The sequence below is a fragment of the Mustela erminea genome, chromosome 7 (assembly GCF_009829155.1).
Source record: "Mustela erminea isolate mMusErm1 chromosome 7, mMusErm1.Pri, whole genome shotgun sequence".
In the NCBI taxonomy this organism is placed as follows: Eukaryota; Metazoa; Chordata; class Mammalia; order Carnivora; family Mustelidae; genus Mustela; species Mustela erminea.
In genome coordinates this window covers 954,222-1,086,639 of record NC_045620.1, presented here as the reverse complement: position 1 = coordinate 1,086,639, position 132,418 = coordinate 954,222, and the positions used below count along the sequence as shown (strand labels likewise).

Below are 132,418 nucleotides of genomic sequence, written 5' to 3'. Positions count from 1 at the left end.
GCCAGGAGTGTTCTAGTGCGAGGGACCCCTGGAGGCAGCCCGTGTCTGGAGACGTTCCGACGGGCACCTTTCTCCGGCTCCTCAGGACTTGATAGAGCGGGACGGCAACGGTGACATGCCCAACCTGAGTTTCTACAGAAACGAGATCCGGTTCCTGCCCAACGGTGCGCGCTTGCCAGGCGGCCCGCGTCTCTGTCCCCGCCGGGGTGTCCGGGCCATCTCCCCTCCCCTGGCTGCCCCTGCTCCCAGTCCCGGGGTCCCTGCTGGTGGCCTGAGGTTTTCGGCCAGCCACACGGCGCCCCCTGGAGGCCGCTGAGGGGACGCCCGGGCCGCAGCCCCCAGCCTGTTCTCTGTGCAGGGCCAGGCAGTGAATAGGGCTTCCCAGACCCCCTCGGCGGGGCCGCCTTAGTGGGAAACCCGCATGCATACGCTAACAAGGAAGAATCATTGTTACGTTTTCAAGTGGTTGGAAGAAACGTAAGATGGAATAATATTCTGTACTGTGAAAGCTACACGGAATTCAGGGATCAGTGTCTGTGAGATGTGCCAGGACCCGCCCACTGGCCCGTGCTCTGTCTGTGGCTGCCTCCCCCCACAGTGCCCACAGGACCTGTGGCCTCAAGCGTTCACTGTCTGGCCCTTTGCAGAAACAGCAGCTGCCCTGCCCGAGGCCAGGCTATGGGGTGGGGCTCCGCTGCACGCCCCGTTTGAGGTCAGATTCCAGCCGACAGGCCATGGCTTGGTGGGGGCAGTGAGGCCACCTTTCTACAAAGACAGGTGTGGGGCTGGAGACCCCATGTCCTTCTCCCAAGGGGCCTCCTGGGCTCTCCTGCCCCCAGGCCCAGTGTGGTACTCTCACCCGGGTCCACACTCAGCCAGCAGTGGAGGTCCCACGTCTAGATGGCAAAGAAATCAAGGGCTTTGGTTGGGGGAGTTGGTCACATGAGACGTATACAAGCTTCGGAGCCCCAAGGTCCTCAAGGGTGGGGGGTGGCTTCCAGCAGCTCTGCACTGACTCGTCCCCATGGGGCCCCCAGGCTGTTTCATTGAAGACATTCTTCAGAACTGGAGGGAGGACTATGACCTACTGGAAGAGAATCACTCCTACATCCAGTGGTGAGTGGGCGGGGCCAGAGGGGCGGGGCTTATGGAGCAGGTGCCCTCGGCCTTTCCGTGCTCCCTTTGCACTCTTGCCCGGGGCTGCCCCACCGCTGTCCTGCAGTCTGTGTGTCCAGCAGCTGTGCAGAGCCTTTGAGGCTGGGAGCTGAACACAGATGTAGGGGACAGGCAGAGTGGCACGCACACTGGGTCCCCAGTCCCAAAAGGCCATGTGGCCCTGCAGAGCCCCTCGGACGCTCAGGGGTGGCAGGGTTCCAACAGTGGCCAGAGTTGATCCTTGTCAGCATGGCAGCCTTGGGGACCCTTGACATTGCCCCCCCAAATCTGTGCTTTTGAAGATGGCATGGTTAGGGCCTCTCCTGGGCATACAGTATTGTGGGGGACAGCTCTGCACTATGAGTGACGAGACAGAAAGAAGAACGGGAGAATAAAGAGGAGGGGCGCGTGGCCGGCGCAGTCAGTTAAGCGTCCCGCTCTTGGTTTTGGCTCAGGTCAGGATCTCAGGGTCATGAGATCGAGTCCCCAGCTGAGCTCTGCGCTCAGCAGGGAGTCTGCTCGAGGATTCTCTGCCCCTTGCCCTGCGCGCTCTTGCTCCCGTCTCTCTCTAAAAACAACTAAATCTGTAAGTGAATAAAGAGGACAGCCCGGAGCGCCGTGCTGAGCGTGCACGCTGAGCCTCCCACGGCCACGCTGCCCCTGCCACGCACCCTGGTCCGGAGCAGTCTCCCCCGACCCTCCTGCCCTCGCCCCCTGGCTGTGACTCGTGAGAGCCCATGACACGGGTCGTCCAGCCAGACCATCAGGAGCGGAGCCTTGAACCCCGAGAGGCTGGCGAGCACCTGGCCCATGGCGGGGAGCCCGTGTTTGCTGCGATGGGACCGGTGCCGCACCCTCTCCCACAGGCTCTTCCCTCTGCGTGAACCGGGAGTGAACTGGCACGCCAAGCCCCTCACGCTGCGGGAGATTGAGGTGAGCAATGCGGGCTGGGAAGCTGCCCTGCCCTGCGAGGTTCATGGTTCCTTGCCTCTGCCCCCTGCTGCTCCCCACAGGCTTCTAGAGAAATCTGATTCTCTTCAGCCCTTTGCCTTAAGTCAGAGAGCCCAGGGCCAGGGCTGAGAGCAGAGTCCTGGGGATGGGGGCTTCGTCACACCTGGTTTGGGCTGGCACAGGACACCGGAGAGGTGGCAGGGTCTGGGGAGCCAAGGAGACTGTGTGTCTCCTACCATATACTCCACCCTGGGAGCCCCCCAAGCTGTCCTGGCGGCTGGCAGGATTCCTCTGGGAGCTGGGGCAGATGCCTCTGGCCCCAGTGAGACCTCGTAGCAGCTAGAAGAAAAGTCACATTCAGAATTCTCGTCTGAGTCCAGGCCTGTAGATGAACTGGGGCCTGAGGGAGGCGTCAGCCAGGCCCCTGCGCCTGCAGTGGCCCCTGAGCTCCCGCTGGCTTGCGGGGGGTGGGTGTTCCAGGCATTTAAAAGCTCCGAGGAGGTCAGGGAGCGGTTTGTCCAGGCCTACGAGCTCATGCTGGGGTTCTACGGGATCCAGCTGGAGGACCGGGACACCGGACAAGTTCGCCGAGCACAGAACTACCAGAAGCGCTTCCAGAACCTTAACCGGTAAGGACCGGTCCTCACTACACACAAGTGAGGGGGATGGGGCTGTGCTAGGTTCCGGGCAGGTGTGGGGGAGCACTTTGGGGGAGGAGGGACTGCAGGGGTGCTCCGGCAAGTGCCTAAGGCTCTGAGCACCATCCCTGTTTGCACTGCACGGTGGGGCTGGTCCCAACACTGGGCGTGTGAGAACCGAGAAAGTCGTGCCAGTCAGTTTCCTTACCTGCGCCCCCACCGTCCACCTGGGTGTGGGTCGGGCTGCCCACCGTTCCATCAGCCTTGCAAGCACGGGACCCCTCACCCCTGCCGAGAAGCGCTGGGCAGGGAACGAGCAAGCTCCCCTGCTGGTGGGTAGCAGGCCCCTGGGCCAGGCCTGTGTTCTCCTGCAGCCGCACGCCCGGGGCTGGGGGGCAGGGGGGGCGGTTCCGCGGGGCCAAGGGGACAGCAGCCTTGTAGAAAATACATCGCAGCCCCCACCTGCACTCTCCGGGCCCCCAGGCCATTTTCTCCAGGGCGGCGGTGGGGGGGGGGGGGGCGGAGACAGCCGGGGGCCCGGAGGAGGAGGACAGTCCTGGCCCCCGCCAGCACCCCTCCGCTTGCCCCCACGCCCCCAGGCACAGCCACAACAACCTCCGCATCACGCGCATCCTCAAGTCCCTGGGCGAGCTGGGCCTGGAGCGCTACCAGGCGCCGCTGGCGCGCTTCTTCCTGGAGGAGACGCTGGTGCGCGGGGAGCTGCCGGCCGTGCGCCAGAGCGCGCTGGACTACTTCGTGTTCTCCGTGCGCTGCGCGCGCCAGCGCCGCCGGCTGCTGCGCTTCGCCTGGGAGCACTTCCGGCCGCGGCGCAAGTTCGTCTGGGGGCCGCACGACAAGCTGCGCCGGCTGCGGCCGGCCGAGGGCGCGGGGAGCCCCGGGGACCCCCTGCGCCAGGCCGGCGCCTCGGGACGGACCTGCGGGCCGGGGCGGGCCGAGGGCGGGGACGGCGCGGCCGCGGGTGCCCCGTCGCCGCCCGGCGGCGCTCTGGCGAGGGACCAGGAAGGGGAGGCGGGGGGCCGCGGGGAGGAGGACCCGGAGCCCCCGAGCCCCAAGGAGAGCAAGAAGAGGAAGTTGGAGGCCAGCCGGCGGGAGCAGGCCCCGGGGGAGCCGGGCGCCCAGAGCGCCTCGGACGTGGAGAAGATTGCCCTGAACCTGGAGGGCTGCGCCCTCAGCCAGAGCAGCCTTGGCGGGGGGTCCCAGGAATCGGGCAGCCAGGCCCCCGGGGAGGCCGAGCAGCCCGGGCCACAGGACGCGGGGGCCAAGGTGGCGGAGGAGGTGAGGAAGAGAAGGAAGGTGGATCAGGGCCCTGGGGACGGCGCCTCGGCGGGTGGCGATGGTGGGGGCAGTGGGACCAAGAGGCCAGTCCCCGCCTGGCATGGCGCAGTGCCAGGGTGTCCTGAGGCTCAAGAGGGTGAGAATGGAGTGGAGGAGGCAGGAGGCTGGGCAGGGCTGCAGCCTGCTGCCCCGGGGAGCCCAGCCACCGCAGGACCACGGCTAGATAAGGAAGCTGAGGTGGGGCCTTAGACCAAACCCAGAAACCCTTAAGGGAAGCAGGTGCCCATGGGCATCCCGGCCGCGCCACAGGTCTGGGGAGCCCCGTTGCCCTCTGTTCTCAGCACCGTGCAGTCCTGGCCTCTCCCTGATCGTCACTATAGTGGCCACCGCAGCTGCTGGAAAGCCAGGACTTGGAAATCCTGACCTTGAACTGCCCTCCTGCCGGCTCCTCTGTGCCCTGCCCCCTACCCGGCTTTGTAAATTGGCCTGGGTGGGGGGGGGGGGGTCATTTTCTTAGTCTGGTGCAGAGGCCTTTTCTGAATAAACTCATTTGACTTTGAGCGTTTGAGCATGGCCCACGGGGCTGTGGGTGGACTCTGGGTGGCTGGAATCCGGGAAGGGGGCTAGTTTGACGGTGGTGCTGCTCCTTGGGCTTCTGCCCCTTGGGTGCAAAGTGGCCTAGCCCAGATGTGGCCCACTTGGCCATTGTGAGCACCCGTGGAAACAGCCATTTGCAGTCCCCCGGACAGATGCATCGGTCCTAGGCACCCTTACCACATGGCCATCTGGGCCCTCTGGAGCTGGGCACTTGGTCCCACGGCTGCCTCTTGTCACTGGTGTAGGAGCGGGTCTGGGACTTGTGTGCGGTCCCTTGGGTGGGCTGAGCAGGAGGAGCAGCAGTTTGACAGGACCCTGGGTCTGGACGAGATCTTTGCCTACCCTGGTCAGGGGTGTACTGTGGTGCCTCGGGGCCTACTCCCCAGCATTCTCTGTGGCTCTGTTTCCTCCGTCCCTACCCTGGCTGCTCTACCTACCACACCAGGACCCGCTTGACCCGTCCGACTGGCAGGGGTAGAGTGCACCTCCCTGTCCTCAAGGACCAGTGGGCTCTCAGCCAGGCTTTGTCCCCCTGGGCCAGAGTCCCCCTCCTGACACACTGGAGTTTCAGCACCAACAGGGTGAGAGCCCTGTAGAGGGCTGCACCCTGGCCTTTGAACCACTGAAGCAACCAGGTCTCAGCTCTTCCGGAGGGGGAGGGGCTCTGAGTCATCGGCTGTGATTTGGGCTCCGTTTTCAAGAGCGTGGACCGTTAGCTCCTATCCTGGTGGGAGAGGTGGGCAGACTGGCAGTCATTTTGCGGGAGGGCCAGCCCCTGAGTTAATGTTCCCCGGTGCTGGAGCTAAGGCAGGCTGTGTCCTGTGCTGCTGGCTCTCCCCTGCCCCTCCGGTCTGCGGAAGGGGATGGTCCCCTGGTGCCTGAACTCAGTTTGGCACAGGGATGGAATTTCTACCACAGAGGGGTGACGACGTCACGATGAAGAGGGGGTCCTCCAACACTGAGTCCTCAGCAGCCCCCACCACCACCACCGAGCCCTTAGTGGTGAGAATGCTCAATGTGGACAATTGTGGAGCGCAGGTTCCATGGAGAAGCTTGAACCCAGAGGGAGGAAAATCCCATTGGAACAACCCTAGGGGGGGTGCCTGTGCCCAGCAGCGGGACCTAGAGACTGGCAGTCACTCTGGCCCGCCCGCCCCCCACACTTCACCCAGGGTGATGGCCTGAAACAGAGGGGTGATGCTTTGGTTCTGCCTGGGGGTGCCAGCTGTGAGGTCGTGACCCACTCGAGCCCACTGGGGCTCAGCTTCCAGGCAGGGGCAGCTCCCCAGGGAGAGGGACTGTGTGGAGCCAGGGACTGGTTTGGGGTGAAGGCTGGAGCCAGACTTCAGGCACCAGGTCACTCCCTTGACCCAGCTGGACTTTCTCTGAGTCTGCTCCAGGAAGGGGTGGGCGGCAGGGAGGAGGGGTTGGTGGGGAAGAAGTCTTGCTCCCCAGGCTTTGGGCTTGTGGGTGGGGTGGAAGGGCTGGGGTGTCTGACGATGTCCTAGGATGACCTGAACTCTGCTGGAGGGGAGAGCTTTCGAGCTTCTCTTGCCTTCCTTGATAGAATTCTCACCGCCCCCATGTGAGGGAGTGAGCAGCCAGTCCACCACAGTGGTGAGCCGAGGTTCTCGACCGAGTCCGTTTGCTTCGCTGCTCTATTCCTTTCCTCGTCCACCCGCTGGCCCCTTGTGAACCCACGCACCGCGGAAGTCCTGAGCTCCCACCCACCGAAATGGAGTTCCTCCGCAGACAGGCCTGCCTTCGTGAGCCTCTCAGCTGTCCAGGCACAGGTCCGAATCTGTACCTCATGCTTCCCCTCCTCTCGCTAATGCCCTTGACTAGCGAAAGAGAGGAAAGCAGCGTTCATGCAGTGTGCTCTAAGTCCCAAAGCAGCATTTCCCAGGGAATTCTAAACATTCCGATACTTGGCTGTGGGCAGGGCTGAGATCCTGCCAGTTCGGTGGGCCTTTAGGTGACCTGGATTTGTGGGAGTCCCCTGGGGTGGGCGTGGAGGCTCCTGGCCCCCGGTGCTGCCCCCCACCCTGCTGCTCCTGTGCCTTCCGAGGGTGAAGCAGAGTTTGCCTAAACCCAGCGACCCTGAGCTGCCCGAGACTGTGAAAAGCAGGAACAGCCACACCAGCCTCGGAGGTCTTGTCCATTAGCAGCTTTGCTCAGGCCCCGTGGTCCCGGTGCTGCTACTGTCCTCTGCCGGCACCACCATTTGGCTCTCTCTTGTGGTGGGGAGGGCCAGGTAAGAGGGTAAGAGTCTGACCTTTGCCAGTGATGGACACCATGATTGAAGCACTCCAGAGAGTTAAACTCTGGGGTAGGAGCCTGGGACTAGGAGGTGTTCCCAGCCTCGCAAGCCTGGCCTGAGGCTTCTGCCCAGGCAGGACGGGGTACCAGTACGAGAGCTGTAGTGGGCCTGGTCTGGCCCCCAGCACAGGGATGCTCTCCCTCTCTGGGGGTCTTCCTGGGTCTCGGGCAGCCTCTATCCCACTCAGGACCCTGCGGAGGTCACTCTGTTTCTAGGGCTGAAGCTGCCCCTTCTCCAAAGGAGCCCTTCAGTGTGGGGTTGTTGCCCTCTCCTTACCCCGGCGGAGGAGCAGGCGGAGAAAAGAGCGTCTTTCTTTTTTGCTAAAAGGTATATGTGTGTAACTCATCAGTCCCGGGGATAAATTTAACTCAGAGGCCAGCCAAAAAAATGCCACTGGGTTTCTTTCTTTCCCCTGGCGGCGCGGTGGAGAGGTATGGGGCGGAGCTGAAGCCCCAGGTGGGCCCTGCTGAATGGGGGGCTTGTGCCTGGCCGGCGGGGCGGGAACTGGCATCCGGCCCGCCGCCCGCCCCGCCCGCCGCTCCGAGCCCCTGCCGCCACCGCCGGCGCCGCTCAGAGCGCGAGCACAGCCATGGCCGGAGCCGCCACGCTGGTCCTGCTCCTGCTGGGCCAGCTCCTGGCCGCCACCGGGAGCGAGGCACAGGTGAGCGCGGGCCGGAGAGGTGCGCCAGGCTCGCACTGGAGATGGGCGGCCCCGGGGGGAGGCCGGGGCTCTGAGATGGGGCATCGAGCGGTCCGGCCCTGGGACCACCCTGGGCCAGCGAGTGAGCCTGGAACTCGAGGACCCTTGGAGACCCGGACCTGAAGCCCATGGCCGCCCTCACCCCCATGGACACCGAGACACCTCAGGAACGAGCCCAGGACGGTGCCTTGTCCTCGCCTGGCCGGGTCAGCCACCGCCACCAGAGAGGCACAATGTCGCCTTTGTTCCCTGAGGCTCCCGTGGGGCAGTGGCCAGCCCCTCCTGGCCTGAAGATGAAGGCCACAGATCCTGCTGGCCTGAGGCTTTGGGGGGGTCTCCAAGGCAGGCTTGGGTCGGGGGGCCCCCCGGAGCCAGGCCCTAGCGCCACTCCTGACCCAGGAAGAGGGGACACTCTTGTTGGGCCGACCCAGGGCTGGCCGGTGGGACCTGCACCACGGGAGACAGGGGAGGACACAGCTGCATAACAATGTTTCTCCATTTCAGAAAGTGGGACCTCAAGGACCCCCTGGCCCCCAAGGGCCACCTGGAAAGCCAGGCAAAGATGGCATTGATGTGAGTTGGGAGAGGGAGGGGCGGGGAGGGTTCGGTGGGGTTCTAGTCCAGCCCCAACTTCCCTGAGCCCCCAGACCTGATGGGGACAAAACCAAGCCCCACTTCCCAGGGCAGGGACAAAGTGGGGAAGGGGTGTGGGTGGTTCCTGCTCAGGGTTCGCCCCACCGGGATTGTGTCCCCAGAGCAGGGAGGGGTGCTGCATGTAGACTTGGCACTGGAACTATGGGTACTGAGGTGTGTGTCTCCGGGTCCCCAGAGGGGCCATGGCAGTGGAGGTGCAGGGCCTGTCCCTCTGGGTGGGTCTTGGAGGCCGCTAGGGGCGGGAGCCAGCTCTGGAGGGGGCTGGGTTTGGGAGCTGGCAATGCCCCAGAGCCGGAGTCCTCCGTGGGTGTCCCAGGACTATCTGGGCTGAACCCCCAATCCAGCCACCTCCATGAAAAGTAGGGGCCCACTCCAGGCCTCTCCTCACCTGTAATGTACTGCAGGAGCACCCCCCGCAACTGGTCCTCAGCCTCTCTGAGTCCCCCAGGCCCTGGATGGCCCCAAGTCTCCTACCCACCCCCACCCTGGCCGACCTGGACCCATAGGGTGCTCAGCGACAGCCCTGCAGGGTGGAGGCAGGGAGGGCTGGGACAGCTCATGGCGGCCCCCCACGCCCCTCCCATGGGGGCTGGGCCCCGGCCCCCCATAAGACTCCCAGGCTGATGGGAGTCAAGTTGAGTCTTTCCTTCTGGGGAGGGCTCCCCTTAAAAACGTTGCAGAGCGTCGGCTGGTCGTGGGTGGGAGGGGGCTGGGGGGCCGCCTTGGGCCTCTGAGAGTCTTGGGGGACTGCCACCCTACATCAGGCAGGAGCAGGAGGCCTCTCAGTGCCCACAGCCCACCTTCCGAAGCTTCTCAGGCTGGTGGGTGCTGGTGGGGGGGCTGCGGGACCCGTTCCCTCTGCCCTCAGAACCCTGCTCAAAGGTCTGTGGGCCCTGTAGGGGCGGCGTCCCCAGGGTCCATCTCTGCCTCCCCAGCCCCCACCTCTAGCCTGACCCCAGAGGGGAAGTGCCCCCCAGATGTGCATGAGGTGGGGATGCTCCCGTGTCATCTCCAGGGGCCTTCTAGGCCCGGGTTACCAGGAGACACTGCTCACATGCCGGTGTCTTCCCTTGTGCAGGGAGAAGTTGGGCCTCCGGGTCTGCCTGGGTCCCCGGTGAGTGTCCAGCTCCGGTGAGGGGAGGGGTGGACCTAGAACAGAGGGGTCATTGACACCCCTTCCGCCACCCCTGGCCCTGGTTACCTGCTGCGGGGAGGTGGGGTGCAGGGGGCTCCAAGGGCTCAGAGCAGAGGCCTGGCCAGGAAGCGGGTGGGAGGGGGTGTGTGGGATTCGGCGGGTCTCTGGGTAGAGGGTCCGGCTTGGACCCGCTTGGAAGCTGTCCTTGGCCAGGCAGGCCAGGTCCCACAGCGAGCTTCCCCGGAGCTGTTCAGGCTTGGGAGCTGAGGGTCCCGGGGCACACGGGCGGTCCCACAGAGGGACCCACTGGCCCTTCGCTGGGGCGGCCAAAGCAGCTGGCCAACACAGCATCCTGGTGAATGTGCTGCCGGTGTGACTGGGGGGGAGTGGGGGCAGCTGGGGAGGGCCGCGGGCGGGGGCCCGCGAGGGGGTCGCAGGAGAGCAGGCGGGGCGGGCCTCTGGGGGACGGGAGCCAGTCTCTAGCTGCTGGGCGGGGCCCCAGCTGGAAGGCGCTTCTCTCATTGGTGAAGGCCACGGGTCTGGGCGGGACCTGCTCTCACGCCTCTGCTCGCCCCCCCCACCCCGCCCCCTTCCTCCAGGGACCGAAAGGGGCCCCAGGGAAGCCGGGGAAGCCGGGAGAGGCTGGGCTGCCGGGACTGCCTGGCGTGGACGTGAGTGTGCCTGCCCCTCCCCCCGCCCGCTCCCCTCCCGAGAGCCCCGTTCTGCGCTCCCCCTGCCCCGGGCCTGGACTTGGAGGGGTTTGATCCGGGGGCCGAGTTTAATTGCTGTCCTCCAGCTGTGCCTGCTCTGTCCCCGAGGGTCTCCGGAGGTCCCCCAGCAGGGCTCCGCTGGCCTTCAGCCCAGACCCTTCAGCGCCGGCGGGAACGGCTGGCGGACACCCAGCCACGCCACGACGGAGGGGAAAGTGCTCCTGCTGGTCCGGGAGCAGACGGGCCTCCTCCTCGGAGCCCCAGGCTGGGCTTTGTAGGGACCGGAGCAGGGGCTCCCAGACAAGTGGCCCCCCAGCTGCTCGTCCTCCAGGTGGACGGCAGGCGGGCGGGAGGCCAAGGGGCCACAGCTAGGCCCTTGTCAGCCTCTGGACCCATTTTAGTTCGGAAAGCGCGCTCTGTGGGGCCTGTCTTCCCCGTGTGGCCCCTCGAGCCCTCCCTCTGCCTCTTTCCGCAGGGCCTGACGGGCCAGGACGGACCGCCCGGCCCCAAGGGCACGCCTGGAGAGCGGGTCAGTGCTGCTGCCAGAGTGTGGGTTCCACTTGGGGTGGGGGAAGCCCCCGGTTTGCGGTGCCGCTGGGCCCCGAGTCTGCAGGAAGGCAGAGGGTGCAGAAGTGGGCACAGGGACAGGCACAGGCACAGCCCACCAAGCCCCACACTGGCCTCTGGTCACAGGGACAGGCACAGGCACAGGCACAGGCACAGCCCACCAAGCCCCACACTGGCCTCTGGTCACGGTTGTCCTCAGGTTCATACCGGGTTCGGGAGGGGGGATGACCCAGCCTTCCCGGCCTCTGCTTCCTGGGAAGAGGGGCGGTAGGGGTCAGCTTTCTGGAGGGAGCCCCAGGGGGGCAGGGACATGGGTAGGGAGGTGGTCTCCACTGCCAGGACCGTGTCTTCTGGACGCAGAGGAGCAGGAGGCACTGGCTCTCCGGGGTCCCCGGGCTTCCTTGGTAACCAGAACCGGGCATGGGGCCCTCCAGTGGGGGCTCCGGGAGCCCTGGGGCTGGGCCTTCTTGTTGGCCTGGCCTACCTGTGCTGCTTTCTGTGTCCACTTCCAACAGAGTCTGGACTTTTCTCAGCAGGATTGTTGACAAAAGACCTGTCCCGGGCCCCTGGGGCATCCGGGGTTCCCCCTGGGCCTCAGTCTTCCGTAAAATGGAGACCCCTTTCAGAGTGGGGGAGGGGAACAGCTGTGCTCTCGGAGACCTGGGAGCCTGGGCCCAGCCTGCTCCTGACACCCTGGTTTCCTTCTATAGGGAAGTCTGGGACCCCCGGGGCCTCCCGGGCTGGGGGTAAGTATCGCTTCCCCTGCAGCAGGACTGACCAGCGTGAGGGGGGCCCTCCGGGAGCCCTGGGAGGCAGTGTCCAGCTCTCTTGTCCCTGGACCATGCCCTCTCTCCCCCAGGGAGGGTCACCCCCTGAGGGCTTGCTCCCTGCACCCCACCTGTCTTAGGGGAAGGGGTGGGTTGGCAGGCAAAGCCGTCCAGTCCCTGGCGAGTTCTGACTCAGTGCTTGGCATTGCAGGGCAAAGGCCTCCCCGGACCCCCGGTGAGTACTGACCACCCTTGCACCCCAGCCCCCAGCAAGCCAACAGCACAGAGGGCTAAGCTGGCTGCCAGGTCCCAAACCAGGGCTGTGGCTCTGGTCCTCCTTAGGGGCAGCTGCCTGACGGGCTGCCTGGGTTCCTGTTCCGAGGGGGCAGACCAGCACTGTGTGGGGTCCTCAGAGCTCTGCGGGTGCAGACCCCCGTGTCTCTCTCCCTTCCCCCCGCCCCAGGGAGAAGCAGGAGAGAGTGGCGTCCCAGGTGGAATGGGTCTCCGGGGCCCCCCGGTGAGTGGCTGCCCCTGACTTGCCCCATTGCTCAGAGTAGGGGCCCTGCCTGTCAACAACCAAGGGCTTCGCCCCCGTTCTCCTGCCCTTCCCTCCCCTGCTCTCCCCCCTTCTTTTCTCTGTGGCCTGATAGAAGCCCTGATTGACCTTCAGGGACAAGGAGAGACTGGGCCTGGGGACGCACCTTGGACACCAGCACCAGGCCAGGGTGGGGGGAGGCTGGCAGAGTGGGGGCGTCCCGGTCAGGGCACAGGGGAGGGAGGCTTCTCTCTGGAAGTAGCTGGTCATCTCCCTGCCGGCGGGGGCTGGTTCTGCTCCACCTGATGTCATACCCCGTACCCCCAGGGACCCTCTGGACTACCCGGCCTCCCTGGCCCCCCAGGACCTCCAGGACCCCCCGTAAGTATGGGGCAGGGGCCCCAGAGCTTCTTGGGGGAAGTGCCAGGCACAGTGGGCTTGACTCTCCTGCCCCCAAATCCATGCCCTATAACTCCCGTCCACTCTCTGGATGTGCGTGAAGCCCAGGGCTGTGGTGGCTGGGTCATCTGACGTGGGGATGGGCAGGGCTCGGGTCTGGTGACCATTCCGCCCCAAAGGCAGCTGGAATCTGTTCTTGTGAGTGCCCAGCACTGGCCACTGTGGGAGAGGCAGGGCCTGAGCCCCCTGGCAGGGCTATAGGGGCAGGGGGTGGGGGGCAGCTTCAAAGTCAGCTGTCTTTGTGTTCCAGGGTCACCCGGGGGTCCTCCCTGAAGGCGCCACCGACCTTCAGGTAGGCGTTCACAGCCATTTCTGAAGGGGGCTGGGGTGCCTTGGGGACCCATGCGGAGAGTGGCCTATTCCCCACCCACAGGAGGGCGGGGGTGCAGGCTGTGCGGGCGGCGCTGGCTCTGGGCACAGCCTCCCCACACGAATCTGGGCTGAGAGAGAAGGGATTGTAAATGGGCCTGGGCCTCCGTGGTGCGGCCACATCCGGAATGCCCAGCCACATGTGGCCAGTGTCTCCCACCCCGGCTGGCACAGACACAGGGTGTCCCCAGCACAGAAGGCTCTGGGCTAGTGCCTGGGACTCCCTTTTCTCTCCGTCTCGGAGGTGTGTCACTCCCAGAAGCAGAGAAGCACGTCCGGGGTGGCCCCGGGTCCTTCTCCACGGCGCATGGCTGTTGGTGGACGGTTCAGCGTCTGGCTGGCGTGCAGAGGTCTTGGGCTCCTGAAGGAAGCTGCCCCACCTAGGGACCAGAGTGCTTGACCAGCTGGTGTCCCAGAGGGAGATTGTCCAGAATCTGGGGAAGGGCCCGGCAGGAGCAGCAAGGGCAGAGATGGATGGCACCGGGTCTGTGCTGGATCAGCTGTAGAATGATCTAGAAAACCCCGTGCCATCCCAGGGCTTCACCATACCCCTGGGTGTGGACATCCCATGTGCGCCTGCAGGACACCTGTGCACGGAGGAGAAGCCCGGCCTGAAATTGCCTGCAGGGAGCACAGGACTCAGGCCCCTCTGTGAAGCCGGTAGCCACTGTAGCTGGATGTCCGCTAAGAAACGGGGGGCGGCTCTGAGCAGGAGGCCGCGAGGGGCCAGGCCGCCGAGGGCCGGCTCCCGGCAGGCCTCCCTGCACCCCGCCCCCACACTAAATGAGACCCTGTCTGCGGTCCCAGGAGGCCCTGGTGTGGCCCATGGTCCCTTTTGCTTGGTGGAACAGCCCCTCTGAGGGCCCCTGGGCGCTGACCTCGGTCAGGTCCAGGGCTGTGTGGACCAGGGCTCTGACTGCTCCGTCTTCCAACAGTGCCCAGCCATCTGCCCTCCTGGCCCCCCCGGCCCCCCAGGAATGCCGGGGTTCAAGGTGAGCAGCGGCCGCAGGGTGACTGAGCCCCTTCCATGCCCCACAGGAGGCGGCAGCCTGGTCCAGTGTGGGCCTTGAGATCCCGAGGGGACTTGGGGGGACACAAGGGTCCAGAAAGTCTGCCAGTCCTTCCAGAAGAAGAGGAGGGCCGACTTCCGGCCCAGCCTGGGGGCCTCGCTCTGTCCGCACCCCCCGTTCCCCAGTGCTAACCGGTGGGCACTGGCGTGGCCACCAGGACTGGGAAGCCCTGCCCCTCCTGACCAGGCCTCAGTTTGCCCACCTGGGCTGGCGGCCATGCAGGCCCTGTTCGGGGCCACTGGGGGTGGGCTGTGACTTGCCGCCCACGCTGGCTTTCAGGGACCCCCCGGCTACCAAGGGGAGCAAGGAGAGGTCGGCAAGGACGGCGAGAAGGTGAACGAGAGCCCTGGGCGCGGCCGGAGCGAGGGAGGGGGCTCGGCCGGGGCTGGGGTCTGGGCAGGGCCCCAGGGATGGGGGGGCGAGGGAGAGAGTGCTGGCTGCATCTGGGGTGCGCCGTGTACGGCCCAGCTGGTCAGAGCCAGGCGAGCTGGGCCAGGGTCCCGGGACACACCCCTGCCTGCCCGGTCTCACGTGGTTCCCCGAGCTCAGGCGCCCCCTCCGGCAGGTGGAAGAAGTGTCTCCTGGAGGCTCCTGCCCTGCCCCGGCGGCCGCTCCCGTGGCTCCAGGGAGGCTGGCAGCATCTCTAGCCAGGGAGGCCACTGCATGGGCGGCAGAAGGGCCCACGCCAGCCGGGCAGGGGCGTCTGGGAAAGCCTGAGGGCCTCTCTGGCGGAGGGTCAGGAGCCTCAGGAGGCTGTGAGTGGGGCGATGGCCCCAACTGTGTGGGCTTGGGGGTGGGCAGTGGGCTCGGAGAGGTGCCGCAAGAGCCTGGGCTGATCCTGCTCATAGCCCTTTATCTCCACTGCAGGGCGATCCTGGCCCCCCTGGGCCTGCTGGCATCCCAGGCACTGTGGGGCAGCAGGTGAGGAGGGGGAGGAGCTGGACAGGGGTGAGGAGGTGGGATCGGAGCCCCTTGGACTGCCTAGGGCTGCAGGGGACCGTCCGCCAGGTCCCTGTGCAGGGAACTGGCCAGGGTCCTGCGTCTGCCAGGCTGCAAGTCCCAGGCCCCCTCCCCTGGGCCTGTGGCCCCATCTCCCCTGACCTGTGGCCCCATCCCCTTCCCCTGTCCCCTTCCAGGGCCTGTGGCCCCGTACCCCCCCCTTCGCCTGTGGCCCCCTCCTCCACCACCTTGCCCACCCCCTCCAGGGCTGGCCTGAGGTCAGGTGCTCCTAGGGAAGACTATAGGGCCCTCAGTGGCGCCCAGCGGGTATGCAGTCTTGGGGTGGGGGCAGAGGCTGCTGGCCCAAGCCCTGCCTTCCCAGCTCTCTCCCCACAGGGACCTCGGGGACTTCGGGGCCTGCCAGGGCCGGCCGGACCCCCAGGGGATCGGGTAAGTCTGGCCATCTCAGATCAGCCCAGGCTGTTGTGGGAGGCCACCTTCAGGAGGGGAGGGGCTGCGGGGAGGCCCTGGAAGATGGGGGGGAAGAGGGTTGGGCCTCTGGGTGGCCAGTGAGGAGGGGCCTGCTGGGGGCTGTCTGGTTGGGGCTGCTGGAGCCGAGATCTTTCTGGATGGAGCCAGGGCCTCGGAGGGACGCTGGCCAGGCTCCAGACAAGAGGCCCAGATACCCCCGCACTCCCTCACAGGGTCCCATTGGATTCCGAGGGCCGCCAGGGATCCCAGGAGCCCCGGGGAGAGTGGTATGTGTGCATCCGGGTGGAGAGCAGCCACGGCTCTCGGTCCCTCTCCTCCTCCGCACGCCGGCGCCTCCCCCAGTCCCACTGGGCCGCGCTGGGCCGGCCCTCCCGGGACTGAGTCCTCTCGTGGCCCATAGCCCTGGGCACACCTGAGCAGGTGGCAGTGGGCACACCTGGGGGCGGGTCGAGTGTGCTGGAAGAGCTGGTATCCTTCTGTCTGGACACTCACGGGATGCGGTTGGCCCCTCTGGCCCCCGTGGTCCTTGGCAGCATCGGTCCTGCTCTTCTAACCACCTCTGGGGCCCGGCCCGGTCAGTCTCCCCGCAGGGCGGCTCTCCAACCTGCTCGAGGTGTTCACTTTCTGTCCCCACCGCCCCCCCCCCCCCCGCTCCCGGTCGTTTCAGGGTGACAGAGGCGAGAGAGGCCCTGAGGGTTTCCGCGGCCCCAAGGGTGACCTTGTAAGTAAGAGAATCTAGCTTCTCCGGCTCCTTCCTCCAAACACCCTGATCTGGGGCGGGGGGGGGACGCCCAGATGACACGTGCCGGGGGGGGGGGCTTGCCCTTTCCTGGGGGTGGTGCGTCCCTGGATAGCAGCTTGGCCTGGCCACGGGGTCCCAGGCAGTTCTCCAGGGGCCTCTAAGGAGCTCGTGTCTGGCGGCCGATGTGAGCATGGGATGCGAGGCTGGGTCCTGGATCCGCAGGCCTTTCCCCCGCTGTTGGGCTGGGCCAGCAGGGCCGTCCCCCAGCCCTGAGCACGCAGGCCCCGGAGTCCACTGTCCCCGACGCGAGCCTGCCTGGGATTGAGGGGCGGCACCCGGGAGGAGCTTTCTCAGGCTCCCCCCAAAATGTAGCCAATTGTGTGTCTTTTAGGGCAGGCCTGGTCCCAAAGGCGTCCCTGGGGTAGCAGGCCCGGGTGGAGAGCCGGTGAGTACCCAGGGCCACCCTGGCGCTGGGCGGAGGCTGGGTCCCCACCCATCCCCTGGAGAATCCCTCTCCTTCGACGACGGGGCACCCGTGGCGTCTTCGTGGCACGGGGGCCAGGTGGAGGGTCTTGCATGCCCCGTGCCGTCCTGGCCTGGAGCCAGGAGGGTTCTGAGGGTTTGCGGGCGCTCAGCCCAGGCCTGAACCCCTCCCGTCCCCTCCTGACCCCAGCCCGCGAGGACAGGCCCCCCGGACGCTCCTCCGGCCTCCTTCTCGGGGAAAGCAGGACGAAGGGAGGGCCCACGAGGGAGTCGCTGTGCTCTCCTCCTGGCTCCCAAGCCTGTTCCATCACCTGTGACCCAGGCCATGGGGGAGTGTCCCTGCGGGGATGTGGGTGGCAGCGTGTGGGACCCTTCACACTGCCCTTGGCCTCTTGTCATGCACCAGCCGCCCTCGGCTGCAGTCGGAGGGCTGCCCAGGTCACCGCGTGGGGTGGGGCGGCCTGGGGTCTGCTGACTCAGTGCGGGGACCGGGGAGGAGGGGAACGAGGGGCAGAGCAGGCCTCACCCCGTCCCCCGTCCCCAGGGTGTGCCAGGCAAGGACGGCCGCGACGGTGTGCCGGGACTCGATGGTGAGAAGGTTGGTGTCGGGCCGGTGGCCTGCGGGGCGGGGGATCTGCGGGATTCGGCTTCCCGGGCCTCAGCAGCCGGTCCCCGATCTCCCGCAGGGAGAGTCTGGTCGCAGTGGTGCCCCAGGAGAGAAGGGTCCCAACGGGCTGCCGGTGAGAGCACGGGCTTCCTTCGGTGTTCCTGAGATGGGGGTCCACGCCCCTGGGTCCCCAAGCGGGGGCTTGTGCAGGGGAACCGGCCCTCTTTGGGGTGCTCTGCTGCGGGTTCCGCAGCCCTGACCTCTGACTCGTGCAGGGCCTCCCGGGACGAGCAGGGTCCAAGGGCGAGAAGGGAGAACTGGTATGTGGCTTCTTTGTCCTGGTGGGTGGGTGGGTGGGTGGGCGGGTGGGCGGGGGCAGCGCGGGGCCGGGACAGAGGGGCCGTGTGGGCACTCAGGGCTCTCGCGTCCTGTGCAGGGCCGAGCTGGCGAGCTGGGAGAGGCCGGCCCCTCAGGAGAGCCCGGCGTCCCAGTAAGTCCTCCCACCTTCCCCACCCCGCCCCACCCCTTCCCCACCCGTCCCCCACCCCCCAAGTCCACGGATTCCGCGACACCGGTGCTCCGCTTCTCCTTGTGCAGGGAGACGTCGGCGCGCCCGGGGAGCGCGGGGAAGCTGGCCACAGGGGCTCGGCGGTGAGTGAGGGACGCAGGATGGCCCGGGGGAAGGGTGCCGCGGCATCCCCGCGGGACCAGGTTTCTGTGCAGGCTGGGGAGGCCTTCTGGGTGCACCCATGGGCTGACCCCGCGGCATCCCCGCGGGACCAGGTTTCTGTGCAGGCTGGGGAGGCCTTCTGGGTGCACCCGTGGGCTGACCCCGTGAAAGCCGAAAGACAGTGAGGGCCGAGCCCAGCTGGAGACCTCTGTGCCGAGGGACTAAGTCGCCACACCTGGCCGAGGTCAGCGGCCTGGTCTCCGCTCCACAAGATGCCGCCCTCGCCTCCATAGACGGACAGAGGGATCATGAGGACGCCGGCCCCACAGCCCTGGTTGTGGGTACCTGGGTCCCAAGACTGAGGCGTGGCAGCTGAGGGGAAGGCCGAGCTCTACAACCCCAGCTGCCCCCCCACCAGGGCTCCCACGTCTGTCCGCAGCCTCCGGGCCTGACGCCCAGCGTCCCCGGGGCAAGCAGAGCAGAACTCACTTCTTCCCTTTCTCTTTCAGGGGGCTCTGGGCCCACAAGGCCCTCCTGGAGCCCCTGGTATCCGAGGCTTCCAGGTGGGTGAGGTTTGGGGCCAGGCTTTATGCCCAGTGAGCCCAGGGGGGCCTGCTGGGGCGGGGGGCGGTGTCCCCGCCAGGCTCCCATGTGGGCGCTGACAGGCTGGTCCTTGTCTGTAGGGCCAGAAGGGCAGCATGGGAGACCCTGGCCTGCCGGGCCCCCAGGGCCTTCGAGGTGGCACCGGGGACCGGGTGAGTGGCCGTTCCCTGTTGGGGGGTCCCCGCCCCCATTCTCCATCCCGAGGACCCACACGGTGCACCTGCCCGCTGCTGGCGGGCCCCCGTGGAGCCCAGGGGAGGCCCAGGGCTTCATGTTTTGGGTTTTCGAGGATTGCTTGACACACTTTAGATAAGTGAAGCCCCGGCTCTAGGCACTGTTAGGCCTCACTGCTTCTGACCGTCCCGGGCACCCTGTGCCCGTCGGGACGTTCGCTGTAGGGTCCCTGTCGTCTGGGGATGGTCAGGGCAGCCTGGAGCCCTCCTCAGATGTGTGCTCAGGGTCCCACGATGGCCGGCTGGCCACCAGACTTCACCGCAGGCGGGAGGCTGAGGAGCTGCAGGGGGAGGCAGGGGCGGGGGGCACAGAAACCACGGGCCTGTGGCCGGACCAGGGGCCCTTCATCAGCCTCCAGGCAGGAAATCCAAGGCGTCTGGGGCTCGCCAACCGGGCTGGGGCCTCCCCGGGGGCTGTGCCCACCGGCTTTGCCTGAATCTTCCCGCCCCTCGCTGCCCTTGGCCTCCACTGTCGTCGGGGCAGCCACGTCTCTGCCCCTCGGGCAAGTTCTCACTCTGCTGCTGTTGGAGCAGATGGACAGGTTTTATTTCCATGTTTTGTGAGCAATCCTGGCAGTTCCTCCAGACCCGTCCCTCGTCTCCGGGTCCTCTGGGAAGGTGACAACACGAGCTCTGGGCGCTGTGACGCGGCAGCTCCGTGTGGGCAATGACCCGCGCACGGCCCATGGTACTGGGAGCGACGCCAGATTTGAGGCCTGGGACACAGTCACAGCACCGTGGATGCGATGCTCCGGGGCCCCCAAGACCGTTTTTCTGGAAGATTCCAGAGACGGGCATGCACAGAACACTGCCACGGACAGGGAACGCGCCCGGGGAGGGCCTGCTTTCCCAGCCCCGCCGTGCTCCGCAGCTTGGAGGGGCCGCCTCAGGGATCCCGAGCTCCCTCTAACACTGACCTTCTCTGTGCCAGGGCCCAGGAGGAGCCGCCGGCCCGAAGGGAGACCAGGTGAGTGGACGCCCAGGGGGCAGGTCCCTTCTTTTTCCCTCCTTCCTTCACTACCTGCTCTGCCTCGTGCCTTCTGAGCAGCGGGGACCGCTCTGGACACCCAGCCCCAGCTCCCAGAGAGGGGGTGTTCCCGCTGACCTTCTGGGAATGGGGCCTTGTCAGGGGGGAGTGGAGTCTGGGCCCCAGGACTGTCTGCAGAAGGCGCACGCTCTCAGGAAAGGCTCAGGGGCCGGGCCTGTGACCTCTGGGGGCTCCTGGCCCTCTTCGTGGTGGTCGAGGGCCTAGAGTAAGCCACAGCCCCCTGAGATGCTGCTTGGCAAGAGAGGGTCCGTGTGTCCTGCCGGTCTGTGCAGTCAGCCGGCATCCCCACCCTGGGCCTAGGGCTTGGGGACCGGCGCCCGAGCTTGGAAAGCCGCTCTCTGACCTTGGGGCGTGTGGTTTCAGGGCGTCGCAGGTTCCGACGGCTTTCCGGGGGACAAAGGAGAGCCGGTGAGTGGGATTAACTCGCTCGCTTTTGTCAACAGCTGAGAGTAAATCAGTCCCGTTTGCCGGGTGGGGGTGGGGGTGGGGGTGCCGTCCGCAGCTCCGGGCAGCGCGGGGAGCCCCAGGGACCCTGAGGCTGCGGGCCCCATGGCTGTAGCCAGGACAAGCTTGGCTGCATGTGCGCGCGCACGCACGGGTCCTTCTGCGGAATTCCTGGACAACTCTGACCAGCCGGACCCCGGCCTTGGCCCCCGGGCCCTGGCCCCCCGCCCCGGCCCCCAGCCCTGTCAACCTGATGGGGGCCGCCGTGCCTGCCTGCTGGGAGCCCCTCAGTGGGGGACCACGGCCCTCCGCACGTGCAGCTGGGAAGCTTCCAGAGGACGCGGTTGGAGAAGGGCACAGAGAGGCCCAGACGTCCGTTGCTAGAGCGAGCTGGCGACGGACACGGGAACAAAGTAAACGCGTGTAGCGAGACGCGCCGAGACGCGCCGAGACGCGCCGAGCGGCTACTGAAAACACTCGTTAGGGAATAAGTCACAGAATCGTCCGTGCGGAGAACACAGTCCCAGCGAGAGAACTGCTCAGGATGCTGAAAGGAAGTTGCCGCTTCATGTCCTGAGGCAGCCCCGAGGGTGGTTTCTTGGCGGTTCCCCACCTGCCCCCCGCCCCCGCACTAGCCCTGCCCTTTGGAAGCGAATACCCGCCGGCTACCAGCGCAATGGACAACTGCTCTCTTGCAGGGTCCCGGTGGTGCGGTCGGACCCAAAGGAGAGGTAAGTGGCCGCCAGCTGTTCCAGCAACAAAGTCCAAAGGAGACGCCAGGCCGGCCTGCGGGGGTGGGGCAGCAGCTGCTGGCCGCTGTGCACTCCGACCTGCCTCGTCCTGTTTCCCTCTAGTCCGGCAGTCGAGGGGAGCTGGGCCCAAAGGGCATCCAGGGTCCCAACGGCACCAGTGGCGTCGAGGGCCTCCCAGGCCCGCCCGGCCCCGTGGGCTTCCCAGGAGTACAAGGCCTGCCTGGCATCACCGGGAAGCCCGGAGTCCCGGTACGTCTTTCCCTCTGTTGAGGGTGGTGTTCGCTGGCCTTGGTCACTTTTCTGAGACTGATGTGGGGCGGGGGGAGCCGGCTGCCCCCAGTCTGCTGCCGCACTGACGGGGTGAATTTCAGGGGCGAGAAGCCAGCGAACAGCACATCCGGGAGCTGTGCGGAGGGATGCTCGGTGGTGAGTGCCCTGCACCCCTGCGCACCCGGCCTCCTCCACCTCTCCCCTCCCTGGGGGGCGGCTAGTCTCCATCTGCGCCCGGCGGGGGCTCCCCTCCCCCCCCCCCCCCCCCCCCCCCGGCTTCAGCACAGGCGGGGGCACGGGGGCGGGTCTAGATGTCTGGGTCGCCGTCAGCAGGGACGGAGACCTGCGCCTTCCAGCCTTCACGGACGAAGCGGCCAGCTCTTGGCCACTTTGCGCCACAGGATTTGTAAGGAGTCCCCCCAAAATGAGCACCTCCTCCTGGGCACGCGGGAGAGGGAGCAGTATCGGGGCCGCGCCCCGAAGAGAGTTAGGCGCCTCGATCTTTTCTGCCTCAGCGGGCGGCCTTTGCTGATCCTCCTCGAGTAAGCGCTTGCATCTTTGTTTTTCCAAAAGAACAAATCGCACAGTTAGCCGCCCACCTGAGGAAGCCTTTAGCGCCTGGATCTGCAGGCCGGCCTGGTCCGGCGGGGCCCCCGGGTCCCCCAGGACCCCCGGGCTCCATCGGCCACCCCGGTGCCCGAGGGCCCCCTGGATACCGTGGTCCCACCGGAGAGCTGGGAGACCCGGGGCCCAGAGGTGAGTGGGACGCGCCGACCTCTGTGCAGCCCGGTTAACCCCTTCTTCATGTCGCCGGCCCCACGGACACCATCCGAACAGCGGTCGGGGGCGGGGGCAGACAAAATGTGAGGGACAAACAGCGGGAGCCCGTTCACCCTTAACCGCATCCGACCCTGAAAAACTGACGCACGCGAGCGCTCCTGTTGTAAAAAGCAACAATCACACAGAACTCCCTCCGAAGCGCTGGGAAGTGCAGTGCAGAAACCGCATGGCCTCATGGCTGGGCCCCGTTGCTGACAGGGTCCGTCCCGGCCCCCGCCGAGCCGCGGACGCTCTGGCCCATGGACCGGGCCTCGTGGGTGACACGAGTGGGAACTCGTGGACACTGGGCTTTTCCAAAACGGCCTTTAACACGCACCCCTGTCCGAGTGTGCACCGTGTCCCACCCCCCCCGCCTCCCGGCCCCAGTTCTGGACTTAGAGCTCGGCATTCCGGTCCGCGCCGGCTTACTGATCCAGGAGCTCTGTTTCTAAGAAACAGCGTAAGAAAACCGTTTCTGAGTGAAACTTAACTGTGATTTCCTCTCTTCCTTGGTGAGACAAAGTTTACTGCAAGTCCTTCCAGAATGAGCAGGGCCGCTGCCCTTGTATTCGAGAAACTCCGAGGCTGAACAGTTTCCGCCCTGGAGACAAACACATCTTCACAGATGCAGTGTCGGTCCCGAGGTCACGGTCCCACGGTGTGGTGCCGCCGCAGGACGGCTGCAGGCTCTGAGCGTCTCCGGTGCGGCTTGGGGCGCGAGGCCCTGCTGTCATCCAGCAGAAGGCCGCGGGTTGCTCCGAGTGGGATCTGAAGGCCTTTTGGCCTGTTACGAGCTCCGAGCGGGACCCGAACTCCCTTCCGAACGGGCCTCCATCGTCCTCTCTCCCGGGGGTCGTGTTGCTTCTCTGCGTGTTTTCACTTCAGGAGACACTCACCAGGCGGAGCCCTGCCCGTCAGAAGGCGGGTGACACGCTGGTGGGTCCGTCCTCGAACCCCGGCCGGGTCCTCACACGTCCGGTGCTTTCCGACAGGGGCCCCGGGAGACAGAGGAGACAAGGGCGCGGCGGGCGCGGGACTGGACGGGCCGGCTGGGGACCAGGGGCTGCAAGGTGGGTGCCGGTCACCGGCAGCTTTCCCAGGGCGTTGGGACTTGACCCGGGGCTGCATCTGGGTGGGGAATGCGTGTCACGATGTCTTTCTCTGGGCGAAGCCGTCTCAGATGGTCGGGAACAGTCAGGAACCGTCAGACGGACCCGTCCGAGCGATACCGGGCCTGGGCGGGTCTCGTCAGGCAGAGTCAGTTAGTTTCCGCTCGGTGAGAGCAGGCTGGCGTCGAGGTCGGTTACATTCCAGAATTCCCTCCAAGTTGGCCCACGTGTATCCTGAGGGTTTAGCGTCCAATGAGGAGCCCCCGGGCCCCGCGGTGCAGCCCGGGCCAGCCTCACAGGACACCTGCCTCCCCTCCCACAGCCTTCCCCGCGCCCCCACACCGTGGGCCGGGCGGAGACCACGTTCCAGTCCTCCCTGAGCGCCCAGAAGGCCTCTCTTCCGCCGGCCCTTGAGGCCGCACCCCTGCTCCGTGCCCCCCGCCCCCAGCTGCCCTATCCTGCTTCACCTACCCAGGGGGCCCATCCCCAAGGTGCGCGCCCCACAGGGCTCCCGCGCAGGCCATGCCGACTGTCACCTGTCCCCGCTCACCAGGCAGCCCTGCAGCCCCATCCCCGGCTCCCCGGGAGCCCTGCTCCGGTCTGAGCCGAGGCACTGGGGACAGGCCCCGGGCCCCCCCGCCTCCCCCCCCCCAGTCTTGAATAAGCCGCACACAGAAGGGCGAGGGGCGGGAGGCTCAGTGGCTGTTCTAGGCTTAGGTCGACACCCCCCTTCTGCTGCGTCCCCAGGACCGCAGGGTGTGCCTGGCATCAGCAGAGACGGCCGGGACGGGGCCCACGGCGAGCCCGGGCCGCCAGGTGATCCGGGCCTCCGCGGTGCTGTCGGCGCTCAGGGGACCCCCGGCATCTGTGACACCTCAGCCTGCCAAGGAGCCGTCATGGGAGGCGGCGGGGAGAAGTCAGGTTCTAGAAGTTCCTAAAACCTAACCGGAGGAAGCGAGAAGCCGGTGCCGACGCCAGCGGGGGGCCCCGGGAGGACACGAGGAGCCGCAGCGCTCTGGGGGCGGGGGCGGGGACACATGGCCTCCAGACGGCCCTCACGGCCTCCTGGCCTCCCCTCGGTCCTCAACGGCAGCGACCGGACACTTGGTCCCTGAGAGTGTCCTTCGTCGACCTGTTGTCCGGAGCCGTCCCTAGCGCATTTACGACTGCCGTCCGCGGTCACCGCGCACCTCAGACATAGGCCCAGGTGTGCCGGCTGGACCCCAGCCCTGAGAGGGGACGGGGCACATGCACGCGGCGGCCTGGAACGGCCGCCTGTCCGCACCACACTCGTGGGAGGACTGAGAGCGAATCCCAGTAAGACGGCAGACGGACCCAAGCGACCCCAGTCTAACAAATAAAGGGTTTCATGTACCGCACCCCCTCTACATGGTCTGGTCTGATTTACCTGCTTCTTTTGTGTGCAAACTGTCTCCGAGTAAATATTTCTTGAAGGTGAGTCTGTACCGCGAGAAAACCCACTATTATCTGTTGTGATAAATAAAGCCACTCGTGTGAAAACCTCAGTTCCAAACACTAGTTTATTACACACCAAGTAATGACTCTGAATATGAAAATGAGGGCATTGAAGGAATCCACGGTGACAATATCTCCTTTACGGGCAAAAGTGGCTTCAAAGGGAGTCTCTGGAAAATGTCCAGCGACAAGGCTGGACACGGACCGCGTCACAGAACACGGTCCCATGTCACCGGAAGTCAGCACAGCGGGAGGGAGAAACAAAGGAGTAAAATTTCCAAACTACTTCTAATCGAGAACAATTTAACTTGTTCCAATTGCTAAGTGGGCATATTTAAAATGTAAATAAAATAAGTAAAAAGCGGTGCACCTTGGAAGACTAAGGAAATTACAAAGGATGTTAATTTTTGAAGTTATCATGTTAAGAAAACATGATGGAATCAGGCGGATAATTGAAAAGTTTCTTGCTAATTGTCAACATGTCTTCATCCCCAAATGGTGTAAGAGGACACGAAAGGCTAAGGATTTCGTTCTAGACAAACATCTCTACAAAACGTGCTGTGACGTCCCCGCGGAGGCCCCTCAGCTGGACTCACGTCCCCCAGAGCCAGATCGCCGGGGCTCCAGGGCCGCGCGGACGCTGGGGGCCCCGGGCAGCCGCCGCCGCTGCCGGAACTGGCGGTCCCTTCCTGTCACTTGACGTCCATGGCCGGGCTGCTCTGTAGGCTCTCCTGCGCAGGACGGGCCGCCAAGGAGTCCGGTCTGGTCAACTTGAGCCTTCGGCCAGTCTTACCACAAAACACACTCTCGAATTCCTGAAATTGAGAAAGAACCATTAATGCTGTGAATTTACGGACTCAGAAACTATCTCCAAACAGACAAGGCTGGGGACGCCCGTCCGGCTCAGCGAGTGGCGGTGGGCAGCTCTTGGATCCTGGGTCGTGAGTTCAAGCCCCACGCTAGGTGTAGAGATTACTTAAGATGAATAAATAAGATTACAAAAAATTAAAAATACACCAAAGGTTGAAATTATGACCTAAACTACTTCAAAAGATGGAAACGTGTCATCCACAAACTCACGTCACCTCTTGTAAGGGGGTGTGCGGGGTGAAAACAGGGATTCAAACGTTTTTCTCAAAGAGTCACATTTACACCTACGATTAATTTTCCAGTAATTCCTGTCATACCCATCCATATTAAAAAGGCTTCTTTACTTAAACACCTACACTTGTGTTTTCTACCACAGTAAACTCTGCACGCTACTTAACCATTCTCACGTGTGTGCGCTTTTGCCGGGCCGGCTTCCCGCAGCATCACTGCCGTCTCCCTGCAGAACTTCCATCACCCACTAGACACCGGGCCCATCACTACCCCGGGCACACGGCGGGAGTGATGCCAGCGGCGGGCCTGGCATCAGGGGTTGGCTCTGGAAGCTGGGGCTCCCGCGGAGCCCTGTCCACCGTGGCCCTTGCTCCTGCTCTCTGCTTCTAGGCACTTAGACAAGTCCCGGGCTTCACAGCAGGGTCAGACTGGCCGTTTCCTGAGCGCACCGGGCAGCCCCAAGCTCACAAAAGGCGAGAGCAAGCACATGGCCTGATCTCCTCAGCCTCTGGGAAACAAAGATCGGGGTACGCGAAACGTACAAGGCGGGAAAGGCCACGGCACGGGGGTTCCATCTCTTCAGCCAAAAAAGGATGCAGGGGGAGGGCGCCTGGGTGGCTCCGTGGGTTAAGCCGCTGCCTTCAGCTCAGGTCATGATCCCAGGGTCCTGGGATCGAGCCCCGCATCGGGCTCTCTGCTCAGCGGGGAGCCTGCTTCCTCCTCTCTCTCTCTCTGCCTCTCTGCCTGCTTGTGATCTCTGTCTGTCAAATAAATAAAATCTTTTAAAAAAGGAAAGGGAGGAAAGGAGGAAGCCATCGTGTACTCAGCGATGTTGAGCACCACCAACCAACGTTCGGCTGGACAGGGGAGTGGGCAGCACAGAGGCGGCTGCAAGCCCATCGGGGCGTCTGGATGCGGTGTGGCTGTTTAACCACGTGTCTACATTCAGAGATGCCCTTGAGAATGAAACTGAGAGATCTGTGGAAGGCTTTAAACCACCCATCGAGGGCCACAGGACGGGGGTGCTGACAACACGCCCTTGTGTCCGAGGAACACCGGAGCTCTGTGCTCTGCTCTCCCCATGTCTGTGCATGGGTACGTTTCCGTAATTTTTTTTTTTTTAAAGCATAACATTCTTTTTTTTTTCTTTTAAGATCTTTTTTATTTATTTGACAGATATCACAAGTAGGCAGAGAGGCAGCAGAGAGAGAGGGAGGCAGGCTCTCCGTGGAGCAGAGAGCCCGATGCGGGGCTCGAACCCGGGACCCTGAGATCATGACCTGAGCCGAAGGCAGAGGCTTTAACCCACTGAGCCACCCAGGTACCCCTAAAGCATAACATTCTTAAAAATTAAATTTATGTTTATAGATTTTCTATTATGGTAAAAAAAAATACAGAACATTAAGTTTCCCATTTCAGCCACTTTAAACAGTTTTACCCAGTGGCACTACCTTCACGGTGCCATGTGACCAGCACGGTTTCTGACTTTTCATCACCCCCCCCACGGCACTCTGTCCCCATGAGACACGGACTGTCGCCCTCCCCCAGCACCCACCCCATATCCCACTTTCTGCGTACGAATTGGGACCACACAGAGGTTGGCACAGGAGCTGTCCTTCCGTGAGCGGCAGCCTCGGGGGCACCCGGGCCGTGGCCGAACCACATTCTGCTGTCGGTGCACACGCTGTGCTTATCCACTCCTCTGCTGATGGACATTTGGGGGCCTCCACGTCCAGGCTGCTGTGAACATTCCCAAACAAGTGTCCACCCGGATCCCCACCCACAAATGCAACAGCCCATCTGGCAATTCTGACTTTCTGAGAACTGTCACCCCATTTTCCACAGCAGCTGCACAGGGTTCCGCTCTGAGGCCTGCGATTCCACCTGTCTGTCTGTCCGTCTGTACGTGCCGGCCACACCCACTGGGCGCATGCGGCAGAGCCCCATGGTTTGGATCTGCATTTCCCGGACGATCAGGGATGTTGAACATCTGCTCACGGACCTGTGGGCCATTTGTTTATCTTCTTTGGAAGAAGGTACTCAAATCCTTTGCTGGTTTTGAATCATGTTGTCTTTGTCGCTGGGCTGTAGCGGGTTCCTCCTGGATTCACATCCACCAAGGGACGCAGGAGTACCGCGCTGCACTGATAACACCAGGCCCACCAGCGGTGGCCGCAGTGCGCTTCCTGCCACCCGCACTCGGGCTATACCTGCTCAGATCTATTTTCTTCCCGAACTTTAAAGGGCTTGAGGGTCTAAGATGAGCCACATTTTGACAACTTCCTATGTATATCCTGACATTCAAAAGCCCAAAATGTAAAATATTTGCCCATATATGAGAAGGTAGAATTTACCTCTGAGAATAATAAAAAAGTAATGTAAAAGTCACAAAGAAGGAAACCGTCACTTCTGACAAAGAAAGTACTCGAGACTACGGGAACGTCGTGCACACGACAAGGTGAGCGCTGGGCGTCCACCCGGCTCTGCACACTTCTGCCAGCAGTGGGGCGCCGCGGTGCGGGCTGGGTTCCCTGGGGCCCCGGCACCTCCTTACCGGGGCCAGAGGCGAGCCGGCAGCTGCTGTCTCAGTGAAATGATGGAGTTTCAAGGGAGTTTTACGAGTCAGAACACCCTGAGGTGACGTCTAGACAAAGCTGATAGGCACATTAGGTTTGTAAATATGAGAACGCCTGATAGAAAGAGCGACTTTGGGGGGCACCTGGCTGGCTCAGCAGGAAGAACGTGTGACTCTTGACCTTGGGGTCATGAGTTTGAGCCCCAAGTTGGGTGTGGAGATGACATAAGTAAAACCAAACTTAAAAAAAGCAAATTTCTTTCCTTTTTTTTTTTTTTTTTTTAAGACTTTACTTATTTATGACAGAGACACACAGCGAGACAGGGAACACAAGCAGGGGGAGCTGGAGAGGGAGAAGCAGGCTCCCCGCTGAGCAGAGAACCCGATGCAGGACTCGATCCCAGAACCCTGAGACCAAGACCTGAGCTGAAGGCAGCGGCTTCACCAACTGAGCCCCCCAGGTGTCCCGAGAGCAAGGATCTGAGTCGCTATTAATGGTCCCGACCTAACAAACGCAGAGCTCACCAAATGGACAATACATGTTTTTTCCAAATAAATACAGAACTTTTAAAAACTGACCACAGAAGAGGTCACAACGAAAGTCTCAGCAAACTTTCAAGAAACTGTTTCTTTATACAGACCATCTTCGCTTATGAAAACGTAATAAATAAATGTGAAAAACAGACCAAAAGCTTTTAAACTCAAGATGTCAGAAAGATTAAAACTACAAAAAAATAAAGAAGGTAAGCTTTCAGAACAACATAGAAGCAAATTACAACGGGAAAAAACACTACCGTGTGCTCTCCCACAAAAGCCAACAGAGCAGAATAAGACCAGAAGCTGGGACACCCACGGCCGCCGAGAGACAAGGGCACAGATGCCCCAACTCCGAAAGGGTAGGACCAGCCCACAGGGAGCGCCCGGCAGTGAGACCTGGGACCAGGGCTGTGGCCTGGCAGTGCCTGGCTGCAGCGCTGGTCCCAGGTCTCCGCAGGGAGGTTTTGCTCCTGCCAGGCCCACCCAAGCCATGTTTATACATGAGATATAAGACATGAGTTTTAACATATCTGGTCTCGGAGTACATACAAAGACAGTTAACAGGTCTGCTGTGAGCTGAGTGCCGTCATCACTTACGGATGAATCATATTAATAACTCACCGCTAACAGGTACACCAGGCCAAACGTTAAATCATTTCCATTTTTGTTTTTTTTAAAAGATTTTATTTATCACAGAGAGAGACACAGCGAGAGAGGGACCACAAGCAGGGGGAGCTGGAGAGGGAGAAGCAGGCTCCCCGCTGAGCAGGGAGCCCGATGAGGGGCTCGATCCCAGGACCCTGGGATCATGACCTGAGCTGAAGGCAGAGGCTTAACGACTGAGCCCACCCAGGTGCCCCAAATCATCTTCAAAAATATAAAAGCTTTTCTCCAAAGAAGACATCCGGGTGGCAACAGACACATGAAAAGCTGCTCAACATCACCCGGCATCATGAGCATCATCGCGCCAGTCAGAACGGCTGGAACTGACCAGTCAGGAACGACAGACGCTGGTGAGCACGTGGAGAAAGGGGGACCCTCCCGCACCGTCGGCGGGGACGCAGGCTGGTGCGGCCACTCTGGACAACAGCACGGAGCTCCCTTAGGAAGCTGACAAGAGAGCTGCCTACGACCCAGCAATCGCACTGCGGGTATTTCCCCCAAAGATGCGGACGCCGTGGCGCGAAGGGAGACACGCTCCGAGCGCCCAGAGCAGCGAGGTCCGCCGTAGGCGAGCTGTGCGAGGGACCGAGATGCCCTTTCACGGACGCGCGGACGGACGGCAAGATGTGGCCACGGCGCCTCCGTCAGGGGACGAAGACCGGCTTTTGCATCGACGTGGTCGGAACCAGAGGGGATCGTGCGCGTGAACTCTGTGGAGCAGAGTCGTATGGTTTCACTCCCACGTGGAATTTAAGAAAGAAAACACAGCAGCCAAGGAAAAAAAGAGAGAAGTCAAACAAGAAATGGACTCTTGTCCCGTCTTGCAAGACGGCGGGCGGGAGAGCCGAGAAGGCGGGTGCGGCCCGAGGCGGAGAAGGTAACCCGCAGGTGAAAGCGCCAGAAGGGGAAACACAGCCGTGGCCGAAAGCCCAACCCCGCCTCCGCACGGGCGGGCGCTCCCCATCCGCCGTGCATTCCGGAGGGGCCGGAGCGGGCCAGGCACTCGGCAGCTGAGTCCAGGCCTGGAAAGAGACGGAAAGTTCGCGCAACTGTTGCAGATGCAGCCGGCGGTGATGAGGGCGGTCGGGGCCCCAGCGGGTAAACCTCGAGAAGTGTCGAGGTCTTCCTCCGGAGACGAGCCTTGCGGGCTGCTGAGCTGGGGGCGGGGGTGACCTCCCAGCGAGCACGTGAGCAGGCATGAGCCCGCATCCCCCGGGGACCACCGAGCCGGGCCCCGCCAGGCGATGTGGAGGCAAGACGGCGGGTTTCCCTGCAGCCGCGCGCACCGGCTTTGCCACTTAGGCCTGCGCCTCTGGCCCTCAGTGGAACTCCGCGGTGGATCGCATCGGAAATTCGCCACCGCCACCCCTGCCCAAACCCGCAGCGTGAAAATCCCTGGAGCCTCGCTGACGCCTCCCGCGGGAATCTGCAGAACCCAGACGCGGGAGGGCGAGAGCGTCCACACGGAGAACAGAAGCTGGAGGCGGCGGACGCGCGAGGCCGGGCGGACCGCCGCAGGCCCCGGACTCTGCCGTGGCGCAAAGCCACTGCTCCGTTCAGGGCCACCGCTGCTCAGTGTTTTCTCCCAGACAGACTTGGCCCTCACAAAGCGGCGTTCTAAATTCTTACAAAGAACCTAATTAAATGCCTCATCCCTTAAGAAAAACAAAGAAACAGACTCTGCACTCCAGAGCCCACAGACGGCCAGCAGAGCGGGCGCGGGCGGCGGCGGGGGCCGGGACGGGCAGGAAGGCGGACGCCTGTGCTGCCGACCTCCGGGCGGCGGCCGGACGTGCCCCTCTGTCCTACACCTGCCACGGACACCACCACGCTGCGCTAACTGGCTGGAATCAAGAAAAAAAGCTTTAAAAAAATGCACAAGAGCATCATTTTATTAAAATTCACAGCCTCCCTCGAACACATAACCTCAAACGCGAGCCGCAGGTCACCGGAAGCGAGTCACCGGGAGGGAGCGGGACGCAAATGCCGCTCGGAGACGCGATCACACGGGCGATGCCGCGGGGTCCTGCGGAGGCAGAGTGGGGACGGAAACACAGCCGCGGGCCCTGCCCCGCGCGATCCACACGCAGGAGGCTCTTTGGAAAAGGCTTCGCATCGACGCGCCAACCTCAGCTCGGTCCCTGCCAGACGCCGCGACCACAGCAGCCCCATGATGGCCTGGACAGGGAGCAGCGTTGGGGTGCGCGGGGCTGGACCCCCCAGGGCCTCAGCCGCGCTCAGCCTGACCGCCAGCACGCTGAGGCCGGCACCGGGAGCCGAGGCGCCCCCCAGGGCAGAGCAGTGAAGCCAATGCCGGGAGCGCCCCGTTCTCCCATCTGACCCCCGAGGAAGGGGGTCCCGCTCACACCACATGATCGGCCCCGCCAGGAGCCGCGCTCGCTCGCTGGAATTGCCCCGGGACCAAACAGACAGGGTCAAGGTGGTTCTGGCTGCACTCAGGGTCCAGGTGCTCGGGCCCCAGGGCCCCCATGTTGTCCCCGCTCACCCAGCCCATGGAAGAGAATCTCTTCCGCGCCTTCTGAATGCACGTGGGTTCCAGACTGTTGGACGCTATCTGCCTCTCTCTTCCTGCCTAACTCGTCTCACGTCAACCCTTCGTGAAGCTGTCATAGGGTAACGGGTGCCCGAAACCCGGGCGAGCCCCATCCGGTCCGCTGCCTGCAGCCCAGGCTGTCACTCGGACGCCGCAGGTCAGCGAACTGACCCAGGCTGGGACCATCGGTCCATAAGTGACACGCTCCAACACTAACGAGCTTTTGCTCAAAGCAAACTCAGTATCCAACACTGGATTCCAGGAAACAAAGGACCGTCGGGGGTATCTTAGGGAAAAATGGACAAAAAAATCACTTGTAGGTTTATAACATTCTGAGACTGCACCTGCCCTCATTACTGACCTTTTTGAGAGAGTCTCCGTGTCTTTCCTGAATGTACTTCAGGAACGCCGTGGTCCACTGCAGGGTGGTCGCCTTGTCCGTCTCCGCGTTGCAGAAAGGGACTAAAAGATTCAACTCATCACAGCAAATGCGGATCCTGCGCCTACAGGCAAAATCCAAAGTAATCACGCTGAGAAGCAGGCGCCAGGCCACTGCTCCTGGCCTGGCCCCTGGCACTCGGCTGCACTCCGCTGGGACGGTCCTGCTCGTGGGCCAGGAGCAAGGGCCAGGTTCAAGTCTCTAGACCAAGGACAGAGCCAAACCCCCCAAATGGGAAGCAAAATTGCGTGTGCTCTTTCCCTGGGTAGACCGTTCCTTACTCAGGAGTCACGACTCTGCTCTCCATGTGCCAAGGACTCATCCACAGCCACGTCACAGCTTTGACCGCCAAGGGGCCCCGGCTCACAGAAGGACCACGGACCGCCCGCCTGCTAAGACCCCGAAACCCAGTCTTTTTAGAGGTAATTTTAGAGAGAACTTAAATCACAACTGGCCCTTACAATCAGACCACAGTAACGCTCACAGAGGACACTCGGCGTCGTGCCACGTCCTAGAGACGCGGACACAGGGCAGCAGACAGAGCGCGACCCTTGCTGCCCACCTTCCCGCGTGCACACGTGGAGCGGTCGCGGGGATCTCGTCAGGCAAACCCAACAGCGGACGCTGATCTCCAGTCCGTGCAGGGGTCAGATCGACGTCCCCGACGAGGCACGGAGGTGAGGGAGCGAACCGGCAGTGCCCTAGGGGACGGCAGGCTGCCCACCCCCGGGGAAGGGTCCTCCCACGGCAGGTACCCAGGAAACGCTGATGAAATGGCAGGGTGGGAAGGCTGCCCTTTGGAGCTCACAGACGTCCTTCAGTCTGATGGAGCGTGTGCGCGTGTCCGTGTGCGCGTGCGTGTGTGAGCAGGCCTAAGAAGGACCACAGGCGGGCTAGCTAGCTGTAACACGTCCCTTAAAAAGAAATGAACTGCCTCAGGTCAGCGCCGGAGCGGGAGCTGGAGCTACATACCTGCCTCGCCCCGGGCTGCGGACAGGAGACTGGGGCGAACTTCCCGTCAAGGACTATGTTAACTACCTTAATTATGTTACGGAAACATCGAGTAAAAACCCAGCTGCAATACAGAGAAATTAACCACCTTTTGGTTCTATGTAAAATCTAAATAAAATTCTAAATAAAATCTGCAGCTAAAACGACCTAAATAACAGTTTTAACCCCCTCCCTCCCCAACATTCTTAAAAGAAACAGGCAAAGCTGGGTGCCCCGGTGTGCAGCGCAGCGCAGCGGTCTCCCGAGGCCCGCTCACACGGCCGGCGACTGACGGCTGCGGGGAACTGCAGCCTCGGGAGGGTTCCCAGCACCACTAGTGAGGTGCCTAACTGTGCCTAAAATGTTGGTACAAACAATACGGTTCATGCTGAGCGCTGGCTCTCCTTCTGGGGCTCACCAGGGAGGGAATGTCCCCGTGACCCGCTCTGCCAATAAAATCCTGGGGCCCTGAGTCTCTCACGAGCGTTCCCCGCTGGGAAGCTCGCCGGCCTCAGGACCAGGGGCCGAGGGAGCAGAGCGTGTCTGGGAGGCGACACCCAAGAGCTCGCGTCTGGCTCCCGGACTTCTCCCCAAGCACCTTGGCTAAATTTGCTGTGTCCTTTCTCTGTGATGGGTCACAGCTCTAAGTCTTCCCAGCGAATCATCAAACCTGGGGTGACCCTGGGGACCCCCGCCCACCGAGCTGAACCAAGTCTGCATCTCCTCGGCCAACTTTTCTCCACTGGGAACACATTTAGAAAGAACCGAACTGCTGTTTCAGGAGTAAGCTGCCTGGCGTCGCCCGTAGCCGCAGCGAGCCTGCGCGTCGACAAGCGCGCGCACGCGTTACCTTCTATCTCTTTCCATGCGGTTGTGCCTCTCCCTACGCTGCGACCTTCCTCCCTGGGGCCCGCTCTGGGTCTGCTCCCCGAGGTTTGCCTGCGAGGACTCCGCGGGAGGCCAAGCGCCCTGTGTGGAGGCCGAGCCTTCGCCCACGTTCTGGATCTCTCCAAGGGCTCTTCGTTCTCCACCTGTGTCCAGCTGGCGCGCTCGACTCCGGTTCCTCTTACTCACGGCCTGCTTACATAGCGCTTCTTCTTTGCAAAAGAAGGAAAGAGCGGCATTTAATTTTTTGTTTTACTTAACTTGTCCCCACTAATGCCGAATGTGTTTCGTGGCATTCTTCAAACCTGAACAGACACACGAGTGGGCGAAGAACGCCCAGAACTGAGCGGGGAGAGCCGTACCCACTGCGGTAACCGGCACAAGCCGTTCGCGCAAAGCTCCAAGCTCCAAAGCACAAAACTGAACATAAATCTGTAACTAAATTAAAACACCCCGAGCAGTGTGTGAGCAACAGACCCTTGTCCGAAGTCCCTCATTTATCAACAGGTGTTAGCTGCTGTCTGTGACTAGGGAAACCAAGAGGTTGTTTGACTTTTCTGATGTTCAGAATGGAAAAAACAAATTTTCTCCCCAGGATTTTCTTTTATACAGTCACTCTAACGGGACAGCAGGTGCTCCACCTCCCATGCTCAGAAGAGGACAAGACCTGTGTGCCCTAGGGCTCAAGGTGCCCCCAGGTGACCAGCGACTCCGCCCCTGGGAGGAGGAACCACGTCCCAGCTCTTACGTGTCCCCGGGGAACACAGCAAGCCCCACCGCATCGAGGCCAGCCAGCACCTGACCCCTGTGTGCGGTGACAGGCATGCCCGAGACGCCAAATGAGACCTAAGTCTCTGTGGCCAAAGGGTCCCTCCATACAGCGTTCACATCGGGACCTGCGAGGAAGACACGGCGCTGGGACTGTCTTGTTCCTGAAGCAAAGGAATTAGTATGTGGCTTGTGTCACCACCAACCCTTCACTCTGCACACGGAAGCACCTACTTCTGCATAAAAAGTCCGAACAGGGAGAAAGACCCACTGCCTGGAGGAGGCAGCACTCCACCCCCGCCCCGCCCCCATCAGCTCTGGAAGTTAAGTCGAAAAATACTTTTGTTTGCAGGGAGAAAGGGGCTGAGAGCTCACTCTCAAGGTGAACCAAGTTCAAGCTGCCTTCGGCCGTTTCTTTCTAAAACTTTCTGAATCAGCTTATGGCCTCTTGCTGCCAACTGAAACCTTTGCCCATCTGCAGGCTGTCTCCTAAAGCTTTTAGCAGGTTTCAGACTCCTGTCCCACTCACGAAATATAAAATAAGAAACAAAAAAACAAAAGCACAACTATTAAGTGCTTTCAGCAACTTGAAGGAACAGAATTTATGCAAGTCTATCATTTTTCCGTTTACGGAGATCACCAGTGAGGCAAAGCAGCCCTCAAACTCAACGACGCCGTCCAAAGCATAAATATGACGTGTGAGGGCGTGGGGTGGCTCAGTCGGTTTGGCGGCCGACTCCCGATTTCGGCTCAGGTCGTGAGATCGAGCCCCGCCACGGGTTCTGTGCTCAACAGGGGTCTGCCTGAGATTCTCTCTCCCCTTGCCTCTCATCCTGCTCGTGTGCTTGGTCCCTCCCTCTCTCTCAAATATAAGGATACATCTTTAAAACAGAAGAGACCACTTCATGTTTATACTCGGCGTCTTGCCGTCCCCACCCTCGGCCGAGAGGCCAGCAGGACGGGGCTCCCTCTGCTTTATGGCTTACCTCCTACTTTAATCCAAACCTGCTCAGGCAAGGCTTTGTTTCTACTGCCCAAAGTCTGTTTCGTGGATTCAATTTCCTGCTGGTAACAGAAAGAGAATGCTCGAGGCAATCCAATGTCCTGATGCTTGGCAGCTTCGAGTACAGAACACGGGTTCCCAGAACCCTGGAAAGAATGAGGTGACAGCAAGTTTACCAGCGCGCCCGCAAACCAAATGCCCTCCAACCGAAGCCACGGCCAAGACGGTAGCGCAATTTGAGGAACTCTGCGTACATCCAGGACTTTAAGACGTTCCCAAACCGCATGAACGGTCTTGATTTTTAAAGCTTGATATTAAGCTCAATGAAAGAAAAATCCTTCAGGCCTAATGAAAATAAAATCCATCTCGTACAAAAGAGCAGCCCTGGCGAGTCCCCCCCTTACCTGCGTCTGTGAGAGGCTCGAGGCCCCCGAGGCAGGGCAAGCGTTCGCCGTGAACAGAGGGCATGTAAACTGCAAAGCGGTGGCGGCTGCCGCGGTTTTGTTTTTTACCAACGTTGTGCATTTGTTTTGTTGCTGATGAAGAGGGACGTTCATGAACTCGGAAGGATGTCGGATAAGAGTGACCAAACTGCCAAGACAAAGGAGACACGGAGATGCGTGAAGACCATGTGGCAGGCAAGCGGCCAAAGGCCGTGACCCCCAGCACGCTCTCCCGGCTAGCCGCGGGCGGTCTAGACAGCCTGCATCTGGCAGGATGAGCACCCCTCCTCCTCGAAACCTCTACAGAGCCAGGCTCAAGCAGCGTGGCGGTGGCCAAGCTCAAGCTTCCTCCTGGAAGGACCAGGGCGCTGGATGTCACCTGAGACCAATCTCTCTTGCTCTTTTTCTGGCCATTCTCCAAAATCTGGCGACTAGGGACAAAATGGGGAAAATCCCAGGGTGGGGAGGGACAGAGAGCCGAGGGCCACCCCCCCCACCCCTGCGCAGTTCCTCTTCAGAAGGAGAGCCGCAAGGGAGGGGCTGGCTTCCTGCAGGACACTTCCCTGCCACCAAGTCTGCCCCGTGTGTGGAGTCACCCCTAAGCTGAGTCGCGGTGGGGAGGGGACAGGCCTCTCCTGACATTTGGGTGGAAGACCTGGTGCAAGGGGTCTGGTCCTCAGAAGCGCCCGCACGCTGGGCTCGGGGCGCCGGCCGGCATGTGCAGACGCGGGGCGCACACCGCACGCTCGCACGCGCGGCGGCGGGGTCTGCGCTGCCCACTCGCTCGGCACCGGCGCCCGGCCCCTGCCCGGACCCAGGCGGGTCTGCTCCCCGCGAAGACCCGGCCGGAGGAGGCTGCCCTGCCGGCGCTCTCGCGCGGAGACTCCACCTCCACCCAGACCCGCCCCGGCCTCGTCCGCGGGGAGACCCAGGCTGCGGCGCGGCGGGCGGCCTCTGCTCCCGGGTCACCCTGTCCACACCCGGGCCCCGCCGGGCGGGCGGCCGCTCCACGGGGCCTGGCCGTGTGCACCCCGCGGGCCCGCGCCCCGGCCCCGCCCGGCCTCCCGGGAGGGCGGCGGGGAGGGACACCCACTTGTTGAGCGCCACGCCGGGCTCGGGGGGCTCGGCGCCGCGCGGGGCGGCCGGCGGCTCGGCGGGGAGGCTGTTGAAGCGGTCCTCCAGGCGGACGCGCACGGCCGACTTGGCCCGCGCCTCGGGCGCGCCCTCCGCGTTCTCCTTGCCGCCGCCGTCGGGCGCCTTGGGCCGCGGCGCGCCCGCCCCGGGGCCGTCGGCGCCCGGCGTCTTCTCGGCGGGGGCGGGGGGCGCGGCGGCGGCGGCGGCGTTGGCGGCGGGGGCGCCCGCCTCGCTCAGCAGCATCATGCGCAGCTCCTGGAAGTCGACGTGGCCCAGGCAGGGCGCCGCGCCCGCGAAGCCGCCGTCGGCCAGCGCGGGCGGGCACAGCACCGGGTACACGGGCGCCGCGCCCCCCGCCGCCGCCGCGGCCGCCGCCGCCGCCGCCGCCGCCGCCGCCGCCGCGCCCCCCGCCGCCGCCGCCGCGAAGCCGCCCGCCGCCGCCGCGCCCGGCGCCGCGGCCGCCAGGAAGGCCGAGCTGAGGCGCGCGTCGAGCTCGCCGTCGGCCGCCGCCGCCTCCATGTGCGAGTAGAGGATGTGCTGCAGCTGCGTGTACTCCACCTCCGTCATCTCCACCAGGCTCAGGTCGGTGGTCGTGAAGCTCAGCCCCGCCTCGCCCGGCGCCGCGTCCGCGCCCTCGGGGCCCGCCGGCCCGCCCGCCTGCGGCGGCTCCCGCGGCCCGGGGCCCGACATGCCGGAGCCAACGGCGGGGCGCGCGCGCGCGGCGGGGGGCCGGCGGGCACCGGGCCGGCGCGGCCTCGCCGGGCGACGTTGGGGGGCGGGAAACCGCTGGGCCCGCAGCGCGCCTGCGCCGCCCCGCCCCGCAACGGAAACCCCACCCCCTGCCCCGCGGCCCCGCCCCCCGGGCCCGCCCCCCGCCAACCGCCCGGCCGCCGGCCCGCCGCGCCCCGCCCCGCCTCCGACGGCGGTCGGCCCCGGTGCTGCGCGCGCAGGTGTGTGTGTGCGCGCGGCTGCGGGAGGTGTGCGTGTGCGTGTGCGTGTGCGTGAGTGTGGACAGCTGGGGGTGGGGGCGCCCGCGGGGCGGCAGGCTGCGCGCGCAGGTGAGGGGCGGGGCCGGCGGGCGCGTGCGCTGTAGCGGTTCCCAGGGGAGCCGCCGGCCGCGTGCGCCGCGTGACCCGCGCCCGGGCCGGAGCGCGACCGTGGGCCCGAGCGTGCGGCGCTCGTCCGCCGGTCGGTTCTCGGAGCAGGGGCGAGGTCGGGCCCGCCGCGGTTTTCACTCGCTTCCCCCGTGTCGCAGCCCCGACGCTCTGCGGAGGGCGGCGGGCCGGGCCGGCGGAGCCGCGCGGGCACGGACGGCGGAGCCGCCCCGACGGAGGAGCCTCCGGGCCGGGCCGTGGCGCGCACCGAATCGCCGGGATCGAGCCCGGAGCCGAGTCCGGTGCGGGCGCAGCGGGGCCTGGAGCCCCGATCCGGTGCGGGCGCAGCGGGTCCGAGGACCCCGACGCGAAGGGCGAACGCGCGGAGCCCCGTGAAGGTCGCAGGCGTGTCCGCCGCGGTGTCCGCTCCCCGGAGGCGCAGAGCCGGCCCGGCGGAGCGTGCCCGGTTCGCGCTCGGCGTCCTGCAGACCGCGGGCGTGCGCGGCGCGTTCACGGAGCGGCGACGACCTGGCTTCGCTGCGGGGCGCGCCCCCGGTACAGCGGAGCGGGACCGACACGCGCAGCGCGGGGTCTGCCCGGCCCTCAGAGGCAGCCCCGAGGAGCCCAGAGCCCCGATGAGGGTCAGGCCAGGCCCAGTGTGCCGCGCGAGAGGGAGTCTCCCGCCCCCGCTGCTTGAGCACGCCGCAGGGCCCTGTCCCACGCATGCAAGAGGACCGAATTCCAGAGGGACTCCGAAGACAAGGACGGGAGGGCAGCGCGGCTCACCTGGTCATTGTCTACGAAGACCCATGGTGGGTCCTACAGTCCGTTGAGGTACCGGGGCCCACAGCTCACCATCCGTGGGAGCCGTGTGTCAGGAGGGCAAGTGTTGAACGTGAAACTGTTACACCAGCGTGACTTGATGTCAGAACCACCAAGATGCTACGGGACTAGAAGACCGCAGGGCACCATCTGACGTGAACAAACATGTAAAAACTCTTAGTAGAGTGTCTGCGAATGGAATCCAATGACATTTTTGAAAAAGGATAAAACATCTTGACCAGATAGAGCTTACTCCAGTGACACGAGTGTTGTTTACATTTGAAAATCAGCCCAACATCATTTATTCTATTAACAGACCAAGGCGGGGGGGGAGTGTTTGACGAATCTAAGATCCCTATAAAAACTCCAACTCCGCAAGCCGTGAGTAGAAGGGAATGTCCTCAACCTGACACAGGGTATCTATGAAATACCTGGAGCCGGCATCACACTTTCCAGTACGACACTGACTGCTTTCCCTGAGGATCCGAAAGGCAAGGACGTCGCCCGTCACCAGTGCTGCTCACTATTGTACAGGAAGCTCCACTCTGTCCGAGAAAGCACGCGGAAGAGACGGCACCAGGTTGAGAGAGAAGTACAGCTGTCTTTCCTTGCAGAAAACCTGACGATCTATGTCAAAAAACCTTGACCTCACCATGGTCACGGAATAGAAGAAGAGCATTCAGATATCAATGTCTCCCGGGCGCCTGGGCGGCTCAGTCGGTTGGGCGTCTGCCCTCCGATGCCGGCATGGTCCCAGGATCCTGGGATCGAGCCCCGCCTCAGGCTTTCCCCTTAGCGAAGAGTCTGCTTCTCCCTCTCCCTCTGTGATTGTTCTCACTTTCATTCTCTCTCAAATAAATAAATAAAATCTTAAATCACTGTATCTTACACTCTAGCAATGAACATGTGCCCATTGGTTAAAACACAATACCACTAACCATCACTCAAAAATATGCTTAGGTATAAATTCCAACAAAACACATGTTTTGAACATGTATGTTGAGTGTCAGACTGAGTATTTTCCTTAAAACTCCTCCGTGTTCTGCTTGCTCACCCTCCCTACTTTTCCCCCGGAAGCCCCTGGTCTTTGTTTTCCGCAGTGTCGCCGATATCACCCCGTGTGGAGCCCTTTTCTGATTGGCTTCTTTCACTTTGTTAGATGCAGTTAAAATTCCTCCATGTCTTCTCGGGCTCTGACGGCTCCTTTCTTTTTAGCCCTGAATAGTATTCCGTGGTCTGGATGGCCCACAGAGTGTCTGTCTGTCACCTCCTGAAGGACGTCTTGGTTGCTTCTGAGTTTTGGCAGTTACGAATAAAGCTGCCAAACGTCCGCGTGCAGGTGTTTGTGTGGAGAAGAGTTTTCTCCTTCCTTGGATACACACCAACGGTTTGGCTGCAGATCGCATTCTAAGCCTTTTGTAAGGAACCAGCAAACCGCCTTCCAAGCTGGCTGCCCCGGGTCGTGCTCCCACCGGCAGTGGATAAGGGCGCCTGAGGCCACACACCCTCACCAGCCTTCGGGGTCCGCGTTCTGGATTTTGGTCATTTGGCCTTTTGCAGACTCCATCACCGCGCCGGCTTGGTGGCCGCATCTGCAGGGCTGGGTGGCGCTTCTGGGGCACAGCGCATGCTAGAGGTCAGCAACCAGCTTGTCTCGCTCCTGCACAGCCGGGACTCACGGACCTGGGAACCAAGAGCTGGAAATGGGGTGGCTCCTCTCACTGTTCCCTCTCCTGATGCACGAGCTGGATCTCTGCTGCCAGTTCCTGCAACGTCTGGTTCTAGAAGGCTCAGTTCAAGCGGAAGAGAGCCTCGTCCAGAGGACGCAGGGACGGTGTCACTGGGCTGTCGGCTGGGGCGGCCACCTGGCCCTGTGGGACCCTTCGTGCCAGTGAGTCAAGGGGCAAAGAAGGGACACTGTATGGGCCAGGCTGATTGGGCCTGCCTGTCAAGGGGCAGAGGGTCTGCAGGACATGCCCAGAATGCAGGAGGATTCCCAGGGCACCTCCCGGCACCCCCAAGTCCTGTGATTGAAATCGGTGCAAAAGTACAAGGACGCAATTCAGACGGGCTTTGCAAGTCTTCGGGGCTCCCACCAGGCAGGGAGTCCGGCCCGGGAGCACAGACTGGGTGGTGAAGAAGGCCTTGTGGTCAGCTGTGGAGATGAGGACCACGGCAGCTGTGGCTGACCTTGTCCCTGCTTGTTTTGGGAGAGACTGTCTTCTCCTGGGATTGGCTCGTTTTCAGGATGGCTGCATCCGGTTAGGTGGGGGCGTGATTTTGCCGTTGTCCTAGTTTAGAAAATATGGTTTATTTATTTATTTATTATTTTTAAAAAATCTCGTTTATCTATTTGACAGAGAGAGAGATCACAAGCAGGCAGGGAGGCGCAGGGGGAAGCACGTTCCCTGCTGAGCACAGAGCCCGATGCGGGGCTCAATCTAGGACCCTGAGACCAGGACCTAAGCCAAAGGCAAAGGCTTAACCCACTGAGCCACCCAGGAGCCCTGGAAACGTGGTTTAAGGAGTGGCTGAGAGCCTTCAGGGGTGCCGGGGGCGTGCTGGGGTCCGTGCTGGGGTCCGTGCTGGGGTCGTCCTGGGGGCGGGGCTGGGGGCGGTGCTGGGGGCGAGCTAGAGTTGGGGTTGGGGGCGGTGCTGGGGGCGGTGCTGGGGTCCGTGCTGGGGTCGTCCTGGGGGCGGGGTTGGGGGCGGTGCTGGGGGCGAGCTAGAGTCGGGGTTGGGGGCGGTGCTGGGGGCGTGCTGGGGTCGTCCTGAGGGCGGGGCTGGGGGCGAGCTAGAGTCGGGGTTGGGGGCGGTGCTGGGGGCGGTGCTGGGGTCCGTGCTGGGGTCGTCCTGGGGGCGGGGCTGGGGGCGAGCTAGAGTTGGGTTGGGGGCGGTGCTGGGGGCGGGGCTGGGGCGAGCTAGAGTCGGGGTTGGGGGCGGGGTTGGGGGCGGTGCTGGGGGCGAGCTAGAGTTGGGGTTGGGGGCGGTGCTGGGGGGGGGGGGCCTGCTGGGGTCGTCCTGAGGGCGGGGCTGGGGGCGAGCTAGAGTCGGGGTTGGGGGCGGGGTTGGGGGGCGGTGCTGGGGCGGTGGTCGGGGAGCTGCCTTGCTCCGGGCCGAGCTGGGGGCGGTGCTGAGGTCAGTGCTCGGGTTGGGGGTTCTTGCTGGGGCCGCGCTGGGGGCCGCGCCGGGGCTGGCGTTTAGCTGGAGACGTCCCTGGTCGGAAACCGGCGAGTCTTCGCGCGGGTGGCCTGGTGGCTCTGGATGCGCTTCCTGCGGCGGCGCGCGCTTGTGCCGGGGCTCGGCCCGCCGCGGTGACCCACGCTGTGTCCGTGGTGGCTCAGCCCCTCCGTGCTCACCGGCTGTGTGCGACCTGTGGCGTTGCCCTAGGGCCGGCCGCGTGGCAGTGCGCGCGGCCGACAGCGCGGGACCAGAAGCGCAGGCGGGTGAGGCCCTGCGAGGCTCTGCGGGGAGGAGGCGATGCCGGCCGAGCAGCCTTCTTGCGGCGACGACGACGGCTGTCCGGGACACCGAGGCCACTCTGCCCCTTGCGACTGCCTGCCTCTGGGTTTGCGTGAGGCACGCGGACAAAGCTCTGTTTAAAATCTCGGTTGGTTGGGCGTTTCCTAAGTGTTTTCCCTGGCGGTGCAGCTGTCAGCATCGGCACAGAGAAAGGGGCCAGAGAGTCCACCAGGAGGGCTTGTTTCTGGATGGCCGCATCCCCCCACCGCGGCCTGTATCTTGGTTTACTTAATACCCTACTTTCAGGGGCGCCTGGGTGGCTCAGTGGGTTAAAGCCTCTGCCTTCCGCTCGGGTCATGGTCCCAGGGTCCTGGGATCGAGCCCCACGTCGGGCTCTCTGCTCGGCGGGGAGCCTGCTTCCCCCTCTCTCTCTGCCTGTTTCTCTGCCTACTTGTGATCTCTGCCCGTCAAATAAATAAATAAAATCTTTAAAAAAAAAAAAAAAGACAAGGGACTCTTAAAAAAACAAAACAAAACAAAAACCCTACTTTCATTTCCTCTTCTCCTGAGTGGACACTTACCACCCCAGAGACCTACAGGGAGCATTCATTCTCCGCAAACTACAAGGACTTGAACATTTTGAACAATGCAGAAAAACACAAATAATGCTTTTGATGAATACTTGATGCCTTTAGGAATCATCCAGGATAAGACAAATAAAAGAACATATAAGAATGTGTAGAATCCCAGGGGCGCCTGGGTGGCTCAGTGGGTGAAGCCGCTGCCTTCGGCTCAGGTCATGATCTCAGGGTCCTGGGATCGAGCCCCGCATCGGGCTCTCTGCTCAGCGGGGAGCCTGCTTCCCCCTCTCTCTCTGCCTGCCTCTCTGCCTACTTGTGATCTCTGTCTGTCAAATAAATAGAATCTTAAAAAAAAAATTACCGAATCCCAATTTCGTGAAAGAAAAGCGGGGAAGAAGATGCAAGGAAACCGACAAATGTCACCAACAGTCACTGTGGGTTTCCAGTCACAGGGCCTCTCAGTGCTCCCTTTTCCCCCCAGGGTCCTATGGTAAGTGCAAGCCACAGGCCTCACAGGGAGACCCAGCAGCCCGGGGCGGAGGGCCCCCTTCCCTCCTTCCCCTCCGAGGCCCTCAGTTGGGCTTGTCCACAGGGGCCTGTGCTTGTCTGGCCCCTCGCTCAGGGCCCCTTCAAGAGCAGTCCCTGCGGGCCTCACCCCCTACCCGGCACTGCCTCTAGGCAGGTCCTTGGACTAGTGGGGTGGAGGGTGGAGCTGGGGAAGGTGCCCAGCCTCTTCAGTGTTGTCCCCGTGGAGGCCCAGCCCCTCCCAGCGCTCTGCGAACCTGCTCCTTTCATACCCCCTTACAGCTGCCTCTGCACCGTGCAGCCCAGCCGGCAAAGCACCAGGACTACGGGCCACAGCCTGGTGGCACCCCCACCCCAAGGTGACACTGTGGCTTTCAGGTCCCAGGGACTGCCCTGCCTGGCCACATCCTCAAGCAGGACCCCTCGCTAGTTGGGCTCCTGGAGAGTCACACACAGCTCGTGGGTCCCGGACTGTGGGCGACACTGGCTGCACGGGGTCGCAAGTGGGAGGGCTGATGGGGCGACAGATGATGGCAAGGTGAGGACGGCGCCGCCTGGTGCTGCAGGGGGGGCTACGCGGAGCCTCTGGAAGACGGGCTTTGGGGTGAACACACACGAGACCAAGCGTCTGAGTAGACGACGGACCGAGGATTTTAGAATGGGACCCAGTTTTCTGACATTTTGGGGAGACCCCTCTGGCGGCAGCCCGCCGGCCTGATGGCTCATGGCTCCAGGGCGCCGTGCTCGGCACTCCTCAGCGTCTGTCCTGCAGAGCTGGGTCTTCCGACCTGTAGGGTCTGGGTGGCCAGCAGCTCTCTGGAGAGCGGCCCTCCACGTGGTCACGGCTGGCCCCTCAGGCTCCCCAGCAGGTTCCAGGGACTTTCGTGGGCTGCCCCTCTGCCCCCGGAGTTGGTTGTGAGCTCCGCTAGGACGGGAGCCTGTCCTGCCGGAAAGGATGTCCCCGCTTCTGCCCACAGCAGAGTAGGGGGGCTCAAGGTGAGAAAGGGAAGTTCAGGCAAGGCGTCACCGGACTGAGGGCAGCTACGGGAAGCGTGACTTGCTGCCTGCCCCTCTGCTCCAGCCGCGGCTGCGGGCAGGTTCCCGGAGCCCTGAAGGGTCCTCGTCAGCCTGCTGGCCCCGCCACCGCCACACACGCCACCTCGCCGCGTGCTCCCTGAGCAGCACTGGGCATGTCCAGCCACATGCTGAGCAGACAGAGCTGCAGGGTCACCCAGCTCAAGGCCAGAGGTGGCCTGCTGCCTGAGGACACATGGTCGTGTCCCCCGTACCGGTCTAGCCCCAAAGTCCCGGCGGGGAAGAGTGAGCGCACACAAGGGACAGAAAACCTTCTGCAGACGTTTATTCTACCTCGAGTAACAAAACCTATGGAGCTGCATGTTTTACTGTACAGTGATATCATACTTTGCAATATAAAATACAATTTACAGAAATTTCTATCAAGTAAACCTAAAGAAACACACTTGATTTTTACATTTGTGTATTTAAATTAGAAAAATTTGTTTTACATGTAAAAAACCCTTCACATCGTATAGATGTTGGAGCTTGACGCCGCTTCAATGCAATCTAACGTACTGACCCGGGGTCCGGAACCGGCCACACGAGTCACCAAGTTCTCCGTGTTCGTTATCGTTTGAACGTTTGTGCTAGAAAGTGAAAAATCCGTAGTGATGTACAATGGAGGAGACTCCAAAGAATGAATGAAATTCTCTAATTTTACACTTGCAAAAGTAAGTTTATGAAAATATAAAAAAATTATCAAAGTGTTTTTATTTGTACAGTCCAATAAATTAGCGAGGGTTTCTCTGCTTCCCCCTTCGGAAGGACCGGACGGTGTACGACAAGGAGCGGCTTCTCTGCCGCCGTCGCGCGACATCACGTCACCGTCCTCCGCCTCAGACTTCACACAAATACCGTCCCACTTTCAACGACAGACTTTACAATGCATCACGGACAGGGTAGCAGCCTGGGGCGGGCGCACTTTCCCTGGGCCACAGGAAGGACTGTGGGGATGTCGCCACACAAACAAAAATGCTCCTGATTATGCAAATCAAAGTCAACCCCCACCCCCACCCCCGTTTTAAAGAACACTTAATTGGCTTCTTTTCTCACTTTTTTTAGGCTGGTAAAGGTTAAACCTTTTTCAATAAATTGCTATTTAAAAAATGCAACACTTTCTACTTGGACAGATGTTGCTTTTAATCCTGTCTTTGAGAAAAAAAATGTATAAGGTGATCTACAAAACCAGCAAAACTAAGAAATGGTTTGTTTCCTGGTTGAAATTTGTAATTCAAATTTCCTTGTGACAAAAGAAAAACGCATTTGTAAAGCTCTGTCTTTCCGCACACCCCAGGGAGGAGCAGAAGGCCTCGCTGGGCTTCGGTGCGAGCCGGCCTGTGACAGCAGCTTTTAGAAACAGATACAGAGCAGATCTCAGTACGGGTATGGCTCTAAGGTCCACGGAAATTCCCTTAAAATTTACTATAATTAAGTTATTGGAAAAGATAACTTTATAATCTGAAAAAGCAATATGCTTCTGTAGACACATTCCCATTCCAGTAATTTTAAATGGAAATACCGAGTTCTTAAAAAGCATCTGAGTTGTAAAGATGTGAACTCTTGTAAGAAACCACTGTACACAAAATCACAGTCACTTCCCAAGTCCAGGAGACTCTATTCTGCGTCTAAGTCCGTAGCCCACCACAGCGCCCGCGCCGGCTCTCCTGCAGGGCGGCTGCGGGGAGCCCCGGCCGAGCAGCCGCCGCCGGCCGCTAGTTCTGCCCCGCGGGGGTGGCGGCCCGCGGGGCGTCCGCTTTGGGGTCCCGGGAGCCCTCCTTGCTCTGGCTGCGGTCCTTGCGCTCCCGGCCGTGCTCGCGGGTCCGGTCCCGGCCGCGCTCCCTGCTGCGAGACCGCTCCCGCTCCCGCTCCCGCCGGCGCTCCCGCTCCCGGTTCCGGCTGCGCTCGCGGCTCCGGCCCCACTCGGACGCCCGCTCCGGGTCCCGCCCGCGGTCCCTGTCTGCGCCGCGCTCCCGACTCCGGTCCCACTCGCGGCCGGCGTCCTTGTCGCGGTGCCGGCCCCGCTCGTGGCCCCGCTCCCAGTCCCGCTCCCGGCTCCAGCGCCGCCCTCGCTCTCGCCGGCGCTCGTCCAGGGCCCTGCCGGGCCGGCTCTCGGGCACGGCTTCGGGCTCATCCAGAGGCTTTTCTTTGGGCCCCGCTTCGAACCGCTCCCTCGACCGCCCTTCGAAGGCCGGGCTCCTGTAGTCGTGGCCCTTGGCCTCTCGGAACTCGGGCTCAGGGCCCTGCGCGGGCGCCTCGTCCCAGCGCTCGGGCCTGTGTGGCGGCGGGTGACTGGGCAGCTCCAGCAGCGGCCGGGGGGCTGCCTTCAGCCCCGGCGCCGGCGGGCCCTGGAAGTGGAAGCGGGGGGGCGTGGGCTCGCTCTTCTCGGGAAAGGGCACAGACCCCCTCGGTCCGCCAAACGGGAGGGGTGCGGGCGCGCGGGGGTTGGCAAACCTCGGGGGTGAGCTCACCCTCTGCTCCTCGAATGGCTGAGGCTGAACCCCCCTGGGTCCTGGCATGAAATTTGGCGCTTGGCCTCTGGGTCCTTCAAACTGATTGGGATGCGGCCCCCTCGGGCCCACAAAGTGGCCGGGGGGCGGCCCTCTCTGACCGCCAAACTGAGAGGGAGGAGGACCCCCTCGGGGTCCTTTAAACTGTGACAGCAGAGGCCTTCTCTGGCCTCCAAACTGGAATGGCGCCGCGCCTCGGCCTCCCACAAACTGGGATTGTTCTGCTCCTTCGAACTGAGGGACAGGGCCGGCCGGCTCGTCGTACGGGCTGTCCTGGAATTCTCTTTTCTCCCCGTGGGGGTCCTTTCGCTCCTCAAATTGGGGTGGTGCTGATCCTCTGGGCCCCCCAAGGTGGGAAGGGGAGGGACCCCTGCTGTCCCCATAGGGAGGAGGCCCATGTGGCCCTGAGAACAAGGAAGGGATGGGCCCCTTTTGGGCCCCGAATCTGGCCGGGGGAGGCCCTCGCGGCCCATCGCTATTAGAAACAATATTCTCTTCAGAAAACGGAGGGGCTGGCCCCCTTGGTCCTGGGAAACTGGGGCCATGAAGCCCCGATGTCCCAAACGTGCGTGACGCTGGCTCACGCTGGCCCTGAGATGGGGGCAGAGGGGCCCCTCCTCTCTGTCCAGCTGAGGGGAACGTGGCGGCCCCCTCACCGGGTCTGCACGGTGGCTCTCCGTCTCCTTCGGCTTCAACCGCAGGGGGGTCACCTTTTTCAGCAAACTGAGCGTTTCTCGGATCCTCATACTTTTCCTGAGCGGTACACACTGGAGCCGAGAAAGGGTCCCTCGCTCCCGGAGAGGGGAAACTCTGCGCGTCGCTCTGCAGAGGGAAGCCAGGCTGGAAGGCGGAGCTGGGGGGCGTGGGCAGCAGCACCCTGCGGGCAGGTCTGGGCGCGCTGCCCGAGCCGGCCGAGGGAGGGCCGCCCTCTGCAGGCAGCACGACCGGGCTCGCGGAGGGCTCGTGCTTGGGGCCATCTGGCTTGGCGGGCAAGGCGGCCTCCGCACCGTCCTCCCGGGCTGCGGGGGGCCTGGCGCCGGCTTCGCTCTCGCAGTGCTCCGCGGCCAGCCGCCGGGCCTGCCGCGGGTCCCGACTCGGCCGCGGGTCGCCGCCGGGGCCTGCCGCGGGAGGGGCACCGGGGAGCGCGGCCGGGCGGCCCGTGGTCTGCTGCTCCTGCAGGAACAGCTCGGCCTGAGGCAGGGAGGCCTTTGGGGGCGGCGACATGAGTGCGTCGGCCACGGAGAAGTGCGCCATGGAGGCGCCCACGGCAGCCCTCTGCTGCCGCAGCGCCGCCTCCTGCTCAGCCACCTGCCGCTTCTGCTCCTCGATCTGCTTGTTCAGCTCCTCAATCATCTGCTGCTGCTCTACCAGGGAGGGGGCCGCCCCGGGGGCCGCGGGCTCAGCGGGCCGGTCCACCGCGCCGCCCTTCCCGTCCACACACATCCGGTTGGGCAGGTCGTCGATGGCCACTGTGGCTTCTTCTAAAATGGTCTCGTCCTCCGGGTCGTAGGCCACCTCCTCCCGCTCGGCGGTCTCGGGGGCCTTCTCCGCGTCGGGGCGCCTCCCTCGCTCGAGCTGAGCGCCGAAGGCTCTCTCAGGACCGTACTCCTCTTCGGGGTCGTAGGGTCGGTCATCTTCCTCGTCCTCCAGGGCTCTGTCTTTGGAGAGCTGGCCGAACTGCTGCACGATCGGATCCAGCAGAGGCGCCGCGGGCAGCCCGCCGTCGGCCTTGGCTTTGGGGTCTGGGTGGGAGGCCGGGGCCGACTCCGCAGGCTCTCTGGCAGGGGGGTCGAAAGACTTCTTCTTCCCAAACAGCGTCTGCAGGATGTGCTCCAGAGGTGAGGCTGTTTTGGAGGTGGAGGAATTGGCGGAAGGAGCGGCCGTCGGAAGAGCCGCCGCGGCGGGCCCTGTGGGCACGGTGCTCGGGGCTCCCGGTTTGAGCGAGGACAGTATTTTCAACACGGATGACGAAGCAGACGCGGCAGGAGGCTCCGGCGGCGGGGGCGGCGGTGGAGGAGTGCCCGGGGGTGTGGTGCTGACAGCCATGTCCCCGGAGCCCACCTGGAACCTGGGGGGCTTCCTCTCGGACTGTGGGGCCACGGACACTTTGGGATACACCGAAACCTCCGTCTCTTCCTGGGTCTGAGGGCGGGTCCGCTTCTCCTCCACTTTATCTAATTCTCCTGCACCCGAAGGACGCTTTATTCTCTGGCAGATTACTAACCCAAGGATTATGTTGGGACGCGGCGACTCAAGACCTGAAAAACAAAACGGTTGTGCACATTTTAGAATCTAACTTCAGCCTTTGCTCTTCAGGGGCAAATCCCACGGGCAGCGGTAGTGGGCGTGTCTCAACAGGCAGGAGGAAGGGGCTCACTGGCAAAGTAAAATCAAGGGTTGGAAGAGCAGAAGTGCTTACTGCCAAAGATCGTGAGTCCAGGCCCACACTGACCCGGCGGCCCGACCCCCGCAGCACAACCACAGAGCCCAGGGCCTAGCTCCTGGGGTAAACTCACCCCGACTGTCAGAACTTATGCTACAGATCCAAACCTCAGATACAAACTCGAAGCGACAGCGTGACGGAGGGCATGGGGAAGGCCATCATGCAACCGTCCGTCAACATCTGCTAAGCCCCAGGGCGGAAGGCACAGACGTACAGGGAGGACTTGCCACAAAATCGTAGCTGTATTCTTTTATTTGCCTCTTGCTAACACATCAGAAAGGCAACAAACAGCCCGTCCCATCTTAACTGGGGATTTGCGCCACGTAAACGAAGCCGTAGGTTCGAAGCAGAGGGCCAGGCCTCCAGCATGGTCACAACGCTAACCTCTGCACACGCCATTAGGGAAGTTCGGCAGCTGCTAGTGTCCAGGTTCCGGTGAATGGGAAGGACCGGGCTGACTGAAATGGCTAAAGTAAACGTTCTTCTGGGTTTAGAAAGACGCTCCATTAACATGAACTTAACCAGACGCTCACGGTCTTTGCAAGCACAGGCCGGCACTGAGACCAGCAGCCCAGAGTGTTCAGAAAACCAGCAGGGGACAAGAGGCCACGCGGAAGACACTGCGGTTTCTGGGCACAGGACAGCTCTTAAACATACTCATTTCTTAAGTAAAAAAAACATTATTCCATTCTAAATTGCACATCTTTCCAGGAATGTCAGTATTTCAATGATGATTCTCTACCCCACACTCATAAATCCAGAATACCAAAAGAGGAACAAAACCACCCAAGTCACAAAAGAGTAATTTTAGGGAGAAAGGATACACAAAAATTTGTCAATAGTGAAAGATACTTAAAGTCAAATTGTATCACTCACTGGTAAGTCAAGGCTCCGTGGCACACACCTGTCTTTGCTGCATGCGCCAACTTTCACTTACTGAAACTCAGTACTGTCTTCCCGTTCTTTCTGGTTTTAAAGATGATCACAGGTGACTTCAAATAGTTGTTTTTGGACACCATTATGTAATTCTAAAATGTCTACTAATCTTCCCAAATTCCAGTAGAGCTGGGTTGACACACGGAGCACACGGGGTGGTAGACAGCCCACCCAGCCCCTGAGAAGCCAAGTCAGGTCTGAGCTGGGGAGACAGCCTCTGTGCACAGAGCACGGTGCTACCCTCCCTCCCACGTGGGAAGGGCCTCCTGCTTCACGGCTGTCAGAGGGGAGATGCCCGTGGAAGACCCACTCCTAACACCAGGACCTGAACACCACCTTCATTAGAGACCCCGCTTCCAGAACGTCCTCTCCCTGCCCCCGTCCCCAGTAAAAAGCCGTGTACCCAGGAAAGGAAGAGGCTGGCGCAGGAGGGAGTAGACACAGGAAGGCCAGGCAGCCCACCCCGAGGGTCCTACCCAAACGTTTCTGCCCCGCAGACTTGAGGGGTCATCTATCATGTTTGTTTCCTAATTAACACGAGTTAGCGATAGTTTAACTCAGAATGGCATCTCTTTTACTGTAACAGCCATTTACGGAGCGCTGCATTGCTTACTCAGGTCGTTTTGGGTATCATCAGTTGCTAAAATGGCTCTCACGGCCCTTCTGGACCTGCCAGCTGCACTAGACGGCGGCAGCTCCGGAAGCCTGGCTCTCCCGAAAGAACCTGACGTCTGAGCCAAAGTGAAGGAATGTGCTCAGCCGCGTGGGTGGGTGGGTGGGTGGGAGCGGGGCGGCGGGGTGGGGGGTGGGGGGAGTCCCCAAGACCACATTCAGGGCAGAGGGCCATGCCACCTCCGGACACACCGTCAGGGCTCGTGGCTTAGGGTCAGGTCTCAGGTCAGTGAGCTGTGCGTGACAGGGAAGTCATTGTGTTAAACCCAGGAAGACCTGGCGTGCGGTTCTGGTGCAGTGTGCCCTTCCATCCCAAACCCCCGACGGTCTCACTGCTGGCTGGAGAAAACCACCGCTACACCCTAACCTCGGCCACGCTCTGTAGATTCCAACCTTGGCTGTCCTATTCATCACAGCCAAGATGGTGCTTAAATTACTCAGCATTTACATTTGTTTTGAGAACAGTGAGCTGTCCCGGACACAGGCAGCTAACTAAGTAGCTTTCAACCCTGGACTACCTCCTCTGCACAAATCTCTAAGTGACCCGTAAGCAATCTGTGAGAAGCTCCGACTCATATCGGTGTTAGCTCTGAATTTTGCCAAGTATTTAAAATTCGGACTGGGTGGTCACAAAATGCACGTGTGTTTTGAAGCAGTCGATCTTATCAACGGACTTGAGTGCGCGACTATCGGGAGAGTAACTAGCACGTTGGCAGTAACGGACATCCGTGAAACACACAGAATTCACTCATCTGTCTTGGGCCTTAGGATCCATCTTTACTGAGCTGAGGGTGTCCCCCAGACTTGACCATGCCCTCTACTGCCACAGGGCAGGCGGCAGGTAGGGGGACTGTGGCAAGGACAACTGGGTGCCTGCGCCTGGGGAGGCAGTAGAGATCTGGCTCTCCTCCAGAACGCCCCCTCGCAGCCAGGGCCCTCTGCAGGCCTGCCCGCTACCCAGTGCTCCCCTGGAGAGGAGAGGGTGTCCGAGAAGCTGCAGTGGTGGCGGCGGCGACCACACTGGCTGCAGTGTGGGGACCAAGGCTCCAGCCCAGGGCACGGAGCTGCTTCTCTGCTTTTGCAAAATTCCTCCCTTTGTCCATTACTAGAAGCAGAGATGCTTACTTACCCACTGCCCTTTTGAGGGTGGTTAGGTTTGTGATTCCTAGAGCCGACGGAAACAAGCTACTAGGTGGGAGGTTGCCACACGGGCTGAGCGGAGCGGACCGTCCTCCATTTCCAGAGGAGCGGTCACTGGGAACAACGGTCTCTGCACCCACCTGCTCCAAAATGCCAGAGCAAGAATGTCTTCAGGGGGCACTGCCCGTGCCACACTGGCCTCCTTAGCTGCATGGAGGCATTCCTGAATTTTCTCTGTGGTAGAGGTATTCTTTAGCCTCAGCGGCCACGGCTAGAATCAGACCCGTACAGAGAAAGTGGGCAGACCCAGGGACCGGGGATGGGGTCATCTGCACAGTCATGTGTCTACGGACTTGCCGACACGAGACGCAGACCAGGGCTGGGGTTCCTGCGTGCTGAGCAACGGGGAAAGGTGAAGGGGCGGGAAATACAGCCCTGGACTGCCCCCACATACCTCCAGCCCGACACAGCACGGGACAAAACTGCTTGAAACCACCCGCAAGCGGACTCCTTACCCCCAAAGCTATCGGGTACTCTACTTTTTTTAAAATGAAAACTCTTCTAGTCTGAATCCATCAGAACAAACTTCTCACTCCTGCCCAATAGAGAGTGTGTGGGAGTTAGACCCTAATTCTGCAGGACTTGCCTAGGAAGAGACGTGGCAAATACACGGGAGACACCATACACCTCCCCGGCCCTCCACCACGACCACGACACACACACGCACACACACGCACGCCCCCTTCTCTTTCCAATTTTGAATCCCTAAGACCCGGAAAGAGCCACTGGGCTCAGCACACGTTTCGGGTCAAAGGGGAAGGCTGTGCGTCTTCGTCCGGGCCGCGCGCCCCGAGCGGGTGGTGCCGGCTCACACCAGGAGGATGGAGACCTCCGCCCTCCACCCCTGCGGGCCTGGGACAGGTACTGAAGCTACCAGTTCAAATTCAAACAAACAGTGACCGGTTTCCAGGAAATACTTTTATTGACTTTGAAGGAGAAAGAGCTGTACATTGAATTCAATGCCGTGCTCGACCGTGAGGACGTGTGCACAGCCCCGGATTCTTTCACACGCGCGCAAGAAGACTGAGGGGCGCTTACCTGAGGACAATGCACCTCACAGACGTTTCCAGCTAGTTTAGAAAGCAGGTAGACGGGAATGGAGAAGACGGCACCGTGGGTTTCCAGGCTTCCAGGAAACCGGCCCTCTGCACTAAGCTCCTGGCCCCCAGCCCCCCGGCACACGCTCCTAGAAGCCCAACGCCATCAACAGGCGCTCGGGGCCGGGGCCTGTGCACTCCCGAGTCCCGTGGTTCAGGCCTGTCGGGGTGACGGGACGGTAAGATGAACGTCCACCGTCAGGGCTTTCCAGGTGTCTTCTGAAACTGGGCCGTCCGGTTATTAAGAATGACTTGTGTGACAGAACAAGACAGCCTGGTATTTCTAGTGGACAGATGCTATGTATACGCATGGACAGAAATGTCCTTAGAGAAGCGGAGCGTGCTCTGGGTTGTTCTGACACGCTGTGTGGACACCTGGTGTGTGGGCCGAGGAGTGGCCACGTGTGGACACACGCTCTGTGTTTACCGTCGGAAGCGTGACGTTGGGGAAGGACGCGGCACTGGCCGAGGGGCAGGTGCACATGGGAGTCCCCAGGTTAGGCCCCTCCTGTGTCCTGCTTCTCAAGCATGGAGAGCAGGAGTTTGGGGGAGAATCCCACGTGGACATCTACGAGGCCCGAGTCCAGGAGGTGAGGGTCCCTGCAGTTTGTCTCTAGGGATGGAGGGACCCTCCGCCAGCGGAGCTTCGGGGAGGGCCGGGCGTGCCCTGCTGCAACACGCTCGCCACCTCCACCCTAACCTCAACCTGCCTACACAGCAGGCCACCCACCCAGTTGGGACGCTCGCCGGAGCCAGAGCCCCGTGTCCACTGAGGCCTGTGCTCCCTGCGTGTGCACAAATATGGAGCGGGACAGACAGGGGAGGTGCGGACCTGGGCACAACCGATTACTGGGTGAGCCAGCTGTGGGTAGCACGGGCCATCCCTGGGAGAAGGGGCTGTGGGGGGAGTCAGAGGTGCCCCCGCCAGGCTGTGGGCGGTGCTCGCTGGTCGGCGCCTGCTCCAGTCCACTGGCCGCTCTGCTGAGGGACGCCACCCCCATCCCGGACCAGGCCTGTGCTTTCAAGGGATGCCAGGCAGAGACCAGCTGCGTGAGGACAGGGACCTCCATGACGGGAGAAACATGCCCATGCCCAGCCTTCCTACACGCGCACACACACACACACACACCACGAAACCAGGACACACGAACACTTGGACCCAGAGAGCACCAAGTCACGCTGTGGATATGTGAAGCAGGTCAGGCCGAGAACCTGGCCGGGGCTCCAGGCTGTTTGGCTGGGAAACTGTGTAAGATACACACAGGGACTAATGGTAATAACGGTATCAGGAAAACAAAAAAAATATATGCTAAATGGGGTTAGATTTAGAAACCCCTTAGACTAGAAAAAGTCTTTAAAAGCTTATGCGCAGAATCTCACTCATCACTGTTTCGCAGGCCCCCCCGCCCGGTCTTGTATTTACTGCGGACAGAAGTCTGTGGTCGTCCGGGTGCCCCTTCAGGTGGCGTGGGAGCTTCAGGAGTGCAGGTGGCCGTCACTGAGCGCGTCCGGGTACCCAGAGCCCATCATGCTCCACAGACCAGGCAGGTGCCTCCCCGCCCCACATGTCACCCTGGAGGCATCCCATGCAACCCCCGACCCTCTGCTGGCTGGGCTGCCCCCACCGTGGCTCCGCTGGACGGGCTCCTCACCTGTCCACTGCGGGGAGCCTGCACCTGCCTCCGCACCAAGCCCAGCTCCTGGCAGCCCTGTCCAGGCGGGGCCTCCACACCGGCCTCCACCCTGCTCCCCGGGCAGCTCACCCACTGCGGACCCTGCTGCCGAGATAGCAGGACAAGCCCTAGCCCGGCTCTAGGGAGGCTGCGAGAGTCACCCGCAACTGTCACCAGGGGACCCTATGCTTACGCTTACGCTACATCGTGCACATGAGCTTCTATGCTGGTGACCGACTAGAGGCTCCTCCAGGGCCCAAGAGGCCAGCTTCTTCATCTTCAACCTCAGGCCTCAGGACGGTCATCTAGGGAGTGGCCCGCACACTTCCCAGGGCTGCTCACCGAGAACCTCCAAGGAGGGCCTTCTGCCACCCACTAGGGGCGCCTCTTCACCGCGAGGGCTGGCGAGAGACCCCCTCGAGTCTTTGGCTTTTAAGTGTATCCGGCACGAAGGTAACTCAACGCACAGCGTGCCAGCAGCTGACCCAGACTGCGGGCCCCAGCCCTTACCATGGCGGGCCCACCTGTGGTGCACAGGTACCAGCCGAGCACAGCTCAAGCGTGAATGTGCCCCGGTCAGGACCTGGGACGTGCCTGCGGGGGGGGGGGGGGGGCGCGCTCCTGCCCCACAGCCCTCCTAGGCCAAGCTACAGCTCAGGCGCAGGAAGTACGGCATGTGGCTGCGGCAGGAATGCTTGCCGGGACCGGTGACAGGGACCCAGAGGTGCCAGGTCTACGCAGTGCCACCAAGGGCCTAGGGTCCAGCCGTGGCTCTAGACCCAAGCTCTCCGAGAGCGTTCACCATGTGTCAGACGCGGCGTCTCTCCTGTGGGCTCCATCCTCTGGGGACTTCGTGGCCGAGGAGGCACTTCAACGCGGCATCTTCGACCCACTGCGCAACTCAGCCATGTGGACCTCTCCGGGGGCTCAATAGGAGTTGGCCTCCCACAGACCATGTCCTCCCGGAGTCACCCTCAACCCCTCAACAAGCCTGAGGGCTTTGTTTTTGTTAAAGAGCTAATCTGTAAGTGATCTTCTGAAACCACCACGTTCTAAAGAATGAAAACACATGGGCTAGCTTTCCTGTCTCTCCGGCCTGGTGAAGGCTCAGCCCCGAGCTCCATGGCAAGCACAGGTGACCCCCCAAGCCCACTGTGAGGATGACCTTCCTCTCTGGCCCTTTTCCGGCCTCCACTGACCCGAGGCCGTGACTGGCTGGCTGGACGCTGTGGGTTTTCCCCTCTTCCTGTCCCCTCTTCTAAGACAATTCATGCCAACGGTAAGGGTATTTCTAGGGCCACTCTCTGGTGTCCCAGAAGCTGAGTTCTACAGCTAGATGCAACTCCATCCACATGCCTTGCTCCTGCGGCTAGAAAGCCCCGGCTTGGGCGAGGCGGCAGATCTGCGCATGGCAAGTCTGGCAGGACATGGTGTTGGAAGAAAGGGTTGTGGGGGGTCAGGTGTGCCGAGTCACCCCTCAGAGTTGGCGCTTACCTGGGCCCTCGAAGGGCAAGAGCTTGGACGGAACAGGGTCCTTGGCACTCAGTGGGATCAGGTAGAGGTCCTTGACGTGCCTGCTGTTATTAGCTACAACGCCGAAGCGGCCACGGCTGCTAAAATAGGAGTAGAGAGAGATATAGGCCACCTCCTCCTCCTCAGTCGCCGGGTGGAAGCGGATGAGACACAGCTCCTGCAGCACAAACACAGGACGAGCGCGCGTTGGCCTGCGGCTTCGTGGGGAAGGCACCGCTCCCCTCTTCCATCGAAACCTCAAAGGCTGCCGGAATGAGAGACGAGCACTTCTCAGCCCGCCCCCCCAGTCCTGCTGTCCAGCACGCCGGGATGACGGAGACTCCGGCATCGGGCTGCTGGACTCAGACCTTGGTTTTGGTGGGAATCTCCGGAAGACTGCCGCTACTCCTAGCCCCACTGTTCCCCAGACAGCCCCGTCATCGGCTGCCGTGCTAGCCCAGAGCAGCCTCTGGCACGGAGTGTGAGGACGCCGGTCCTGATCGCCCGGCTGTGGGATCTACACACGAGCCCAGAGCGGCTCCATAACAGGAAAGCTGAACGAGACTCAAGGGTCCAAGCCCCTCGTATGCCTGAGGAAAACCGCAGCCCTTACCCACGCATGCACGCTCCGCTGTGGCTGCGTCTCAGGGGCTCATGGCCCCCAGCTCGCCCAGGGCCAGGGCCTCCTAGGACCAGCCCTTCCAGCACCTGCCGGCTCCCTCAGTCACAGGGACAATGGGAAGACACAGTGCCTGTGTCACCCACTCACCTTGAGCCACACACCCATGAACATAAATTGTAACACAACTGCTGCCACCGGATCACCCACACAACCATCCCACTATAGATGGAATTTTAAACGTTTACCTGGCAGTATTTAACAACTTATAAGCAGACGTTGCAGGCACCAACCCATCAAGATGAACGTGGAAGAAGGAGCCGCATTTACACAGACGCCTTCCTCCACGGCGCAGAGACTAGACTACGGCAAGTACCTTAGATACAGAAGATTTGAGTTTGCCGACATAATCCCAAACTGTTCTGGGTGTGATCCTTCCACCAATGTGAATCGTGTCCGGCAGGTCCTAGACAAAACGGACTTTGGGTAAGTGGCCAGTAAAAGGATGGAGTCATTTCAAGGCACCAAACTACCCAAGATTCCAGCAGACCGCAACTCCTCCACTGAACACGGCTAACACTAGCGCTACACGGTGCCCGGTCCGTACCCGGGATTCGGGCCTCCCCGGCAGGAGCGCAGCCCGACGGCCTTCTGCTGAACGGGGGACCGTTCTGCAGAACATTTCTAGTTTATCGGTTGTGAACGTGGACGCACAGCAAGGACTCAGACATGATCCAGAAGTGCATGGCTTCTGCTCGCTAAGGTCGTAAACGCTAGTGCTGTGCACACGGATTCGGGGAAAGCAAAGAGCGGCTGCCTGCACACACCCAGACCCCGACAGCCCCACGCGCCTTGCCACGCCGTCAGCCGGGAACGCGCACACACGGGCGCCACGCCCTCGCTGAACCGAAGGGGGAGGAGAGCAACCCCAGCTCTGTCATAAACGGTGCGACAGTTTTCATGCGAATGTCTACCCCTGTGCAAACGACTGACCCTGCTGGCTCAGGACAGCAGGCTCTGCCGCGCCTCCTCAGGGCTCACGCTGCGGGCCCTCTGCGGGGAGGGCAGCCCCCACCTGACCCCAGCCCGGGGTGGGACAGCGAGTGCGCGCTCACGCTCGGTTCTGACCTCACTGAGATAGTCACAGCACCCCGACACGGGATACGCCTTAGTGACAAATTTTGCTACACTCTGCATGTTAATAAATCCTTTCCAAATGGTGCTGAGTCGAGACAAGAAGAGGGTTGTATCTCCTTCTGGAGGGGACCTGGACCCGGAGAGACTGTAAAACAAAACCACAGAAAACAGATCAATCCTTCTTCTGGGCTCAAACCATCTCCAAAATATGGACTTTACGGAATTGTAAGGGCAACAGTGAACCCCCTCGAGCTTGAGCTTGGGCTTTTCCAAACTGGCTACTTTCAGCACAGCGCCACAGATGTGCTGGTCTCGACAGGGTAGACGGAACGCGCCACAGACCTGAACGGCCGTGGGGTCACACCTCGGTTTTCAAGACCTGTGTGCTTAAAGGAAGGGCCAGGCGTGCTAAAACCAGGCCTTCTCATGCCCGTGCAAACTGCCAGAGTGAAGTGTGTCCCGAAGGGGTGGGAGCTCAACTATGGGCACACCCCCACGCCCCTCTTCTGTTAATCCACGGGAAATGAAACTCATAGCTTGCTCCCACTCCGCGTATGGGACGCACCTGACACGTGGGGCCGGTGGCACCGGCAGGAGGTATCTGGGCTCAGGGGACGAGGACGGCTTCGCTAGTATGGACTTGGGCACCGTCACTGAGGTCACAGCAGGCTTCAGGACGTCTTGTCGGGGTTCTGCTGGGTGGGCACCATCGGGGCGGGCTGCCGCAGGGGCCGTGACTGTACACGATCCGCTGGATGCAGTCCTGGGGTCTCGGCCAGACACCGTGACCGTGGTGAGCACTGAGCCCCCACAGGTGGCCGGGCAGGAGGGACCTTCCAGGGCGGAGGGCTCCGGGCGGCTGTCTCCTGGCGGCACGGGGAAGTACTTCCTCTCCAAGTGCGTGTGAGCGGCGCCATCCAGGTCTGGCTCGGAGGCACTTTCGGGCAGAGTTTCTGGCATCGCTTCATTAGCGGAGCCAAGGACCGGCTCAGAGGGCGGAGGCTCGTACTGGGGCTTCGGCTCCTCCTTCTTGGAAGCTGACAACTTCTGTTTCTTTGGAGCCGGCTCATCTTCCGACGAGGGAACCTGACCTGGAGAACGTGAGGAAGACCCTCCTGAGAGATCCCGCATTCAACAGCACAGCCGCCCCCGAGCAGATGACTCCTTGTGCGAATAAAAAAGCCCAACATCGTGAGGTGTCACCCGAGAGCGCGAGCACGAGCGAGAGACGAGCACCAGAAGGGAGAGCCGCAGCGGCAGAGAGCAGCAGACCCTCTGCTGCACAGGGAGCCCGATGCGGGGTGCGACGGCAAGTCCCCGGATCATGACCCGAGCTGCAGACAGACGCCTCGCTGGCGGAGCCCCCCAGCGCCCCTGAGAGCAACACCGCAGAGGCGAACTCCCTACACTTCGGGAAGACGAGCCAGGCAGGATCGCCGACGGGAGCAAAAGGAGGCGAGGCGCGGCGGCACGCACCTGTGCAGATCTTACAGTTGAGATCGAACAGGTGAGCCCGGTGCTGGCCCGTGGTGTCCTTCAGCATGCTGCTGCAGACATCCAGCAGGGGAGCAGCGCTCTGGTCTGGCACGGCCCTCACGGACTCCTGCTGCTCCTGCAGGGGAAGAGGGGGACAGCTGAGCAGGTCACGCTTCCCTCTGTCTCCAGGGCAGCAGCAGAGAAACGGCCCGAAAGCGAGGGGAGGGCCGCTGCACGTGGTGCTCGTTAGGAGCTCAGGGTCCTGCCCGGTAACCTGGGAGACCTGAGCACACTGGGAGCAGGTCACTCTGACTCTGTTCTTGGTCCATCCCAAGTCCCCAAGGCTTACATCCGAGTCGGACACGGGTGGAGAGTCCTCCATGTCGGGCACTGACTCCTGCTTCGCGGCGGTCTTCTTACTCTCGCTGGGCAGCTTATTTCTGGACTCCAGCACCTGACATGAGGAGGACACGGAGCCTGAAAGCTCGCTCAGGAGGCCTCCCTCGTGCCTCACCCATCAACCGAGGCCCTGGGGACCCAGGGAGGCCTGACACCGAGCACCCCGGGCCCCTCCCAGCACTCACGGGCTTGGCCGGCCGCTCCCTCCACGTGGAAAGCTCCTTAGACGCCAGCTCCTCCGGCTTCATTCTCACCAGTTTGGCCGAAGAGATCTCCTCCCGCAGAACGCGATGGAAGAGTCCCTGTAAATGAACACGTCTCGTTCACTCGTTCAAAACATTTCGGTGTCGGTTTCGAAAACACCAGAGAGACCGCAAGAAAGACACAGCAGCAAAAGCAGCCTCTGCCGGAGGCCTGATGGCAGCAGGACAGAGGCCTGAAGCGCAGGACTGAGCCCCGCAGGGGCCAGACAGCACCGGCGCGAGTCGGCTAGTTGCACTTGTGTACCACACACCACTGACCCTGCTAAAAAGACCCCAGAGAACAAAACCCACTCAAAAAGGTAGTTAGGGATAAAGGCAGCAAGAAATCACTTCTGCTGCAAGGTTACGGTGGGGGCCAGGAAGTCAGATTCCGCTCCTGAGCACGTGTAGCAGGTCGAGCAGCTGTTGGAGACCTGAAGATGTGAGCCCCGGGCGGCAGGAGGAACCCGCCGGGCACGTGGCTAATGCTTTCCCAGGAACTCCCGTTTCAAACGCAGCAGGAGGGCACTGCCTACCCACAGCTGCTAGGAAGACTCGGCTCCCACCCCATCTGAGCACAGCCCCTGCCCACGTGGGAGCACCACAGGGTGCGTTCAGGAGCACCAGACCGGCCGGCTCACTCAGCTGAGGGGATGGCATTAAGATGGAAAAGGCGGTCTGAAGCCCAAGTCCCGAGACACTCCTACGCTTGAGACTAAGACCATGAATGTTACTCGGGAGCCAATGAAACGGTAGGAACGTAACTTCACAGTCACGCTGAGAAGAGAAGTGGCTGGTGAGACCAGGCATGGCCCGAGCGCGCGTGTGAACCTGCACCCCTAGCCCAGGAAAGGCGTGGCGGCGGCCTTGTGGCTCGTGCGGCAGGACCAGAGCTTCCAGATGCCGTGTCCAGGGAACACTGCGAGCTGTGGCCAGAGAACCCACCGGCCGGTGGGCCCTGCGCCGGGCTGCCTGCACACACCTGGTTTTTGGGGTCCTTGAGGTTGAACATGATGCTGCGGTATCTGCTCTTGTAACGGTTGTCGGTAACCTGGAACAGGTTAAACATCTCCTTCTCAATGTGCAGGGCAATCTTCCCAACTTCACTTTCTGTCATGATTAAGTCGTCACTGTCGTTGACTCTAGAAGGAACAAGAACAGCCCGCATGGGCCACTGTGCCCCCACGGTCCCCGAAGCGTGGCAGTCACGATGTGACCGCACTCCGCTGCTCTAACAGTGAGAAATCAAGGAGAAGCACCCACCTTTTCCATAAAATCTCCTTCAAGGAGCGTCTGATATTTTGCCGGATTTGCGAATTTGGCTGCGACAGGGCAGGGTTCGAGGTTCCCAGGCGTCCTGGGGCTTGAGATGCCAAGGGCACAGAAGCGGTCCCTGGCTTCCTGACGGCCCCCACCAATGTGGCCGAGCTGGGGAGCTTTTTGGAAGCAGCAGCCCCAGGTGCCAGGGCTGCCTGCTTGGCAGGGGGAGCGCCGCTGGAGGGTGTGGTTGAGAGCCAGGGCCGCTTGGGTCCGGGGCCCTTGAAACCCGAGGGTGACTTTTTGATGGCCACTTTGGCTGCTGCTGTGTTTGCGAAGGGCGGAGACTTCTTTGGAAGGAGATTTCGGGGTGCAGGTTGTCTGCCGCCTGCCGAGGGGCCCGCAGGAGCCACTCTCTTGGGTGCCACGGTCCTCTCCTCCGCCCGCCTGTCTTCCTTCGCGGCTGCAAGAGACGCACACACACTTAGCGAGGCCACGCCGCCACGGGAGACCAACTCAGACCACGAAGTCTTAAATCCAGGAAAGTGTGTACAGGGAAGGGCTGCCAACGATACGCATGACCGTGACCGCACCTGATTTCAGAAAAATACGCTTTGCTGCGTGTTAGGACGTTAAACCTTGCACTTCAGCAACAAACCCTAGTTACCACAGGCTTAATTTAAATCATGAACACAGCATAAAAGCTGAAAGGCAAACTGTGCGTTAATAAAAAGACGCAGAAGATCACTTGCATTAAGAGTTCAAGTGTCGGGGTGCCTGGGTGGCCTCTGCCTTTGGCTCAGGTCATGACCCCGGGGACCTGGGATCGAGCCCCGCATCGGGCTCTCTGCTCAGCAGGGAGCCTGCTTCCCCCTCTCTCTCTGCCTGCCTCTCCGTCTACTTGTGATCTCTGTCAAATAAATAAATAAAATCTTAAAAAAAAAAAAAAAGAGTTCAAGTGTCAAGTTTTTGTAAACGTGAATTTAGGAAATCTCAGGACAGGTCAGACACATTCCCCTTTAACACACGTCCACCTGTCCCTCTGCCCACTCTCGGGGCCTGGGGAGGGGGACCGCACGCAGGTGCTTACCACTCCGGATCAAAGTCAAGTGGAAATGACATGGATAAAGAGGGAAAGTGGACGGGGGTTTGCGGCATGGGGACGGTCAGCCACTTGACACGCAAACAGAGAAGGCCGTGTGACTGGCGTCCCCAAGCCCTCTGCTCGGACCTCATTTTGGGCAAGACAGTAAATTAGTGCTTCTGGTCTAAGCAAGCTTGCAGTTGAAAGCTACAAAGCCAAACCCCTCAAGCTGCACAAAAGCCTACGCGGCTGGCACTTTCTCTCCACTGAGAGCGAGAAGACACGGAGGACTGATCACATCCACACCGTACCAGACCATCACCAGCAAGGTCTCCGGTGAGCACCAACACAGTTCTGGGCCAGTGCTGCGGCTGCTGGGTCTTGGGGCCGGCCAGGCCTCCAGGGACACAGCGGGTCAGGGAGCCAGGGCCACAGGGCGTGCAGCAAGGCCACAGATATGGCTGCTGCTCCGCACGCCAGGACGCCACATGGGGATGCGCTCTAGGGCAGCAGTCAAGTCCCCGAAGGGACCTGGGGACAAACCGCTCCCCGCCCCCAGGCACAGGCTCCTCCTGAACTTCGTGCGCAGCAGGGGGCCTCCTGGCACCAAAGCAGGGGCTTAAGCGTCCCACATTCCAGCTTTGGTTTTACCCCGGGAAAAAAGTCATTCAATCACCAGTCACTGTTCTAATGAACAAGGGAGAAAGTTACCCAATCCAAGGGAAAAGAGGGGATCCTACTCACAGAGAAGCCTGACCCAACAAACCGCGCTCCTGAGGCTGCCATGGGACCCTGGCCATCTTGGCAGAGAGCCAGAGCCCCTGCTCTCAAGGTCCTCCTTCCCCGAGCAGCCGGCGAGGCCAGTGCTGCAGTGGGAGCTAAGAGCCCCGGCACCTCAAGTTCCCCCACTTTACAGGAGAAACAGCACCTCGTTTGCCCATTGCCAACAGCAGCACCACTACAGGGTCCATCCACACCTGGGGCAGTGTTCCAAGTCCTCTGCCACCAGGCGTCACTTCTTTTAAATCCTACACCTTCCGCTCACAACGCCCTCAGTTTCGGGCCTCATGCCTGACTCTGTTCAGCGTGGCCTGGCCCGTCTGCCAGAACCCGGGGCTGGTCAGCAGGTCTGCGCTGCCCCCCACCACCACATCACGCTGCTCGCCACCACGCATGCCCACGGTCCTCAGTGGCCACACCTCTAAAGGCCTCGTGCCCCTGGGGACGGGAGCTTGCAAGAAAGCACACAACAGACCAAGAATCGTCTCACAAAACAGACAACAGGCACTCGGCAGGGACGGCGGTCAGCAGGTTTCCCCTGGAGCACCTCATCACATCCAGTGTATAGGCTGTGGACAGTACTGTATCCAACACCTAGAAGCCAACTTTCACCAGCTCAGATTGGCTAGGAGGTCACTCTGCCCAGGGGACTGCTGGTTTGGGGGTTAAATCAAATGGATGGAGGTCCCTTTTCTTGCTGGAAGCCAGGGGAAGGGAAGGGTGGCACAGCCCGGACAAGGGGCCCAGGTGGCAAGGCCCACAGCACACAGGCCTCGAGCAGAGGGAGGCAGCCGCCTGCCAGCAGCTGTGAACGAAGGAGCAGCCACCGGGAAAAGCAAGGCCCAGAACCGTTCGGTTCCCGCCCTTCCCAAAGCCCATCTCTGCCAAGGGTGCTTTAAGAGCACACTTCAAAAGCCGGCCTAGGGCACGTCCAGAAACCCCAGCAGAGGTGGTCACATCCAGACCACCTGCGTCCATGACAGCTTAAGGTGCTTCTGCAAGGTGTCCTGGCCAGAACTGCCAGTGGTCTAACCAGCATTTCCCTACATACTGTGCAAAAAGCCAGCTCAAGACTATTTTTAGGACAGTCCCCATATGAGATTAAAGTGACCTCTTGTCCACAAACGGTTCAACGGTAAATAAACCCAATCTTTAAAAGCACATGACACTCTCCTTAGCCATCACATCGCTGTTCTACAGACTAGCTGTTACTTGTCACAGCCAACTTCTGCTATCCCCTACCTGTGCGCTGGGAAGTGTATCAACAGGTACAATTAGGCAAGTAAGCAAATTATTAGTGCAACACCCTGACACTGAGGGGCTCCACCAGCAAGCTGGACATGACCTCTCCTACCCGGAAACATTTCAAACGTGCCGAAAGCCCAATCCGGCAAGTGCCATGGACGCAGCTGCACTCGGTCCCCTTGCAAGCCGGCATTGCACTGGCTACGGCCAGTGACCGGCCCCGGACAGCGCTGCAGTGTCCGCACAGTGAGGACACACTAGTATCTTTGCATAGAGCTGAAATCGAGTTCGCAAAATTCTTCACCTTAATTCACTTAACGTATTAGACCACATATTAATTTATAGGACAAGGAATAATCGTGTAACCAACTAGAAAAGTCTTGTCTAAAAAAGCAGACAAGAATGTCTCCAGGGGACAGTTGATGCCCCGAAGCGGTGTGGGACTCTTGGGTCAGCAGAGAGGAGGGGCCCGAATCCCCCCGGAAGCTGCTGTGTGTGTGGAAGGCAGCCCGCAGGGAGTGTCCAAGCTGGTCACCCTGGCAGCAGAGCTTCCAGTAGCCCCACACTCTGGGCCTGCTTGTGGGGAAGGGCAGTTTGCCACAGCACTGGGACAGGCAGGACCTCAGCAGCTACAGGAGAGCGGCCCCTATGGGTCGGGCATTGCCCCCGATGGAGCAGACTGTGCTGGTTCTGGCCACTCGTAACGGAGACGAGCTCTTCTGGGTGCAGCCTAGCTGAGCACAGCGGGTTTGCCTGCAGACACTCTAACCAGCCAACTTCCCAACGAGCCCAAGACTGGGGCCCTGTCACAGTGCCAGGCGGCAGTGACGTGGCGGCATCGCTGGCCACTGGGTGGCACTGGTGGGCCTCCGCGGAGCCGGGAGGACAGGTCTCCACCAGAGGCCGTCGCAGCTGCCCAGGTGAGGCTCCGGCTGGCACAGCCCTGCAGCCCCAGACACCCACCTCCAGGGACGACCCTTCACAGGGGCCGGTGGGAAACCCTCAGGGTAGCGGCAAGTTGCTTTAAACCGTTTGCGCTCTGGTCCTGCCCCAACTATTACTAGTCTACCCTAAAAATCCCCAGATTAGAGTCCCACTGGTCTCAGGTGGGCTCACTGCCGAGTAACTGGCTGTAGAAGCCAGAAAAAGAGTGAGCTTTTGGTGTGACAAGGGTTTAAGCATGGGTGCATTCCACGGGGCAGGTGAGGCCTCAAAGACCCCAACTGAGACGCCATGTGTTCCCTCCCCACTGGCTCCGAAATTCAGCCCCTGCTTCCCACCGCCAGCCACCTCCACGTGCCCCCCCCCCCCATTCCCGCTGGGTCCCCAGTGCACTGGGCTGCGCTTTCTGCTGGCTGGGACAGCAGCTCCACGCTCAGTTCAGGGTGACACGTGCACAACGAAGTTTCCCACTTCAATTCTGACCGGCAAGATTTCTCCTGGTGTTAAAGTCAAATCAACAGTAGTAAGAGAAAACCATCCTGCTTTTTGTGCCTTTGCTTAAAATTTTTAAAGTGAGTTTTTTCCTGGCAGCAAAATCAAGTACCATTTGCTTCTGCATCAAAAACCATGTATAATCCCCCAACTAACACACTAGAATGCCCAAGCTGTGCCCTGACACTCTTCAGACCAGGCCTCATCGTTATGCAGACCCCCAGGCACACTGTCTTGGCTTGGGCTCCACAAAAGCTTTTCGAGGCTTTTTTCTTCCTGATGTTCAGTGTATGAGTGACTCGCACCTTAGTGGACAGAGGAACAGAACTCTCCACTTGTAAAACAAAAAAACCCAAGTCTAGACCTGGAAGCGAGACTCCTTCCTCACTGTACAACAGTTCCATCCGTGCGTTCTGAAAGCGAGCCCGGAGCCCGAGCCAGGCCGGAGGGATAACCTACAGAAGAACCAGTCAAACTGTCCTTCCCCGCGAACCACGCAGACACAATGGGACCGAGACCATGCGGGGAAACAGGTGGTCCTTCCCTCTTCTCGACTACACGACTGGGATCCGGTGAGCAGCCCGCTGTCGGAGCGGAAGTGGACGTGGGGCCCGAGACTCACTCGGGCGTGGAGCTGCTGCTTTCCCAACCGCTCTCCGGCTGGCTGACAGGCAGGACCATATTTTTAAGGTGAAATTTTAACCAGTTACCATTGTACCAAACTGCCTACTAGTTCATCCAACACGTACCTAGGGGGCTGAGGGCTTGTTAGAAGAGCTCACTGACCCTTCCACCCACCCCTTGTCCCAAAGGGTCCCATTCCACAGAAAACCCCAAGGCTGCTGGCCCTGCGCAGACCAGAATCGGGGCCCTGCAGCAGTTACCTTTGCGTGCTTCTGGCTGAATTTCTCCAGGTTCTTGGCACTAGAAGAGGACCCAGCCTTCATTTCCGGAAAACTTCTTTGGTTTGCAGAAGCAAATAATAGAGCTATGTGCAAGGGAATGCAACTTCACTTTAAGAACGCTACAGCTTAATGCAAGTGCCCCGTAAAACGTGTGTGCCACACTGGAGGGGTTACGGGGGCATCGACACACATGCCACCAAAGGGACTTCCCTATAGTATGTCTTTAGACATCACAGTAGAGCCACAGCTCCCCAAGGCCACGTGAAGTTCACTGGAGGGCAGGTGGAAGGAGCCAATCCTCCTGGAAACTTCCAGCGGCTGCTGCACAAGTACGGAAACAGCACTGGGCGCTCCTGGCAGTTTCATCTCCAGTGTTCAAGTCCATGTATGTGCGAAACCTTTCCCTGACCTGATTGTCTAAAGTTACCCAGTTTGTTGGTTTTGGTTCTGAGCTCACAAGACGTGGGGAGTCCGAAATACCTCAACATCATCACTGAGTGCCGAGGAAACCCCAGGTGTACACCCAGTAGGAAGGGTGGTCGAGCTGCACCTTTCTCAGTACGAGTTCTGGATTTCTCTCTTAACTGGGGGGGCGGATGACGACCTTGGTTCAGGTGTACCAGGTCTGTTCGTCCCCGACCATATCTTATTGCCAAGGACGATTCTGGAATAGGTTGAAAACGGCTCACGTAACTGATACAACCCTAACCGCTCACAGGTAAGGATGTATGTTTCTACGAGGCACTCCCGGGTCCCGGCGCCCCCTGCGTCTTTATTAGAAGGAAACGTTTCCACTCAGAACTTCGGGAGCGCGCCTCCGCAGCCGCTCCTCATCCCCGTGGCAAGCCCCCCTCTCCTTGCTCCATTCCCAAGAAGGTGCACCATCTGAGCGGCGCGCCCCCGAACTTACAGGGGATGCTTCTATCTGTGGTAGACTGCTTTACCAGATCTCCTGAGTCTGGGAGTCCCGGCTGTTAAGGTTTTGCTTTCTCTCAAAGCTAGACAAAACTGTAGAAATCTCACTTTCCAGTCAAGATCTGTTCAGAATCCCAGTATTTTAAGTCCCCTAATGAGCCACGTAGGGGGTCCCAGATACCAGGAATTGTGCCTACACGCATCAGAACTCCACTTCCAAGTGCTAACACGTCAGGGACATTTTAGAAAAAAATTGTTAGCCTTTTTCTCTTCATGCCTTGACAACAGAAGTTGACCCAACATTGAAAAAGAGCAGAAAAAAATAAGGTCACAAAACAGACACGGGGTGGCTGAGGGAAGCAGTCAATCAAGCGGCAGTGGGTGCTACACGGGAGCAGCCGCGCAGAGACCAGCGAGAGCAGTGACCGTGAACCGCGTCACCGGGGACACAGAGCATCTGCGGGTCCTCTCGTGGGAGAGGAAGAGTGAGCTTCCCAGTCCCCGTCTGTTCCATGGGAGGCCTCCTCACACCCTGTTCACGGACAGCTGTCACTCCCCACAACCCAAGGTCAGCAGCAGTGGCCTGGGGGGTGAGGGGATGTCTAGGGGACCTCCCATGGGCCCTGTGGAATGGGGGACATACCCACAGACTTAACATGTACCCAGGTCAATGTAGGAATGCTTCCTTCTAACAAAGGTCCAGTGCCAGCTGTACCCCAAATCTAGCCACCCCAACCCAGAACATGCTCTGCAGCCAGCTAGAAAGGCAGCTGGGGGGATCCTTGTGGGGACACAGGGTTCTGCTGTGTGTGTGCACGCTGCCTGATGCCCCGCAACTGTGAGGGGATGGTCTGGGGGAGAGGCGGAGACACGACCGCTACTCACCGAGGCTGAAGTTGCATATTTTACCCATGACTGGAAGGTGACAATTCTGGGGTAACAGAAAAGGATCAGAAGCAACTAGCTAAAATATAGGTCCCTTATGCGTGCTATCCACCTTGGGTATCCGCCGACCTGAACTGTGAGATGTGAGTGTGCTGAAAGGGCCGGTGCTCCCCGGGCCCAGCTTTGTCTACTGAAGCAGCTGGCGCTTCGGCGTGGGGCGGAGCAGCAGGAAGGGCAGGCAGGAGGCAGAGAAGCGGGCCTCCTCCTGGCCTCTGCTCCCCTCAAAGACAGGAGCCATCCCCGTTTCCCCCCTCCCCGTGCACACCGGGAGCCTCGCAGCAGCTTTCCGGGCCTGGCTGGTAGAGACGGAGCCGTACTGAAGCCCGCCACCCAGGGCTTCCGCGGTTCCCAAGCCCCCACCGCTGTTTCGTTCTGTTATGTGCCTGTGACCGACTCCGAGCACTGACGCACGAGACTCCAAAGCGAGTGCTCCCGGTGCTCGCTGGTCCGCGGTGCTGACTGAGGTGCATGCGGGACTCGTCAGGGTGCTCTGCTGAAGGTCTGAGATGTGCGGTTAGCATGGGCAGCTCCAACCGCCTGCGGTGTGTCAGGGACTCTTGTTAATCCAGTACCCAGCTCACCCTGTAATGGAACAGCTCCCTCCGACTCCCCCCAACCCACCCACCCACGCAGGTCTGGGGTCACTCTCACAGCTCCCCAACCCCGTCGGCTCTAGCGTGGCCCTGTGGGAGTGCCGGCTGTGGGACAGTGTGACTCACGCCCATGGTCTTGAACTTAAAGCTATGTGCCTTTTGGTACTTTTCTAAAAGGCACAAAACGTAAGACGACATAAATTAAAACCGAGTGAAAATAATCTTAGTAACAGCACAAGATGGGTCCTATGGACCAGTTTAAATTTTCAAAATTTAAGTTTGGGTGGTTGGCTGAAAAGCCAGAATGGAGAGGGGCCAACTGCACGATCTCGAGCAGGGCCCTACGCAGCTTTGGGACCCGTCTGGAGGCGAGGAGGCTCCGACCCGTCAGCGCAAGCCTCCGGGACAGAGTGAGGTCCCGGTTACTGCGGGCTCCCTCAGGGGTGCACGGCTCCAAGGGCCAGCACGTCACACTCACTTACCTTGGAGCACATGCAGCAGCAAACAGCCTTCAAAACTTGAATGTACATACATACGTGAGTGTGTGTGTGTGTGTGTGTGTGTGTGTGTGTTTAGTGAGTTGCACACACACAAATTCCTGTTGGATCAAAAATAATGTAACTCCTGGAGACCGCACTTGAGTGTCAGGTGCTCCCTATCTGCAGACTGGATCCCCGCAAGAGGCAGCCGTGCGCGGAGACTAGATGAGCGGGACAGACTCCTAAGCCAGTGGGGCTGTGACGAGCCGGCAAGGGCCGCGCGGCCTGAGTCTGGATGCCGGGAGCGCGTTGACCCAGCGTGACCGCGCCGAAGACCACACCAATACTTACCAGAGCCTGAGAGTGAAAGTGAAAGAGATTAAAGACATTGGCTGCCGGGTGAGACGTTTAGCCACGAGGTTTGTACATCTTTGTGAGGTTTGTACTCATAGGGAGGGCCGACAGACTGAGGGGGTGCACGGGGCTCGGAGCACCTGGGGCTCGGGCACCTGCTTCCATGTTTGCAGGTGCAGCATTAAACACGGCTAAAGCTCCTGGTCCTGGACAGGCCTGAGTGACAGCTGTCCAGAAAGACCAGGAAGGGTCCAGGTGCTACCCCTAAGTGATACATACATTTATACAACAGTGGCGGCCAGAGAGCAGCAGTCTGTTCCGGCTTTACTGCATTGTAATTGTGGTCACTCGCCCAGGACGGCGTGCCTTCACTGGCTGCTTCCTTCACGAGGACGTCACTCCTCGACGGGGCCACCAGCGCCTTCTTCACGGTGTTTTCTTTCTTGTCTGGAGCCGGTCTCTTGTGCACAGCAGAGACTCGAATGCCTGCCTGGATAACCGGCAAAACCCCAATCATTAAGGAGGTCAGAACAGAGCCTCCGCTCCTTGCGCTCCACAACGAAGGTCATGATATGCACTACGGTCAGGGTCACGTGAGGCCCCTCACCACCCTGACCTTGGGCTCTGCATCTGCTCAGCAGCAGGGCTGGGCTACCCTTGCACGTCCAAGCGACGTGGAGGATTGGTCACAAACAAGGACCTGGGTGCCAGGCAAGGCTTGGGGACACTGGGAGACTGGAGGCCGGCCATGTCCCGCCTCCTGTGCCAGGCACTCGGCATGGTCCGCACGGCACTCCGCACAGCAACCGCTGCTCTGGCGTCCAGGGACTCAGAACCGGCAGCCACACACACCACACCATCTACAGGCCAAGCAAGCACTCAAACAGTGCGCTGGGCTCCCCAGACGGCACTACTTAGGCCTCATTCATCACCGGTGTTAACAGGACTGCAATGTGGCCCCTGGACCTGGGCTAGAACTCTGGGCGACTCCCGAAGCAGCCGTGACTATGCCTGAGTCGCAGACGGCATGAGAGACAGGTCCGCAAGTCAGGACTCAAGGCGAGGCACACAGTCTGGCTCCCCAAGACCCACTCCTCGCCCTGGGCCGCCTGCGAATCTCAGTGCCACACAGGCCCTGGCAAACCCCCCAGGACCCCGACAAGTGCCGGCTCCCGGATGGAGGGCTGGGGTCCCGCACTGCCTCACTGCGGTCTGTGCCGATGACGCCCACCACGGGCGCGGGGAGACAACACCCAAGTAATGACAGGGCAAGTGTGCGAGGCTGGAGGCTGAGTGCACGGGCGCCAGCGGCGCCCGGTGCGTACCCGCTGTGCCCCACCCACCGCAAGCCGACCCGCCAATGGCTGCCCGCGGCGCGCTGACATGTCCCACCCCGACAACTCCAATGGCTGGACTGGAACGGCTTACCTGGACACTACATTTTGGGAGAATGAGCTTCTCTGGCTTCGTCTTGGTCTTTTCTTTAGGTTTTGGCTTTTGTTCTTTACCTGAACTGAGGAACTTCATCGTCGCCGCGGCGTGCTTGAGAATGCAGTCGCTGCTGCAGTAAACCGAGTCCGGCTGCGCGGCGCTGGAACACCCGGGCCCGATACATTTCGCGGCCCCAGGTGCCTCGGCCACCTACGGGACAGAAGGCGTGGGCTCCAGCAGGCGTCCGCACTCCCCAGCTTCCTGGTCAGGCCTCGGGGCTATTTCTAACGGACACACTAGCGGCACCTCCCATGCCGGTTAAGAACGTGTCCCTGCTTCTTCAGAGCGCCTGCCCCACTCTGCCCCGCTGCAGGGCCCTCAAGGTAGCTGTAGGGCTGGGAGGCGGCCCCCGGGCTCTGCCCTGGCCCGCAGGCTCCTGGGACTTTTGGACACCACGGGGTTTCACCCCCAGAGCTCGGACCCGTTGCAGGGCCGACGGGGAGCTCTGCGGGTGCAACTGAGGACGCTAACGAGAGGGTTCTGAGCGAAGGAAAGGGTCTGTTTCATCAACATGACATGTCCGAGGAGGGACTGGACCCTGCAGCAGAGAGAAGACCCCACCACTGGTTTGGAAGGAGCAGAGGGCTGTGGGGGGAGGCCCTCGTAGCAAAGCTCTGAGGGTGAAGCTACCGGACCAAACCCAGGAACACCCCTTCAGCGGGAGTCTCAGGCAGACGACGGGCGACTGAGCACTGCTGAGTCCCGCACAGGGCGCAGGGCACTCACACACACAAAACCACCGGAACCTTGCAGGGGTGGATCCTTGCCCCACCAAGCCTCTGAGAAAACCTCAACCTCCACTGGCACGGGGGTGCCCTCCCTGGAGACCCTGGGCAGAGACCGGCTAGGCCAGGCCCAGGCTTCTGTTCCGTGGAAGCTAGTAAGTGTGCACTGCAGAAGGCCGCTAAGGCCGGCTCCCTGGTCGCGCAGCACGGGGGCTCTAGCGAGACCGAACCCAGCCCTCGATGTACTTGAGCTGAATCTAGTGTCTGCACCTTGGTGTTCTGACACGGTTTTTCTTCCACAGAATCCAAGTCTGACCAAGAATAAATCTAAGTGTATACAGCCTCAAACATCAAAAACAAAGACACGATATTGGGGTGACTTTTCCCACTGTTCCATTTCCACGAATTTTTCTTAATGACCAAACAAGGTAAGAATAACCATCATATCCCCACTCGGGGTGTCTGGACATCTCCACGCTACTGCTTAAATGGTCCAGACCTCACAGCACTTCCACCTCGAGGGTCTCACAGCTCTCAAAGCTTCTGCACGCCCAAGGCCCGAGCACAGGCCTCTGATTCAAGGCTGTGTGGGGCCTCCGAGGACTTGGGGGAACGTGCTCTTGTGAGCCCATGACTGTGCTCCTCGACATCAGAAGCTGGTGACACGGGAAAGCCACAGCCCTACTAGCAAATGCCTGAGTGTTCCAGAGGGGACGCCAGTGGCAGCTGAGGGAGGTGCCTTGGATGCCAAGGATCAAGTGGTGTGCCCCCCAACCCCCGCCGCCCCAGGAGGCTCAGGTCACCAGCACTGCTCTCAGTGTCTCACAGCAAGACAGGTGCAAGACCACCAGCTCTCTGAGGACAATGGGGTCAGGTCAAACAGATGCACGTTTACTTCAGGAACTCATAATAATTCTGTTGTATGTGTACCTGAATTGACATTCCAAAAAAAATATTCAAGGAAAAACTAACTTTAAAAAATGAGTCTGTTTAAGGAAAACATTAACTCGATACGAACAGTACAGGAGGCCGATTAAGACTTAAAGAAAGGCCCATTGAGCTGTCCTGCGGGAGCACAGAGCGCAGGTGGCCCACGAAGCCACGTGCAGGGGAGACTGCTGCTTCCGGAGCCCAGCCCGCGGCAGACACAACGCCGTCTGGAAGGGAAAACCCAACCTGCTCCGAAAGAAAGACCAAGTGTCGGGAGTCCTGGCGTTTCTGCCGCCAGGGGCCCGAGGTCTACCTCGTCCCCATCTATCACTGGCCTCGCGGACAAGTACTTACAGGCTGGAATATCTTGAGCTTTTTCTTGCCACTTGGGTTCGCAGCTTTCTCAATTCTACCCTTTATCCCCTGGTCTTCGCCGGACTTCTGCTCCACCGTCCCCATGCTCGTGCAGTCCGTGCCGTCCACGTCCGCGGGCGCGCACTTGGCCTCCTGCTGCTCCGCGCTCTCCGAGTTCGTCTCGTCCTGCACCTGCAGGATGGTGCAGTTGGGGCAGATGTAGTCTTCGCCATTCCTTTCGAGGAGCCGTCCCCGGGCCTCGGAGATGCCCACGCAGTCGCCATGAAACCATTCTTCGCACCGGTCGCAGCAAATCATGAACCTCAAATGGTAAAACACTGGCATCAGGAACGTGAAGCTGGATAAACGGCTTCGGACTTATTAAAAGACTGAATTCAGGTTTTAACACGTTATGAAAAAAAGCAAAACACAAGGACTGATTCATATGCCCTTCCCTTGACTTTTTCCTGACGGAAGCCTGCTGAGCGAGAGCCTGCTGAGTGAGAGCCGCAGGCTTCCCGGCTCTGCCGCTCGGAGACCTTGCCCTCATCCCCACGGACCAGCACGTCGCTCTGTCCCACCGAACACAGCAGGCGGTGGCTCCCTGACACGGTCCAGCACGCAGACGGGCTCTGGGTGCTGAAGCTGCAGCCCGACCACAGCCTGCTCACGCGTGCCCCCCAGGACAGTCTAGGGCGGGGTGTCCAACGCGTCTACGACAGGAGCGCTGGAGTCCATACGGCCTCATGCGTCCTCCCCCACCCCACGGCGGCAGTGGGGGGCCTGGCGTGGCTACAGGAAGTCCCTCCCCTGCTGTGCCCCCCCCCCCCCCGCCAATGCCTCATTCATCCTTCCCGACTGAGGGAGTCACTCATGCAGCCCAGCTCTGGAAGGTGTCCCCTCAAAATGCACAGAACCCTCCCTTGCTGTTTTCACGCCCTGGATCTCTCTGGACGCTGGGGCCGCCAGCGCACCCCCATACTGTGGCCTACCTGTTGTTGTGTGGCTGACGACAGATGCAGTACAGAGCATTGGGCTCATAGGCCTCACACTCGGGCTTCTGCCTGCCCACATCCCTGGGGTCTCCACCTTCGAGTCCCTGAGCGGCCTTCCCTTCCGGCTCCCTGTCTCCGCCGTCCCTCTCAGCCTGGGCCGCCGCGCCCTGCTCAGCCTCGGGCTCTTGCTGGTGGGGCAGCAGGCTGTCCGCGGCGCTGCCCGCCTCCACGTCCACGGTCCGTGTGGGATCCTGCTCCCGGCGCTTCTTCCTCAGGCGGCTCTTGGGGGGCCTATCGGCCGCTTCTTGCTCCCGCTGTCTTCGCAGGCGGTTCTGGAGTTCCTTCAAAGTCAGCCCGTCACTGTCGCTGTCAGAGGTGTCGTCCTCGTCCTCACCTCCTCTGGCCTTCACGGAGGCGGCCGGGCGCTCCGTACCACCCGCAGAGCCCGACGCGGGCCCGCCCTTCCCCTCGGAGGGGCTCTCCGCGCTCCCTTCCGACGCCGTCTCCGCGTCTGTGACAGGACAAGACGCCGCTTCACCGGCATCCTCGAGGGAGACGGGCGCATTCTTCCTTCCCCTTCGCCGGACCGTCGTGAGAAACTCTTCCACCCGCTCCGTGCGCTTCGGCTGCCTCCCGCTCCGTCGCAAGGAGAGGCTCTGCTGCTGCTGGGGCTGCGGCTCCGGGGCGTCTAAGTCGGCATCCCCAGCGCCCTCGCGCTTGGCAATGGTGGTCCTTCGAAAGCCCCACGTTTTCCTGAACTCTTTGCTGGTGGGTTTGATGGCCTTGGGCACCTCCTCATTGCTCGGATCCCCCTTCTCATCCATACCTAGTGGTGAAAGGGAACCGAGCCACGTTAACGGGGCAACATTTCTTGGCAAGAGCAAGCCCCGGAGCCGCGAGCACAAAGGGCTCCAGATTCACGCAGAGGGAGCGCGGCTGCGCATCAAACCACCACCTTCTGCCGACACAAAGTGAAGGTGTCGATTCAAATGAGTCCTCTCGATCAGGGTTTCCTGAGAGGTAGCGTCAGAGAAGATCCAGGGGGACCCCGGAGAGAAGTCAACAGTCACGCATCTAGCGCTCAGTACACAACCGCAGCCAGCGACTCAAGCCCGTCCCCCCGGCACTCTGCTGGGCGCTATGAGGGTGTGAGCGCAGCAGGGCTGCAGTGCTGGGAGGCGCCTCGCACCCGTCCCCTCCCCCCAACACCCTGGCACAGAAGATGGAGAGCCAGGCCGGCTTGAGGCCCAGTGCGCGAGAGGACTGGCTGCTTCCGTCCCGGGCTGTGTGGCCTGAGCTGCTGTGTAAGTGGTCCAACCACCCTGCTAGAGAGAAGGGCACCCCAGGCCTGCTGCGGCCCGAGTGCCAGTGCCCACCCCACCCCCCGCCCACCCCGGTGGAGATAAGGGTCAAGAGGCTAAGGCCTGCCCAGACTCCCAAGCCCTGACTCCGGGTTGGCTGTCACGCAGCAACAGTAACTTGGCCACTTTAGAAAATGACACGGAGAAGAGCTTTCCGTGCAAACATCCTTGCTTGCTGACAGACTACTAAAGCACTGCATTCTTGAGGAACCCTGAAAAAGACAGTACATACCTTGAAAACTCCTTTCTAGGCTAGCCAGGCTTCACGCGCACCAAATGCTAAGGCGGACTCAGCCTTTACGCCACATTCCGTCGCAGGGGAAGGACTGTGCTGGGATGAAAACCTTCAAAAACACAAAATACACAGAAGTCAAAACACACGCAACCAGATTTGTTTTTTGTTCTTTCTTTTACTTCCCGTTTCCTGCTGGCTCTACCCACCCTCCACTCTGAGTCCGACCGCACGCTCCCAGGCCACTCGGAAGCTGCCGGGGGTGGCTATGACACCAGCACGTGCGCCAGCAAGGACCACACCACTTTTCTGGTCCTGAGATTCTGCGTGGGAAAAACTCTCAACAAACACACCTGTCACCGAAGAGAGCCTAAAACGTCAAGTACTTGCACCAACAAAAAGCCAGTGGAAAAACGAGAGAGTGCCGAGTAAAAATTCTCAGCACGTGGCTGAACATTCGCCTACACCTCGGGGCTAAACATGCTACGTCATACCACGTACAAACGTCAGACCGCTTGTTTCTTCACGTAAAATGGCGCTTCAGAAACAGGACACACGACTTCAACCCCATTAAGAGAAAACTGTGTCACTGATGCTGCCACCAGGGCGGTGTTACCTGCCCCGGCCCCGGACGCTCCGACGCCTTCTCCAAAGGTCTGAGCGCCTGTCGGACAGGATCGCCTGCTCCACAGGCACAGCCCGGCCTCCGACACAGTGGCTGTCCGTCACTGGCCACAGGGAACAGTAAAGATCATCTCAAGACTGTTCTCACGGAGAATGTGCCTGAAAGAAAATAAGAAAATTATTTATAGATTCAAGTAACTGTAACATTAAAAAAAAAAAAGCACCGAACTTCGCAAGTAATCTATTATCTGAACATATGTCATCAACCGTGACCCACTCAGGGAGTTGGGGTAGGGGAAGAAAAAGAGAAAAAGGAAAGGCAGGAACACAGTCCTCTTCTTTAAGGACTTGTGCAGAAGAAGACACGCAACTGCACTGGGACGGAATGTGGCTAGGCCGGTCACGGAGGGGCGCCAGGCGCCGGTCGGTCCCCCGGGGGGGGGGGGGCGGGGAGAAAGCTGCCCCAGCAGCACGGCGGCTTCAAAACCAGGCGCGGATTATCAGCGGCTTTCCAAGTACGATCCTACGTCTGAGGTGGGCTCAGCGTGATAAAGCCAAACGCAGAAACACGAAAAGGTTGAACAAAAAAATCATCCGCGGAGAGCAGTCCTCACAGACCCGTACCACTGGAGATGCGCCATCATTTAGTTAAAAGCCCAAGAAAGACTTTAGGAGACTCGTAATTACTTGATGCTGATGTGCTACATTTCATCTACATGCATTTAAAAAAGTTCTCCTAAATTACAGTCCTGCAAAAAACTCATACCTAGTTGGAATGTGCACCGAACAGGCCTCTGCTCCTGGACAGGTCCTCAATATTGCTCTTTTCACACGTCACACGTCACCCTCTGGCCCCCAGGGTCCCTCCCAACCCCTCCCTGGCGAGCCCCCCCTCCACCGCTCTTGCCTTCCTGCCTCCAGGTGGGCACTACGGGTGGGGAACAGCTGTGGTCTCCTTAGGGACCCCAGAACAAAGACAAACATTCCAAGGCATCTCCTCTTAAAGAGACGGTGCCCATTCCACTAACCAAATCCACGACCACGACCCTCAAATCTCTCAAACGTGGTAAATGCATTTCAAATCAAGGCTTCAACGTTCAGATGCCTTTCCTTCCTAGTAAAAACTAAAAATAAACTTTACTTCTGTATTTCATAACACTGAGTGTTTATATAAACAAAGAACTTAGGAATGAAAAATTTAAATACACATTTATCTGAGAAATAAACATATTCCCGGGTTTGAGTTCTGAATCATGAATTAAAAAAGGAAAACGGGAAGTCTAGTTATTTCTGTGAGTAGGACTTCAGAACACATCAAATCACTTCAGATCATCTGATTCACTTAACTTGATCTTTGAAAAATCAACATTTTGCTAATTTCTTCAAAGTAGAAATTCTAATAAAAATTTCAGCAATTGCAACAAAAGCGTGTATATCAAGACCAAACAACAGAAGCCCAGGCCGAGCCCCTCGGCGGGGCAGGGAGGGTGTGTCAGGGACCCATGTCACACCGGGGTCAGCAGCGCCGTCCCGGGCAGCGGAGAGGAAGGCGGCCGTCCCCGACACTGGGAAGAGAACAGGCGGCGCACACGGAACGCACCGGAAGAACACGGAGCTGTCCTGCACTCGGTCAGGGCGGCGTCTGGGCCCAGCCGGACGGAGCCGGAGCCGGAGCCGGCCCGCTGAGGAAGCTCCCACCTCCGGCCGCCACACACGCTGGGCCGCTCCCAGCCCGAGCAGTGGTGGCCGCGGCCGGGAAACCATCTGGAATGCGCGGCTTTTCACAGCTTCTGCTCTCTGGCCTCCGCTACACCCTTAGAAGCGGGGGCTCCAAAATGCTTCTGTTCGTGTCGGACCAGGGGGTCTTTCCAAAATTACGGCTGAGGAAGTTTTCAGGTAACTGTGGGTGTTCTTGGACATGGAGCTGAAATTCAACCACCTTCATGAGGAGAGCTGCCACGCAGGGGCCCGAGACCTGACCCTGGCTGCGAGCGGCCCACGCCTCCGCGCTGCCCGCCGGGACCGCGCACACTCGCAACCCTGTGACCTGCGTGGCAGGCACATCACTGAGTGACATGGGTCGCACGGCACACGGCACTACAACAACGACACACTGCTGTTAATGCCTAACCACCTCCTCACATGTCCTTTTTTTTTTCCCTTTCCCAAGATTTTATTTGAGAGAGAGACCGGGGTGGGGGGCAGAGGGAGCCAAGAAGCAGGATCGTGACCTGAACCAGAGCCACCGGGGCATCCCTCTAACGTTGTTAGTGACTGGGAAGCCATCAAGCTCGTGAAGGGCGGACAGGAGCTTTTCAAAACTGTAATTTTCACTTGAAAGCTCGAATTTTATCACGAGCAACAAGTATCGTCCGCTGCTTCCTGGAGACTCAGGTCATCGTCTCTGAGAAAATGCCCAGTCCTGGGTCTGAAGCCCAGCGCGTGTCCACGCTCCGCAGCACGAGGGCTGGCCCGTGGAGGGGCGGGCCGGGCCGGCGCAGGGCTCCTCCGGCGGGCTCGCCTGCTCTGGGTACAGGAGGGCTTTGCACACCCTTGCCTGTTGGGTACAGGGACCCTGAAGCGACGGGACAGGACCCTGAGTGATGGGCGCGACTGAGCTAACAGCCCTTGCCGCCTCTGCAAGGACTCGCTCGGACAAACGGCACATTTTCCACGACCCACTGGGGCTCAGCGGCACACAGCACGCCGCACAGGGGAGCGCCGCTGTCCGGACCGGCTTCCGCGGGTCGCGCTGCTACCGTGCCCGCCGTGCCAGCCCCGGCGTCCCGGGGACACCCCGAGACGCGCTCGTCACACCCCCACTAGTTAAGCACACCCCGGAGACGTGCAAAGCAACAGCCCATCTCTGTGCTTCAGTATCGGAAGGGACCAAGCATCTCCTTCCACAGAATTGCTCTAAAAGCACTCAATTCTCCCTCAGAGTCTCCAACTTTTCAAGCTGTTAAGCTGCCAGATGCGGTTTCTTAAAAACAAACGCTCCACAGTTGTTAGGTGTCCCTGATGCGCGACTTGAAACCCTTCTTGTAAAGCTGAAGGCGCAGTTCCAGAAGCGACGGCGAGGGCCCACCGTGAGCGCGCCGGCCCTGCGGACCCAAGAGCAGCTTCTCGAAGACGCTGGGCCGCGCAACCACAAGGAAGCTCCCGTCTCCACAGCAAGACAACCAGGAGAACGCAGCCGCGGCCCCCTCCCAAGGAAACACGCAAGTGCGTGGCGGTCCCACCGGGGCCCCACATGGTCTCTCGGAACCCCCTCCCCACCCTCCGACGTTCCAGAACATTCTAACCTGTCCCCGGCGCCGCGCATGTGCCGCAGCGCGGCCTCCTCCTCTCTGCCTCTGTGAACGGAGACGCTGAGAGGACCGACCGCGCCCAAGCTCACGGTTCGCACTGCAGGCCGCGAGCCCCCAACTGACCCTTCCCGGCGGGGGCTGAAGGCTGCCGAGAGGCGAAATTCTTCAAACTACTGAAGAAGGCAGCCTGCCCCACTGGAGACCCTCCTCAGTCCCCATCCCTAGAACCGCCGCTAACCAGCGCCTGCCCACGGCTCCGCCCGACACGGCAGGCCCCGGCCCCGAAAGCCGCGGCGGCCGTCAGAGCTCAAGGACCGGCCCGAGGCGCTCCCTCTCCCCTGCGCCCTGGAGGTCTGCAGCCGCAAACACGCGCCTGCGCTCTGACCCCGCACAGGAGAGGTTTGGGCCCACAAAGTAAACTAAGAAATCCAGTTTTCATTTATTTGAACATCTACCCAGAACTGGACTTGACTGTGTTACATTTAGAGCTTTTACAGCTAATTCAAGGTTTTGCTGCTCCCGAGAAACATGGTCATTATTACAATTATTCCGATGAGGTGACGGTGTCCCCAGCACAGTAAGCTTCTCAGGAGACGAATATAGAGAGAAACCCAGAAACAACCTGGTTTAAAATTTCTTAGTACCCTGCGCTCACAGGTATGCGGACAAAAAGCCAAAGGTGCTACCTGAGAGCCTCTTAGGGACTAGTGTCTGGCCAGGCCCCGCTGTGAGGCTGGGACACTGGCTCGGCACGGGGTGAGCAAGGGGCCCCTGGCCTCTCTCTGGGCAGTTTCCACTGCAGGACACAGGCTCGTGAGCTCGGTGGGCAGCTCTACGTGGGCGTCAGTTAGCAGAACAGCCCCGTTACATCTACCAAGGTCAGGGAGCAGGAAAGGCGGCGTTCGCTGTTCTCGGTTTCATGGTGCGGTCTTCCTACCTCGGACAGGCTTTGGCCGTGGTCTGCGCTGAGTGCCCCAGCCCCTGAAATTCACGCGGAAACCCCGTGCCAAGGTGATGGCACTACCGGGAGATGGGGCCTTTGAGGAGGCGCTTAGGTCGTCACGTCAGAGCTCACGAATGGGGTCAGTGCCCTTGAAAAGAGCCCTGAGAGCTCTCCTCCCCTGCAACCCTGAAGACACCTCGCCAGGACCTGACCACGCCAGCACCCTGACTGTGGGCCCCCAGAGCTGTAAGAAATACATGGGTTTTCCTTCTTTCCTTCTTTTTAAATTTCCTGATGAGATTTTTCTGGGGAAGATTTTATTTATTTATCAGAGAGAGTGCAAGCACACATAGAAGCAGGCTCCCGCTGAGCAGAGAGTCCGATGTGGGACTCGATCCCAGGACCCCGGGATCATAACCCGAGCCAAAGGCAGAGGCTTTAACCCACTGGGCCACCCAGGCGCCCGGTACGTGGGTTTTCTATCAGCCCTCCAGCCCACGGTCTTTGTTAAAGCAGCCCAAGCATACAGAGCCAGCTCCCCTTTTGCCTCTGGATAAAAACATGGTCTTAAATACTGCAAGGGACTACAGGAATCCTACATCTTGGGGGACTGGTGCTCCTGAGACAAGGCCACCGCCTTGTTCCTGTGATCCCCTGAACTGTACAGGTTCTTAGGCTTGCTTAAACATCTGCCCTACGGGACAAGTCCAGCTACTGCTAAGTACCAAAGAATGACAGCGGGATAGGTTCCCAGACAGAGGCTCCTGCGCTCCTTCCCCAACAGAGAGGAGGAGGGACAGGGGTGTGTATGCTCACGGATGGGATGAGGGCGCTGCCAGTCATCTCCCAGGACAGTATGACATTCAAGTGCCAGTCGTCCCTGCTCAGCACTTTGGGGGCTGTTTCCCCTCAGAATGAGTTTCCAGGTCCTGTAGCTGTTCAGAACCCTGATCTTCCAGGGAAGACTCCTGCCCAACCGGCCGCCCTACCGCTTTTATACCCACAGCAGTCCCCATGGGTGGCTGGCTGGCACTCCCTTCCAGCACCAATGTGGGCACTGCTGGACCACACACCCTGTTGTGGTTTCCTGGGTCCACACCACGGGAGGCCGGATCAGTCCCCAGTCCATACAGTCCATCCTCACCCCCAGCTTCCCTGCAGCAGGAGGGCAGGCCCCCGCGAAAGGACATCCTACAACCAACGCAAGGGCCACTCACATGCTCAGACTGCACGCAGGCCACATGACCTAAGGCCAAAAGAGGTCTCCGGGCCCTACCACCCAGCCAGCACCCTGGGTCTCCTGCTTCCTTGCAGGTGGTCTACTGGAACGGGGTGTGCACTGCAATCACAAACCGGCCTTATCTCAGGCTCTTTGCAAAAAGCCAACACACAGCTGAGTCGATAAAAAACAAAAACAAAAACAAACCAAAGACGGGGTCTATCTTCCTACCAGTAACCCAGTTCCGCAGGTGTTCAAGTTGAGAGTCAACTCTCGCGAAGTTCTCTTTTCTTAGCAGAAGCAACTCGAGTCACAATTTGGGTTGAAGTTCCCAAAATGAGGTCCACAGGCCTCTGGGGAGGTCCCTGAGGTCAAATTATCCGCACAAACACAAAAGACGGATGCCTCTCTCACCGGCACTTACAGGAGTGCACGGCAGAGCTTTCCAGAAGCTGGAGGACAGTGACGTTACCACTGTCTGCCTCTGGGTGCAGATCGGAGAATCCAGCTGTTGTCAACTAAGCCAGAAGTCCGAGGTTAAAAAAACACCTTCAAGCAAAACAATGCTCCGGCTCTTACTGTTTTTGTCTTAGAAGACAGTCTCTATATACAGTATTATTCGTGCTAACACATGAAGTTTTATTATTTAAAAACGAGGAAGCTTACATGCCTCTTTCCACGCCAAGCCCAGTAAACACCAACAGATGTGAGGACAGAAACCGAAGGTCTGCGGAGTCCCCGGTGACCGCAGGTGGGTGACCTCACAGGGCTGCTCTCTGAAGGCCAAAGCCGTTCCAGGCCCTCCCAGTCAGTAGGACCAAGATGACCGCAGCACCTCCACACCCTGCCCCTGCCCTGCCTCAACCAGCTTCCAGAGATCATGGAGAAGGCGCTTGTTTCCAACGATGAAATGGCAGCCTCGCGCAGCGGCCGCCGCCTGGATTCGCAGACCGCGTGGTCTGGAGAAGACGCAGAGGCCTTGCGTCCCAAGCACCTGCCTCCCGAGTGGCGCTGTCAGAAATGCAGGCCACAGGCCAGAAGATGAGAATCACGACCGAGGACCTCAAGTCAGGAAGCCACTGCGATTCACGTGGGGTCTTCCACTCTCTCCCTGAGACTAGCAGAGCTCAATGCCTAGTTTTGTTCTGGGGGGGTCGTGGACAAGGTCCCAGGTGAAACGGAGAAGTGACAGAATCAGAGGACATTCTGTACCAGTTTCCAGACTCCCAATCTGACAGCGGGACCGCACTTCGACCCTCTCTGCCACACGGGCGAGAAGGGCAGAGAAAGGGTCTCTTACTGCTAAAGAACCCACGCTGTGAAAAGGAAGCCGGCCTGGCCACAATCTAACAAAGCTGAGGAGTCCACAACCAGGGTCCACTTAGCCCTGCTAACCTCCCTGGGGTGCCGGGGCCCCTGACGGGCCATCCCAGTCCTGCCCGCAGCAGCCGGCAGTTGCCCCCACCCCAGGCGCAAGTGGGGAAGCTCTCCTGAGCGGACCGGCGTCGGGAGGCTCGGGGGGCAGCGGGGCAGAAGATGCCCAGAGCATAGGCTTCACGGCAGGAAGCTCCCACCCAGCTGCAAACCTAACGGGTGGACGCGCTGAACAGGCGGGCTTCCCTCTGGGCCGCACCTTCCTGCCTGGGAGATGTGCACTGCCGTGAGCACACAACTTCTGCCAAGGCCACGGGAGGCTGCCCCGTGCCGAGCGGCCTCCAGCGCGTGCACGGGGCGGGCAAGCGGTAAGCAGTAGGTGTCATCTCTTGACACGACAACATCCGTATGGGTGGGCGTCTGGAGAGACAGGCCCTCTTACGAGGGTCATTTTACAGGTATTTACCAAGGTCCCCTTGTGTACTTGGCAAGAGGCAGCGCAGGCAACATTCCTGTTTGCACGGATCAGGCATGACCGGCCTCGGAGAACTGGGGACGGGCAGGCGTGTTCGTAAGGGAGCTCCCAGCCATGCACATACGTGTATTTTTTTAAACAAAGGGACACAAACCGATGTCCATCACCAGGACAGTGCTGGGGGAACAAACTCGAGAAACGTCCACATAATGGAATTCTTTAAGGCCGCAAGTAAAAGGTGACGAATCACAGAGCTACTGCCATGGAAAGAGTCCTGTGCGAGAGAGGAGCACTGGTGACAAGGCAGCTCTGCGCAGTGGCCACGCTCCCTAAATACATCCTGCCACACCCACCCACCCACGTTCACGAATGGGGGAGCAGCTGTAGCGTGGGCTTCGGAATGGGGCCATTTCTGGTGTTTCTGCTGCTTTTCTTCTGTTACTTTAGTTTTCTGTGTTTGTTTGTGTGACCCAACACACAAGCTATCTTTACACTGGGGGGTGGGCTCATTCCATTTCTCATAAAGGTGTGTTCAACACCACTTACAAGTCCTCATCAGCATATGGAAGACAAAGCCACAGCATCGGAGTCGGATCCCCAAAGACACACGTGTTCACGAGTAACACACACGGTAACCGCCCCCCGACGGAGCACGCTGTACAGCCACGGCTACAAGAGTCCTGACGAGACACCTGCAACTACTGGTTCAACTCCGTGCAACAAGGGGCCCTGAGGACCAGCACTCCCGGAACAGCGCCGGCTGTAAGCAGCGCTGTGAGCGCCTTAGAGCAAGTGAGCCCGATTCAGACCCTTTCCCACAACTGTAAAGCACGGTCCTCCTGACGGAGTTAGGGCCCATCCTGTGACGCGAGGACCAGACGGCCACTCTCAGGGGCCCTGCCACGTAAGCAACCAGACACCCCGGCGAGAAACTCCACTTAAGAAAACACCCCCCGTAACGGGCTGCCGGAGTCCACCGGGCACGTAAGAACCAAGCCTGGACGACAGACAGGGCGCACTGCAGGGACCCAAGGACACCAGTGATCTCCGGTGGATCCTGCACACGCGTCCCACCTCCGCTCTCCACCCAGATCGCCGGAGGAGCGCAGAAGGGAAACGGACCACCTCAGCAAAAACAGAACCAGAACAGGGGGCGCGAGCAAACGACGCCAAGCCCCAGAGCGAGCCAGTCCCTGAGCCGCTCCGGACGGGGCCTCTCCTGAGCCGCTCCCCTGTGGGAGGAGGACTCCGCGTCCGCAGCAACAGCTGGAAGCTCCAGGGCCAAGCAGAGACGAGTCCCGACTCCAGCCCGAAACCCTGAATGCACGGACCTCCGAGCCCCAACGAGCCCAGCGACATGACCCCAGCGACATGAAGCGTTTCCTCGGGGAGCCGCGGTGATGCCCACGCAGGCCCGCCCGCGGCAGCAGAGGGCAGGAGAGCCCGGTACCCTGGGAGCCCGCACCGGAGGGAGCAGAGCGACTACACTTTCCTCCTACGGGACAGAACTCCGCTGCGGGAAGTAACGCGAGTTTAGTGGAATGCTGACCAGGGCAGCTCTGGGGGGACACCGGCAGTAAAGCGCCGCACCACACCTGAATTCGCTGGTCGCGCTGGCAAGACCAGGACCAAGGGGGTGCCTAGAACACAGCCGGCCCCGCGTCTGGCAGCGGCCTCGGGCCGGCGCATCGGGGATACTCCCGAGACGCCCGCGCTGCTGTTCCAGGCAGCGGCACCGTGGGCTGGTCCTACGGGGATGCCCGCACCTACACCAGCCCCGGATTCCAACGAAGGAGCCGGGACGTCCTGGCGAGCCCCGGCCGCACCTGTCCCCAGGACCGCCCAGGCGTTTCAGGTCGCCGCCGCAGCCAGGGGGCTTAGCACACGGGGCGGGCGGGGGGGGGTGCGGCGAGCATCTGCCCGGTGCACCTCGGAGCCCTGTGAAGGTCGCGGGCCTCAGCGCCTTGAGCCGCACGGCCGCGGCACCTCCCGGCAGCGGGTCTCAGCCGGGCCCCGCGGCTCTGCAGGCGGCCGCACGTGCGTCCGGGCCGGGCCCCGACAGCCCCCCCAGCAGCAAGCCCCGTCGGGCGCTGCGGGTCCCCGGAGCTCGGAACCGGCCCCGGCGCGGGCGCACCAGGCTCGCGTCTCCCTCCTTCCGCGGCAGAGGACGCGGGTGGCGGCGCCCGCGGCCGACGGAGGACTCCGGCGCCGTCTTGAGCGGAACTCGCGGGCGACCCTGACCCCGGGGCCCACCTCAAGCTCCTCGCTGAGGAGCCAGATTCGCAGCCCGACACCTGGCCCCGAGCTGCGGCGTCGCACCGGCCCTGCGCGGCGGCGAAGAGGGGCCCGAAGGCCTCGGTCCGTCCGCGGAGACGCGCGTGGGGCCGCCAAGTCTGCACGTGGCCCCGCACCGGCGGCCCCACCTCGGGGACGCGGAGGCCCAGGAGGAGGCCGGCCGGGAGCGCGGCGCAGGGGGACGCGGCCGCGAGGCCGGGGGCAGCGGACGGACAGCACCGGCGGGGTCCGGCGCCCACCGCCCGGGACGCAGAGGGGCCACGGGGGCGCGCCGCCCCGGGACGCCGCACGCCGGGCCGTCCACCCCGAGACGACCGGCTGCGACACAATGGGGCCGGCGTGCGCCCCGCGCCCCCACCCCGAGGCCGAGCCGCCCTCCGACCGCCTCCCCGCCCCCAGCACCGAGCGTCCCGCGACGTGCCCCGCCGGGCGGCCGCGCACTCGCATCCGCTTCCGGACCGCCGCCCCCCGCGGCCTCCCGACGCCGGCAGGCGCGGCCCGCGGCGGCACCGGAGCTCCGGGGGGGCTCTCCGGCCACGCCCGCGACCTGGGAAGCGGAGCCTCGGCGTCTACGCCGGCCGGACCCCGAACTCGGCGGGAGGAGCCGTTTCCCTCCCCCGCGGCCCCGCCTCCCGCCTCCCGCGCCGCCGCCGCGCGCCCCCCGCCCCCGCCAGTGCGCCCGGCCCGCGCCCTCCTCGCGCCGCAGGGGCCTCGGGGCCGCCGGGAGCGGGCAGCCCCCCGCGCGCCCCTGCCCCCGCCGGGCCTCTCCTCCGCGCCCTCCGCCCGCCCCGGGCCGCCGCCATCTTCTCTCCTCGGCGGGAGCGCAGCGCGGACTCGCGCGGCCGCCGCGGCTCTCGGCCGGCCGGGCCCCCGCCCCGCGGCCGCCGCCCCCCGCCCGCCCCCGAGGGCGGCCCCCCGGCGGCCGCCCCCTCCCCTGCCCGGCGGCCGGGACGCCGCCACTCACCGCGGGTCGCAGGCCTCTGGAGTCCCGCAGCCATTTCCTCGGAGCTCCGCGGAGTGGGCGGGCGGGCGGGGTCGGCGCCGGTCACCGAGACTCGGGGCTAGAAGGGCCGGCCGCGCCCTGAGCAGCGCCCCCGCGCGGAGGGAGGAGGCCCGGCGCCCCGCCCGCGCGCCTGCGCTCTGCGGATCCCAGGCCGCGGTGAGCCGCAGGCCGACCGGCCCTCCCGGGGAGCGCCCCGCGGCCTGGGCGGGGGTTGTGGCGACCGGGCGGGGGCGCCGCGCTCTCGAGTTTCTGCGGGACTCGGAGCGCAGCACGCCGGCCCCCCGCCGCTCGTCCCCGCACGCACGACCGCCCCGCACGGCCTGCGAGGAAAGGGGGGACGGTCACTGCCCAGAAAGGGAAAGGGGGTCCGGCCAAGGGTCACAGCCCTCCACCTGCATGTTCTTCACTCGGCCCCGGCCAGTCCCCAGACACGCCACAGACGGACCGCGGGGCACTGTGCGCACCGCACGCCTCTGCCCCGAGGGCAGGAGCTCCTCGCTGCAGTAGCCCCCATGACGTAGGCAACTCCACGGCCCCCCCAGCGCGGCCCACACACGCAGGAAGCCCCGGGCTCTTGTCAGAGAGGCCAGAGGGCCTCCCGATGCGCGGGCCGCCGTCCTTCCAATGAGCACCTCCAGGGCTCCCCAGCCCCGCTCGTTTCCGGCAGAGCCGGTCGGCTTCCTCCCGAGGACTACAACGCAGCTCGTTTCTGCTGCTGTGGCTCCGTTAGGACCAGCGACCTGGAATCTGGCAGGGCTGGGGTGTCCACTCTTCCATCCTGACCATGTCTTCAAGTCTGCCCCCAGATACGGGGAGCGGGGGGTTTAGAGGCCAGGCAGGTGTAAGGGGGCAGCAGCTGCAACAAGCAGCGTGACCCGGGCGGCCCACTGTAAAACGGGGCTCATTTGCAGGGGAGCGCAGGATCACAGGAGGCCTCCCAGGTCAGAAGTATGAACGGGAACCCCGCACAGGGTCTTTAAAGGAAGCAAACCCAGCATCAATGGCCGTGCAAGGTGAGGCGGAACTCCGGGGAGGCAGGGGCAGCATCAGGTGGGTGCTCGTGGGATGAGGGGACCAGGACAGGGGCTGGGGGCACTATCTCAAATCAAGGTACGAAGAAGTGTATATGAGCCCAAGTGATGCAGACGTGCTCTCCTGTCGTCCTGCCCGAGTCCACAGGTGCTCACGCGGAGAAACGGCTGCGAGTAGTGTTGGGCTCACACTCCACAGTGCCCACTTATCCATTCACAACGGCATCGCGCTGTGAGTTCAGGGGAAAAAAAGTCGACTTCGGAAGAAACCAGTGTTTTAATGAGTGCGAAGCATGAGAACTGTGTTTTCTTTCTGGTTGCTTTCTCCTAAGTCTCTAAAGCGTCATCCAGGACAAACGCCAGACAAGGCCATGCCTGTCGCCAGAGTTCGACAAAAGCAGTGAGAGCAAAGCGGTTGTGCCCACGTAGGCTGATAGGGCTAATCATCACACACGGTGCGTAACAGAGGAGGGGCCTCCCTGAGGTGAGAGGCTGCTCGTCACCACCAGTAAGTCTCAGGGCGCCAGTCTGCTGCCTGGGGGGCCTCGGGAGCAGGGCTCTGCCTACAGGTGTGCGTGGGGCCCGAGTGCTGAAAGCGAGCGCGGACGTGTGCAGGAAGTGCCGACAAGAGGATCAGAGACTCAGCCCTGGCGGTTTCAAGAGCGCACCCAGCGAGCTTTATTCTGGACTTTGACAACATCGGTACACACAAATCACCCTTTCGACACCACGACTCTGAGTTCCAAATCAAACAAACGGCTGCTAAAATGTAAGAGACGCAGGGAGAAGTGACACCCCCCCACTCTGTCCAGGGAGGCGGGAGGCCAGGATGCCGCCTTCTACGGGGGTACAGAGAAGTGAAAACTCTTGGGAATCTGTCAGACATACCAAAGTTCCTCTCGTTCCGACAGAAAGCAGGCATTTGGAGAAAATAAGAGAGTTTTAAAGTCAAAAAACCAAAAACCAGTATTTCACACGTGTTTCTAAAAAGAGCAAATGTGCGTATGAATTGGGAAAATCTCGTCAAGACTTGCACCACGCCATCCGGCACCTGATCACGATCACATGGCTGGGTTTGTGGAGGAGGGGCGGGAATCCTCAGAACATGTACAGACAGCAGTGTGCGCGGGAAATAGTACGTGTGTGTGTGCACGTGTGTGTGTGTGCTAGCTCCGTGCTTTCATTCTAACTTAGAAGAGAAAGGCTAACTCACGTGTACATCAACTTCTGACCCACCAGGTCTGAAGGGTGCAGGACCAGCACCTCAACGGGGCTCAGCAGTGGGCAGCGGCGAGCTATGCGGCCCCCACGCCCCACGGAAACACCACGCTGTACACAGGTCAGGTTACCCCAGGAGGTACCTGTTCTGGCTTTTACGCACGCCAGGAAACTTTGAGCCGGTGCTTTCTGATTCGATGGTACAGTCTCAGAAATACAATCAGGCAGGGGGCAGGGGGGCACATCAAAAACCCCATTAAACGTGCTTTCCCGGGTCTTAGAATTCAGCTGAGCCACCCAGCAGCTGAATGTGTGCAGCAGAACAAGCACACAGTTCCTCCTGACTCTCGACACCTGCACGAGGAGACGGAGCACACCGTGAGAAGCGGCAGCTAAGGCTGGTGACCGCTTGGTGCCAACTGCCTTGTGTGGCAATGACCCTGGGCACCACTAACGGATCAGTTTGCGCGTTATCCAGAAGAATTAGGTCTGTTTTAGCCAAATCTCTTTGAAAGCAGGGTCTCTAGTACATATGGGCTTGATTTCATGCTTTTAGGTTTTGAGAACAAGATAAAAGCGGCCGTCGGAATGCCGTTGTTCTGGCAGACACGGCCGCGGCCGGCTTCCCGAGCAGTCTAGGATTTGAGTACACGCAGCACTGTGTGTTTCATTCCCCAAATACTTTCCCCTTTTAAAAAATGCTTTAAAGGGGCGCCTGGGTGGCTCAGTGAGTTAAAGCCTCTGCCTTCGGCTCAGGTCATGGTCCCAGGGTCCTGGGATCGAGTCCCGCATCGGACTCTCTGCTCAGCGGGGAGCCTGTTTCCTCCTCTCTCTCTCTCTCTCTCTCTGCCTACCTGTGATCTCTATCTGTCAAACAAATAAATTAAAAAAAAAAATCTTAAAAAAAAATGCTTTAAGCTCTTTTAAGACTAGCAAACTTTTAACACTACCCTGTGCAGGACTGCTCATCTATTAAAACAAAACTCTCCGCCCAGACTTGGAGAACAGTGGAGGCTCGGCCACCCGGCAGCTCCCCGCCCACAGCCCTGCCTCTTTCCTATCGCCCGGTGGCTGCCCGAGGTGGCGACCAGAGTGGCCCAGCGTCCTTCGTGGTACCCCACACCCCCAGACTCCCAGCGGCACGGAGGGCTCCGGGCCCTGGCCCAGGCTGGCCTCTGTCCGCCTTCTGCACACTCTCCACACGGGAGCCCCCTCCTGGCCGTGCTTACCTTTACCTGTGCCCAGACCTGGGTCCCTGCACTCACGTGTGCCCCTAACTCCACCCGATGCCTCAAATGCACCTCAAAACCTAACGTGTGCAAAATGACCTCCTGACTTCTGAGCCTCTCCTCCCATCGGGACCCTCCCCGGTGTCCCCTGTTCAGTGCTGGTCCCACCCGGTCAACCCCAAAACACCCGCCGGAAGCTCGGAGATCCTCCCTCCCTTCAGCGACCAAATCCTTCTGCCTTAGCGAAAGTTAATTTAGTTTAAATTAGTTTAATTCGTTTCACGGGATCGATGTCACCTGCGGCCTGCTCTCCTCACGTGCTGCTTCCGAACGTGTTCAACGCACGTCTGTGTCCCCCTCACCCTATTCACCTCGGGACCCCAGCCATCTGATGTCCCTTCCCGCCGTGTCCCTGAGCTGCTTGCTCTGTGACCACGCCTGTCCCGGAGGCCCAGCCGACGGCCTTGCTGCTCTCAGCGGGTGCTCCGCGGCTGTCTGTCCTCTCAAACTGCCCACCCGGGGCGTCCCCGGAGCCCCCCTCAGCCCCGTCCCTGTCATGCCTCTCTGCCGCCTTAGCGGACAGGCTCTCTGGGTAACGGCCATCTGCTGCGGTCCCTGTGGATCCTGGACTTCGCCGCTCCTCCTCTCTAAGGCCTTCTCTAGACACACCTCTCAAGGGTCCCCGGCTGCCCCCGCAGAAGCTTCACCTGCAGGCCGCCTCTCCCCCTTCGGCGCTCACTGCGACCCCGCAGGCACCACCGATGCCGGCCTCTCCTCCCCCTTCCGGCCCACTGCCCGGCCGATGGCTCTTCCTCCGCGGGGGTCACCACCGTCAAGGGGTCCGCCAGCCGCAGGTCGGAGCCCCATCCAGTGCCGGAGCGCGGTCCCGGAGGACCGCCTCTGTTCTCTCCGGGGAAGGTCCCGCCGTGCTGGCAGCGCTGGTCGGGAAGGTCGGCGTCAGCATCGCTCGCTGGCTCCTTCCGTCCTCAACAACCGGCCCAGAGCTTCCGGCGCTCGGGAAGCTCCCGCGTCCGGGCCGAACGCTGACCCGTTATCAGGCCTCGGTGAGCACCACCGCGGCGCGAGACGCTCCAGGCGGCAGAGGACGCGGGGGCGCTCGTGCGCTCTGCTCGGGAACGCCTCCCCACCCTGCCGAGCTGCCGACCCCAGGGCGACCCCAGGGCGACCGGGAAGCCCCTCCGCTCGCCAGGACCGCAGGGGCCGGCGGGGAAGGGGCTGGCGTGGGGAGCTTTCCGGCCGTGCTCGCCCGGACCGGGCCGCCAGGGGGTCCCCGAAGGCGAGGTCACCCTGCCGCTGGGTGGGCTGCAGGAGAGCACGGCGCGGGACCCCGGCAGACGCACTCCCAAAGCAGAGGGCGGCCTCCCTGTCGGGGCAGAGCTGCCCACGGTGGAAGCTGCGGGCGTCCACCTAGGACGGGGGAGGTGGGGTCTGCGCGGCTGGGGACCCGGTGGCCGCGGCGGGACGGGCCGTGCGCCCGCGACCCCGGGAGTCGGCGCGGGAAGCTTCCTCGGGCGGAGCAGTCGGTCTCCGGAGGGCGCGGCGCTCGGGCTCGGGCGTGTGCGCCTCTGCCGGGGCCTCGAAGCCCTCGGCCGCCCGCGCCCTCCGCCGGACAGCGCGCGGCACAGACGGCCGCGTCGCGACGGACCGCCCCGCCACCGACACGCGGCGCCCGCGCGTCCTGGGTTCGCGTCGGAACTTCGGGCCCGCAGGTCGGCCGTCGCCCGGGCAGCAGCCGCAGCAGGCGCCGCGCTCAGGCCGAGCCGCCGCCCGCGGGAGCGAGCGCACGACCCCGGCGAGCCCCGGCTCCCAGCCGAGGACGCCGTCGGCCCCTCCCCCCGACGCCGGGCCCCGCAGCCCCGGAGCTCGGGCCCCGCCGCACGCCTGCCCCCGGCCCGGCCTCGCGCGCCCGCAGCCCCGGCCCGACCTCGCGCGGCCGGCGGACCCCCGCGCCGCTCCCCGAGGGCAGGCCCGTCTCTGTCCACTCGTGAAGCGCCGGGCGCTGCCTCCCCGGGCGGGCGACCCCCGCGGCCCGCCCCAACCGACAGCGCCGAGACCCCCGCCCGGCGCGCTCGGCCGCCTCCTCCCAGGCCCGCGCGAAGGCAGGCGCCCGGCGGGGAGGGCCCCCACCTCGGGGCGGCGCGCGGCACCGGCGCCCGCCCCCCGCTCCCTGCCCTCCGAGCTCACACAAATGGCGGAAAGGAAGCTGGGACCTTGGCCTCCGACTCAGTCTAGATGTCGCCGTCGCGGCGCGAAGTTCCCCCGCAACGACACTTCGACGGCGGCCATCTTGTCCAGGGTCGGCCGACGCCTTTTGACTCTCGCGCCAACCCGTACAGCGAGGGCGCCGCGAGCGGCGTTCTGCGCAAGGACGGAAGCCGGAGTCCCGCGCTTCCGGGCGGCGGCCGCGTCCCGCCCCGGCCCGCGGGAGCTCCTGATTGGCTGCGGGATCGTGAGCCTGCGCTCTCGCGATCTCGCGGGAGGTGCCTGGAGGGGCGGCCGTCGGTGCGTCTGCCCTCGCGTTCCCCGCCCTCGCCCCCGCCTCCGCCGCGGCTCCCGCCTCCGCTCCCGTCTTCGGCGCCTCGCCGCCCCCCGCCACCCCGGCTCGGCCCGGCCCCCCGAGCGGCCGCGGAGACCGCGCAGCGCGGGAGGCGGGATCCGCGCGGTAAGATGGCTGCGGCGGACGCAGGCGGCCGGGCCGGGCTTCCTCGCGGGAGCGCGGCGGGCCGGGGCGCGTCTGGGCGGGGGCCCGGCGGGGGCCGGGGCGGAGCGCGGGCCGGGGGCGGCGGAGGGGCGGGCGCCGGGGCTCTGCCGGCTCCGAGGTCCGAGCGGGCCGCACGTCCAGCCGCCCCCGGTGTCCCGGCGGCGGAGTCGCTGACCCCCGCGGCCGCCGCGTAATCCGGTGTTTGCTCCTCAGGGCAGAGCGCGCCGGGCGAGGGCTCCGACGGGCCGGGCTGGCCGCGCGCTGGAACGCCGGTCCTGCCGCCAAACGCCGCGCCGGCGCGCCCGGGGAGAGAACGGCGTCGGGGACACGCGCGGCGGAGCGCTCGCCGGCCGGGTGAGGAGGCGACGGAGCCCGTCGGCTGTGCGCCCGCGGCGCTCTCGGGGCGCCACGTCGGGCGGGTCGCTGCTCCCCGAGCGGCTTGCGCTGCCCGCGGCGCCCGGGTGCGGGGGTGGGAGGCCGGGGCTCGTCGGGGAGGCGGCGCGCGGCCCGAGCGCGGTCCGTGCCGTCCGCGGCCTTGCTCCGGGCGCTGCGCGCCTCGGTCCCGGCCCGGGCTCTCCGCCGCGCGCCCCTCGGCCGGCTCCTGGCCCTCAGCATCCTCGTTCGGCCGGGGCCTGCCTGATGCGCGCTCCCGGCGCCGAGCCGGGCCTGCGGCGGGGGCCTGCGGGCGGCCTGCGGGGCGTCGGGGCTGCGCGTCGGAGACTCGGCCCAGACCTGCCCCACCGCTCGAACCTGTTCCTCGTCGGCCTCCCTCCGCGGCTGTGGCCCTGTCCTGGCCTCCCAGGCCTCAGGCCCGGCTCGGGGGCTGCCGTGTGTGAGTGTGTGAGTGTGTTCTCGTCCTGGGCACGCGGGCCGCCGGCGCTGTGGCCGCTCTGACTGACGTTCCTGGCCCGGCTCGCTGGTGGCTCCGCGCTGGCCACCCGGCTTCCCGCGCGGAAGGTCTTAATTCAGCGTGGACTCCGCGGCTGCGTGGCATCCACTGCTTACGGAGGACCGGATGGCGGACCGCCGTCTTGAGAGCCCCGCTGGCTGCCGGCCGCTGGCCGCCCTGCCCTCCCTCGGAAGCCGCCGCTGAAGCAGGCCAGCACCGCGCTTACCGCAGCGGGGCTGTTCGCAAGCTCTGCGGCGGCCCCGGCCCTCCCCCCGCTGGCTGGCGGGAGTCCCCCCGTGGCTGTGTTCCTACTGTAGCTGTTGTAGTCAGTGTTCTTGGGGGACCCACGATCCTGATCCTTGCTCAGCAATCCTGACATGCACATAGTTCTGGAAACCAGAAGTTTTTGTGTGCTTATTTTTTTGAACTGTCGGATGGCAAAAAATCTGAGTTGGTGAAAGCTTTTCATAACTTGTGTTTCACTCAGTGTGGGTGTTCAGACCTGTCCCCAAAGAAGTAGTACTTAGCGTGGGGTGCCGCCCCAGACTGCAGTGCGAGTGTCCTGTGACGTAGGTGAGTTGTGCCAAGAGGCTTTATAAGGTCTGCAAGATTTTTAATTCCGAAACATAACTGCCTAAGGGTTCGGGGCCTGGGGCTGTGGTTCTGTGAACCACAGTCTGTCTGTCCGTGCCGCTACCGAATGAACAGCTGGGCTCCCGTGTTTCTGCCTTTTTGAGCGGTGGTCCTTTGAGTGGGTTCGTGCGTGTCTGGTGCTCAGTGGGGAGCCTTGAGGGTCTCAGTCTTGCGGCGGGATTGTTGGCCTGTGAGCAGCTCTGCAGAAGGGCCAGATACGCTTGCAGTGCCCGTCTGCCCCGACGGCAGCGTCGAGACTGCGAGGGAGCTCTGTGTCTCTGTCGCGGTCCTCAGTGTTGGTCGGCCCGGCGAGTGTCTGGCAGCGGACTTCTCGTGGGCTCTGTGTCAGAGTGCACGCTTCCTCCACTCCCGGCTCTCACGTGGCTGCCCTCTGCCTAGGAGAGAATTGATCTAAATTCCTGAGTCTCTAAGGCCTTAGTGTGACGCGCCCCACCTCTTGACCTGGCAGTTCAGAGGCTCTTGGCTCTCCCTAGCACACATCCTGTCTCCTAACATCCCAGCCTTTTTTCTGGTCCCCGCACTGCCTTTGGGCATCAGGCCCTTTGCACTTGCTGTCCTCCAGATTTAACTCTGCCCACTCTCTCTCTCTGTCACTTCACACCGTGTAGCTCTGTTTATCTCTGAAACGATCACAGTTGTCATAGAATTCTTAAAGAATTATTTTTTTAAATCAAAGTTTAGCAGAGACCAGTGTTAGGTTTGTTTCCTGCGCGCCAAGTCGGGACTTGACCGCTGTCTGGGTTGTGCCGTGCTCACAAGTACAGCCACCCTCTGTCCCCGTCCTGCCCGATGGCCGTGCCGCGGAGTGTTTCCTGTCCTGTGTCTCTCGTTCCCGGCATTTTCACTGGTCTTGAAAATACTTTTTCTTGTAGAAACACGTCGGCATGAGTTACGCAGAGAAGCCTGACGAAATCTCAAAAGACGAGTGGCTGGAGAAACTCAATAACTTGCACGTGCAGCGCGCGGACATGAACCGTCTCATCATGAACTACCTGGTGACAGGTAACGTCCTGAGCCAGACGCTGCCCGGGGGACGTGCCCGTGGTCAGAGCTGTACCGCCGATGGTCCTTGGTGAAGTTAGCTTGTTTGCGTGTTGTGAAAAAACACCAGGCTGATTTAGCAAATTCGCGGATCAGTGTAGTAAAGACGAGGTCTTCTGGAGAGAAGAGTGTTACCCTGGGTGTCTGAGCTCTAAGGCGAAAACCTGTTTCTTGACCGGTGACGTGTTTACAGTTAATCACGATGCCTAAGAACGCTCTGAAGTCCGTTGAAAGTCCCAGGTGGCCGATCTCTTCGCGCCAGTCTGATAAATTCCTGTCTCTAGAAGGTGCGCCTAACTCCAAAGAGGGAGGGGGAAAGGTAGAAGCCTACGAAACCAACAGACGGGGTCTCTAACTAACAGTCCTCCTCGGTACTGGGAAGGAAGAGGTAACTCTGTGCCCGATCAGGAAATCTGGTTGATTGAACCCGGTAGGAGTCTCCTTCCTGTGGTTCACAGCACTCCCCTCCCCAAATTCGTCGACCGTCATTTGAAAGGCGACAGGGAAGTGTCTGCCTGTTGCTGGCCGGGTGGGGTTGGGGGACAGCACACGCACTGCTTGGGTGTTGAGGAGAAGTATGGTCTCCCGAGAGGCAGGGGTGACCAGGTCTCTGTCATCTGTGAAGGCAGGCCATGTGTCCAGATGTGCCTGGGGGACACATGCCCGGGACAGACCTGCACCTTCCTTGCCTCTGGGCCTGGGCCGCAGCCCTCGTTCAGGAGCCCATGACGTACACGCTTCGTGGCCTTTGTTTTCGCCCCAGCTGGTGGGGGAGAGGTGTTTTGGATGGGTGCGAAGGAGTGAAATTCATTCTTTGCATTTTCTCTATGGGGCGCAACTGGTAGGTGACAGAGATGTTAATACCAAACCCTAAGAAAGTGCGGGTCATGTTGAAGGTTATTGGAGGTGAGTGGGCTTTCGGGGGTTAAAAACGCTTTGCAGCGCGTCTCGGTAGCTTTGTGAGCACGGGAGATGGCTGTCATTTTCAGAGGGCTTTAAGGAAGCAGCAGAGAAGTTTCGGATGGAATCCGGGATCGAACCTAGTGTGGACTTAGAAACACTTGACGAGCGGATCAAGATCCGTGAGATGATCCTGAAAGGCCAGATCCAGGAGGCCATCGCGCTGATCAACAGCCTCCACCCCGAGCTGCTCGACACGAACCGGTACCTCTACTTCCACCTGCAGGTGAGCGGCGGCTGCGTGCGGGGGCCGCGGGCTGCGTGCGGCGCTTCAGAGGTCGCGGGGCTAAGTTGCACTCCCACAGTATGTGTTCGTTTGCGTGGGGAAGGGGTTTCAGGTAGCTGTGGTTTTTTGCATTTCAGAAGATGTTTCTTGCTTTAAGAATGCTAATTTAGGGGCACCTGGGTGCTTCCGTCGCTGAGGCACCCAACCCTTGGTTAAGGCTCAGGTCATGATCCCCAAGGTTGTCAGGTCGGGCTCTGCGCGCTTCTCTCGTCCTCTCCCTCTGCCCCTGCCACACCCCGCGTGCGTGTTTTCAGTCTCTCTCAGATACATAAAATCTTAAGAAACGTTACTCTAGTAACTCAGGGATGCTGGGAGGTTGTCCTCTAAGGTGACCTTTGACTAGAAACTCGTGCCGCACTGCCGGACGCGGTGTGTAAGCCCGTGTGCCTTTGCCGGTGACCAGCAACAGCACCTCATAGAGCTGATCCGCCAGCGGGAGACCGAGGCGGCGCTGGAGTTCGCGCAGACGCAGCTGGCGGAGCAGGGCGAGGAGAGCAGGGAGTGCTTGACGGAGATGGAGCGCACGCTGGCCCTGCTGGCCTTCGATAACCCCGAGGAGTCGCCGTTTGGAGACCTGCTTCATATGATGCAGAGGCAGAAGGTAAGCCCGCCGAGGGGTCCTCTGTCCCCCTGCCGGCCGTTGGGGTGGGGCTCAGAGACCATAGCGGCCGCCTCTGGGCCGGTGCCGCATGGTCGTGGCGGCAGCTCTCCTTCCCTGACGTGGGGTCTTTCACTGTGCGGGGCCCGGAGCAGAGCCTTGTGACTGATCGTACAATTTTCCGACGTCTTTCTTAGCTTCTCCTTTGTCATAATCTTTCTCTTTGTTCAGAGACTTAGAAATAGGTGTCCTGGGGCCACCTGGGTGGCTCAGTCAGTTTATGCGTCTCCCAGGCCAGATGTGATCGGTGCCGACCGCACCGCGCACGCCTTCTGGGCGAGGGGTGTGTGGGGCCCATCTGCCGGCAGGCCTCCTGGTGACCGGCGTCGCGTGCGAGCTCAGCCTGTAAGAGCGGCTTCCGGGAAGTCCGAAGAGCACGTGGCAGCGGCCTCTCGCTGGTGCTCTGCGCGCGTGGTGGTTTATGGGATGTGTTTGTTTTCTAGGTGTGGAGTGAGGCTAACCAGGCCGTCCTAGATTATGAGAATCGGGAGTCAACGCCCAAGCTGGCCAAATTACTGAAACTCCTCCTTTGGGCTCAGAATGAGCTGGACCAGAAGAAAGTCAAATACCCCAAAATGACAGACCTCAGCAAAGGCGTGATCGAGGAGCCCAAGTAGAGTGCGCCGGCGGCCGCGCGCTCCCCCGGCCCGGACTCCCCGGGGCGGCCGTCTGTGACCGAGACGTTTTTACTGCAGTAGCGAACTCTTCCCTTCCCTCCCTTTCGTTCGTTCTTTTTTTTTTTGACCTGGCATCTTTTTTAAAGGGAAAAGTGGCCCTTTTAAGCGCTGGAAAACTCGCCGTGAATGGCACTGTCTCTTTGGAAGTGTGATGCAGACTCTGCTGGCAGGGCGTGTGCGGACGGCGCGGACGGGCGGCGGGGCGCTCCTGCCTCCGGCTCGCGGGGGACCGCACCGGCCGGGTGCTCGGTCAGGAGGGAATATTGTGAAGCCGAGGCCTCCCGCTCAAATCTGCGAAAAGCACTGATTGTTATTTTGCTTTCTGTTAGCTTGTAGGCAGAGCGTACGTTTTCTCAGATCTCCTAAGACTCTCCAGGCCTCGGTGCAGAAGTTGTTTCTTACCCCTTGGTTTTTCGTTTTTGTGTTTCATAGGAAAGACTATATAAATTTGTAAATCCTAATTCACAGACTTTTTTCTTGTGTGAGGGCATTGAGTTTGATTTGTTTTCCCTTTCGGTCTGGGTTGTGTGGCTTTTGGGGAGATGTGTGCCTGAGGGGTGGGGCTGTGTGTTTTTTAATTTTTTAAATATATATTTTGGTGCTGGTTGTGGTGAGAGATTCTTTCCTGGTGGATCAATGAACCTTCTCTTCTAGGCAGTTTTGTTGAAAATAAAGGTTTCTCTTTGATCTCAAGAATGACCAAACGGCCTCTAAAAAGTTTTAATCATCTCAAACCTTTTGCTTTCGGGGCTTATGTCCCGGTGGTGATGGCAGTGGCATCAGCTCGTCCCTGTGGCTGGAGGGCCCCTCTGCCCGGTGTGGTCCGTGTGCTTGGGAGGGAGCACCCGCGCTGACGGCTGAGCCTCGGCCGCAGACGTCCCTGGCGGGAGCGCGTGCTCACCTCAGGAGGCTGGCACCACAGCAGCTCGGTGTGCGCTTGCGGTCTCGCGGTGTTTGTGAGTTCCCAGGTGTCCTGATTCTGCGCTCTCCCCGGTCCCACCTCTGGGGCAGGTGCTGGGGCCCTTGTGACTTGGATGCGAACATGTGTGTGGCCTCACTGCAGGTGTCACTGGCCACGGGTTCTGTGGGGCGATCGTTACAGAGCTGTGTCTCGTGGAGGTGGTGGTGACGGTGCCCAGGAGTGCACGTCCCCTGGTGGGGGCTCCCAGCTGCCGTGGCGGCTGGGACCCTGTCCTCACTGGGTGGATCCTTGTGCTGGGATGGGGTCCGGCACCTGTGGCTTCATGGAGGGAGATGCCCATGGCAGCTGAATTGCCGGGCACATGTTCTTGTGTCTGGCGAGGTTGGGCAGGCTTGTGGGTGCTCCTATAGGTCAGGTGGTGGCTGGGCCCTGTCCCCCGCGTGCCTGCAACCCTGGGTGGTGGCATGAAGTGGTGTCTGTCGGCTCCTCTCCTGCCGGCTCAGGGAGCAGTGGTTTCCTCCAGTGGGCAGGAGCCTGGGGCAGGGTCGGCTGCCCTGGGGGGTCAGTGACGCAGAGGCAAGATGGTGCGGGCTCAGGGGGCTGTCCTGGCCTCTGACTGCCCTTCTGCCCTTGTGGTTTTGTGAGGCTGGAGGGCGGTCTTCTCGACGCCAGGGAGCAGACGTGCTTCTGCTCAGACCGCCTCAGCAGTCCTCTCCAAATGGGACCTTTCTTGGGGCCCGTTTCCTCTGAGGCTTGAGCATGGAAGTTAGAGCTGAGGTTTGGATCTTCGGGCGACAAATCATCACGTAGAGCAGAAGCTGGAAGACACAGCAGCAGAGAGGTGTGCGTGAGCCCGCGTTCGAAAAGCACCGGAGAACCCCGCGTGTTTCTAGTCGTGTATGTGAGGTCATTTACGAGCTTGGTTTCCATGTGATCACCCTGACCCGTTCTTCATCAGAGGGTGTGAGGTGCGTGGTGACCGGATGTCCTGTATGCGGGAGCCACCCAGGAGCCAGCAGGGCCCGGGCGGGCTTTGTCACGTGCAGGAAGCGCGAGTGAGCGGCGTGGGACAGTGTGCTGGCGCGCGGTCACCTGTCGGGGCCGTGTGTGGCGTCGCGAGCAGGCACTGCCGCCAGTGCGGTCCGGGTGTGGTGCGGCCGGGAGCCCTGGCTGTGCCCCTGCGGGCCTGCGCTTCCTGCCTCCTGTGCCGTCCCTGGCTGGGAACCCGCTTTGGCGGGAGCGGCTTTGCGGGCTTTTCCTGTTGGCCGCCGTTTGCGGTCTGTCTTCAGGCAGACGACGTTAAGCCATTTTGAGATAATGATCTTTAAGTGTAATTTAATTTTTCTTTATCTCCTTTGGATCTTGCTATTGTGTTTATTAAAATGTGATGTTTTACATAGTTTATTCTTTTTACATTTTCTTGTGGAAAGTGCCTTGAAATAAATAAAATTGGAGAATACCCTGGTACTCTGCGTTCCCGACATCGTGAAGTTGCGTGAGGAACCGGCCCCCTTTTGGAGTCTTTACGAGGCGTTGGGATTATTGCAAACCCAGTGAGAGCTAATGTACTTGGACGTTTGGATTAAGGTTTCCAGGTTCTAGAAAAGGCAAATGTGTCTCGGGACTGGTCTTCAGGATTGACTGAAGACGCTGTGTGTGCAGCGTCGGGAGCAAGGAGACGGCTCTTCCTGCAGCAGGGCGCTTCCTGGGCACAGTCGTCGCCAGGCGGCGTGAGGTCTGTGTCCTGGGACAGCGTCGGTTTGGGACAGGCGGAGCCGGGGGCTCAGAAAGAACTGTGCACGTTTTACGTTCAAGTCAGTGGTGTCTTTGGGGGAGCGGGGCAGGACCCGCTTCTGGGAGTTACTGTGCCGTCCCAGCATGAGCGGGAGGCCAGACCGGGACCGCCCGGCCGGCGTGCCTGCCCCCCGAGATGCGAGCACAGTGGGTCGTCGGGGGCCAGGCTGTCTGGCCTCAGAAGCCCCGTGGTGTGGCATTTTGATGTGTTATTTGGAAACCACGCACTTCGTTTCTATAGCGGGTATGTTTCTGTTTCAGAAATGTGTTGCTTTTTCGGATTTAAGAGTATATTGTCTGCATCAGTCTTGTGACTTTGGTGTCCCTCCACGGCCAGCCGCAAGCCTCCGTGCGCCCCCGGTTCCGAGTCCGCATTGCCCCTGAGGGCACGTGTGCCCGTCACAGCGTCTTCTGGGAAACGCAGAGTAGGTTGCTTTTGGTGCCTCTTAAATTCGTGGTCAACTGCTTATGTTTTGCTCAGAGTGGTTGCCTGGAAGGTCTTTTGGGGTTTTCCGGGTTTTGGGGATACTCTAATAAGAATAAGGAACTCAGTGCGACACACGGTCCTCCGGGAGCCCGTCCGCGAGAGCCGGCAGGAGGAAGCTTCAGCCTCGCTCACCTTGAGGCTCTGCTGTTCCGTCCCCTCCGACCAGCACCATCCGGGGGCGCGTGTGCATGGCTGTGCGTGTGCCGTGTGCCGTGTGCCGTCTGTTCTTCAGAGGGTGGTCCTGAACTTTCATTTTTGTGAAGGAAATAGATTGGGGCCACCTACCACATGATTTTAACCTGAGAAGTTATTTTTTTTAATACTCCTGGATCTTTCCAGACACTCAGAGTAGAGGAGCTACACGGTGAGCGCCCGGGCGCTTCTCCCCGTAGGGCCTGCGCCACGGGCCGCGGGGTTGTCCGCGCCTTGTGTGAAGGCAGTTGTGGGACACTTGGCAGAGACGCGGAGTGGCCGCTTTCCAGTGCCTTCTAGTGAGTGCAGAAGTGAGGTGCCTCGTGCCAGAGCAGCGGCATCATGGACTGCGGCCCCCACGGGCGCACGGACCTTGGAGCGGGGAGGACAAGCCTCCCCATCCCTCTTCCCCAGGTGGCGATGGTGTCTGAGGCCTTCTTCATGCCAGCCTGCCCCTCCTCGCAGGAGGCCGTGCCGCGGTTCTGGGGGCGTCCCCACGTGGAGCGCTGAGCGCGTGGGTTGCACTCGACACCGTCTGCGGTGTTTGGCTGGCACCGCAGTCCCTGGCGCATGAAGCCCGTCTGTCGTGGATGTTGTGCCTTAATTCCCAGACGCCATCGAGGCTCTCTTCCCGTCCTCGTCGTGATTGACGTCCGTGGATGTAGACATGGGGTTGGCGTAGGCCTTGGGCATCTGCGGCTGTGCGGACTCTCTGCCCTGGGGGGGGTCCTGAGCCACTCGGCCTCCGCAGGACATTAGGCCCCAGCTCCAGCGGCCCAAGGGCCTTGGCGGCCGGGGAGGGGCGGTCTGGGTGAGCTGGTCGTCGCATCCCTGATGCTGTGGGCCAGAGGTCTTTCTCGTGGCAGCGTGGATGTGGTGGGGCGGAGACACCTCTGTGTGGGCGGGAAGGCCCCAGCTAGAAGGCCAGGTGGACGGGCTCACTTTGACCGTGGCACAGAATGTCTTTCGGACTCCTCTGCACTCCGCTCCAACCACAACCTATGGCAGAAGGAGTGAGAACTGGGGGCAGTGGCTTTATCCGCACGTCCTGAAGCAGGTCGCACCGCCGGCCCCCTGCCCAGCTGTGGACGCAGCCCAGGCTAGCGTGCGTGCCGTGTGCTGCGTGCTGTGGGGCTGTGCCTCCCATCTGGAGCTGGGGGTGAGGAGACGAGCCTGCCGCTGGCCCCTGCTCCTGGGACTCCTGGACTCCGGTGTTGGAGCGCTGCCTGGCTGTGACATCTCTCCCTGCCACGCTGCGACAGACTGCTCGCCCAGACCGAGGCATCACGCGGCTGGCCTCCTCCCAACTGGCTTTTGGAAGGGAAGCAAGCCGGAGGACCATGGAGGACTCCCCGGCTAGGCCCCGGGGGCCCCGGGGGGCTGGGAGGGGCAGACAGCAGAAGCACCCAGACCCAGGGGGAGGGGGCAGTGCTGGTCCCTGCACGGCTCCAGACTCATGGGCCCAGCGAGTCTGTAGTCTCTGGGTGTCCAGGCGTATTTTTAGCGTGAAACGTGTTGCACAGCGCTGTTCTCAAGACTCACATACTGAACTCACCAGCACTTTGAAGAGAATGATCTGTTCCAGAACCTTCAAGAATTCCACGAGTAGAACCTATATTGCATTAAACTCATTTATTATCATAATGTTCGTCTTTCTGGTGTCCAGGGAAATCACACGCAGCCTGTCGCTGTCCTTTCCCTCTGCCGCTGCTAATTCTGCTCAGAAGACAGCTTCGGCCTCCTTTGGTTCCTGCGCACATGGAGGAGGGGGCACAGCGGAGGCCCGGCCGGTCCCCTCCATCCCAGTGGGGCTGGTTCTGCGGGCTGGGCCGGGTGGGAATCAGCCCCTGGGGCTGGAGGGTGGGGAAGGGGGGCCTGTGCTGCGGGGCTCTCCCAGGTTTGGTTCTCAGGGCAGCGAGAAGCCTTGGCAAGATGGGCCAGGCTGCCGCGAGGTGGGTGGACTTGGGGGCGGGGGGAGGCAGCCGCACAGGGCGGCGCCGTGCGCCCGGAGTCCGCTCCTTGCCCTTGGGTCGCGGTGTGCGCGATGCTGGCTGGGTCCTTCCTGTGGACACGGGAAGCCCCCTGTGAGGGAGGTCCAAGGGGCCTGCTTGGGGCCTGGCAGAGCCTGCGTGCTCCACACACCTCTGCGGGGAGCTCCGACCCTTCTGCAGCGCCTGTTGTGTGGGCGCTGGCCCTCGGCCGCCCAGCACAGACTGGCCCAGGGTGACAAGGCTGGAGCCCGCCTCCAGAGGTCCACGTCGACAGTGGGCTACTCCTGACTGAACTGTCCTTGCGCTGCATGAAGACGGTCCTGATGCGCACAGCCCTGTGACAGGCAGGGTGGGGGTGGGGGACCACCACCATCCCCCAATTCTCCGCAGGCGTCCAAAGTCAAAGTCAAAATGCCCTGTGCCAGGACCACCCGGCCTGGCCCTGCACAGCCCCACTGTAGCCTGGTCTGTCCAGCCTGCGGCAGGGAACCCGGCGCCCTCCCGGTCTGCCTGTGCGGGTGCCCCCAGGAGCAGCAGGGGGGTGGATCCTGACCAACGCCGGCGGAGCGCGGGGCGGGGGGATGGGGCGGGGGATGGGGCGGGGAAGAGGCGTGTGCTCCGCCCCACCCGCCGGCCCGCCCTTCGCGGTGGCCGTCGGGGGCGACGCGTCCTAACAGCGCCAGACGGAAGCGCCGCTGGACTGACACGTGGCCTTGGGCGGTGCTGCCCGTGTGGGTCGGACGGCGGGAGCCCAACCTGGACGCGCTAAGCCCTGTGCCCGCGGACGGCCGCCCCCGATGCAGCCGCAGCCGCTGCCCCTGGAGGAGGCCCGCGGGGACGGGGCCGAGAACACCCAGTGGTCCAGGTGGGGCCAAGGTGTGGGGTGGGGGGGCGTGGGGGGAGCGTGGTGGCTTGGGGAGGGGCCGAGGCCACCACTCCAAGCCCTGAGGTGGTGCACTACCCAGACCCAATCCAGGATCCTCCCTTCCATCCAGTCCCAGGGCCAGCGAGTGCCCCTTGAGCCCTCTGCAGGCCTCCAGGGTCCTGGGGTTGCACAGGCAGGAGGAATTGCAGGAGGCCTGCCTGGGGGCAGGGGGTGTTACCCTAGATGGTGGAGAGCCAGCTCACAGGCACAGCTGGGAGTCCTAGGACTGACCCTGCCAGGTAGGACCACACGGATTTCCGGATTTCCGGGCCTGAGGGCCGGGGGAGTGGTACAGGGTCACGCGGCAGGGCAGCTGGGGAGCCTGTGGGGTGGGGGGGGAGTCCTGCCTCCACCTGCCAGCTGTGTGCTGTGGTCTCCATGGACGGGGCCCAGGCCGACTGCCCACTCCTTTTCATATTCTGTGTCTACGTCCACTGCCACGTGCAGAAGTCCCCAGGGCAGGAAGACACACAAGGGCCCCTCTGAGGAGACCCCAGACCCCCAGACCACATGCCTCAGCCCTTGCTCTAGTTCTGTGGACCACGGTCCCTCAGGCCAGCCAGCTGGACGCTGGATCCAAAATTGGGCCCTGGGATGCCAAGGCCAGTCCACCTCCAGCTCTGAGTGCCCGGGGAGCCTGCTCCCTGGAGGGCGACGGCTGGTTCCTGCCCCTGCGTCCAGGCACAGGCTTGCAGGAGGCCTCTAAGGGGAAGTCCCCCCACCCCCCGAGGCTGGGGAAGGATGAGGGCAAAGCTAGTGGGGAAGTTGGAGAGAGGCCGACATCGCGAAGTGGCCCACAGAAGCTGGAAGTTTCCTGCAGGACGAGGTGTGGAGAAGGGCCGGGTCTCCCTGCCAAGCACCCCCGGGACAGGGCACTGCGCTCAGGGGTACAGCTGGGGCCAGGAGTGCCCTGCGGCCTGCCTTGCTCCTGTCTTCCCTCCCCGCTGTCTGGTTATTGAGGGGCTGATCCAGGCTTCACGGCCGTGTGGGCAGAGTGTTGTGGCTGTGGCTACAGCATGTCCTGCAAACTTCCCTCTTGGGTTCGGTTTCCGTGGCTCTGCTTGGCCTTCCCTTAACTTCTTCCCTCTGTGGCTCAGGAGGGAGCACCTGCAGCTCCCCCGGCCCTTGGCAGGTGAGGCAGCAGTTCCGGAGGGGTCTGGGGGGTCCTGGATGGACCTGGGCTCTGCTGGGACGAGGTCATCCCCACCCCCACCCCTGAGTGGACAGTTCTGTCAGTCACAGGAAGTGTGGCAGTTTATTGCAGCCGACGTGGCATGCCCTCCGCGCTGACAACCTTGCATCTGCTCTTGTGGCCCTGGGAAGCCAGGCTGCCACTCATCAGCCATGTCGCTGGGGTGGGGGCAGCCGGGGTGGGGGCAGCCAGTGGCCCTGGACCTGTGTGTGCTCTCCAGGCCTGCAGTGCGGGCACAGTTCCCTTTTCTGAATCAAGGAGCCACGTGGCCACGCATTTGCTCAGCCGTGGATGCTTCTTATGCATAGGGGCCGTTGGCAGAAAGCACAAGGTTCTAGAAGGTTCATAGGAAGCATTCTGCTGAGCTCGGGGCACGGACCTGAGGCCCAGGACGGGGCAGAGTGAGCAGGATGGAGCTTTCCTGGCTCGTCCTGCCGTAGCCTCTGTGTTCCCAGACAGCCCTCCGCAAGATCAAGGAGTCTGGGCCTGGCGTGCTCACCAGCCCTCAGGCAGCTGTCCTTGTCGGGTCGCCGCCTCTAGCCAGACTTGCTCGTTCTGTGTCCCCACCAGCTGTAGAGGAAGTCACTTCACCCGCCTCACTGGCAGTGCCGGGGGGCCTCCAGGGCCCAGGGAGGAACCCGCAGCACCTGGCCCCACGCAGACTCACAGCAGACTGGTGGTCTGCACGCTGAGGGGCCTTTCTTGGCATGCTGTGGTCAGGAGGAGGCCAGGGGGCTGCATTGTGTTCTAGGTGCGTGCCACCCTTCCTGAGCGGGTCAGCCTCAGCTGGCCTTCCGGTCTTTCTTTCTTTCTTTCTTTCTTTTTTTTTAAGATGTTATTTATTTATTTGACAGACAGAGATCACAAGCAGGCAGAGAGGCAGGCAGAGAGACAGGGGGAAGCAGGCTCCCCACCGAGCAGAGAGCCTGATGTGGGGCTCGATCCCAGGACCCTGGGGTCTTGACCTGAGCTGAAGGCAGAGGCTTTAACCCACTGAGACCGCAGGTGCCCCCGGTGTTTCCAGCTGGACTTCCCATGCGAGCTCTTGGGCTCACCGGGAAGAGGCTCCCGATGGCCAGGTGGGCAGGTGACCCTCCATGGCTTTGACCACAGAAGGGAATAAAACTCCTTTCTGTGGGTCCCTGCGGACTGTGGCTCTCAGGGGATGTTGAAAGCTTTGCTCCCACGTCCGGCGGTCCTCCTAGTGCCCTCGGGCAGGCACATGGATGCTGGCAGCGAGCCCAAGCGCAGAGGCACAGGGATACTGTGGGCCCACGTGGGTCACCCTGGATGGGGCATCTGGAGGCCACAACAATGCCGTGGGGCAGGCACACCCCCAGGGGCTCCCCAGGCGGCAGCCGGCTAGGCACAGGCCAGCAGCTGGCCCGGTTCGAATGGGCCATTTGGACTGTGTTCCTCTGGGCCTCCCTAGTAGGCCAGCAGGGCTGTTTGCTCAGAAGTCCCCGACAGGCCTGCTGCCCTCAGGATGGGCACATGGGGACGGACACCGGGGTGAGTGTTCACAGGGCGGGTTTGGTCTTAAGAATCAGGAAGTGGGGGGGGCATGGTGTTGAGGGGTCACTGGCCCATTTCTCCTGTGGTCAGCCTGGAGAAGGAGCGCCCTCCCCCAGCCTAGCCAAAGCAGGGTCTGGTGTCTGGCTTCCGGATCGACAGAACTGGGTGTATTTTTAGCACAGGATCCTATTTCCCACTGGACTCATATGTGAGTGCAGAGGGGTGCCCCAGAGTCCCACCCATGGCACCCCTCGAACGCTGAGACCTAGCTTGAAATCTGTGGTCGCACCTCTTCCCTGTGTACGTGGAGGGGTGGCAGCCCAGGGGTGGGCCCAGACGGCACCCCAGCCCCTCTGCCTACAGAGTTCTCTACTGCGCTGCACATCCCTTGGAGATTCCCAAACCAGCCCCAGACGGGGCCTGGCCTACAGATATAGGGCTGCTGGGGGACGGAAGGCCGGGTTGTTGGAACCGGACTCATTCACCCCAAACCCCCTCGTGGTCCTGGCGAACCTCTCATCAGCTGTGTCTGCTGGTGGGACTGTGGCCTCTTCTAGGGCAGCGGCCGTGAAGGGATGGTCCCGCCGCAGGCCTGGCCAGGTGGATGCCTCCTCCTCCTGACTGTGGAAAAGTGCATGGTGGTTTGCAAGGGGGTTGCTCGCCCATGGACTGTGCCAGCCAGAGGACGTGGACATGGTGGCCTTACCTCCCTCCCAGGCAGTTGCAGGGGCTCCTTATTGGGACATCGGGAATGTGCTGGTCACTCTGCTGTTTACTGACCTGTCAAGGGGCAGAAGTCACGGGCATGAGCCCTTCTTTGAGGACACAGGCTCCAAGAGGCCTGTCCACTACCCCAACCAGTGGTGCCCACGGGCTAGCTGTGCGTTCCACGGATGGCAGGCGCAGATTCGCACTCCCTGTTGAGTCCCCAGAATGACTCCCACGGTCAGCCGTCCACCCTGCTGGGCGGGGCAACCTTGACGTGCCCCTGGCCAGCTCTTCCCCCGGAGAGGTGGGTCCTGTGCCAGGTTGGGGCCTGCCTGTGGGGTGACAGACACATCTCATTAGGCGCACCGATCTGGTTCCTGGCTTGGGCACCACCTGCCGGCAAGAAGGTGCCCTCAGACGCAGGAGGTCATTCTTCCTGGGGGAGAGGCCGGCCGCCTGCCCCCGTGCCCCATTGGGGATGTCTGGTGCGGGTGGGACCCCTAAGCTCCCTGCCAGTCTGTTGCCCTCACTGCCTGCCCCCTGGCGCCACGCCCACTGCCCGAGGCATTGCCAGCCACACCCCAGGACCCCCTGCCGCCGCAGCACCCCTGCCCGTGTCCCACCCACGTGGATGGCACCCACGGCTCTCCCTCTCTCACTGTAGAAAAGTCAGCTTTGTCTCTGAGAACGGTTCTTGATTTCCAGAGTCTCTCTGACGGGTCCAGGGTCCCCTATGCCCAGGGCACCTCCTGCCATATCTGTCCGTGTCCTGCCTTTGTCCCATCAGCAAATGTCAACACGGCACTAGGAACCAAAGCCCATCGTTTGTGGAGATCCTGCTGTTTGTTTTGACGCCCTGGGACCCCATTTGGGGTCTCACCGCCTCCCGGCTGGGGCAGTTTCTAGCTTGCCTGGCATCAGGGCCAGTCACGGAGCGTGGGCCAGGAGTCTGAAGGATGGTCGCTGTGTGGACACCTGCCCCGGCTGGCAGGGCTGCTTCCGCCCTGCCCAGGTTCTCCAAGAGCCGACTGCCCTGAAGGCGCCGTGTCCCCTGCCCGAGGTCCTCTGCCGGGCAGACACCGCTTTCCTGGGCACCCTCCGGGGACCCACTGTCCTGCTCCCACCCTGTGGCACCCCCCGGGCGGCTTACTGAGCTGCCGCCCGTCTGACCTGCGTTTCTGCCGGCCGGCGGGTCGTTCCCGGCCCCGCTGCTGTGAGAGGCTCATCGCAGGCTCAGCCACAGACCTGGGGGCGGGGGTGTTCGGAGGAGGCCGTGCTGCTCCTCCAGGCCTGACGCGGCCCCTTCTGTCCCGCAGGCCCGAGTGCCAGACGTGGACGGCGACGCTGCTGCTGGGCACGTGCCTGCTGTACTGCGCCCGCGTCAGCGTGCCCGTGTGCACCGTGTCCCTGAGCCAAGACTTCGGCTGGAACAAGAAGGAGGCCGGCCTCGTGCTCAGCAGCTTCTTCTGGGGCTACTGCCTGACGCAGGTGGTGGGCGGCCACCTTGGGGACCGGTGAGCAGCGCTGCTCCCCACGCGGGCTTGGGGCTGCCCTGGGGCCGGGGCTCCTGCAGAAAGAATGTGCACCTGCCCGCCCTCCCCACCAAGCAACACACGAGCTGGGAGAGCCGGGCTCCACGGGGGAGGCCGGGAGGGTGGTGCGGGCAGGTGCACAGCACCCTGAGGAGCCCCCGGCAGCCCAGTGCGGTGCTTGTCGGGACAGATGGACAGGCTGGACCTGCGCTCCTACCGTCGGCCTCTCCTGCAGAGGAGGAGGCTCTGGCCGTGCTTTCTGCGAGTGGGATCTTCTCAGCCTGCCCGGCCGTCTGGCCGCCACACTCCCGTCGCTGTCCCCCTGTCCTTCTGCAGGATCGGCGGGGAGAAGGTCATCCTGCTGTCCGCCTGCGCCTGGGGCTTCCTCACCGCCGCCACCCCGCTGCTCGCCTACCTCAGCGGCGCGCACCTGGTCTTCATGACCTTCTCACGCATCCTCACGGGCTTGCTCCAAGGTAGGGCTGCCCCGTAGCGTCCCTCCTGGTCTCAGCCGTGGGAGAGCAAAGCGGGTGCACGTGTTGTCCACACGCGTGTGTGAGTGCACATGCATGCACATGCCTGTCCTCACGAGTGCTCCCACGTGGGATGGGCCCTAGATCAGAGGAGGCATGTCCACGGCCCTGTGTGGCCGCTGATAGGGTGGCCGGAGCTTCGGGCCTGGCTGCGCGGCCCTGGACAGGGCAGCGGGAGTGCAGAACATGCTGGCCGACGCCTGCTCTCAGCGACTCTCACCGGCTGGTTTGCCTGCCCTGGAGACACTTCCCAGCCTGGCACATTCTAACGTCAGATGCCCTCCTCTGCTCCAGAGACATGGCGGCAGCCAGCCTGGTGTGTGGTATCTGTCGCCACCATGGCCCGTGGCGCAGTGGGGATTTGCTGAGTGTCCGTGTGTTGTGGGTACAGGCTGCCCCCCGGGGCCAAGCCCCCCAGGACCGACGCCTCTCCCAGTGTGCTAACCAGCACCAGCAGTCTGGCTTACTGGCCATTGGCCCCTGCGGGAGCTGGCTCTCGGGGTGCCCAGCCAGGTGGCCCTCAGCTCAGGCCATGTCCCCATCTTCCCCAGAGACCAGTCTGTGGCCCAGTACATGGGGCTCGAGGGGCAGCCGTCGCTCTGGGCGACTGGCACTTGGCGGGGGCTGGGGGGAGGGGCCCTGACGGTAAGGCGAAGTCCTGTCTCACCCGCTGGCCTCTTAGCTCTTCCTGGTACTTTTAGAGAAAAGCGTGGAAAAGGGAACCACAAAATCAGATTTTGAAAATCAAAATAAAAATCAGATTGAAATCATTGTAGACTCACAGGAAGTTGTAAGGAAACTTCAGCTGCTCCCTTCCTGACCCCCTGACGGCGATGGCCCTGGGGTGTGCAGGCAGGGTCACACGGGGTGCTGCAGCTGCACAGGGCTGGGCGTGCACCTTGGACGGGAGTGGGCACGAGTATGCACGTGAGTGTGGACGCGAGCGTGGGCGTGCGTGGGCGTGAGTGGGTGTCCATGCCAGGACACAGGCTGGTGCGGCCTGGGGCCAGCGTCAGGGTGATGGCAACAGGAGCCCCAGCTGGGACCCAACGTCGCTTCCACGGCCCACGCTGCGAGTGTGCGGCTGGCCCGACTGTGGGTGCGGCTGTTTCCCATGCGGGATGCGGGGAGGCTAGCTGCGTCCTGCTGGTCCTTGGGGGTGAGGTCAGCAAGAAGGACACCCCAAACTTGACTCGTCCCAGCCTGGCTCCCACCCTGGCTGGCCCCGCTCGCAGGACCCGGGTGACTCTTGGGGTCACAGCTCTCCGCGCGTTTCAGGCGTGTACTTTCCGGCGCTGACCAGCCTGCTGTCCCAGAAGGTGCGAGAGAGCGAGCGAGCGTTCACCTACAGCACCGTGGGGGCCGGCTCCCAGTTTGGGTGAGTCCTGACCCAGGGAGCCCGGGCGACCCAGGGTGTGCCTGTGGGGTCCGGGCAGGGACAGGCCACGTGGGCACATACGCAGCTCAGGGTGACGTGGGAGGCTGGTTCTGGGCTACAGGAGACCGGCCGTCCTTGTGCTTCTTGGTGCCAGGCGCCTGGTCCCCGGCGCCTGGGCCAGTGGCGTGGCTTTGAGGCCCGTGGGCCGGGGCAGTGGCCAGTCCACTGAGGCTCCTTCCATCTGTGCTGGGGGGGTGGCGAGAGAGGGTGCAGTCCGCTGGGGGCACAGGGCGTGGTCTTGACGTCATGCCCGTGCTCCCGCATGGAGGCCTCACTCAGGGAGAAGGGCCACATCATGGTGCTGACGGGGCCTCGCTGCCCCAGGGCTCAGGCCCCCGGTGCCGTTGCCCCCAGGATGGAGGCAGGAAATCAGAGGGCCAGGGGATGCTGCGGGTGGGCCAGGAGCCACCCAAATAAAACCCAGGGCACCCGTGCCGTGGGAATTCTGGATAAGCTGCCTGGGGCAAACGTACCACGCAGGATGTGCCGTTTTCCTGAAACCCCGCCTCAGCGGAGGCCTGGGCCTGTGTCCCGGGCTGGGAGGCACCGGAAAGACTCTGCCCACGGTGGGGCTGAGGGGAAGGCACCCCCGTGCCTGCCGGCCCCGCTCACCCTCCTCCGTCCCTCGTTAGCTGTCCTGGCTGCGGCTCTGCGGACGCCTGGCATGCGGGAGGGCCGGCCCCACGGGGGCGCCTGGAACCCCGGAGCCGCCAGGCTTCCGGCTGTTGTGCTCGGCTCTGCTGCTTCTGGGTTTAGAAATCGCAGGATGTCAGCCTGTGTGCCTGTGAGATGGACAACGGGGGGTTTCCTCTGAGTTCCCGAAACCGTCCCTTCTTCTCTGCTGCCGTTTTAGTTTAGAAGTCACACCTCCATAGGGGACCGGCTTGAAGGGCGGGAAGCAAGGAATTAAAGCAGTGTGGGGGGACCCCGGGTCCAAGGCATCCAGAAGTCTCCCCAAATTCTCCAAGCCCCTCACAAAACATTCTCAGATGGGACCTCCTGAGCCTGCTTCCCTGGTGGCAAGGTCCCACAGGGCGGGGGGCGGGGGTTTCTCAGAGGCATCACCTGGCCTGAGGGAAGCCTGGGGTCACAGCCACACCACTGTCTGTCCTCCAGGATGCTGGTGACAGGGGCCGTGGGCTCCCTCCTCCTGGACCGGTACGGCTGGCCAAGTGTCTTCTACTTCTCGGGTGGCCTCACGCTGCTGTGGGTGTGTTACGTGTACAGGTGCCTACTGAATAGAAAAGGTACCGTGGCCAGGTGGGCGAGCGCCAGCAAACACAGCTGCCCAGGGAGGGGCGAGGGCCCGGTGCCCGTCCCCTCCCGGAGCCGCTCACCGTCCGCTGATGCAGGACCCTGAGCTGCGGCTTTGCCCCACCTGGAGCTTGAGGAAAGTGCCCACTCTCAGGCCCATGCAGGCGCACAGGGACAGCTGCCCCCCAGGAGGCACGGGCAGCTGGGGGGCAGCTGGGCTGAGGGTGGCAGGAAGCAGGGCTTGGGAGATCGGCGGGCAGGGGAAGGACTGAGGGTCCACACAAGTGTGGGGACAACCCAGGATGCGTGCAGGGAAGACGGTGTGGTGGGGTCACACACAGGCCGGGCCCGCGGGAGCTGCCCCCCCCCAGCAGGAGCCGGTCGGCAGCAAGCGGTGCTGTGCCCTGACGGTGAGGATCTTTCATGTGCAAATGCCCTGCTCCCCTCAGACCTCATCCTGGCCTTGGGCATCTTGGCGCAAGGCCTGCCGATGTCCAGGCACACCAAAGTTCCCTGGAGACAGCTTTTCCGGAAGCCTTCAGTCTGGTGAGCCTCGGGACCACAGTGCATGTGGGGGTGTGGCGGGATAGGGTCCAGCATGGTGGGTCTTGGGTGCTCCCTGGTGTGGGTCCGGCCCTGGCTCCTGACCTCCACACCCGGGCCCTGTGTGGCGCGTGGGGGGCCGTGCTCACAAGAGCCCCCCTTGGGCAGGGCTGGGGTCCAGACGGACGCTGAGCCTGGCGCCTGTCCACAGGGCAGCCGTCTCCTCCCAGCTGTCGTCGGCCTGCTCCTTCTTTGTCCTCCTGTCCTGGCTTCCCACCTTCTTTCAGGAGACGTTCCCCAGCTCCAAGGTGGACGAGCCGTGCCCGCGTTCTCAGGGACAGGGAGCGCCGCAGACCAGTGCTGGGACTCGGTGTCGGCCCCGGCATGCGGGCTCATGGCCCTGTGATGTCCACCCCCAGGCTTGTGGTCGGCGCCTGGGCCTGGCGGGGTGGCTTCCTGCCGCCACAGCCCTTGCTCCCGGGATGGACCCCGAACGCTGCCCCTACAGCTCGGCAGCCATTCTGTGGATGGTCGTTTCTGAGGGTGGGCCAGCGGGGGTCGGGACGTGGGCAGGGCTGTCCCCTGCCGGGCAGCCTGGTACACCAGCCCAGCTGTCCGGCCACCCTCCTCATCTGGTGACCAGGACCCCCCAAGGTGGGCCCGCACCTGCAGCTCAGCCGGCTCACGGTGTGGGGAGCCATAGGGGAGGCTCGACCCGCAGGGAGACAGCGCTGGTGGGCCTAGAGCTTGGCCAGTGCGGGGACCATCAGGGCCAAAGAGGCCCCCACGCCCGGGAGCCCAGTCTCTGTGGGGGAGAAACTTCCTGGGCATCCGTGGCCTTGGGCAGCCACCCAGCCCGTGCAACTCTCCCCTCTGAGGCCTCCCTCCTTCCTGCAGGGTTGGGTCTTCAACGTGGTGCCTTGGCTGGTGGCGATTCCCGCCAGTCTGTTCAGCGGGTTTCTGTCTGATCATCTTATCAATCAGGGTGAGCCATGGGGGACGGGCCCCTGGGAACCAGCCCGGGCTTTGCCACACTTGGGGGGCGGGAGGCACCCCTCCTGGGGAGTTCTAGAGGGAAGGGAAGGGGCCTTGCCCCTGAGGACCTCCTGTCAGCATGAGACCCCAGCCTCAGTTTCCCTGGGGGAGTGGGGAACCATGAGAGGACCTGAGTCCTGTGGCCGTGGCGTTTCTCCCCAGGGGCTGGGTGTGGCCCCGAGCTTCTTCAGAGGAGGAGAGGTCATCTGATGGGGTCAGAGGTCATAGGTCGGGTGGGCCTTGTGTGTGAGCCCAGAGCCCCAGTGAGCACCCCCTGAGGGTGAAGAGCTCAGACGCGCTTGGACGTTAGTCCTCCCTGGTCGCTGAAGTGCGGTCTGCGTACGGTGGGAGGAGGAGACGCTGTGCAGACCCGTGCAGAAAGCGCGCCTTTCCTCCGTGCGTCTGCGGCACCGCAACCTGGAGGGTCCTCGGGGGCACGCCCAGTGCAGGGCTCGCACACGGACACACATAAGTGGACACACTGACACGCGGGCTCACGCACTCACACCGCACCTGTGGTCACACACGGCCAACACACACGGCACCCGCATGCGCAGACACACACTCACGCACACGTGCACGCACGGTGCACACGGGACACCGGGAGCAGGTACGTGCTCACGTGTGTACGCACGCCTCCTGCACAACAAGGGACACCCTACCTCGAGCCCAGGGCCTGTCCCTCCCCGCCCTGCCCCCTCTCTGCAGCCGCGCCGGCTGGGACCCAGCAGGGGCCGTCGGGGGCTCAGCACAAATGGGCCGACGGGACCGTCTCCCCGTCTCCCCCCCGCTCAGGTTACAGGACCATCACCGTGCGGAAGTTCATGCAGGTAGAGAGGGGCGGGATGAGCCTCTTTGGACACCCGTTTGTTCCTGGGACCCGAGGGGTTTGACCTCCAGTGGCCCGACCCAGAAGGCATTTGGAGGGTGCCCTCGGTCAGTGCTGGGGGCTGGCTTGGCTGCCTTGAGCGCTTCTCCCAGCTGCGTTGGTGGGTTCTCTGTGCCGCCGAGCCTGGCACGCGGGCCGGGCTGCTTCCCTCTCAGTCTGACCAGCGGGACTGGCTTATCACGGAGCCTCGCGTCACACATCCCCAGGAGCGGGGGGCTTTCCAGTGTCCGCCACGGCCTGTGCCCTGCCACCCCTCTTCTCCCGCAGGTGATGGGCCTCGGGCTGTCCAGCGTGTTTGCCCTGTGTTTGGGTCACACCTCCAGCTTCTGTACGTCTGTGGTCTTTGCATCTGCATCCATTGGCCTGCAGACCTTTAACCACAGGTAAGTGCCGGGCACCCCCCACCAGAGCTGTCCCAGGCTGACCACGGGTACCTGGCAGCATCCCGGGCCGCCGGCGTCCGGGTGTGTGGGAGAAGACACGTGGCTCAGGCTCACCCGAGAGCGAACCACGGGGCCACGTTTCTCCGCGTATCACGCTTGCGCGGACCCGGGATATTGGGAAAAACTAGATTTGCAGATGGGGAGGGGCTGGGGAGGAGCGCCCTCTGGCCCCTTTCCTCTGGTTCAGCAGCCCTCCTGAGGTGCTCAGCAGGCCCAGCATTTGACAAGGAAGATGTCACTGGAAATTGTTTCAGCAATCAGCCGCTTAATGGTTTTCAAATTAGTAGAAAGCAAGTGACTGTGCATTCGAACAAGCTTGTCTTGCCATGTTCGTTTCACCCTGGGAGTGGACTCCTGCACTGTGGCGCGGTGGGAATGGGACAGCAGGGTGGGCAGGATGGCCTGCGTGGGGCTGTGGCCCTGGGGTGGTCTCGAATCCCGGTGCCCCAGTGTGGCAGGCCGCCCCTGGCTGGGCTCAGGTCTGAGGACCCACTTGGCAGTTTCGAGGCTCCAGGCGCTCAGAGGACAGCCCTGGGCGTAGGGGCGTGGTGGCCGTCCCGTGGTCACTGCTTTCCTCTCTCCCGTAGTGGCATTTCAGTCAACATCCAGGACCTGGCTCCGTCCTGTGCCGGCTTTCTGTTTGGTGAGAACCCCTGACCCGCGTGTGAATAGGAAGTGACTGTCCCCCCCAGGCATCCCTCACCCAACCTCACCCCTCCCTGGGCCCCTAGGGACCGTCCCAGGGTAGGGGGGCCTCCTGAGACCTCCTCTGTCCTGTTCACAGGTGTGGCCAACACAGCTGGAGCCTTGGCAGGTGAGAGGCAGGTGTGGTGCCTCCTGGTGGCCCTGCCCCCGTGTCTCCCCACCCCTCGGGTACCCAGCCCTGCAGGGTGGCCACGGTGCCCTTGAGGGTCCCACAGTGCCACACCAGTGGAGAGGGGAGGGCGCAGCCCCTGGAGCCGGCAGGGCGAGAACTCAGCCACTTTCCACGGTGTTCGCTTTTCTGATGGCGTACCCCAGCCCCCACGAGACCCCCAGATGGGAGTCAAATCCTTGAGGCCCAGGGTTCGCGGGGTTGAGTGTCTGGATGACAATGTCGGGGCTCGTTCTCCATGGGGGCTGGAGAGGGACCTGTTGAGGGGGGCAGTACCCTGGGCAGCCCATGAGGTCTCTGGCCCTCTGAGACCCTCGGAGGCCGGCCTTCCCTCGGCCTGGTGGTGTGGACCCCTGAGTCCAGGTTCTGTCCCTCAGGCCGCCCCTGGCCTCTCCTCCTGGAGCCCCGGCACCAGATGCGCTCCTTGGCCCTGCCCTCGGGACCGCCTTGGAGCGCTTGGCCTTTCTGCCCCCATCCGCTGCAGGTGTCGTGGGCGTGTGCCTGGGGGGCTATCTCCTCGAGACCACAGGCTCCTGGGCGTCCATGTTCAACCTGGTGGCCGCCGTCGGCAGCCTGGGGCTGTGCACGTTCCTGCTGTTTGGAGAAGCCCAGCGAGTGGACCTGAGTCCTGCCCACGAGGACCTCTAGCTGCCCCTGCCCTACGGTTCCTTCAGTGCCATCTCCCTTGGGTGACAGGCTCTGTTTGCGAGCCTCCCACTCCGGACGGAGCAAGCAGAGGGAGGGTGAGCCGGAGCCAAGCTGGGCAGCCCTGGGGGGAACGTCGGTTTCTCCAGCGAGGTGATCGCACCCTCCCCCAGGGCTCGTGGACTGTCAGCAGGGAGAGGAATTAGTATTTTTAGTAGTGGCTGTGTCGTCACACATGCAGTCTGTTCCATGTAGATCCACGTGCCCCCGAGGTCATGACGGTGGGAGGGTTGCCCATCACTGCAGGGGCTGGGGCACCGCTGGCCTAGACACCCCCCCCACCCCCGGCATGTGAGACCAGATCATTCTTCGTGGGGGGAGGGGGACTGTCCTGTGCACTGCGATTGCATACCTGGCCCCGCTACAAGGGGACCCCACCCCCACTCACGACAACCAGCATTGGATCCTGGCATCACCACGTGTCCCCAGGGGAACCAGCCATGGGTGGGAACCAGAGTTCTCTTGAAGGCCATTAGTGGCTGTGGCATCAGTGCTTCTCCAGGAAGCCAGACTGAGACCCCGATTCAGTGGGCGGGCCGTGGACTAGATGCCCATCTTTGGGGACCCGCCCCGCCTCCCCTGTGGGTCCTTGGCGCTGGCGAAGTGCTCTGCCTCCCTGGCAGCCCCTGACGCCAGCCTAAGGGGACTGTGGGTCCCTCTCCCGCCCAGGGCGCTCCTTCTCTCCTAACAGAGGAACTGGTCGCCTGGGGGATTAGTAACAGGTCCTGCAAGATGTATATGTAGAAATCAGAAACTGAGAACGTGGAAGAATCGCCCCAGATTTATTTAAATGACGGCTATTAAACTAGAAGAGGAAGACTGTTACTTTATTACTCTTATTTTTTTTTTAAAGAATAACCACTAGGAGGAGAGCTTTGTTGAGCTCACAGCCCAGGAAGCCTGCAGAGGTTGCAGGCAGGTGCAGGAGAATGAGCAGGGAGAGGGGAGGGGTGGCTAGTGTTCTGCTGCCTGCCGCAGGCACCCCCAGAATCCGGCTGCAGGGCCGGGGAGCACTCCACAGGATGGCAGGCATCTTTGCCTGTTTTTCCCTCTGCTGGATCAGAAAGAAAGATTCTTGGTTCCCAGACTGTACTCTGGCCTCCGTGGCTTTGACCAGGGCTGCACTAGGAATATTACTTTTCCACAAAAGCCTTCGTGGTCCTTGGTTGGAGGTTTTACTGAGCCACCCTGGCGGGCGATGGCGGAGCCCAGCCTCAGAGACTCCCCATGGCCAGAGTCCCGCACCCGGCATGGTCGGGTCCTCGGATGCTGTAGCTAGGCTCTCCTTGTTCCCGGGCGCGTAACGAGTAGGGGCCTAGCACAGCCGTCCCCACCAGCGGTTTCCGGAATCTTCCACCTTCCCCTCCTGAAACTCTGTCCCCGTTAAACGACATGCCCTTGCCCTGCTCGCAGCCACTTGTGCCCACTGTCCACGTTCTGTCCCGGTGGATGTGGAGGCTCTGGGTCCCTCACAGCATGGGACTTGAGCAGTAAGTGTCCTTCAGTGACTGGCCTGTTCCACGGAGCGTGATGGCCTTCAGGTGTGTCCACCCGGAAGCGGGCGCCAGAGTTCCCCTCCCTTTTCAGGCTGAGCCATACTCCACTGGGTGGACAGGCCACATTTTGTGCCTCCGTGGACGGACACGGGTTGTTTCCACCTCTTGGCTGCTGCGAACATGGGCGTCTCTAACCTGTAGCGAGCCGTAAGCTCTGTGAGGGCACAAGCGAGGCGGTGGTCCTTTCCGCCCTCCCTCGGTCTTGCAGGGTCTAGGACTTTGAGCGAATGTGGGACTCAGGAGGCGAAGGTGGGTCTTATCAGAAGGGGAGCCGGAGACTCACGGTGTCAGCCAAGGCCCCGGCCTCTGGAATGCCACAGGGGTCCCCTCAGGTCACTTCCTCAACATCAGAGGAGGGGGGTTGGTATGTGGGGTTTGGGGGACACAGGCCTGGTGCCCGGCAGAGGGGCCCAGCTCCTCACAGCACTGCCGTCTGTGGTCTGGAGCATCCTGGAGCCGGGTGCGCTCTCCATACCCCACCCAAGGTCAGTGGTGGACCTCGGTCAGGCCTCCCCAGAGTCTGGGGGACATGGCTGCCGGCGGAGAGGGTGCTGGTGGCAAAGGGGTGCTGGAGGGTGGTGGGCAGCAGCCCTGGGCGGAGTGCTAGATGCCACACGCAGGTTGGGACACATTCCTGCCCTGGTCACTGCTCCGGCAGGTCCTACCGGCTGATGGGGACGGGTCCGGTGGTGACATGGGCGAGGGGCCAAGAGCACAGAGCTTTGGCCACCTCCTTCAGCACACACTGAACCGAGCCTCCCAAACACTGCTGAGCCCAGAGGAGGGGCTCCAACCCCCTGGGTTCTGGAGCGGGGCGTGCACCTGCGCTTGGGGCACCTGGGTTCGCCTTGGGAGGCCCAGGCTGCTGCCGCCCACAGCTGGCCAACAGAGGGCGCCGTCGGACAGGACTGTGTCCCGCGGCTGGTCCAGAGCCAGACCCTGGTCTGTCGTCCTTTTGGCGCCACGACCACCTCCCCATCTCCACCCCCGTCCACCCCCGGCTCTGGGTCCGGCTGCTCAGCGCCCACGACAGGCGGAGTTCCCAGCGCTGGGCTGCACTGCGGGGACTGTTGAGAGGACGATGCGGTGCAGGGGTCGTGTGTGCAGCAGGGGCGGGGGTGAGGGGGCGGCGGCTGGGAAGGCTCTGGAACAGGGCGATTAACTGGCCAGGGAGTGGAGCTCCAGGGCTCGTCCCCCTCCCCGTCCCCCTTCCCCAGGGCTGGGGACCCTGCGTCCTCAGGGGCGGGGCACAGGCCTCCTCGAATGGGGCTGTCTTCCCACCTGAGCAAGCAGGCAGTGGGACTGTGGGAGTTCAGGCTCGGGGAACAGTGGCCTCCACGGGAGATCCCTCCAGTGCTGGTCCCGCTGCCTCCCCGGGGGAGAGGGAGGCATCATCCTCCACCCATGTACAGGACCGTCCTCTCCTGGTCACCACAAAGGACACTTTTCCCTCATTTCTCACTTTCTTCTCTTTTTTATGGAGAGACAGTGTGAGCTGGGGGGCGGGGCAGAGGGAGAGGGAGAACCCCAAGCAGGGTTCTGCTCAGAGCAGAGCCGGGAAGACGATTGGATCTCTGGACCCTGAGGCCACAGCTGAGCCACAATCAGGAGTTCGATGCTCAAAGGACAGCCCGGCGCCCCTCCCTCGTGTCTTTAATGGGCACTTAAGCTCGTCAGTAACATGGGACCGTCCCCACCGCTCTCGTGGCCCTCCTTGGCCCTGTTTCTGGCTTGTCCTTCCTCAGTAGGACTACAGTGCCCTGGGGGTCCCCACTTGCCCCCTCGGGAGTTCCTGGACCTGCTCCCTCCCGGGGGGTCCTCCCTCAGAACCAGGGAGACTTGCGGAGGCCTCCCTAGGCTGTGCTCTGTCCCGACCATCCGCAGTGGGTCATTCCGTCACCCTCTTCCGGTGTCCGAGGAAGGAGAGAGATGGGCGACACGTCGGGCGGCACTTTCACGGGGATTTATTTTATTATGTTTAATTGAAAAGCACTGAGGTGGCGGCATGAATATTCAGCAGGGCGGCTGCGGGCGCGGGCATGGGGGCTGATCCTGGGACGTGCCCCAGCACGGGACCTGTCACAGAGGGAGTGAGGTGGGGAAGCTATTAATTGAAATAGCTTCATTAATTAGTAATTAACAGCAGGGAGATGACTGTGTCACACGTCCTATTTCAGTGGATGCCCTTCATGTGTTATGGGGCCTTTAATTAAAGGACGTGCATTTTAATTAAAGGCAAGCATGGCCCTTTGGCCTTTGGAATACAAAAGACACTCCCAAGTTTCAAAGAAGCCATCGGGGAGGCTGGTCCAGGTGGCGGGGAGTCGTGTCCTCCATGTTGGACCCCATCGCCCTCTAGGCCCTCCCTGGGCAGTGGCCCCAGGCGGATCCCCCTTCGAATCTGCTTAGCGCCCTTCCTGAGCCCACGGGGGTGGCCTTTGGGGCTGTGAGTAGGGACTGGGTGGTGGCCGGAGACGCCCTGGGCCGGTGCTGAGCCTGCACCGTGCACTTGCCCCAGGCTCCACATCTCTGCCTGTTCTGAGTGACCAGAACTTACCCACAGCTGTGCCTAGAACCGGTGGGGGTGGGCCAGGGTGGGGGCCGCTCAGCCTGCCCCTAACATCCTGGATCCAGGTGGGGTGTTTCCTCACACTGGCCGGGGCCCAGCAGGCAGATCATGAGCTGCCAGCAAGCAGTCGCCTGCAGAGACCTCGGGTCCCCTCCTGACAACAAAGATGTAACTGGGCAGCTTGGGACCCACACCCCTGTCCTGCTCTCTCTGTCTCTGCCTCTGTCCCCCAGAGTGTCCTGTCCCCTGACCACCTCCTGAGTGACATTTGCCGAGGTGACAGACACAGCTGGGTCTGAGCCTGGGGGGTGGGGCAGAGGGGAGACTCCAGGCCCCGCTCGCCCTCCCAGCCTTCAGAGCGGGCGCCTGGGGTCGCTCAGATATACCTGCCCTTTGCCCTGCCTATGTTGTCCACCTTGAGATCTTGGCCCGGCCTCTGTCTCTGCCTAGATCACCCCCGCCCCCCCATCCAGCGGACAGGGGCTCGCACACACACACGTACACGTGCACACCTGTACACGCAGACACACACACCCAGCACTGGTGGAGGTTCCCACTAGACAAGGGCTCGGAGAGCAGAACCCACGAACGGTGCTTCTTCGTGCCCCCTGCCTGGGGTCTATCCCGGGGGCTCCTTGGTGGAGGGCTCCATGGAAGCAGGACACGGGCCTGGCCCAGGAGCAGAGCGCTCTGCCCTCCCGTCTCTCTGGCTGGGCAGAAATACTCAGCATCAAGAGGAACTGAGTCACCTGGGGCGGAAATCCTGGGGCTGCCCGCCTTCCCACCATCAGGCAGCTTTGCGCCCACCTCAGGGGGAAGTGGGCACAGGACAGGGACACCCATCTGCCCCGAGAAGTCCGTCTGCTATTTCAAGAGCAGACCCCAAATTCCTTCCCTTGAGCACCTTGAATCTAGGTGCTCTCTAAGACCGGAAGGTGATTTCCAGATCGGGGCAGGAAAGGCTCCCCAGGGACACTGGGTCACTGGAGCCCCCGCCACGCTGTGAGAAGTTCAGTCAGGCCTCCAGGGCGACACAGGGGAGGCCTTCTGGCTAACTGCCCGAGGAACTGCCGCAAAACGACCAGCAGAGCCCCCGCGCGTGCCTGACCACGGAGGCCACCAGGAGAATACAACAGTGGACAAAAGGAGCTTGGGTTTGGGGCGGTTCCTTAGGGTTCCCTTGGGAGGGAGGAGAGGGTGAGCCTGTCCCGGTGGGCACTGGAGCGTCCAGATGCGTTTGAGCTGGGCCTGGGACGGGCATGAGTGAGAAGGGGGCTCGTTCTCTCGGGGGGACTGCAGGAGGGCCTCTCGGCGGGGCACCCCACTCTGGTCAGCGGCCACGTCCGGAGGGTCCCAGCCACTCTTCACTCAAGATGTCTGCTCAGAGAGAACCTGACCGATGCCCACTCCCCGCCCCTCGCAGAAGCAACGCCTGCCTTTGCGCAGGTGGGCAGAAGACCCAGGAACCTCTTTAGGAAAGGGCTGAGAAAGCGTCTGTGCCAAGGACAGACCAACGAGACACCACTAAAAATGCCAGCGACGTGCGGCATGGAAAGCGGCCTGTCCGATGAAATGACTGAGCGCATTAGCATTCCTTGCCGTCCCACACCCCCGTGAGTGGTTTGCATCTCCCTCTTCCTTTGGCTCGGAGGGCCTTCAGCCGGCACTCACGCTGTGTCCTCCTGCGCCCCGTGGAAAGGAGGCCTGGGGGACAGGCCCCCCACATTCGAGCCAGTGGAAATCGCTGCTGCCTGCATGGCCCTGCCCCTCCCCTCCACCCGCCAATACCTCCTGCCTGCATGCAAGCTCTCCCTTCCCAGGACCAGGCACCTCCACAGGGACCAGCCCAGGGCCGCCGGACGGTCTGATGGCGGTGGACAAAGTGCAGCAGACCGGGGCTTCTCCCACGGCTCTGGAGGCTGGAGTTCCGACGACAAGGTGTCAGCGCTGGGCTCCTCCCGAGGCTCCATCCTCCCTCTGTGTCTGGGTCCTGATATCTTCTTCCGCGCACAGTCAGACTGGAGAAGGGCGCGCCCTAATTCCTTGTTTCGACTGAAACACCTCCGTGAAGATCCTGTTTCCCAGATGCTAGGGGTTAGAGCTTCCACATGTGGATGGTGCACACAGATCGGCCCGCAGCAGCGTGGCTTCCCTGTTTGCACCTGCCCTGAACCCAGGACTGTAGAGGCCAGGTGAGGCTGCCCTGCAGGCCGTAGGAGGTGCCGTGGGCCACCTAGACCCCACTCAGAATGGGGGTGGGGGCTGCTGGCAGCTGTTGGCCCAGCCCCTTTCCCAGGATCGACCCCCCACGGTCAGCCTGCTCTCCCAGGCCGGGCAGCATGAGGGGTAGAGCTCCCTCCCCGCCTCAGCTGGACCATCTGAGCCCCAGCGCAGTCCCAGAGTTTCCCGTGGTGTTAGGGAGCCTCTCCGTGGCCACGAGGCGCCCCAAATTCTCCCTGGCTCTGTCCCTCCCCATAGGGTAGTGGTGAGACGCCTGTGTCCCCCTGCAGCATCCACCCCGGCCTTGTCTGCGGGGGCCCCGCCTGAGGGGTCTCTAGGGCAGCCACTCCTGGTCGGGAGAGACCCATGTCCACCGTGTGTGAGACTCCATGAGCAGAAGTGCCGGAGCAGGAGACCCCGGGGGAGACGATGGACGGCGCCTGGCAACCCGCGTCCAGCAAAGACGGACAGCTCGGTCCTGCTCCCTGCGGAGCCGCCGTGGGACCGTGAAGCCTGCCACACACGACCGCTGCCGGGATACGCATGACGTCATCATTCTCCTGCTACAAGCCCGCGGGCGCGGGGCTCCTTGCTCGCCTGCCCGGCGGCTGGAAGCGGCAGACAGGCCAGGGAAGGTGTGAGCGGGCACGTGGAGAAGTGGGAGCCCTGACGCGCCACAGGGGCGTCCCACGTGCTGCCTCTGGGAGAGGCACGTGTGACATTACCATGACCCCAGCCACGCCACGGCCACGTCTGTGCCCACAGCAAACGGAAGCGTGATCGGACACTTGCCACGAATGTGCACGGCAGCCAGAAGCTGGGAACACCACGACGCCCATCGCGGAAGAAGGGCGCCCCCACGGCGGCCCGTGCGCCCAGCCGCTGTCACTCGGGCTCAGGAAGGGGAGACGCAGGGGCGTCGGAGGGGCCTCGGGAACCCGACACGGCGTGAGAGACGCCAGACACGAGGTCCCAGAGCGTATGAGCCCGTTTCAGGAAAGTCCACAGACACAGAGGACATGTCAGTGGTGCCAGAGACTGGGGTGGCAGGGAGTGACCGTTACGCGTCACGGGGCCTCCTTTTTGGGTGGGGGAACGTTCTGGAACGAGAGGGGTGGTGGCTGGTCGGCACAGCAGGTGGGCTCCCTGCCCCGGGTCGTTCACTGGTTAATTCAGCGTCCTGTGAGTGTCCCCTCAGCTGCAATTTCGGGGGCACAGGGGGATTCAGGGGTGAGGTGCCCACCCCACCACCCCCCTGCACCCAGGCACTTGGCCAGACAGGTGCCCCAAGCAAGCAGCCCCCCTCAGGTCTGGAGGGACAGAGGCCATGGACAGTCCCGAGTCCTGCCTGGTGTCTGAGAACAACCAAACCTCCTTGGAATGTAGGGAGACAGGCCCAGCCCCTTCGAGGGAGACGTCAGTGCCCGTAGCTCTCATCACTTGGCTCTGGGCGGTGGGCACCATCGGCCCCCCCGGAGCCATACTTTTCTCCTTCATGGACCTTGGCTGGGAAAGTGGAAGCCAAGCGCGTGGGGATACAGACCCCAGGGGAAGACAGGCAGCACGTGCAGACGATGCTTCAAGCCACTGTGTGCGTCTGCCTCGGTCCAGCTGGGTCCATCTGTGAGGACACTTCGTCCCCGCTGGGGCCATGTGGTCAACCGCCCGGGGCCATGACTGTGTTGGCCGGCATCCCTCTCCGGCGTCTCCAACCCTGGTCCCTGGGTATCCATCGGCCATGGGCTCCAGCTGGCCGCGCCCCGGCGTCCGACTCCAGAGCTCCTTCCAGTGTCCCCGCAGGGCAGCGGCCCTGTCCTACAGGGACTAGAATGTTGTTCAACAGTAAAATGTCCAAAAGCTTTTCTGAAAGTCATCTGGGAGTTTGGGGCTGGGGAGTCCCCTCACCCAGCCCCTCCAGCACAGAGACAGAGATAAGAAGACCCAGCCCCCCCAATGCTCACCGCCCACTGTGTTCCCAAACCAATGTTCCTCATTCCTTGGGATCTCTGAGTCTCCGAGTCCCCATGGCCGGGCTGGGTGAGGGGGCTGGGGACGAGCCCCTGGGTGGCCCTGGTCTGCTCGGCAGGGTGGGGCTTCAGGGTTCCGGTGTTTTTCCCACTGACCTCTGCCGCCATCCCAGGATGATGGCTTTGCAGGCAGGAGAGCTGCTCTGCTGTCCAGACTCCTGTCCTGTCCCCACTACTTTCCCCCAGTGGGTGATCTTAGCATAGACAGATCTAAAGGCGCCACGTGAGAGGACACCAGAGCCCGGACCCCAAACCCCTTGACCCCAGAATGTTTCCATCCTGTTACGGGCTCACCGGCTTTCCTCAGGGAGCCAGCTGAAGTCCATGGTCATCAGTCTCCGCGGCTACACACATTTCCACGTCCCCTGTGTGGACGTGACTTTCACCAGGGTTGATTCCTGTTGGTGAAGAATGTACAAGCCTTTGCTCCTTGGTCCATTGCCACACTGGCCACATGGTCAAAGCTGGCTAACTAGAACTTCTCTCTTAGGGTCTCCATGTCCACCTGTCCTATTGTCCTGGGAAGGTCTGAAGCCCTGAGCTGAGCCCAGCAGCACCGTACAGGCCCCGGGCAAAGAAGGGCCAAGAACCGGAGTGACGGCTACTTTCTTAGGGCCACAGCAGCTGGACGAAAGTCCACAGTGCTGGCTGGTCACTTGGTGCAGCCGCCTGGGCCTGACCTGGCTTTGATACCCTGGCCCCATTCTTCCGCCCCGTCTGGGGACGATCATGGGCGTGCCGCTGGCCAACCTGGTCTCCCTTCCCTGCTGTCCAGTGGGGTTGAGATGACGGTGGGCTTCGCCAGGAGCAGGGCTTTCTGCCCCTGCTGTCCCCAGTGCAAACCTCTCACTAACCTTCAGTGTTTGACCCACGTGGTGGAGTGGACTGGACAGCAAGGCCCTTAGGCCTAATTCTGTGCCAGGAACCATCTGTTGTTTGCGAGCACTGGGACTCGGGAAGCAGGTTGTCCCAACCTTCTGGTGCGGAGACCCCCCAGAGCTGGCCTGACCCTGCTCTGGCTGCCGGGTTAGCTGCCACTCCGGACCGACCCACCACTCTGACCCAGGCCTGGGCTTGAGGCCTTGAGTTCCTGTCAGCAGCCTTCTCCAGAATTGGCCCTAACTGGTGGCTTCTCAGCAGCTCTCGTGAAGGTGAAAGCGAGGGCCCTGCCCCGCCTCCCTGTGGGCAGAGAGCCCACCTCCTCAGCCGTCAGCACGGCATGAGGACTCTGCAGGGGGGGGACAGCAGGTGGGGCCAGCCAGGGTGGTCAGCCATGGGGATGGGCTGCTCTCCAGACCTAGTGGGGGCCCCGACAGGGGTGCGTCCTGTCCAGCCAGCTGCGCCCGAGGCAGCGGGGACAGACAACCCTGCCCCGACAGGCCCGGGGTGGGATTCATCGCAGGCCCTGCTGGACGGGGTCCTCCCTCTAGCCTTGCTCTGTCCCTGATGCTGCCCCGGGGAGCCCCCTACCCGTTGACACACTTGTGTGCCTGTACCAGGCAGAATTGGCCCTGTCTTGTGCTCACTGGCAAGATTCAAAGGGGTTTAAAGAATAAATGTTTTCCTAAGTTTTAGCTGACATTCAATTTTAATGACTTTTTAAACAAAGTAACTATTAAACGTGTGTTGTTTTATGGTCTCCTGATGTCTGACAGGTGTTTTTGCCCATGTGGGAAGCAGATGCTGATTGTATTCTCCCTAATAGCTCATAAATAACAAGCCCTTGGCATTTCCCTTTGTCTGTGGCACTGCCAATGGCCAATTTGTTCTTCAGAAGTGGCCACGTCGGCCTGTCAATCAACTCTTGCCGTAGGCGGTTTTTGGTGATTAGAAGCCCCTTAGAGAGTGAGAACTCCAAATTAGTTTTCAATAAAAAATCAGAATATTCATGCTGCTGAACATCTAAAGGTAAGAGGACAGCAGAGCCCAAACCAGCCGGCTGGGGTCCTGGCGCTGCTGGCGGAGGGGGCTGCGGGGCCCAGACCCACGAGGACGCGGCCACAGAGCTGGGGGGTACTCAAGTGACCCGGCGTCAGCCTGAGACACTCAGCCACGTTGAGGGTGGCCTTGGCGGCCCCGTTCACGTCTGCTGGTGCCTTCATGGGGACATGAAGGTTCATCCCCAGGAGCCGGTCTCCTTGAGAGGAGAACAAATGTCCCTGTTTGAAGAAGCTGGTGGAGGACACAGTGTCCAGAGTGGGCAGTGGCGTGGGCGTGTGGGCTGCGATGCCTCCTCCCCTTGGGGCCAGTGGAGCAGGTGCTGCCCCTGCTGCTACCCTCCGCAGAGAAGTCTTGTCTGGCGGCTGTGCCCTTTGGGAGGTGGGGTGGACCAGCCTGAACCCCTTCCACAGTCCTCGCTGGGCACCCCAGGCCTTTGGCCCTGTCCGAGGTGCTGAAGCCAGGCGTCTAGGATGGGGCCCTGCCCAGCACCCCGTGGGATGGAGACACGGACTGGCCTGGGCGGGGAAGCCGGAGTAGGCCCCCCCGACGGTGATGGGGAAGAGATGGGAGGAAGTTTGGGCTCTGATAACAGGGTGCAGAAGCCAGGACTGTGTGGGGGGCTGCAGGCCAAGGCCCCTCTGGGCGGTATCGGGAGAAATGGTCTAGGAGTGCTTCTTGGGTATGTGGAAGCCTCGGGAATCTTCTTTGCTCCTCCAACTCCCCAGAAAGTCCTGGCACTAGGGTTGGGGATGGATCCAGGGGGACAGAGGTGCCTTGGCCAACCTCCCATGGGGTCAAGTGGGTCCGTCTCTGACCTCCCACCCAGCGCCTGCAGACATGCGGGCGGGCAGGAGGTGGGGGAGGGGGCAGCGAGCATAGGGGCAGGGACAGGCCTGGAGGGAGGCAATGGGACTGAAGAGGGTGGGGTGGGCCCATCTGAGGCCAGCTGGGTGCAGGAACCCTGCTCACTGGCTGTTGGCCTCTCTGGGGACAGGATCGTGAGCGACCCAGACCATCACCCCAGAAGGCGCCGCCTACTGTGCCCCCTACGCCAGCCTCTGAGGCCTGGCAGTCCCTCCAGACTGGAGAGGGCTCCGTTTCCCCTTGATGTCCGGGATCTGGCCCTCCACTGTGTCCTTTGTTGTGTCTCCTGTCAGCCTGGCCCTGGGTGAGGACTTCTGGTGCTCTGGGCAGATGCGGATGGCAGCATCTACTGCTCTGAGCCATCCCCCAGGCTCAGGCATTGGCGGATGGGTTCCTCAGACTGTGTGGCTCTGGGGCCGGAGCCCTTCTCTGCTGGCCGGCATGAGGAGGCCAGTCTGAGGCAGAAGCGCACATAGGTTGCTTGGTTGCTCCTGCAAGGCCATGACGCACTGTGTGCCTGGTGGTGGCCTCTTCAGGTGGCCCAGGAAAGGGTGTGGGATGGAGACAGGTCCTCACCAGGGCTGAGAACTCTGCATGACACCAGGGACCTCTGCTTCCTGGGAGCTGGCTGTCACACCACAGACTTTGGCCAGTTTCTTGGGGCTTGTCAGGAGTCTTATGCCTGGGGGTGTTTCCTGGAGCAGGTGCTGGAAGGGACTCCCTGTAGCCCTGAGGCAGGCTTGACGCCTCACCTGGAAGGTGCATGATGTTCCCAGTGACCCAGCCTCCCTACACCGCAGTGTCCTCTGCAGGGAAGGGTAGGGGCCATGACGGAAGAGCTTCACCAGGTCTGGGACACGGGAGGTGCTCAGGCTCAGGGAAGGGCACAAGGGGTCATGCAAACTGCCCTGGGGTCCACTTTCTTTTTACATGGGTGACCCACTTCTCCCAGGGCAGGATCAGGGTACCTGCCACCACCCCCCCGACCTCTTTATTCTCCACCCCAGTCATCCTTCTCTTGTCCCCAAGAGCCACACTGCTTTCTCAGGGCCTCCCCACACCTGCTGTCCCCCTGCCTGGACTGCCCCCCCACCGTCGTCCTGAGCTCAGCCTAACACCACCTCCTCCAGGAAGACTTCCTTCTACTCAGGCTGACTTATCTGATTTCTGTCCATGCCTGCTCTCAGCAGTGCGTTCTGCAGGACCAAAGCCAACTGTTTTGCTCATTACTGTGGCCTCGGGAGAGAGCTGTGCTGGACACTCAGCGCACTTCCTTGATTATGAATGACCTCTGATGATCAGGGTCAAGGCCATTACAATCAATACCAGCACCGTGTCAACTTCGTGACTGTTTCTGACAAATTTACGATTTTAAGCATTTTTATATTTTATTTATTTATTTTTAAAGACTTTATTTATTCATTTGACACAGAGCACGGGCAGGGGGAGGGGCAGAAGGAGAGGGAGAAGCAGGCTCCCCACTGAGCAGAGAGCCCGATGCGGGGCTCCATCCCAGGACCCTGAGATCATGACCTGAGCCGAAGGCAGAGGCTTCACCCACTGAGCCGCCCGGGTGCTCTTTAATGTTGTGCAATCCTCACTGTCTAGTTCCAGAACCTTCTTGCCTCTCCTGAATGCCAGCCCATGCCTGCTGCTGGCCCCGCCCCGTCCCCCTAGCTCCTGGAAGCCTCTACCTTCCGTCCTCTCCGTTTGCCTCTTGTGGACACTTGGTGAAGTCGGATCACATGCTCTGTGGCCTTTCGTGCCTGGTTTCCTGCTTAGTGCCATGCTCTCAGTGCCCATCCACACCAGAGTGGGCCATAACTCCATCCTCATTATGGTGAAGAATGAACCACTGTCGAGACGGAGCACATTCCGTTTATGCGTTCGCTGGCGGATGGGCGTTTGGGCTGATTTCATCCTCGGCTACGTCTTGGTCCCAAGCAGCACCAAGCAGTGTGGTGACAGTGCCGCTGTGGACGCGCGTGTCTAGCGCTTATTGGAGCCCATTTTCAGCTGTGTTCGGACTTCGCAGATCCTCACTGTGCCGACGGAGGGCGGACCACAAAGCCGTCGCCAGGCGGTGGGGGGCACATTCTCAGTCCTCCGGCGGGAAGAGCCACGTCCGCCGCCAGGGCCCGTGCGTCTCGGCCGGCGCCGCTGCGTGCCCGCAGGTGCCACGAAGGCCCAGGTCTCCGGCAAAACCCTGCCACACTATTAAATATTTTAGCAAATAAGATAATTTTTGCCGTGCGGCCAGATGTCCAAGTTGACAAAGTGCTTAAGGCATTTGACTGATGAAAAAAAGCCCCAGCCCTCGGTAAATGGGATTGAAGACAGGCCCCGAGGCAAGTGTGTGATATTGAAAACATCCCGGGCCCCTTTGTGCTGCGCTTGGGCGCACG

The 132,418-nt window shown here is 61.8% G+C and overlaps 8 protein-coding genes and 1 long non-coding RNA gene across 33 annotated transcripts in view; 6 read left to right on the top strand and 3 right to left on the bottom strand.

Moving 5' to 3' along the window:
- The window catches only part of LOC116594696, an 11,220-nt gene extending 11,131 nt beyond the window's left edge, over positions 1 to 89 (bottom strand). The window contains exon 1 of the long non-coding RNA XR_004287371.1: positions 1 to 89. This exon is cut by the window's left edge and continues 79 nt beyond it. This is a non-coding gene — a long non-coding RNA (uncharacterized LOC116594696).
- Positions 1 to 4,600, top strand: part of OGFR (opioid growth factor receptor) — an 8,059-nt gene extending 3,459 nt beyond the window's left edge. For 3 of the 6 annotated variants that reach the window (XM_032350094.1, XM_032350098.1, XM_032350097.1), the window contains 5 exons: positions 86 to 164; positions 1,038 to 1,116; positions 2,022 to 2,088; positions 2,587 to 2,735; positions 3,344 to 4,600. In XM_032350094.1, coding sequence (XP_032205985.1) covers positions 86 to 164; positions 1,038 to 1,116; positions 2,022 to 2,088; positions 2,587 to 2,735; positions 3,344 to 4,289 — 1,320 coding nt within the window. In that variant the 3' untranslated portion in view covers positions 4,290 to 4,600. The remainder of the gene's footprint in view (positions 1 to 85; positions 165 to 1,037; positions 1,117 to 2,021; positions 2,089 to 2,586; positions 2,736 to 3,343) is intronic. The other 3 variants (XM_032350100.1, XM_032350099.1, XM_032350095.1) reach the window with 3 other exon arrangements.
- A 2,888-nt stretch (positions 4,601 to 7,488) lies between these two features.
- On the top strand, positions 7,489 to 24,522 carry COL9A3 (collagen type IX alpha 3 chain). Its single transcript, XM_032350093.1, has 32 exons — positions 7,489 to 7,618; positions 8,162 to 8,230; positions 9,390 to 9,425; positions 10,046 to 10,117; positions 10,632 to 10,685; positions 11,434 to 11,469; positions 11,702 to 11,725; positions 11,954 to 12,007; positions 12,353 to 12,406; positions 12,735 to 12,776; positions 13,789 to 13,845; positions 14,203 to 14,256; positions 14,791 to 14,844; positions 15,259 to 15,312; positions 15,567 to 15,620; positions 16,022 to 16,075; positions 16,488 to 16,541; positions 17,124 to 17,177; positions 17,266 to 17,319; positions 17,462 to 17,506; positions 17,623 to 17,676; positions 17,784 to 17,837; positions 18,366 to 18,419; positions 18,540 to 18,611; positions 19,624 to 19,659; positions 20,104 to 20,148; positions 20,883 to 20,915; positions 21,039 to 21,185; positions 21,308 to 21,362; positions 21,780 to 21,962; positions 23,018 to 23,095; positions 23,882 to 24,522. Exons 1-32 carry the CDS (start codon positions 7,547 to 7,549, stop codon positions 24,070 to 24,072), a joined length of 2,049 nt encoding a protein of 682 aa, XP_032205984.1. The 5' UTR covers positions 7,489 to 7,546; the 3' UTR covers positions 24,073 to 24,522.
- A 127-nt stretch (positions 24,523 to 24,649) lies between these two features.
- TCFL5 (transcription factor like 5) lies at positions 24,650 to 38,426 on the bottom strand. Of its 5 annotated transcripts, XR_004287370.1 has the most exons (7): positions 37,662 to 38,425; positions 36,530 to 36,716; positions 36,109 to 36,271; positions 34,320 to 34,566; positions 32,402 to 32,543; positions 31,413 to 31,512; positions 30,884 to 31,330 (listed from the first exon to the last, which is right to left on the bottom strand). XR_004287370.1 is itself a non-coding variant. In XM_032350102.1 (6 exons), the coding sequence occupies exons 1-6, from the start codon at positions 38,390 to 38,392 to the stop codon at positions 25,303 to 25,305; spliced, it is 1,590 nt and encodes a 529-aa protein (XP_032205993.1). In that variant the 5' UTR covers positions 38,393 to 38,418; the 3' UTR covers positions 24,650 to 25,302. The 5 variants fall into 5 exon arrangements, 4 of the variants coding, with proteins under 4 accessions (XP_032205993.1, XP_032205992.1, XP_032205994.1 ...); XM_032350102.1 differs by lacking the exons at positions 30,884 to 31,330; positions 31,413 to 31,512 and adding an exon at positions 24,650 to 25,425 and having other exon boundaries at positions 34,320 to 34,563; positions 37,662 to 38,418; XM_032350101.1 differs by lacking the exons at positions 30,884 to 31,330; positions 31,413 to 31,512 and adding an exon at positions 24,650 to 25,425 and having other exon boundaries at positions 37,662 to 38,415.
- On the top strand, positions 38,391 to 40,393 carry LOC116595838 (collagen alpha-2(I) chain-like). Its single transcript, XM_032352619.1, has 3 exons — positions 38,391 to 38,469; positions 38,766 to 39,094; positions 39,129 to 40,393. The coding sequence occupies exons 1-3, from the start codon at positions 38,391 to 38,393 to the stop codon at positions 39,627 to 39,629; spliced, it is 909 nt and encodes a 302-aa protein (XP_032208510.1). The 3' UTR covers positions 39,630 to 40,393.
- Positions 40,394 to 45,529: 5,136 nt separating this feature from the next.
- Positions 45,530 to 94,351, bottom strand: DIDO1 (death inducer-obliterator 1). 7 transcript variants are annotated; one of them, XM_032350075.1, is made up of 18 exons: positions 88,461 to 88,551; positions 77,872 to 78,038; positions 77,465 to 77,578; positions 77,256 to 77,367; positions 75,660 to 76,488; positions 74,668 to 74,989; positions 72,596 to 72,808; positions 71,447 to 71,657; positions 62,440 to 62,896; positions 62,159 to 62,318; positions 61,120 to 61,236; positions 60,885 to 60,989; positions 60,536 to 60,671; positions 59,625 to 60,150; positions 59,051 to 59,204; positions 58,299 to 58,388; positions 57,286 to 57,481; positions 45,530 to 50,028 (listed from the first exon to the last, which is right to left on the bottom strand). In XM_032350075.1, the coding sequence occupies exons 5-18, from the start codon at positions 76,484 to 76,486 to the stop codon at positions 46,976 to 46,978; spliced, it is 6,567 nt and encodes a 2,188-aa protein (XP_032205966.1). In that variant the 5' UTR covers positions 76,487 to 76,488; positions 77,256 to 77,367; positions 77,465 to 77,578; positions 77,872 to 78,038; positions 88,461 to 88,551; the 3' UTR covers positions 45,530 to 46,975. The 7 variants fall into 7 exon arrangements, with proteins under 7 accessions (XP_032205966.1, XP_032205965.1, XP_032205964.1 ...); XM_032350074.1 differs by lacking the exons at positions 77,465 to 77,578; positions 88,461 to 88,551 and adding an exon at positions 94,209 to 94,351; XM_032350073.1 differs by lacking the exon at positions 77,465 to 77,578.
- On the top strand, positions 86,602 to 88,561 carry LOC116595832 (basic proline-rich protein-like). Its single transcript, XM_032352617.1, has 3 exons — positions 86,602 to 86,647; positions 86,779 to 88,137; positions 88,203 to 88,561. Exons 1-3 carry the CDS (start codon positions 86,602 to 86,604, stop codon positions 88,559 to 88,561), a joined length of 1,764 nt encoding a protein of 587 aa, XP_032208508.1.
- Positions 94,352 to 94,459: 108 nt separating the features above from the next.
- Positions 94,460 to 103,108, top strand: GID8 (GID complex subunit 8 homolog). Of its 3 annotated transcripts, XM_032350090.1 has the most exons (7): positions 94,460 to 94,660; positions 94,913 to 95,053; positions 96,076 to 96,161; positions 97,115 to 97,244; positions 98,273 to 98,469; positions 98,933 to 99,130; positions 99,631 to 103,108. In XM_032350090.1, the coding sequence occupies exons 4-7, from the start codon at positions 97,127 to 97,129 to the stop codon at positions 99,802 to 99,804; spliced, it is 687 nt and encodes a 228-aa protein (XP_032205981.1). In that variant the 5' UTR covers positions 94,460 to 94,660; positions 94,913 to 95,053; positions 96,076 to 96,161; positions 97,115 to 97,126; the 3' UTR covers positions 99,805 to 103,108. The 3 variants fall into 3 exon arrangements, with proteins under 3 accessions (XP_032205981.1, XP_032205983.1, XP_032205982.1); XM_032350092.1 differs by lacking the exon at positions 94,913 to 95,053; XM_032350091.1 differs by lacking the exon at positions 94,460 to 94,660 and having other exon boundaries at positions 94,798 to 95,053.
- A 2,776-nt stretch (positions 103,109 to 105,884) lies between these two features.
- On the top strand, positions 105,885 to 118,887 carry SLC17A9 (solute carrier family 17 member 9). Of its 8 annotated transcripts, none has more exons than XM_032350082.1 (15): positions 105,888 to 106,115; positions 106,216 to 106,290; positions 106,352 to 106,414; positions 110,907 to 111,104; positions 111,459 to 111,598; positions 112,934 to 113,033; positions 114,210 to 114,340; positions 114,797 to 114,893; positions 115,102 to 115,198; positions 115,788 to 115,875; positions 116,634 to 116,755; positions 117,082 to 117,197; positions 117,845 to 117,900; positions 118,042 to 118,071; positions 118,616 to 118,887. In XM_032350082.1, exons 3-15 carry the CDS (start codon positions 106,359 to 106,361, stop codon positions 118,777 to 118,779), a joined length of 1,395 nt encoding a protein of 464 aa, XP_032205973.1. In that variant the 5' UTR covers positions 105,888 to 106,115; positions 106,216 to 106,290; positions 106,352 to 106,358; the 3' UTR covers positions 118,780 to 118,887. The 8 variants fall into 8 exon arrangements, with proteins under 8 accessions (XP_032205975.1, XP_032205976.1, XP_032205973.1 ...); XM_032350083.1 differs by having other exon boundaries at positions 106,037 to 106,115; positions 106,246 to 106,290; XM_032350084.1 differs by lacking the exons at positions 106,216 to 106,290; positions 106,352 to 106,414 and having other exon boundaries at positions 105,885 to 106,115; positions 114,210 to 114,353; positions 115,178 to 115,198.
- Positions 118,888 to 132,418: the final 13,531 nt, after the last annotated feature.

Bases quoted from the DNA above. Each gene is read 5' to 3' on its own strand.
- COL9A3 (XM_032350093.1), top strand. From the start codon at position 7,547: ATGGCCGGAGCCGCCACGCTGGTCCTGCTCCTGCTGGGCCAGCTCCTG. The intron at 8,231-9,389 runs GTGAGTTGGGAG...TCCCTTGTGCAG, and splicing joins CAGGCAAAGATGGCATTGAT to GGAGAAGTTGGGCCTCCGGG. The intron at 9,426-10,045 runs GTGAGTGTCCAG...CCCTTCCTCCAG, and splicing joins CGGGTCTGCCTGGGTCCCCG to GGACCGAAAGGGGCCCCAGG.
- LOC116595838 (XM_032352619.1), top strand. From the start codon at position 38,391: ATGCCGGAGCCAACGGCGGGGCGCGCGCGCGCGGCGGGGGGCCGGCGG. The intron at 38,470-38,765 runs GTTGGGGGGCGG...CGCGCAGGTGAG, and splicing joins GCGCGGCCTCGCCGGGCGAC to GGGCGGGGCCGGCGGGCGCG. The intron at 39,095-39,128 runs TCCGGTGCGGGC...CTGGAGCCCCGA, and splicing joins GGATCGAGCCCGGAGCCGAG to TCCGGTGCGGGCGCAGCGGG.
- TCFL5 (XM_032350101.1), bottom strand. From the start codon at position 38,392: ATGTCGGGCCCCGGGCCGCGGGAGCCGCCGCAGGCGGGCGGGCCGGCG. The intron at 36,717-37,661 runs GTGGGTGTCCCT...TTGTCTTGGCAG, and splicing joins CCCGGCGTGGCGCTCAACAA to TTTGGTCACTCTTATCCGAC. The intron at 25,426-32,401 runs GTCAGTAATGAG...TCTCAATTTCAG, and splicing joins ACGGAGACTCTCTCAAAAAG to GAATTCGAGAGTGTGTTTTG.
- DIDO1 (XM_032350074.1), bottom strand. From the start codon at position 76,486: ATGGATGAGAAGGGGGATCCGAGCAATGAGGAGGTGCCCAAGGCCATC. The intron at 62,319-62,439 runs GTGGGTGCTTCT...TGTTCCTTCTAG, and splicing joins AAGGAGATTTTATGGAAAAG to AGTCAACGACAGTGACGACT. The intron at 59,205-59,624 runs GTGCGTCCCATA...TTTGTTTTACAG, and splicing joins CCACCGGCCCCACGTGTCAG to TCTCTCCGGGTCCAGGTCCC.
- LOC116595832 (XM_032352617.1), top strand. From the start codon at position 86,602: ATGCCCACGCAGGCCCGCCCGCGGCAGCAGAGGGCAGGAGAGCCCG. The intron at 86,648-86,778 runs GTACCCTGGGAG...GGACACCGGCAG, and splicing joins GCAGAGGGCAGGAGAGCCCG to TAAAGCGCCGCACCACACCT. The intron at 88,138-88,202 runs GCGCCGCCGCCG...CTCGCGCCGCAG, and splicing joins GGCCCCGCCTCCCGCCTCCC to GGGCCTCGGGGCCGCCGGGA.
- GID8 (XM_032350092.1), top strand. From the start codon at position 97,127: ATGAGTTACGCAGAGAAGCCTGACGAAATCTCAAAAGACGAGTGGCTG. The intron at 98,470-98,932 runs GTGAGCGGCGGC...GCCGGTGACCAG, and splicing joins ACCTCTACTTCCACCTGCAG to CAACAGCACCTCATAGAGCT. The intron at 99,131-99,630 runs GTAAGCCCGCCG...TTTGTTTTCTAG, and splicing joins ATATGATGCAGAGGCAGAAG to GTGTGGAGTGAGGCTAACCA.
- SLC17A9 (XM_032350081.1), top strand. From the start codon at position 106,048: ATGCAGCCGCAGCCGCTGCCCCTGGAGGAGGCCCGCGGGGACGGGGCC. The intron at 106,116-110,906 runs GTGGGGCCAAGG...TCTGTCCCGCAG, and splicing joins GAGAACACCCAGTGGTCCAG to GCCCGAGTGCCAGACGTGGA. The intron at 116,756-117,081 runs GTAGAGAGGGGC...CTTCTCCCGCAG, and splicing joins CCGTGCGGAAGTTCATGCAG to GTGATGGGCCTCGGGCTGTC.